A 121,896-nucleotide genomic window follows, 5' to 3' on the forward strand; every position below is an offset into this window, starting at 1 on the left:
AACTGCTGCTGGTTATGTCCATGGAATAATTAGAAACAACAGGAGGGAGCACTATAGCAAGACTGCAGTGAAATTCTAATTGGCAAGCCAAGCAAACAAAAAAGTTTGTCATCTTATTTTGGTCAGTCACTTCAGACAAGTATAGAATACATCCAATTATTTTGAAAGCATCTTACTTGTTAATAAGTGGTTCTGCAGTTTCTTTGTGGTAGAAAACTGGAATGGGTACCCCCCAACATCTCTGCCTTGAAATGCACCAGTATGTCCGTCTGTCCAACATCGCAAGCATACTGTTTATTGCTGATCGTGGAATAATTTCCACCTTCTTCAGCATCTCCTAAGACAAAAGTACAAAATGTGTTATTTTAGTACCAAACACAATTGAAAAAAACACTCATGGCTCAAATAACAGAAAAAAAGCAAATGAAGCAGAGTTTTAAATACTGCAATTGCCATGTAACTGTTGGGCACTATCTTCAGTTCAAACAATACCCTTTCTGTTTACAAACAGACTCCAGCCACCAAGAATTCTCAATTTGCTTCAACACTGGCCTCCGGATCTTGCGGTCAGCAGTTAAAGGACGACACTTGCCGCTGATTTTGAAAAAAGCGGGCTCTAAAGCGTGGATTTCCTCTATTCCAACGTGACTTTGAATTTGGCGCCATCTGTGAATCCAGCAACAGTGCAGCCTGCAAACAGACTGATCAGCCAATCAGATTGAAGAATTCTCAGACAGCAAAGTATAAAGCAGGGATTATAACTCACATTCTAATAATTGTACAGAAAGCAAAATAAAGATTGGGACATACACATGAAATTTAGAAACTTTCAAATAAAATTAAAATTTTGATTTTAAAAATCATGCAATTTTTAAATTTTATTCTGAAGGAATGAAAGTCCACACGTAAAAAAAAATTGTAGGCCCAGAGGGGTTGTTCAGTAGTAATTATGACTTAGTTTGCTCAACTACTCCTGATCAAACAAGGCTCTACATTTTCATTGTTTTTTTACAGCAAGAATAGCACATAACATAGAAATATAAAAAATAGGTGCAGGAGTTGGCCATTCGGCCCTTCGAGCCTGCACCGCCATTCAATAAGATCATGGCTGATCATTCCCCCAGTAAAAAGTTGAAGTTCACATCAAATCACTGATTCCGTGTTGATTGTATCGTGTGCACCCTGTGGAGGAGCAGACTATCACTGACAGCAACTTCCCAATTTCCACATTTAACTGCCCGTGAGCAGATGCCAGAAGTAGCTATCAGTTTTACACAGTAATGACGGCAAGCACTGGCAGTTTCGCCATCATTACAACCGCAAATTCGGACCAATATGTTGCAGAATCATTTCCCCCTGAAATAGAAAATCCGTTCCCATCTGTTGAGGCAAGTTTCACCTTAATTGCTTCTACATGTCAAAAAGGCATTGCTTGGCTCCTTTACAAATTAGAAGACATTCAGACAATTATCTGTCCAAATTTGCCTTTCAACATTATGTTTTTTTCATTCACACAAATGCTTTTCCTACACAAGTTCAAAAAATTTAGAAAAGCTACTGCATTTACTGTGTTTTAAAACAAAACAAGTAAACCTCCCATGGAGATGCTCAAGGCTAACAGGATGATTTGCTGTTTTATAAGGACAGCAACATTATATCAAAACCCAAGGGAGCACTGTCCCTTTAAGGCAATGTTGGGCATTCTATCAGGCCCTCTGGATGGGACAGAAATAGAACGTGAGCCAGAGCTCGAGCTGCACATTCGTCTATCTACTTTCACTTCTCATGGCTCAGAGACAGACCCGGACTGCTGCCAAGGAATAACCGTAGTAATACTTCATTCAAATTAATAATTTGCAGAAGCGATTCTCCCTGGCCCGATCTTAAAAGGATCCGTTCAGTGATTCTTGGCCGCAATGGCGGACGTCTGTACCCAGAAAGCACTGTGTACTCGAATATGCCCTATCCATTTTAGAGTGGAGTCATGGCTGCTCATCTCCACAACCTTTTTACCAAAGAAAGTGACTAGTGCTGTATCTTTCCTCTACCCGTATCCAGAATATGACAGCAGGTGAGTTTTCATCTGGCACCAATTGGGACAGCATTAGCAATTTGCAGAGGGACATAAGGAGGACTGAGGTGGGAAATTGATACTGACACAGCACTGATCTGGAGACCAGAAGATACCACCACATTTTCAACTTTTATCTTTGATTCATTTCTAAGCAGTATCCAATACATGTTGTGTATATAAGATAGTATCTGACTACTATCTGAATTTATGTTTATGCAAAGTTTAAGTTTATGCAATGTTCCCTTTTAATTTTTTTCGCAAGTGGTCCCTTTAAATTTGCTGCGCAGCTGCACATGCGCAGCATCTCTTGCAGAAGCTGGGGAGCGGCCTGCGCAGGACCACATGATTGTTGTGCGACCATGCAGCCACGCGCCTTAGGGGAAACATTGGTGGGCTGCCCTCAACAGTTCATCAAAACTATGTTAGGCAGCCCTCCAGCCCAAATAATTGCCCATCCCTGCTTTAAAGCTATGAAGTCTAATTGTTAAGCAGACTTAACCTCACGATAACAAGAATTTGACTGATGAACCAAAAGCAAAAGGCTGGAAATATACAGCGTCATCAATTTCTGTGGTGAGAACAAACAATCAGCATTATGGACTCAAGCCCTTCTTTAAAACAAATCTCAAATATCAACTGTTGTGTTCTCTCCACAACTGTGTATTGAGCTTTGTTTGATTGTTGTTTGGTGAAGGAATTTCACAGAATGTAAAATACTGTTGTCGGCCAGATGTACCTGGCACTACGCGACTTGTTTTCGTTAAGTGCAATTGCTAAGATCAATCAGAGGAGTTAGACTCTGACTCTTGTATCAATGTGGTATCTTCTATTGCTCTGTAGATTGCAAATCATCTTTCTCCTCTTCATATTTTAAAACATTTAACAGAAGAAATGTGTGCAAATAGACAGGCTTGACAGAAAAAAAACACATTTGGTGTGCCATACATTAGACTTTAAAATAAGGTTTTAATAGAACATAGTCAATGTAGACAATAGCACTCTCCTGTGGCACAATGGGGCTTCTGCAATGGTCCAATTTTTCAGCCAGCTATTTGTTTACCCAGAGCTGCACAATATATTTTGCTTCTTTGAACTAAAAAATGCACATTTCAAATTTGACAAAAATTCATCATTTTCTGGAAACCACCCACAGATCAAGATAAACCAACGCCTGAGCTATGCAATCACATATGCTCTATGTCAGGGTAGATCCACACACTATCTACTGATATTATACCTTGAGTTAGATTTATGACAAATCTCATAAAATGCAAATCTCTGACAAGTTTTAGACATACATAGGATATATGTTTAAAGGCTGCCTGATAGATCATAGAATCAGACAGCTCAGAAGGCGGCCATTCGGCCCATCTCACTATTTAGTATTAAAGCTGGAGATCAGGCACTCCGATGAGCTAATGATGCCTGTGGAACCATTAACCAACACCAAAAATCACCATCTTCAAAGTATTATAAAGTATTTACAGCACAGAAACAGGCCCATGCTAATGTGTGTGCCCCACATGAGCCTCCTCCCAATCAATATATCCTTCTATTCCATTCTCCCTCATGTGCTTATCTAGCTTCCCCTTAAATGCATCTATGCTATTAGTTGTCAGCTGCCCTCTGACACTATTCCCTTTTCTCATTTTTTTTTAATATATGTATGGGTAATCAAGAGGCCTGGACTAATGATCCGGAGACACGAGTTCAATTCCCACCACAGCAACTGGGGAATTTAAATTAAATTAATTAAATAAAAAATCTGGAATAGAAAGCTAGTATAAGTAATGGTGACTATGAAACTTTCGGATTGTCGTAAAAATCCATCTGGTTCAATAGTCTGCCATCCTTACCTGATCTGGCCTATATGTGACTCCAGACCCACAGCAATATGGTGGACTCTTAACTGCCCTCTGAAATGGCAGCTCACCAACACCTTCTCAAGGGCAATTAGGGATGGATGCCTTGCCGGCGACGCCCATATCCCATGAACGAATAAAAACAGTGCCTCTGCTATTTCTTCCCTAACTTCTTTTAGTATGTGTAAATGCAATCCAGGGGATTTATCCTCTAAGTTTCAATTATCTTACCCCTTTCTATCTTAAATGTCTTCATATCCTTTTTGATTTCTTCTTCTAATGTCATGTCCACCATGTCCACCTCCCTGGTAAATACCATTACCTGCGAGTTTATCCTGTGCATCTCTTAGAGGCCCTATCGCTATACTGATTTCTTGTGTTATTTGTGTGTCCATAGAATACTTTATTATTTCTTTTTAGACTCTTTGATAATTTAATTTCGGTTTCTCTTTGCCTTCCCAATTGTTTTTCTGACTTCTTTGCTAACCTTTTCGTATTCCTTTTGTCATCCTCTCTTTTGTGCCGATGTGCTTAATGTATGCCTTTTTCTTTAATTCCAGTTTTGTCCTGACTTCTTTATTCATCGATGGTGCATCATTACTGGCTCGTTTGTTCTTTCAATTTAGTGGGATACATTTCCCCAGGACTCTATTTTAAATGTTCTATTTCTTTATTTGTCAGTAGACTTTCCAGTTTATTTTCCCTAGTTCCATTCTCATCCCCTTAAAATCAGCTTTTTTGCCAATGTATTACTTCGGTCTTTGCCTTCAAGCGAGAAGGGGAAAATGTGGAAGGAAAAAGTCCAATTGCAGTGTCAGTAATTTATGAACTATACTGAAAGAAAGGAAGATTGTGAAAACTTCTAACATAAAAAGTGACAATTGCCGATGATGCATAAAAGTACATATCTACTAAGATGCAGAGAATGTTTGGTGCACGGTTGTTTTTTGGATTGGAGGCAGGTATACAGTGGTCTTCCCCAGGGGTCGGTTCTCGGACCACTGCTTTTCTTGATCTATATTAATGACTTGGACGTGGGTGTACAGGTCACAATTTCAAAATTTGGAAATATAGTGAACAGTGAGGAGGAAAGTGATAAGGTTTCAGGAAGACAGACAGGCTGGTGAAATGGGCAGACACATGGCAGATGAAGTTTAACGCAGAAAAGTGTTAAGTGATGCATTTTGGTGGAAAGAATGAGGAGAGGAAATATAATCTAAATGGTACAATCCTGAAGGGGGTGCATGAACAGAGAGACCTAGAGGTAAGTGTGCACAAATCGTTGAAGGTGACAGGGTAGGTTGAGAAAGCAGTTAAAAAGGCTTACGGGAAGCTTGCTTCACAAATAGAGGTATAGAGTACAAAAGTGTGGAAATGATGATGAACCTGTATGAAACACTGGTTCGGCCCCAACTGGAGTACTGTGTCCAATTCTGGCCAACATACTTTAGGAAGGATGTGAAGGCCTCAGAGACAGTGCAAAAGAGATTTATGAGAATGATTCCAGAAATGAGGAACTTCAGTTATGTTGATAAATTGGAGAAGCTGGGGTTGTTCTCCTTGGAGCAGAAGATTGAGAGGAGATTTGATAGAGGTGTTCAAAATCATGAGTGGTCTGGACAGAGTAGATAGAGGGAAACTGTTCCCATTGGCAGAAGGGTCGAGAACCAGAGGACACAGATTTAAGGTGATTGGCAAAAGAACCAAAGGCGATGCAAGAAAAAACGTTTACGCAGCGAGTGATTGGGATCTGGAATGCACTGCCTGAAAAGGTGGAAGAGGCAGACTCAATTTTAACTTTCCAAAAGGGAGTTGGATAAGTATCTGAAGGAAAAACATTTGCAGAGCTACGGGGAAAGGGTGGGGAATGGGATGAACTAAGAGCCGGTACGGGCTCGACGGGCTGAATGGCCTTCTTCTGTGCTGCAAATGGGACGTTATTATACATTAATACATAGTGTCAAGCTACCAAATTACAAATATTGACCATTTAAGTTTTTTTTTTCAGTAATTTAATCCCAAAATAAAGATTTTACCTGAGCTCTATCCTTGATACGTGCAGTATCTATGAACCACTGTTTGCTGGATCGTATAATTACTGGCTTCTTTGTCCTCCAGTCGTATGGGTAACTGTGTCTTACTTCCTCCTCTTTTAATAACATGTTTGACTCGTGCAACATTTGGATGACTGTAATAAAATTCTGAAGTTATTAGAATCCCCCAAAAATGTATACACATTCAGACCCATTTACAAAGAGTGGCATTCCGTTTACAAAGTTTAAAGTTGGGAACTATTATCATGTAAATAATGACTGCAATGATATTCTTCTTGATGTGAAAATACTACTAGTTCAACGCAACATAGAGCACTCATTTTCTGCTGTTTAGCCCATAAAAGACAGTAGTATGTTTCAATGAAAACCAGCATCTGCAATTATATAGCTAAGGATCAACTGTGCACTAATTTTCAGTTGCATTTTAAAATTGTACATTCCAGCTCAGCGACTTAAATCAAGCTCAGATCACAGTATACAATTAGTTGTTTGAAACCAAGCATATTCTTTTTATTACAGGCTTTCAACTGTTTTCAAGAACTGAATTGTTTATAACATCTGGGCGCTGTTTTTGTTATTGCATCTAGGAGTCAGTAAAAGAATGGCTGGCTCCGAAACTTATTTTATAATGAGCAAGATTTCACAATTAAATTATCAATCTCTGAATTATTTAATGTATACCAGTTACGTTCCAATGTGCTTTACAGTATTAAGGTACACATGTATAATTCCTTACATGGCAATTTGCAATTTCCGTCATGCCATCGAAGGAAGAACCAAGCACAGGCTGGGTATCTCCTTACAGGGAGAGGAAGAAAAAGAACATAATAGAAAGCAATCATCCTGGACAAATTTAATTGGCAGAGGCCTGTGGGCGAACAGCTTTCTCATGCTGGAAACAGTGGATGGCCGAAGACAAAGCAATGAGAGAAAATTAAAGAAAAATGTTTTTAATAGAGAAACATTTTTTGAGAGCACAATATAATTAACATAATTGAGTGTTTTTCTTTTTAGTTTTCTTCACCAATTTTCCCTTCTTCTCCTGAAGGAGTTGATTCCTTCCTGGGTTATAGTTTCACGGTTGCTAGGTGTCCTCCAGTACCTCATCCACCTGGCTATTAATCATATGTAATCCTTGATATCAGTGCCAGCAAGCTATTTGATGACTGTTGGATTACAGAGGAGGGGGAGGGAGGGTTGAATTATACTGCACTGTCCTCACCCAATATCCATGTGACTACACGTCAAAAGTACTTCATTGACAGCAAGCACATTTGGATGTCCTGAGGTTGTGAAAGGCTCTATATAAATGAAAGTTCTTTCTTAGCAGAACTCCCCTGCATAGCCATCAGAAGCAGGAACCTGAGCTGATTTTCCCCTACCTAAACAAGGGGTACCAAGACCACATTAGCACCTCGTCCACCACTCTAGCCGAGATCAGCCAGCCCAGCACAAAGCAAGGATCAAACCTGGAACCTTCCTTGCCTGTATAGCTCAGTTACTCATCCCTAAACCCAATAAGCCATTGAGAGAATTGAGACAACAAAATTTCCTAAACATTCATTGTAGCACAAAGGTAATACCAACCTGTTTCATTTCCTTCATTAAGGACATACTTGTTTTGAAGCTCTGATCCAGCTGCTTCAGTAAAAAGGCCATCTTCATCCACTAAACAGTCCTAAAATAGTGAATATATTAATTAAAACTAAAAGCTGCGAGTACTGTACGTCATCCCGTGGTGGAGATGAAATGAAATTTCCTCCAATTAAACATTGAGAAGATCAGAGCCAGTGTCTTCAGTACCTGCCACAAATTCCATTCCCTAGTCACTGACTCCATCCCCCTCCCTGGCCATTGCCTGAGGCTGAACCAGATTGTTCAAAACCTATGTCCTATCTGAACCCAAGCAGAGCTTCTGACCCCATATCTTTTCCATCACAAAGACCACCTAATCTCACATCCATAAAATCATCCGTCTCCGCCCCTGCCTCAGCCCATCTGCTGCTGAAACCCTCATCCGTGCTTTCATTACCTCCAGACTTGACTTTTCCAATGCTCTCCTGGCCAGCCTCCCATCTTCCATCCTCCATAAGCTTAAGCTCATCAAAAACACTGCTAACTCAGAGAGTCCCATTCACCCATCACCACTGTAGTCGCTGACCTACCTTGGCTCTATATAAAATGGAAGTTGTTGTCGTATAGTGTGATTCTGGTTTATGGAACAGTAGTAACCAGAAGAATATCACAATTTCTGATAGATCCCAGTCAGAAATAACTCGGTGCTACATGAAGTTATTCTGCATACATTTCTCACGTCCTGCACTCCAGCCACCATGGCTCTGACTCAACCGAACCAACAAAAGAAACAGATCAGTATTGTAAAGAGCTCATTTTGTAGCACACAGCTTTTTTCAGTGAAGGTCCCACAGTCTTCTGTCATCCAGCCTCTCGATATTCACTCCCAAGTTGCAGCAGAATCACATTTTCTCCCAATGCTGCCTTCAGTAAATGCACTGCTATTAGAATCATAGAGCACAGAAGGAGGCCATTTGGCCCATCGTGCCTGCTGGCATTATTAGTTATTTTAATTGTATGTATATATTAGAACTGTAACTTACAACAGAGAGGTTGTGTTGCGAAGCAACACCATAATCTTCCATTCCATGAGCTGGGGCTGTATGGACCAATCCTGTCCCTTTAACCATTGTCACATGGTTGGCAGGCAAAAGCTGGGATTCTCTTCCAGGAATTGTGGGATGGCTACAAACTCCACCTTCCAAATCTGAACCTATGTTAGAAGTAATAGTGTAAGTACACTGAGGGTTATAAAAATATTAAAAATATCCCCAAAACGAAAGTCATTTTGCTAAGTTACTCAGTATCAGCTAGCATGACAGTATGACCACTACAATTAGCCTCAGTATCCCAGGGATAAGGAAGGGGGAAAAAAATTAGCTATATTTGATTGTTATACAACAAGCTCTGCTGAAAGAGGTCTTATGCAGAATTCCGGGTTTGACTAGAACACTTCTCAAACAAACTAACACAATCACTGTCAAGGCTCACAAGTCTTAGAAGGATGCTGTTGCATTTAGAACCAAAACCCCATAATAGTTTCAACTTTCAGGACAGAGATAAAAAAAATGGTGGACTAATTTTTACAATACAGCATTATAAATGGATATAAACTTCAGTGAAAAAAGAGAAACTCAGAATAAATCTACTTTAAATCCTTTTACCTGTGACTGTCTGAAGGATTTCAAACTGTGCGCCCAGGATAGCTGCAGTAGAATCTACACATTCTGTACCTAGAAGGTAGAGCTCCTCTGTGTTTAAGCACTTCACTAGAGAATACCTGCAGTCAGATATAACACAGCAATGTTCTGATTTCAAGTATTAGGGATTTACTCAGCTTTTCAGAAGAAAACAGCAAAACATAATCCAAACTATCATAATTCAATCAAGCAGAGTCATCATGGTTTTGTGAAAGGGAAATCATGTTTGACAAATTTGTTAAGAGTTCTTTGAGGATGTAACGAGCAGGGTGGATAAAGGAGAACCAGTAGATGTAGTGCATTTGGATTTCCAGAAGGCATTCGATAAGGTGCCACATAAAAGGTTACTGTACAAGATAAGAGCTTACAGAGTTGGGGTTAATATATTAGCATGGATAGAGGATTGGCTAACTAACAGAATACAGAGTCGGGATAAATGGGTCTTTTTCAGGTTGGCAAACTGTAACTAGTGCAGTGCCACATGGATTAGTGCTGGGGCCTCAACTATTTACAATCTATATTAATGATTTGGATGAAGGGACTGAGTGTAATGTAGCCAAATTTGCTGATGATACAAAGATAGGTGGGAAAGAAGTTGTGAAGAAGACACAAATAATCTGGAAAGTGATAGAGATAGGCTAAGTGAGTGGGCAAAAATTTTGCAGACGGAGTATAATGTTGAAAATGTGAGGTTATCCACTTTGGAAGGAAAAATAAAAAAGCTAATTATTTAAATGGAGAGAGATTACAAAAAGCTGCAGTACAGAGGGATCTGGGGGTTCTTGTACATGAAACACAAAAAGTTAGCATGCAAGTACAGCAAGTAATTCAGAAGGCAAATCGAGTATTGGCCTTTTTTGCAAGGGGGATGGAGTATAAAAGTAGGAGAGTCTTACTACAACTGTATAGGGTGTTGGTGAGACCACACTTGGAGTACTGCATATAGCTTTGTCTCCTTATTTAAGAAGGGATATATTTGCATTGGAGGCAGTTCAGAGAAAGTTCACTCGGTTGATTCCTGAGATGAAGGGGTTGTCTTATGAAGAAAGGTGGAGCCATACTTATTGGAGTTTAGAAGAATGAGAGGTGATCTTATTGAAACGTACAAGATTATGAGGGATCTTGACAGGATAGATGCAGAGAGGATATTCCCCCTCATAGGGGGAATCTAGAACTAGGAGGCATAGTTTCAAAATAAGGGGTCGCCCATTTAAAACGGAGATGAGGAGGAATTTCTTCTCTCAGAGAGTCATGAATCTTTGGAATTTTCTACCCAGAGAGCTGTGGAGGCTGGGCCATTGAAAATATTTAAGGTGGAGATAGACAAGATTTTTGAATGATAAGGGAGTCAAGGATTCTGGGGAGCAGGGGTTGAGACCAAGATCAGATCAGCCATGATCTAATTGAATGGCAGAGCAGTCTCAAGGTGCCAAATGGCCTACTCCTGCTCCTATTTCTTATGTTAAGTTTTGGTAAATTTTGAATATTCAAGTTGAAAGGAAGAACTATTTTTTCAAAATAGCAATCAAACTCCCTCAGAACTAAAGACAGTATTGATGTTCCTACAGACTTTGATTTTAATACACCTGAAGCAACAGGTTCATTTCACAAAAGTCAGGAAGATTTTAGGGCCTTAGATGTCCCCCTACAAAATTAATTAAAATTACTAAGTGACAAACATTTGTGGGTTTGTAATGGCACTTTATTTAAATGCTCCATTTGTTGTGGCACATATTAGCACCTTGGTTTAACTTTCTAATAAGTTTCTTACGTAATTTAGTGTTAAACCGTGTAACAGAGTGATTTTTTTCCACTAAAGAGGACTAAAAAGTCAAATTGCTGCTCTGTATGCAGAAGCTTAGGCCATTCAGAATTTAATTGTTGTTTGGTCAGGAAACTTTGATTAGATTGTGGACAGTTTTAGGCTGGAAGCTAAAAGTATGCAACACCCTGACTGTTTCCTTCGGTCACAAAATACAGCTGTATCTATTCAAGGTGGTACAACACTGTTTCAATGTGCCAATTTATCAATAATATAAGAACTTACTGGGCATTTGGCATGTAACAAACTGCCTGGTTTGCTGGAATTGTCCATGGCTGGGTTGTCCAGATCAATGCATGAACAGAGGATGCATTATCTGCAAGATAAAATAATTCTTTTCAGACTAAAACAAAAAAAGGAAACATTTTTCACCACCCGATATCCATATTACAGATGTATCATAGATCAAATTTTACTTCTCCAACTGATAAATATCAAGTATTTTTCTGATATCTGCTTAATTATCAAATGCATTCATAGAAACAGAGAAAATAGGTGCAGGAGTAGGCCATTCGGCCCTTCTAGCCTGCACCGCCGTTCAATGAGTTCATGGCTGAACATGCAACTTCAGTACCCCATTCCTGCTTTCTCACCATATCCCTTGATCCCCCTAGTAGTAAGGACTTCATCTAACTCCTTTTTGAATATATTTAGTGAATTGGCTTCAAACAACTTTCTGTGGTAGAGAATTCCACAGGTTCACCACTCTCTGGGTGAAGAAGTTTCTCCTCATCTCGGTCCTAAATGGCTTACCCCTTATCCTCAGACTGTGACCCCTGGTTCTGGACTTCCCCAACATTGGGAACATTCTTCCTGCATCTAACCTGTCTAAACCCATCAGAATTTTTAACATTTCTATGAGGTCCCCTCTCATTCGACTGAACTCCAGTGAATACAAGCCCAGTTGATATGTCAGTCCTGCCATCCCGGGAATCAGTCAGGTGAACCTTCGCTGCACTCCCTCAATTCAGAAACGCCTATCTATTCCCCTTACAATTGAATCCCCTATCACTATCGCTCTCCCACTCTTTTTCCTGCCCTCCTGTGCAACAGAGCCAGCCACGGTGCCATGAACTTGGCTGCTGCTGCCCTCCCCTGATGAGTCATCCCCCTCAACAGTACTCAAAGCAGTGTATCTGTTTTGCAGGGGGATGACCACCGGGGACCCCTGCACTACCTTCCTGCTGGTCTTCCATTCCCTATCTGGCTGTAGACCCTTTCCCTGCGGTACGACCAACTCGCTGCACGTGCTACTCACGTCATTCTCAGCATCGTGGATGCTCCAGAGTGAATCCACCCTCAGCTCCAACTCCGCAACGCGGTCCATCAGGAGCTGGAGGCGGATACACTTCCCGCACATGTAGTCGTCAGGGACACTGGAGTCGTCCCTGAGTTCCCACATGGTACAAGAGGAGCATAACACGTAACCGAGCTGTCCTGCCATGACTTAACCCTTCGATAGGCAACAACAATGCAATAGTTAGGAAGGACATTAGCTTGGATGATGTGGAATCTATATGAGTAGAGCTGCAGAACACCAAAGGGCAAAAAACATTAGTGGGAGTTGTGTACAGACCTCCAAACAGTAGTAGTGATGTTGGGGAGGGCATCAAACAGGAAATTAGGGGTGCATGCAATAAGAGTGCAGCAGTTATAATGGGTGACTTTAATATGCACATAGATTGGGCTAACCAAACTGGAAGCAATACGGTGGAGGAGGATTTCCTGGAGTGCATAAGGGATGGTTTTCTCGACCAATATGTCGAGGAACCAACTAGGGGGGAGGCCATCTTAGACTGGGTGTTGTGTAATGAGAGAGGATTAATTAGCAATCTCGTTGAGCGAGGCCCCTTGGGGAAGAGTGACCATAATATGGTGGAATTCTGCATTAGGATGGAGAATGAAACAGTTAATTCAGAGACCATGGTCCAGAACTTAAAGAAGGGTAACTTTGAAGGTATGAGGCGTGAATTGGCTAGGATTGATTGGCGAATGACACTTAAGGGGTTGACTGTGGATGGGCAATGGCAGACATTTAGAGACGCATGGATGAACTACAACAATTGTACATTCCTGTCTGGCGTAAAAATAAAAAAGGGAAGGTGGCTCAACCGTGGCTATCAAGGGAAATCAGGGATAGTATTAAAGCCAAGGAAGTGGCATACAAATTGGCCAGAAATAGCAGCGAACCCGGAGACTGGGAGAAATTTAGAACTCAGCAGAGGAGGACAAAGGGTTTGATTAGGGCAAGGAAAATGGAGTACGAGAAGAAGCTTGCAGGGAACATTAAGACGGATTGCAAAAGTTTCTATAGATATGTAAAGAGAAAAAGGTTAGTAAAGACAAACGTAGGTTCCCTGCAGTCAGAATCAGGGGAAGTCATAACGGGGAACAAAGAAATGGCGGACCAATTGAACAAGTACTTTGGTTCGGTATTCACTAAGGAGGACACTAACAACCTTCCGGATATAAAAGGGGTCAGAGTAAGGAGGAGGAACTGAGGGAAATCCTTATTAGTCGGGAAATTGTGGTGGGGAAATTGATGGGATTGAAGGCCGATAAATCCCAGGGCCTGATGGACTGCATCCCAGAGTACTTAAGGAGGTAGCCTTGGAAATGGCAGATGCATTGACAGTCATTTTCCAACATTCCATTGACTCTGGATCAGTTCCTATCGAGTGGAGGGTAGCCAATGTAACCCCACTTTTTAAAAAAGGAGAGAGAAAACAGGGAATTATAGACCGGTCAGCCTGACATCGGCAGTGGGTAAGATGATGGAATCAATTATTAAGGATGTCATAGCAGCGCATTTGGAAAGAGGTGACATGATAGGTCCAAGTCAGCATGGATTTGTGAAAGGGAAATCATGCTTGACAAATCTTCTGGAATTTTTTGAGGATGTTTCCAGTAGAGTGGACAAGGGAGAACCAGTTGATGTGGTATATTTGGACTTTCATAAGGCTTGCGACAAGGTCCCACACAAGAGATTAATGTGCAAAGTTAAAGCACATGGGATTGGGGGTTGTGTGCTAACATGGATTGAGAACTGGTTGTCAGACAGGAAGCAAAGAGTAGGAGTAAATGGGTACTTTTCGGAATGGCAGGCGGTGACAAGTGGGGTACCGCAAGGTTCTGTGCTGGGGACCCAGCTGTTTACACTGTACATTAATGATTTAGACGAGGGGATTAAATGTAGTATCTCCAAATTTGCGGATGACACTAAGTTAGGTGGCAGTGTGAGCTGCGAGGAGGATGCTATGAGGCTGCAGAGCGACTTGGATAGGTTAGGTGAGTGGGCAAATGCATGGCAGATGAAGTATAATGTGGATAAATGGGAGGTTATCCACTTTGGTGGTAAAAACAGAGACACAGACTATTATCTGAATGGTGACAGATTAGGAAAAGGGGAGGTGCAACGAGACCTGGGTGTCATGGTACATCAGTCATTGAAGGTTGGCATGCAGGTACAGCAGGCGGTTAAGAAAGCAAATGGCATGTTGGCCTTCATAGCGAGGGGATTTGACTACAGGGGCAGAGAGGTGTTGCTACAGTTGTACAGGGCCTTGGTGAGGCCACACCTGGAGTATTGTGTACAGTTTTGGTCTCCTAACCTGAGGAAGGACATTCTTGCTATTGAGGGAGTGCAGCGAAGGTTCACCAGACTGATTCCCGGGATGGCGGGACTGACCTATCAAGAAAGACTGGATCAACTGGGCTTGTATTCACTGGAGTTCAGAAGAATGAGAGGGGACCTCATAGAAACGTTTAAAATTCTGATGGATTTAGACAGGTTAGATGCAGGAAGAATGTTCCCAATGTTGGGGAAGTCCAGAACCAGGGGTCACAGTCTAAGGATAAGGGGTAAGCCATTTAGGACCGAGATGAGGAGAAACTTCTTCACCCAGAGAGTGGTGAACCTGTGGAATTCTCTACCACAGAAAGTAGTTGAGGCCAATTCACTAAATATATTCAAAAAGGAGTTAGATGAGGTCCTTACTACTAGGGGGATCAAGGGGTATGGCGAGAAAGCAGGAATGGGGTACTGAAGTTGCATGTTCAGCCATGAACTCATTGAATGGCGGTGCAGGCTCGAAGGGCCGAATGGCCTACTCCTGCACCTATTTTCTATGTTTCTATTAATCTCCTCCTTAACCAGCAATGCTACCCCACTTCCTTTTCCTTTTATTCTATCCTTCCTGAATGTTGAATACCCCTGGATGTTGAGTTCCCAGCCCTGATCATCCTGGAGCCATGTCTCTGTACTCCCAATCACATCATATTTGTTAACATCTATTTGCACAGTTAATTCATCCACCTTATTACAGATACTCCTTGCATTCTATTATTCTTCAGACCTATGAACAAACCGGTGCGACAGGACATACTCAAGGGTGGTATTTTGCAAATTTCTTGTCTTGCAGGGAAAAAAAGACAACCTCAAAACACCAATAGATGACTGACTCCATTCCTTTCATTGCTTTACTTTAAAAAAATAACTTTTTAAAAGAAAATTAATTTAAATAATACATCTTGTAAACACAGTATCGCAAGATACTTCTTTCCTTCCCAATTTTTCCTAGACTCAGAGTGATGACTCACACTCAGTAGTGCTGTTAGGGAAGAGAGGAAGTATATTTTCTTAAGTGCTGACAGCCACTACGTGCCTCACTCAACTGGACATTCATCAAGTCTGAGCCCAAACAGGGCGCATCAGTATTCTATTCAACGATGGAAGTCATAACTCCCCACTTTTTAAAAAAGGAGGGAGAGAAAACGGAATTATAGGCCAGTTAGCCTGACATCGGTAGTGGGGAAAATGCTGGAATTAATTAAAGATGTAATAGCAGCGCATTTGGAAAGCAGTGACAGGATTGGTCCAAGTCAGCATGGATTTATGAAAGTGAAATCATGCTTGACATATCTTCTAGAATTTTTTGAGGATGTAACTAGTAGAGTGGATAAGGGAGAACCAGTGGATGTGGTGTATTTGAACTTTCAAAAGGCTTTTGACAAGGTCCCACACAAGAGATTAGTGTGCAAAATTAAAGCCCACGGGATTGGGGTTAATGTATTGACGTGGATAGAGAACTGGTTGGCAGACAGGAAGCAAAGAGTGTGAATAAACGGGTCCTTTTCAGAATGGCAGGCAGTGACTAGTGGAGTACCGCAAGGTTCAGTGCTGGGACCCCAGTTATTTACAATATATATTAATCATTTAGATGAAGGAATTGAATGTAATATCTCCAAGTTTGCAGATGACACTAAGCTGGGTGGCAGTGTGACCTGTGAGGAGGATGCCAAGAGGCTGCAGGGGACAGGTTAGGTGAATGAGAAAATACATGGCAGATGCAGTATAATGTGGACAAGTGTGAGGTTATCCACTTTGGTGGCAAAACAGGAAGGCAGATTATCTGAATGGTGACAAATTAGTAAAAGGGGAGGTGCAACAAAACCCGAGTGTCATGGTACATCAGTCATTGAAAGTAGGCATGCAGGTACAACAAGCAGTTAAGAAAGCAAATGGCATGTTGACCTTCATAGCAAGAGGATGTGAGTATAGGAGCAGGGAGGTCTTGCTGCAGTTGCACAGGGCCTTGGTGAGATCACACCTTGAGTATTGTGTGCAGTTTTGGTCTCCTAATCTGAGGAAGGACATTCTTGCTATTGAGGGAGTGCAGCGAAGGTTCACCAGACTGATTCCCGGGATGGCAGGACTGACATATGAAGAAAGACTGGATCGGCTAGGCTCATATTCACTGGAATTTAGAAGAATGAGAGGGGATCTCATAGAAGCATATAAAATTCTGACGGGATTGGACAGGTTAGATGCAGGAAGAATGTTCCCGATGTTGGGGAAGTCCAGAAGCAGGGGTCACAGTTAAGGATAAGGAGCAAGCCATATAGGACCGAGATGAGGAGAAACTTTTTCACCCAGAGAATTGTGAATCTATGGAATTCACTACCACAGAAAGTTGTTGAATCCAGCTCATTGGATATATTCAAAAGTGAGTTAGATGTGGCCCTTATGGCTAAAGGGGATCAGGGGGTATGGAGAGAAGGCAAGAGTGGGGTACTGAAGTTGCATGATCAGCCATGATCATATTGAATGATGGTGCAGGCTCGAAGGGCCGAATGGCCTGCTCCTGCACCTATTTTCTATGTTTCTATAACAGCCAAGCTAGATTTTGACCTCATACATTCACATCCAACAGACATGGGTCAACAGATAGTGATCAGGAGAGTGATCAGCTGACTATTTCCCTCCAACTCAAATGGACACAAAGCACAATTTCAGCACACTTTCAGCTATCAAGCTGAGATCAAGTAGTTTAGATCTCTTAATATTGAACTTAAATTAGAGCCTATACAATTGAGTGTTGTCAGGCTATTCATCCATGACATTAGTAATGATTTCAACATTTTGATGTCAATAAATATTCCTTTGCATAGAAGACAATAATGTGTCAGAAAAGAAGTTACCCAACAACAACTCTCCCTCTACCTACATTTTTTCCCATTCACTTAACACACTGGCGCTTCAATAAGCTGCACCACGATGCTGTACCTGAATCAAAGCTTTAAACTCAGTAACAATCATAAATTTACAACCGGCACTGTACCTGTTGCTGAAGCCATTTTGGAGGGTTTTTTTACAAGAGGAAACTTGACATATACTGATCGACTAATATGCTGCTGATTGTACTCAAGCTCAGCTTCAGCCAGGGCTGTCCTGCATAGATAAATGACAACCGTTATCATTTCATCAAGTCCAAAATAACTTAAAATTCAAAACGTCTGCTCATGAAATAAATTACAAACCTTGTGGAAGGAGACCAAAATACAGGTTTGTAGTCTTGATAAATATAACCCTTAAGGCAAAGAGAAGGAAAGTTATTTGAATTTTATCAAGCATTGCACAATGTATGAAATAGGCAAGAACAGTAAAATACCTTGTCAAACATTTTGTGGAAAATTTGTAACTGTCTGGCTTCATATTGTTTGTCAAAAGTATAATAACAGTTATCCCAATCTGCCATCACGCCCCATCGGATGAACGCTGCTCGCTGCCGTTCAATTGTTCTTTCTGCAAATTCTCTGGCTGAAAGACAAAAAAAAGTATTAAAAAAGTAATATATAACTGTGTGTAGGTTAACTCTCCTGCAATTCTCCACATGGCAAATTTCTAATGTCAATAATGACCATGGTTAGCGGGGGTGGGGGGGGTGCCTCTATACAAGAAAAGCTGAAGTAGTAATTTTAGCATTGTTGCAAGGGCTGTTTTCACTTTGTAGCAACCAAGATCCCTTCTAACACTTGTATTTAATTAAGTCAAGTCAGAGGTTTGTTGCTTAAAAATAAAAATGGAATGCAGGAGTGACTACAGTGTAACAGTTTTTATTTAGTCTAGCTTTCAATTTACCGCAGGTCCAAATCCAACAATCCCCCCACCCCATTTTTTCTTACCTGCACCACCATCATAATAGCTGATGTCATATTCAAATTGTCAGAACTAATAAACCAGCCTTCTCAAGAACAAATATCAGTTGAGGGCATAATGTAGGTTTTGAGAACTGAAAGAAACTTCTCAATTGCATTACCTGTACTGCCTTAACACTCATCTGGCAATATACATGTTGTAGCATGGATCAACCATTTCTGTGCGCCCTAATGGATCAGCAGTGAATAGTTCAGCCATGCAGATCGGCAAAATGGGTCCTTCCCTGATCTTGATTATTCACTAATCTCAGGTGGCGGGTTGGGGTCACAATTGTGCATAGGGCTGATGAAAAGCAGAGTTCATGCTTCTGATCACTATCCAGTGAATTCTGCTGGAAATGCATTTATGCACATCAATGAGGAGAGCATTGATCTGATACCACCGCAGATGAAATAGCCAGCCAACAACAGGCAAGTTTCACACATGGGCAAAATACCAAAGGGTGACCACAGGAAGGAGTCAAGCCTTGAGAAGAAGGAAAACTGGCATTAAATAAAATTATCCAGTGATTTGGAATTTTTGCACTTCTTCACAACAGTTCTTTCAATCTCATGCTACCATGAGTAAGTAACAAAGAACAATGGTTTTTGCATATAACTAAAATCCTGAATCAACAACAGAGTAAAAGTCAATGCATTCAACATTCTTAGCACAAAGTAATACTCTGAAAAACCTCCAAACAAAGTATGTGTGATTAAGACAAAATTCACATACACTACTGCTAAAGCTGACCACAGTTGAAGTTAGTTTTACAGGATAGTCACGTTGTTTCAAAAGTTGCAGTTCTAATGGCTTACAGCACTGGTAAATAACAAGACAATACAAAATTCAAGTGACAGAATTAACTGGTGTCGATGGCATTAATAAGAAAATTACCTTTTTGTCTGATCTGTACAGGAGAAAGTTTTTTAGCTTCTTCACCACATTCTGCCAATGCTCTGAGCTCAATAGGCAACCCATGACAATCCCAGCCTGGTACAAAGTGAACTCTGGAACCTCTCATCATCCGAAATCTATTAGTAATATCCTTTAGTATCTGCAGTTAGGGAAATCAGAAAATAACACTAAGTCATGAAATAAAATGAGACAAGTTTATTTCACTTATAGGCAGTCCCTCGGAATCGAGGAGGACTTGCTTCCACTCTCAAAGTGAGTTCTTTGATGGCTGAACAGTCCGATACGAGAGCCACAGACCCTATTACAGGTGGGACGACATTCGTCGGGGGAGGGGGTTGGTAGGACTGGTTTGCCGTGCGCTCCTTCCGCTGCCTGCGCTTGGCCTCTTCATGCTCTTTGCGTTGAGACTCGAAGAGCTCAACGCCCTCCCGGATGGACTCTCTCCACCTCGGGCAGTCTATGGCCAGGGTTTCCCAGGTGTCAGTGATGTCGCTCTTTACCAGGGAGGCTTTGAGGGTGTTCTTATAACGTTTCCATTGTCCTCCTTTGGCTCGTTTACCATGAAGGAGCTCCGCATAAAGCATTTGCTTAGGGAGTCTCGTATCTGGCATGCAAACTATGTGGCCTGCCCAGCAAAGCTGATCGAGTGTGGTCAGTGCTTCAATACTGGGGATGTTAGCCTGGTCGAGGACACTAACCTCCCAGGGGATTTGTAGGATCTTGCGGAGGCATCGTTGGTGATATATCTCCAGCGACTTGAGGTGCCTTCTATACATCGTCCATGTCTCAGATCCATACAGGAGGGTGGGTATTACTACAGCCCTGTAGACCATGAGTTTGGTGGTAGATTTAAGGGCCTGTTCTTCAAACACTCTTTTCCTCAGATGGCCGAAGGCTGCACTGGCGCACTGGAGGCGATGCTGAATCTCTGCATCAATGTCTGCCTTTGTTGATAAGAGGCTCGCGAGATGTGGGAAACGGTTCACACTGTCTAGGGCCGCGCCGTGGATCTTGATGACTGGAGGGCAGTGCTGTGCGGCGGTGACAGGCTGGAGGAGGACCTTTGTCTTACGGATGTTAAGCTTAAGGCCCATGCTTTCATATGCCTCAGTGAATATATCCTGGAGTTCAGCCTCTGAATGTGCACAGACGCAGGCGTTGTCCGCATACTGCAGCTCAATGACAGAGGTTGGGGTGATCTTGGATCTGGCCTGGAGGAGGCGTAGGTGAAACAGCTTCCCACTGGTTCTGTAGTTTAGTTCCACTCCAGCGGAGAGCTTGTTGATTGTGAGGTGGAGCATGGCGGCGAGTAAGATTGAGAAGAGAGTTAGAGCGATAACGCAGCCCTGTTTGACCCCGGTCCAGACGTGGATTGGGTCTATAATGGATTCGTTGGTAAGGATCACGGCCTGCATGTCATCGTGAAGCAAGCGAAGGATGTTGACAAACTTTTGGGGACATTTTTACATAATATGTATATATAAAAATTACACCATTAGGCAAATACATTATCCAAGTAATCTGTAAAACTGACCACGGTATATATAACGGTCAAAATAAATGTATGCATTTAGAGTGCATTGAAGAAAATATGAACTTACTTTATTTAAGGCATGGCCAACATGAGGGTCACCATTAGCATAAGGTGGTCCATCGTGAACACAAAACTCCTTTCCTTTCCTGTTTCTTTGCCAAGAGTATAGCTCTGAAAAACCACATTCCTATAAACAACAGGAAATATGTCAAGGTGTCACCAGCTTACAATATCTTATCTTTCCCTTATCTTTTGGCCCTAGACTTAGTGACCATCAACCTTCCTCTATCCTTTGGCATGATCACCATCATCTTCAAAACTGCTGTCACCAACTATTCCTTGAAAAGCTCCCCTCGATGTTTTCAAAATATCATGCACTCAAACTGCCTTTCCCCTCCAAAGTCAAATGCACCAGTGCCATTACCAACACACAATCTTTGTTAACCACTCATCTCCCCAGTTTCTTCACATCTATCCTTGTCCTCCTTTATTCATGAGTGACATTCCATGCCTTCGCAACATTCCATCCCTTCACAACAGCATTCACAAGCATGGGGTCAGCTTACACATCAACTCTATGGTCTTAACCATTACCGACTCCCACTTTTAGTCTGTTGTTCAGCCTGATTCACTGTCATGGAATGGGGGTGGGGTTCGGCGGCTGTCAGATGGGAGTGGAGGATAAGAGATGGGGGCGGGTGGGAGTGCAGGATAAGAGATGGGGGCAGGTGGGAGTGCAGGATAAGAGATGGGTGGGTGGGGAAATGTATTCATTCACGAGATAGAGGTATTGCTGGCAAGGCCAGCATTTATTTGCTCATCCCCAACGGCCCTTCTTGAACCGCTACAGTCCGTGTGGTGAAGGTACTCCTTCAGTTAGGGAGGGTGCAGTTAGGGGAGTTCCAGGATTTTGACCCAGTGACGATGAAGGAACGGTGATATATTTCCAAGTCAGGATGGTGTGTAACTTGGGAGGGGAACTCGTAGGTGGTGGTGTTCCCATGCATCTGCTGTCCTTGTCCTTGTGGGTGGTCGAGGTCACGCGTTTGGGAGGTGCTACCAAAGAAGTATCTTGGAGATGGCACACACTGCAGCCATGGTGCATCAGTGGTGGAAGCAGTCAATGTTTAAGGTGGTGGAGTGGGTCCCAGTCAAGTGGGCTACATTGTTCTGGGTGGTGTCAAGCTTCGTTGTTGGAGCCTCCACTCATCCAGGCAAGTAGAGAGTATTCCATCACATTCCTGATTTGTGCCTTGTAGATGGCAGAAAGGCTTTGCGGAATCAGGTGCTACAGAATACTCAACCTCTGACCTGCTCTTATTTATGTGGCTGGTCCAGTTAAGTTTCTAGTCAATGGTGACCCCACCCCAGATGTTGATGGTGGGAGATTCGGTGATGGTAATGCCATTGAATGTCACGGGGAGGTGGTTAGACTCTCTCTTGTTGGAGGTGGTCATAGCCTGGCTCTTGTGTGGCGCGAATGTTACTCGCCACATATCAGCCCAAGCCTGAATGTTGTCCAGGTCTTGCTGCATGTGGGCACAGACTGCTTCATTATCTTGAGTCGAGAATGGAACTGAACACTATGCAATCATCAGCAAACAGCCCCACTTCTGACCTTATGATGGAGGGAAGGTCAGTGATGGAGCAGCTGAAGATGGTTGGGCCTAGGACACTGCCCTGAGCAACTCCTTCAGCGATGTCCTGGGGGTGAGATGATTGGCCTCCAACAACCACAACCACCTTCCTTTGTGCTAGGTATGACTCCAACCAGTGGAGAGTTTTCCCCCCATTCCCACTGACTTTAATTTAGAACTCCTTGATGCCACACTCTGTCAAATGTTGCCTTGATGTCAAGGACAGTCACTCTCACCTCGAGAATTTAATTATTTTGTCCATGTTTGCACCAAGATTGTAATGAGGTCTTGAGCCAAGGGGTCTGGCAGAACTCAAACTGAGCATTGGTGAGCAGGTTATTGGTTAAGTGCTGCTTAATAGCACTGTCAATGACACCTTCCATTACTTTGCTGATAGGGCAGTAATTGGTCTGATTAGATTTGTCCTGCTTTTTGTGGACAGGACACACCTGACAATTTTCCACTGTCAGGCAGATGCCAGTGTTGTCACTGTATTGGAGTACTGGAACAGCCTAGCTAGAGCCGCAGCTAGTTCTGAGCTCACATCTTCAGCACTACAGCCAGGATGTTATCGGGGCTCATAGCCTTTGCTGTATCCAGTGCGCTCAGCCATTTCTTGGTATCACATTGAGTGAATCAAATTGACTGAAGACTGGCTTCTGTGATGGTCGGGACCTCAGAAGAAGGCTGAGATGAGATGGTTGCAAACGGTTCAGCCTCGTCTTTTCCACTCACATGCTGGGCTCCGCCATCACTGAGAGGGGTGTTCGTGGAGCCTCCATTTCCCATTTATTGTTTCAGTGTCCACTACCATTCACAACTGCATATGGCAGAACTGCAGAGATTTGATCTGATCCATTGGTTAAGGGATCGTTTAACTGTCTATAATATGCTGCTTCCGCTGTTTAGCATGCATGCAAGTCCTGTGATGTAGCTTCATCAGGTTGGCACCTCATTTTTAGGCACATCTGGTGCTGCTCCTGGCATGCTCTTCGACACTCAATATACTAGGGTTGTCCCCTAGCTTGATGGTAAGAGTGAGGGATAGGCCAGGCCATGAGGATACAGTTTGTAGTGGTATTCAATTCTGTTGCTGATGGATGCCCAGTTTTGAGCCGTTAGATCCGTTTTGAATCTAATCCACTTAGCACGGTGGCAGTGCCACACAAAGCGACGGAGGGTGTCCTCAGTATGAAGATGGGACTTTGTCTCCCCAATGACTGTGCGGTGGTCACTCCTCCCAATACGGTCATGGACAGATGCATCTGCAACTGATAGATTAGTGAGGACGAGGTCTAATAGGTTTTTACCTTGTGTTGGTTCTCTCACCATTTGTCACAGGCCCAGTCTGGCAGCTATGTCCTTCAGGACTCGGCCAGCTCGGTCAGTAGTGGTGCTACCGAGCCACTCTTGGTGATGGACACTGTAGCCCCCACCCAGAGTACGGATGCTTCTTCCAAGTGGTGTTCAACATGGAGGAGTACTGATTCATCAGCTGAGGGAGGGCGGTAGGTGGTCATCAGCAGGAGGTTTCCTTGCCCATGTTTGACCTGATGCCATAAGACTTCACAAGGTCTGGGAGTTAGTGTTAAGGACTCCCAGGGCCACTCCCTCCCAACTGTATACCACTGTATCACCATATCTGGTGGGTCTGTCCTGCCGGTGGGATAAGACATACCCAGTGATGGTGATGGAGGAGTTTGCAAGGTTGGTTGAAAGGTATGATTTTGTGAGTATGACAATGTCAGGCTGCTCCTTGACTAGTCTGTGGGACAGCTCTCCCAATTTTGGTAGAAGTCCCCAGATGTTAGCGAGGAGGACTTTGCAAGTTCGACTAGATTAGGTGTTCTTTTGACGTGTAGGAGTCTGATGCCCAGTTCCATCTGGTTTTATTCTTATTGGGGGGAAAATTGCGGTCGGAGGCTTCCTTCGTGCGAACGCCTCCGACCCAAAAATCATCTACGAAAGTACCTGGTGCTCCCGGAGAAATGTATGATCCTGGTCAGAGGCCTAGATTCGCTGTGAAACACACACGAAGATATCTTTCAGGTACATACATGTTGGATTCACGTGGGCCTGGACCCACCAATCACTATGCAGTATTCGCATTGATAAAAATGGGAACTCAGTTTGTACGAGTTCACATTACTGTCAATGAGAATAACCCTCTAAAACACCTAAACGCAGTATAATAAATAAATCACATCACATATTTAAATTAAATTGAAATTAAATGTAATTAAATGTTTTAGGAAAAAAAAATATTTTGTGGATTTTTTTGTGTGTTTTAATAGGGTTAAAAATTAACTTATCTTAAATGGGCAGGGTTTTTAAATCTAAAAATGAGTGTTTAAATTAAATTTTTATATGTTTTAAAAGTGTTACGCTGTTAAAGTAGGCTATGGGCCTGCTTTTACCAGGCATAAAAGTTTAAAGGACATTCGCTGGGCACGAGTTGGGCAAATAGTCCAAACTCTCCCATGCGGATGTCCTTCTCCCTGGGATGCGGTGGATTAGTCTTTAGAAATCTTGACAGATCGGAAAATTCGGTTTTCGACGCAAGCACATCGAGCCCCGAAAACCAACTTTTGCAAGGTCCCGCCGGGTCCATGTGCACTTCGTACAGACCAGGCGAGGCCGGAATTTTCGACCCATTATAGTTTTCTATACCAGCTTGATACAACTGAGTGGCTTGAGGCTGCAACGCAGTAACAGCACCCCTCTCCCTCCCTCCCTCCCTCCAGCCCACGTCCGCTGACCTCCATCCTCCCCCTGTCCCCTCACCTCCATCCTCCCCCATCACCCCCTGCCCCCTCACCTCGAGCCCACACCCCCTGCCCCTCACCTCCATCCCTCTGTGACCCCTCACCTCCAGCCCACGCCCCTTGCCCCCTCACTTCCATCCTCCCCCTGCCCCCTCACCTCCAGCCCATGCCCCTTGCCCCCTCACTTCCATCCTCCCCCTGCCCCCTCACTTCTAGCCCATGCCCCCTATTTCAAAGAGCAGTTAAGAGTCAACCACATGGCTGTGGGTCTGGAGTCACATATTGGCCAGAGCAGGTGAGGATGGCAGATTTCCTTCTCTAAAAGACATTCGTGAACCAGATGAGTTTTTACAATACGAGGGCTGGAGGCGAGGGAGGGCTGTAGGTGAGGGTGAGGGGGAGGGGAGCGGGGGTGCTGTCATTGCTTTGCAACCTCTCACTTGGCACACTGAATCCCCGAACATCCCCCGTCCTGCGGGGCCCGCCCCGTGCCATACCCGCTGGATCTGCAGCTCCTTCTCGGCCAGCTCCTTGCCGCTCAGTCTCATGGGGAAGTCGGTGCGGGGCAGCAACACCGTCTCCCTGAACTTGTTCCGGCCCGGGCTGGAGCTGGAGCTCCCGCTGGCCACCAACATCCGCCACCCAGCGGCGGTCCGTAACTTGCCGGCCAGTGCGAGGCGGCCGCCGCCGTGGCCCCTGAGCGCTGAGATCATGGTGGCGGTGGCGGGAGGAGGGAGAACGGCCAGCTGCTCCGCGAGCACTACACTGAGCCCGGCCGCGCGGCACCTTGGGTACCGCCACGGCGCCCGCCCAGGCTCAAAGCTCGCCTTTCAAAACCGCGAACTTTCCCGCTCCCTGCTACCTGAAACAGCTCCTCGCCACCACTTGTCACAAGAGGGAGAATCAGTCACACAGCAAAGCAATGATTTTCAAACCAATCTCAACACCCGGAACTGCGTTAATTTTTTTTTAAACTGTCTCTAAAACAGATGACGTTTTAAGCCCCCAAAAAAGTGAGGAAATGTCACACCTGAGCAGGGACGGATTATGGGTGCCTCAGGCCCTGGGCGGTACCCCGGCCATGGGTCCCCTACTCCCACTCACATCCTGCAGTAAATAACATTAGTGAGCTAAGCCACAGGGTATGCATCAGGTCAAGGTCAGGTCGACATCTCAGGTTATGTTCTCATCGATACTATGATGACACTCATTTAATATTTTATGTTTCCAAACAAACCGATACCTTGACGAAACTCTGTATAAACAGTAAACAACTTATTTTTTTTTAAATCCTTACATTTTGAAACTAAATCGACAATGACCACAATTTAGAAAAAGACAGTGCAATTTTGGGGGAAAACCATCATTTGTCTTTTGCACTCCATTTTCTCCACAGAGGCAACTACAAGTATAACATTACATTGGTCTTTTCCTAGATTTTTGTCGGCTAAACTCGTCAATGATTTTCGAGAAGTCAAGTCCTCTTAGTACTTCACTCTCGATGCTCATGATTGAAAGACTATTAAGTGGATCTTTTCCCATTACATTGCTGATCTCATCCTTGATGGGTTTTAGTTTCGAGAAGGACCGCACACCACTGCAATTTGATACCATCATCGACAGATATATCCGAAGAGCTATTTCAATGTTAGAAAAGGTTTGGGTGAGGGCATGCTTATGAAGGAATTGGTATATTCTCAGCTCTGCTGACTTAGTTTGTTTGACACAAATTGAAGCTCTGTTGAGGATGCCACTAAGCTAGAAAACTGGATGCATTCACTTTCAATCATAGGTTCCAGATCTTTGGGATAGGAGCGGGCAAGATTTGCTGCAGCTTGCTTGATCTCATGAGTTGAGAGAGTGGCTAGCTTGGACAGGAATCCAAACTTACAATTGATTTCCTTGAACGCTTCAAGGCAGCATTTCAAAGTACTGATTAGTTGATCAATGATGACTAGGAACACTTCAGTTTTGAATTTACATAGAAACATAGAAAATAGGTGCAGGAGCAGGCCATTCAGCCCTTCTAGCCTGCACCGCAATTCAATGAGTTCATGGCTGAACATGAAACTTCAGTACCCCCTTCCTGCTTTCTCGCCATAACCCTTGATCCCCCGAGTAGTAAGGACTTCATCTAACTCCCTTTTGAATATATTTAGTGAATTGGCCTCAACTACTTTCTGTGGTAGAGAATTCCACAGGTTCACCACTCTCTGGGTGAAGAAGTTTCTCCTCATCTCGGTCCTAAATGGCTTACCCCTTATCCTCAGACTGTGACCCCTGGTTTTGGACTTCCCCAACATTGGGAACATTCTTCCTGCATCTAACCTGTCTAAACCCGTCAGAATTTTAAACGTTTCCATGAGGTCCCCTCTCATTCTTCTGAACTCCAGTGAATACAAGCCCAGTTGATCCAGTCTTTCTTGATAGGTCAGTCCCGCCATCCCGGGAATCAGTCTGGTGAATCTTCGCTGCACTCCCTCAATAGCAAGAATGTCCTTCCTCAAGTTAGGAGACCAAAACTGTACACAATACTCCAGGTGTGGCCTCACCAAGGCTCTGTACAACTGTAGCAACACCTCCCTGCCCCTGTATTCAAATCCCCTCGCTATGAAGGCCAACATGCCATTTGCTTTCTTAACCGCCTGCTGTACCTGCATGCTAACCTTCAATGACTGATGTACCATGACACCCAGGTCTCGTTGCACCTTCCCTTTTCCTAATCTGTCACCATTCAGATAATAGTCTGTCTCTCTGTTTTTACCACCAAAGTGGATAACCTCACATTTATCCACATTATACTTCATCTGCCATGCATTTGCTCACTCACTTAACCTATCCAAGTCACTCTGCAGCCTCATAGCATCCTCCTCGCAGCTCACACTGCCACCCAACTTAGTGTCATCCGCAAATTTGGAGATACTGCATTTAATCCCCGCGTCTAAATCATTAATGTACAATGTAAACAGCTGGGGCCCCAGCACAGAACCTTGCGGCACCCCACTAGTCACTGCCTGCCATTCTGAAAAGTACCCGTTTACTCCTACTCTTTGCTTCCTGTCTGACAACCAGTTCTCAATCCACGTCAGCACACTACCCCTAATCCCATGTGCTTTAACTTTGCACATTAATCTCTTGTGTGGGACCTTGTCGAAAGCCTTCTGAAAGTCCAAATATACCACATCAACTGGTTCTCCTTTGTCCACTTTACTGGAAACATCCTCAAAAAATTCCAGATGATTTGTCAAGCATGATCTCCCTTTCACAAATCCATGCTGACTTGGACCTATCATGTCACCATTTTCCAGATGCACTGCTATGACATCCTTAATAATTGATTCCATCATTTTACCCACTACTGAGGTCAGGCTGACCGGTCTATAATTCCCTGTTTTCTCTCTCCCTCCTTTTTTAAAAAGTGGGGTTACATTGGCTACCCTCCACTCCATAGGAACTGATCCAGAGTCAATGGAATGTTGGAAAATGACTGTCAATGCATCCACTATTTCCAAGGCCACCTCCTTAAGTACTCTGGGATGCAGTCCATCAGGCCCTGGGGATTTATCGGCCTTCAATCCCATCAATTTCCCCAACACAATTTCCCGACTAATAAAGATTTCCCTCAGTTCCCCCTCCTTACTAGACCCTCCGACCCCTTTTATATCCGGAAGGTTGTTTGTATCCTCCTTAGTGAATACCGAACCAAAGTACTTGTTCAATTGGTCTGCCATTTCTTTGTTCCCCATTATGACTTCCCCTGATTCTGACTGCAGGGGACCTACGTTTGTCTTTACTAACCTTTTTCTCTTTACATACCTATAGAAACTTTTGCAATCCGCCTTAATGTTCCCTGCAAGCTTCTTCTCGTACTCCATTTTCCCTGCCCTAATCAAACCCTTTGTCCTCCTCTGCTGAGTTCTAAATTTCTCCCAGTCCCCAGGTTCGCTGCTATTTCTGGCCAATTTGTATGCCACTTCCTTGGCTTTAATACTATCCCTGATTTCCCTTGATAGCCACGGTTGAGCCACCTTCCCTTTTTTATTTTTACGCCAGACAGGAATGTACAATTATTGTAATTCATCCATGCGGTCTCTAAATGTCTGCCATTGCCCATCCACAGTCAACCCCCTAAGTATCATTCGCCAATCTATCCTGGCCAATTCACGCCTCATACCTTCAAAGTTACCCTTCTTTAAGTTCTGGACCATGGTCTCTGAATTAACTGTTTCATTCTCCATCCTAATGTAGAATTCCACCATATTATGGTCACTCTTCCCCAAGGGGCCTCGCACAACGAGATTGCTAATTAATCCTCTCTCATTACACAACACCCAGTCTAAGATGGCCTCCCCCCTAGTTGGTTCCTCAACATATTGGTCTAGAAAACCATCCCTTATGCACTCCAGGAAATCCTCCTCCACCGTATTGCTTCCAGTTTGGCTAGCCCAATCTATGTGCATATTAAAGTCACCCATTATAACTGCTACACCTTTATTGCATGCACCCCTAATTTCCTGTTTGATGCCCTCCCCAACATCCCTATTACTGTTTGGAGGTCTGTACACAACTCCTACTAACGTTTTTTGCCCTTTGGTGTTCTGCAGCTCTACCCATATAGATTCCACATCATCCAAGCTAATGTCTTTCCTAACTATTGCATTAATCTCCTCTTTAACCAGCAATGCTACCCCACCTCCTTTTCCTTTTATTCTATCCTTCCTGAATGTTGAATACCCCTGAATGTTGAGTTCCCAGCCCTGATCATCCTGGAGCCACGTCTCCGTAATCCCAATCACGTCATATTTGTTAACATCTATTTGCACAATTAATTCATCCACCTTATTGCGGATACTCCTTGCATTAAGACACAAAGCCTTCAGGCTTGTTTTTTTAACACCCTTTGTCCTTTTAGAATTTTGCTGTACAGTGGCCCTTTTTGTTCTTTGCCTTGGGTTTCTCTGCCCTCCACTTTTCCTCATCTCCTTTCTGTCTTTTGCTTTTGCCTCCTTTTTGTTTCCCTCTGTCTCCCTGCATTGGTTCCCATCCCCCTGCCATATTAGTTTAAATCCTCCCCAACAGCACTAGCAAACACTTCTCCTTGGTGACAGCACAGTGTTTTCAGCATCTCCATCGTCATAGCACCGGTTGCATACCTGAATGCACCTCTGAGCTGAATTGTACTCTTGGCCACAGTTTAATCCCTAGGTCTTCGAAGTCCTCAAACTCTGTCCACTGGTCTTGACTGTCATGCATGTAGACCATGTATACTAACTGTATAGTCACATAAGGTGTGCCACCAGAGGGCACTGCAGTGGGAGACCTGAGGGTCACCTGCATAGATGTGCAGGGCCCAGTATAAAAGGCTGTCCACCATGCTTGTGCCTCACTCTGGAGTTACAATAAATGGGACTAAGGTCACAGCAGCTCAAGTACAATACTAGACCACGTGGAGTCATTCATAAGAGTATTAAAGACACAATATTGACAAAATCGACAATGGACTCGAGTAAGGACACCATGACATTCAGATTCAAGCTGGTGTCTTGGATTGAGAGATTGATCAGGTGAAAGTGCTCCAAGACTGTGTTCTAAATAACAATGAGAATAGCTGAATCCAGTTCGCCCAGTTTGTCAAGGATCAACTGAGCTTCATTTCGGCATTCAACGTCCTGTTCCACATCAGTTGCCAAGGATTCCAGCACTTCACATATGGGAGTGTAACCTTTGAGCAGGGATGATACTACTTCATACCTTGCTGACCATCGAGTAGCACAAAGCTGTTTGACGACAGACAGTCCTAAAGGCTTTAGGTTTTCATAAAACAGTTGCCAGTGATGCGTCGATGCAGAGAGAAAAGTTTGTACAATGTCAAAAAATCTGACGATCACTGGGCTGCATTCGGCACTGTTTTTCCCCACAAGGTTGAGTGAGTGCACTGCACATGGTATAAATATCGCATATGGGCATTGCTCTTTGATGATAGTTTGGACACCAATGTATTTCCCACTCATATTTGAAGCATTATCATAAGATTGTCCATGACGATTTTGTACATCAATCCCATTCTTATCCAGAAAGGCCAGAATTATTTCTGCTATTTCCTGTCTAGTATGACCGATTATCGGCAAGAACTTTAGGAACCTTTCTTCAGGACCAGTCGGTAGAACATAGCGGACAACAAATGTCAGCTGATCTGAGTGTGTGACATCTGGCGTTGAATCAACAAATATTGAATAGAACTTCACTGATTTCAATTCCTGGATAATCATCTCAAGTACTTTGCCACCCATCTGACTAATCAGTTCTTCACAAGTGGTTGAAGACAAGTATGAAGTATGCCCCTTGCCTTTGTTGGCAAACCGCTTGATGTGTTCAGCAAGAAATGCATCGTAGTTTGCAAGAACCTCCAACACACCCAGATAATTACCATCACTTGGAGACCCACTGATTTCGTCTCTGCCTTGTAATGAAAGACCTCGTTCGCAGAGAAAGGTTATCACACAGACAGCCCGCTCTAGCACCTTGTACCAGTACTGCTGTTCATTTTCAAACTGGAAGACAATATGACCATCCGCACGACCAGTGCCTGCTTGTCTAGTGCGCATTGCTACCATGGCTTCTCTATGCTGCTGGCTGTTTTCGTGAGATGAAATCCTCTCATCTCCATGCTTCCAGTCATTAAACCCATGGGTAAAGTGGCTACTTGTTCGTGCTGTGACCTTGTAAGCAGAGCAGTATAATTTATCGTTTGAAGGTGAATAACAGAGCCACGTTTGCTCCACACGTTCCCCTGTCAGAGGGTGCACACGTGTGAAGAAGGATTTCGAGCAGTATTGGCGACATCCTTCCTTGGCATGATTTATGCCGGAGTTTTGGAAGTCTTTATCACAGTTTTGACGGTCCTCACTACATTTTGCAATCCAATGGCTTTGCATGACTTCTGAGATATTGTCTCCCCACAGCCCAATGTCACTAGTAAGTTGCGTCTCTTTCAGCTCAGTATGCACCCCCAGTTGGTTTTCATCTTCAACTTTTTGGACTTGGAGTTCCAACACGGCCAACTCCGAGTCTGGTGCCACTAGTGGTTTCATTGTTGAAGTTGACTGCACAGCGTTGTCTTGGCCTTCATCTTCATGATCTTGAGTTTTGTTGGAAAAAATTATCTAGTTTAAGCAGTTTAGCTACTTCTCGTCTCTTTTGCTCCTTGCGTAGCTGGTGCCCTTTCCTTTTTTTCGCCCCCAATTTTTGTGTAGAATTCATCATTAGAAAAAGGACATCTAGAGTCTATTTACATCAAGTTGAGAATAACATGCGCCTGAGCCCTCAAGGCTTTGCTCCGCTCTTGTTACATCACTTATGTCAATACTATTTACCCTTATCCTTAATCTGACCCTGTATGGGCCCCACTCTAGGCTCAGGCCCCGGGCGACTGCCCCATCTGCCCCTCCCCCTTAATCCATCCCTGCACCTGAGGAGTGAGCATAAAAACAGAAAATGCTGGAAATACTCAGCAGATCAGGCAGCATCTGTGGAGAGATAAACAAGACTTAACGTTTCAGTTCAATGACCTTTCGTCAAAACTTAAGGAGTGAAGAGTTGTAAGGAGTGAGCATGTTGTATAGATGGGCCATAAACTTTTAGCATTTGTCAGTCAGTGCAGTGATTTTAAAAATCAACTTTATTGCGGCTGAATTTGCGGTTGGAGGCCTTCCGTGGGAGGATGCCTCTGACCTGCAAAAAATCTATGAACTTACCTGGTGGTCCGGGAGGTTTGGCAACTTGCACTCCTGGGCCTGCATAGAGGCATACATATCCCAGGGACGTATGTGGTTTGCAAGCGCCCCTGGGATCACGTGGGCTTGCCCAACCAATCATTCTGTATATATGGAACGACCATAAGTATGAATGGGGATCACATAAAAAATACCTCTTCAGGTATTACCTCTAAGTGGCATTTAATTAAATATTAGAAGCTCATAATATTCTATTAATAGAAAGGTTTTTTTTAAAGAAAATGTACTTTCCTGTAGCAAATATAATAGGGTTGCCAACCCTCCAGAATAGTTCTGGAGTCTTCAGAAATTAAAGATTCATCTCCTGGACACTGCTGCGAGCAACCCAGGAGGAAAATCAAGGGGGCATTTAAAAGAAAATATGTTTTTTCATTTTCATTTTCATTTAATACTAATAAAAATATCGGAGATGGAAAAAATGCTGTTTGGCAGTCAGTCAGAAATCTTCCAATTGGGTAATGAAGAGTCTGTTCACTTTCCATGGAAAGGTAATGTTGCACAAGGATGAACATGTCAATGGCGGGAGAGTGGAGGGGCGAGGCAATTGGAGGCAGAAGATCAAGTGATTAAACCTCCAAGAATGCATCTAACTAGAGTTGTCAACCCTAAGTTATAACCTGTTTTTCCTGGTACTGAGCTTGCCTATAATTGACCTGAAAGAGATAATGGGTGGCCCTTTCAGGCGCGTACGAGGTGCGCACAGGGTTTTACATTAAATACCGTGTGCAATAGGGTACGTTTATTTTAGCCCCATTAAATCATGTATATTTATTTTTCAAAAAATTTAATTTTTGCAGCTCAGTTAGTTATAGGAACACAGGAACAGGAGTAGACCACTCAATCCCTCAAGCTTGTTCTGCCATAACTGTTAGATCATAGCTGATCGGTACCTCAACACCATTAACTCCTCTTTGATCCATATCCCTTGATACCCTTACCTAATAAAAATCTGTTGATCTCAGTCTTCAAAATTTCAATTGACCCAGCATTCACGGCCTTTTGGGGAGAGGGCTCCAGATTTTCACTACCCTCTGTGTGAAAAACTGCTGCCCAATTTCACTCCTGAATGGCCTATCTCTAATTTTAAAATTGTGCCCCCATGTTCTGGATTTCACCACCAGAGGAAATAGTTTCTCTGTATCTACCCCATCAAATCCCTTTAGCATTTTACAAAAGCTCATTTAAATCACCCCTCAACCTTCAAGGGAATACAAGGCACAATTATGCAATCTGTCCTCGTAATTTATCCCTTTAAGCCCTGATGTAATTCTGGTGAATCTGTGCTGTGCCTTCTCCAAGGCAAATATATCCTTCCTGAGATGCAATGCTCAAAACTGAACACAGTACTCCATATGGGGTCTAACTAAGGCTGTGTACATTATTTCCTCCCCTTTGCACTCCAGCCCCCTTGAGATAAAGGCCAACAGTCCATTAGCCTTTTGATTACTTTTTGTAACAATGCACTTGCTTTTAGCGAGCTGTAAACCTGGGCACCCAAATCCCATCGCTCCTCCAGAGTTTCTAGTCTCTCACTATTAAGAAAATCTACACAACCTACTTTGCCTCCTTTCTTTGAGTCATCTGTAAACTTGTCTTGTGAATATATGAGCCAAACAAACCAGGATGGACCCAGATTTTAAATTGATACACCTGATCTCAGCCAGGGTGGCTGAAGAGTTGCTACAATAGGCATCCCTGTTCCTGGTTTTAAGGCAAAAATGAATTGTGGTTCCTACTCATGGGTACTGACAAAGGGTCATAAGACCAGAAAGGTTAATCTTATCTTCCTCTCTCCACAGATGTTGTCTGACAACCATTTTGTAAGAACTTTAAATCAAGTATGGGTAACGTTCCCATGTTAATTCCCAAATTAACATGGGAACTTTACCAAATTAAATTAATAACCAGGAGTGGCGAGGTCAGGATGAAGGAGCAGCAAGAGTTCGTAGAGGGATGTGATCGGGGCCCAGGAGAGGCGAGGTCCCAGGGGCAGCACAGGCCAGCCCACACTGCGATGTGTGCGCGCACTAGGTCCGTGCAGCAGAGCTGGTCTCCAGTCATCTTGGTTAATCCTTGCCACTGGACCAAGACCGAGCTCTTTCAAGCCCATGTGGTGGCTGGGGTGCAACGGCCAACACACGTTAAAAAATATCCACGCACAGACATCTTCCACACTTCAGGATGTAGTTCGGGATCCGGAATATGATTGAAACACCTGTGAACTCATCTATTTTTGGCATGGAAGCAAGTCATCCTTGTTTCGAGGGACTGCCTATGATGATGATGAATGCACTCCAGTCCCTCTGGTGCCCACCTCTCGCGGAAGGCCACAAGCGTACCAGTGGACACCGTGTGCTCCATCTCCAGGGACATCCTGGCTCGGATGTAACCGCGGAAGAGAGGCAGGCAATCGGACTGAATGACCCCCTCGACGGCTCGCTGCCTGGAGATGTTGTCTGACATGCTGAATGTTTCCTGCATTTTCTGTTTTTTTATTTCCTCATAATTGTTATTCAGCAACCACTGCTGAAAAGTGAATATTTGTGGACCTCAGGTGAAGATATACTTGGGCTTGCCTGTGATGTCCCCTAAGGTAGAGTAACATGCAAACTTTCCAACTGAATAACTTGATAGTGATTAGGAACAGAAATCCTGACTATTTTTCCCCTTTCAGAGAAACTGAGGCCAATTGATGTGCTTCACCACTGCTTGGCTGAGAATAGCTAGGTCAACAAAGACTGGGAATCAAATGTGGATTTTCAAGTCTGTATGACTTAATGTTACAACAGATGGTGCCTTTACTCACTAGGTCATTGGGGAACTACAAATGTAATGTCTAAAAGCACTTGGTGATATTTCTCATTGTTTCTGGGATGCTTGAGTCAGGGAAATTGGTTCTTGCTACTGAGTACCGAGTACTGAGTAAGAAATAGCCTAACCATGAAGTTGTATGGGAACAAACCTGCCAAATGTGTCATTGGGTGATAATAACTGGGTTTTATTTTAAAAGGTAACCTATTTGATGTGTATTTCTTAAAAAATAATTTAATTTGCTTCAGGTACCTTTCATGTAGCCCCTGTGTTAGAAGGTTAAAGTTTGAAGCTCTACTATGAGACTGAACACATTATTTGATCTGATACTTCATTCTGTAGTGAGGGAATTCTGCAATGCTGGAGGTGTCATCTTTTGGATGAGATGTTAAATCTAAGACACCACTTTGATGGGATTTTTACATCCAACTAAGAAAAGCAGAAAATTCTGATGTACTGATCCTTAATCAATACCATCAAAACAGATTATTTGGTCAATTAATTCATTCATTTGATAGTTTTTGGCACCTTTTATGCAAAATGCCTGCTGCATTTGCCTCACAGAACAACAGTGACCACACTTTTAAAAGTAATTTGGCCTCCCACATTCTACCCTACGTAAACAAGAGGTGATTCAAAACTCGGCTCCCTGTGTCCTAACTTGCAATACATCTTGCTCACCCATCACTCCTGTGCTCGCTGACTGTTATGTATGCAATAAAGGTTCAAACTGAGTACTGTTTAACTAAGCAAGGTACAACCTTGGCTCTGCTTTATTTAGGCCCAAAGTGCTTGACTCTCAAAATGCTTGGCCTTTTATACCTCAGCAACACCATGTGCGTGCTGCTCAGTGGCCTCCAACAATGGCGCCACCTGGTGACTACAAACAGAATGTACATACATGACAATACCTGCCTCTGAGATCTTATCACAGTCTTTCACAGGTTGAGACGGTCTGGTGCTTTGTGCTCCCAGGTTGACCGTCTCAGTTCGATTTCAACCTTAGGTGAGTGTGCAGGGTCTGTTGTGACTGATAGCCATATTGTGTCTGTAAGCACTCTAGTAATGACTCCACGAGGCAAGGTATTGTACTTGAACTGTGGTGACAGTCCATTTATTACAGCTATTGAGTGAGGGTACAGCATGGTGAGCTCCTTTTTATACCTGGTTACCTGTCGTGTACAGGTGACCCCTAGGTTTCCACCAGTTGCACCCTCTGGTGATACAAGCATAGTGTATACAGTGTGAAGATACATTCAGTAGTCTTATGTAACTGTACATTGAGTGTACAGGAAATATATTTATATTATACATTCACAACAGGCTGGATGATTGACTTGTTAGGGATGAACATAAGAACATAAGAATTAGGAACAGGAGTAGGCCATCTAGCCCCTCGAGCCTGCTCCGCCATTCAACAAGATCATGGCTGATCTGGCCGTGGACTCAGCTCCACTTACCCGCCCGCTCCCTGTAACCCTTAATTCCCTTATTGGTTAAAAATCTATCTATCTGTGACTTGTATACATTCAATGAGCTAGCCTCAACTGCTTCCTTGGGCAGTGGCCATGTCAGAAATTGCAAGTCCATTTTTATTGAACATGTCCGTGATGGAAATTCCGGGTTCACTGATGGCCCTTGAGTCCACTGAAGGCTGCTGGTAGGTTGGTTGGTCATCGACGGTTTCTTCGTCTGACTGTTCTGGCTCATCTGTGTGCCTCAGCTTTGTCTGATCCATGTTTTTCCTGCACGTTTGCCCATTCTTGAGCTTAATAACGAATACTCTGTTGCCCTCCTTGGCTATGACCATACCAACGATCCATTAGGTACCCTAACCATAGTTCAACACATATACAGGATCATTAACAGAAATCCCGTGTAACACAGTTGCGCGATCGTGGTACCTTTGTTGACTTTGTCTTCTGTATTCAACATGATTATTTAAATCCGGGTGTATCAGAGATAGCTTGGTCTTAAGACCTCTTTTCATCATGAGTTCAGCAGGCGAGACCCCTGTGAGTGTGTAGGGTCTTGTTCTGTAACTCAGCAGTATGCAGGACAAGCGAATCTGCAGTGACCCTTGGGTTACTGTTGATACGTCCTTACTACACAGTATAAATGCACACGAGGCCCATGCTTGAGAGAAGGTCAGTCTGTGACCTGTCCTTTATTCCTTAGCACTCAAGTGATGAAGGTGGGTGGAGCTTCCCCTTTTATACCTGAAGGTCCAGGTTAGGAGTGTCTCCCACCTAGTGGTCAGTGTTCTCACGGTGTACAACTTAGGTCAGTTTATACATGGGTTACAATGCTGGTTGAATACATGACATCACCTCCCCCCCCAAAGTCTTATTGGGATCACAGGTTGAGTCTCTCTGGTGGTTTACGCTCCCTTGTAGAGCGCCTGAGTTGGGGCTCCGGTTGTTGGGCGCTGGCCTGAGTGTCTGGTTCCGGTGTTCGGTCACCTGTGGTGGAGTGAACTCTATATCGTGTTCTTTCTTTGCTTCTTCTATGGGGTTGCTGAACCTCCTTTTTGTTTGATCCACATGTTTGCGGCAGATTTGTCCATTGGTAAGTTTAACTACCAGAATCCTATTTCCCTCTTTGGCGACCACAGTGCCTGCGAGCCATTTGGGCCCTGCAGCATAGTTGAGGACAAAAACAGGATCATTTACATCAATACATCGCGCCCTCGCATTCCTGTCAAGGTAGTGATATTGTGACTGGCGCCTGCTCTCAACAATTTCTTTCATGGTGGGGTGTATAAGGGATAATCGGGTTTTGAGCATCCTTTTCATTAGTAGCTCTGCGGGTGGAACCCCTGTGAGCGAGTGTGGTCGGGATCTATAGGCCAACAGGAGGCGTGATAAGCGGGTTTGTAGGGAACCCCCTTGGAATCTGAGCATCCCCTGTTTGATTATCTGCACTGCTCGTTCTGCCTGGCCAATTGAGGCCGGCTTGAACGGTGCCGTTCTAACATGGTTAATTCCATTGCCTGCCATGAAGTCCTGGAATTCAGTGCTTGTGAAGCACGGGCCATTGTCGCTGACCAAGATGTCCGGTAGACCGTGGGTGGCGAACATTGCCCATAGACTTTCTACCGTGGCAGAGGATGTGCTTGAATTTAAAATGTCACACTCGATCCATTTGGAGTAGGCGTCTACTACAACCAAAAACATTTTCCCCATGAAAGGACCTGCGTAGTCCACATGGATGCGTGACCAAGGCTTGGCGGGCCATGGCCAGGGGCTAAGGGGGGCTTCCCTGGGCGCATGGCCCAGCTGGGCACACGTGTTGCACCTGCGAACACAAAGTTCCAGATCTGCGTCTATCCCTGGCCACCAAACGTGTGACCTGGCAATTGCCTTCATTGTGACAATGCCCGGGTGCCCATTATGGAGTTCTCTGATGAACACCTCTCTGCCCATCTGGGGCATGACTACGCTGTTTCCCCATAGTAGGCAATTGGCCTGAATCGAGAGTTCATCCTTGCACCTGTGAAATGGTTTAAATTTCTCAGGGCATGCCCTGTACGTGGCTACCCAGTCCCCATTCAGGACACATTTCTTGACTAGAGACAATAGCGGGTCTCTATTTGTCCAGACTTTAATCTGACGGGCTGTCACGGGTGAGCCTTCGCTTCCAAAAGCTTCAACAGCCATGACCATCTCAGCACCATGCTCGGTAGCCCCCTCAGTGGTGGCTAGTGAGAGCCTGCTGAGTGCATCGGCACAGTTTTCGGTGCCCGGTCTGTGCCGAATTGTGTAGTCATAGGCAGCTAACGTGAGTGCCCACCTCTGTATGCGGGCCGATGCGTTTGCATTTATGGCCTTGTTGTCGGCGAAAAGGGACGTTAGGGGTTTGTGATCTGTCTCCAGCTCAAATTTCCTGCCAAACAGGTACTGGTGCATTTTCTTTACCGCATATACACATGCGAGCGCCTCCTTTTCTGCCTGGGACAGACTCCTGGAGGCATAAGCTACCGCCTGTAACTGACCTTGGCATTGACATGCTGCAACACACACCCGACACCATAGGACGACGCATCGCACGTTAACACAAGTTTCTTACATGGGTCATATAGCGTTAACAGATTGTTGGAACATAACAAATTGCGTGCTCTATTAAAAGCCCTTTCCTGGCTGTCCCCCCAGACCCATTCGCGACCTTTGCGTCGGAGCACATGTAGCGGCTCTAGCAGCGTGCCCAATTTGGGAAGAAAGTTACCAAAATAGTTCAGGAGCCCCAGGAACGAACGCAGCTCCGGGTCTGGGTGCTCTCTGGATCGCTTCCGTTTTGGATGCAGTAGGGCTGATCCCGTCTGCTGCTACCCTCATCCCCAGGAATTCTACCTCTAGAGCTAGGAAGACGCACTTCGCCTTTTTCAGTCGCAGACCTACCCGGTCCAGTCTGCGTAGCACCTCCTCCAGGTTGTGGAGGTGTTCTTCAGTATCGTAACCCGTAATGAGGATGTCGTCCTGAAAAACCACCGTCCCTGGAATCGACTTGAGGAGGCTTTCCATATTTCGTTGGAAGATCGCGGCGGCCGAGCGAATCCCGAACGGACATCTGTTGTACTCAAACAACCCCTTGTGTGTCGTGATGGTGGTCAGCTTCTTCGACTCACTCGCCAGCTCCTGGGTCATGTAAGCTGAGGTCAGGTCCAATTTTGAAAAAAGTTTGCCACCGGATAGCGTCGCAAAGAGGTCCTCCGCTCTCGGTAGCGGGTACTGGTCTTGGAGTGACACCCGATTGATGGTGGCCTTGTAATCGCCACATATCCTGACCGACCCATCCGCCTTGAGCACCAGCACAATCGGGCTCGCCCAGTCATTGAATTCGACTGGCGAGATGATGCCTTCCCTCAACAGGCGGTCCAATTCACCTTCTATCTTTTCCCGCATCACGTACGGCACCGCTCTGGCCTTGTGGTGTACTGGTCTGGCATCCGGGTTTATGTGAATCACTACCTTGGCCCCCATGAAAGTGCCAATGCCGGGTTGAAATAATGAGTCAAATTTGTCCAGGACCTGTGAGCATGATACTCGCTCCACAGAGGAAATTGCATTGACATTGCCCCATTTCCAGTTCATGACAACAAGCCAACTCCTCCCCAGTAGTGCGGGACCGTCCCCTAGGACAATCCAGAGTGGCAACCTGTTCTCCGAATCTTTGTGGGTCACGACTACCGTGGCACTGCCTAGCACTGGAATGATCTGCTTTGTGTAAGTCCGTAGCTGTGCGTCAATCGGCGACAATTTTGGCCTCCTGGCCTTGGATGTCCACAACTTTTCGAACTGTTTGATACCCATCAGGGACTGGATGGCACCCGTGTCTAACTCCATTGGTACTGGGATGCCATTGAGGAGCACTTTCATCATTATCGGTGGCGTCCTGGTGTATGAACTGTATACGTGCTCCACATGAACTCGCTGAACTTCAGCTTCCAGCGATTTCCCCCAGTGTCCATTTCTGCAATTTCTGCAGGTAGTTTGCTCATCTCTGCAAACTCCAGCTGAGTGTGTGCCTCCACGCCTCCAGCATGAGTTGCAGTTTGAAACAAAAGGTCCCTTGCCAGTCGATCGTCCCTGACTGCCCGTTATTGTCCTTGAGTGCACCATTAACAGGTGTTGATGGCCCCATTACTGGCCGCATTGTCCCTTGCAATGGCGTGAATCGCTGTTCAACTTGCCATTGTCTCTGTCGAACTCCTCCTCTGGGTTCGACTACATGTTGGGGAATGCCCAACTGCCCTTGTCTGCCTGGAGAACTGTGTGCTGCTTTAACAATGTTGAATCTCTGTCCCAACCATTCCTTAACACAGTACCTCTCGTCTGTTCTGCTAGTGGCCATGCTCGCGTGGTTTAAATCCCAGTTTCTTGTCGCCATTGATACGTCCTTACTACACAGTATAAATGCACACGAGGCCCATGCTTGAGAGAAGGTCAGTCTGTGACCTGTCCTTTATTCCTTAGCACTCAAGTGATGAAGGTGGGTGGAGCTTCCCCTTTTATTCCTGAAGGTCCAGGTTAGGAGTGTCTCCCACCTAATGGTCAGTGTTCTCACGGTGTACAACTTAGGTCAGTTTATACATGGGTTACAATGCTGGTTGAATACATGACAACTGTCCTCTTGCTTTGCTTAATAATTTGTACTGCACGTTCAGCTTGCCCGTTGGACGCAGGCTTGAACGGTGCTGACCTCACATGTTTTATGCCATTGAGTTTCACAAACTCCTGAAACTCCTCACTGGTGAAGCACGACCGACCCATTGTTGCTCACCACTATGTCAGGCAGACCATGTGTCGCGAATATGACATTGAGATTCTTGATGGTTGCCGTGGACATGCTAGATGACATGATTATACATTCTGTCCACTTTGAATAAGCGTCCACCACCAGTAAAAACATCTTGCCTAGGAAAGGACCTGCAAAATCTATATGGATCCTGGACCAAGGTTTGGATGGCCACGACCACAGACTCAGCGGTGATTCCGCTGGTGCTTTGCTGAGCTGCATGCAAGTGTTGCACTGATGCACACATGCTTCCAGCTCAGAATTAATTCCTGGCCACCATACGTAGATCCTGCCGATGGCCTTCATCATCACTATACCAGGATGTGTGATGCGCAACTCACGCACGAACTTCTCTCTCCCTTTATTGGGCATTACAACGCGATTGCCCCACAATATGCAATCCGCTTGAATAGGCAGTTCATCCTTGTGACGAATGTACGGTTTGGCCTCCTCGCACATTTGCTTAGTTATGGCAGACCAATCCCCTTTAAGGATGCAACCCTTTACCACCGATAAAATCGGGTCCTGGCTGGTCCAGGTCTTAACTTGTTGAGCCGTGACAGGGGTTCCTTCACTCTCAAAAGCATCCATGATTAACATTAGATCCGCCGGTTGTGGTGTTTCCATCTCCGGTGTGGGCAACGGCAACCGGCTCAAAGCATCGGCACAATTCTCTGTGCCAGGTCTGTGGCAAATGACATAATCATAGGCAGATAATGTCAGCGCCCACCTTTGGATGCGGGATGAAGCGTTGGCATTGATACCTTTGCTCTCGGCAAACAATGAAACGAGCGGCTTGTGATCAGTCTCTAATTCGAACCTCAGACCGAACAAGTATTTATGCATCTTTTTAACACCGTACACACACGCTAAAGTTTCTTTTTCTACCATGCTGCAGGCTCTTTCTGCTTTAGACAAACTTTTGGATGCATACGCGAGAGTTTGAAGTTGCCCGACTCATTGGCTTGTTGGAGTACGCAACCAATTCCATATGACGATGCGCCACAGGCCAAAACTAAACGTTTACATGGGTCAATGTACCAGCAGCTTGTTCGAGCAAAGCAGATTGATGGCTTTCTCGAAAGTTCTGTCTTGCAATGCGCCCCATACCCAGTTGTCGCCTTTTCTCAATAGCATGTGCAGTAGTTCTAGTAGGGCGCTGGTAGGAAGTTAGAAAGTAGTTGAGTAGACCCAGGAATAAACGCAGCTCCGTCACATTCTGCGGCTTGGGTGCATTCTTGATGGCCTTGATTTGCATGTCAGTAGGTCTGATGCCATCAGCAGCGATTTTCCTCCCGAGGAATTCGACCTCCGGTGCCATGGAGACGCACTTCGAGCGTTTCAGTCTGAGTCCCACTCTATCCAAACGCAGTAGAACCTCTTCCAGGTTGTTCAGATATTCCTTGGAGTCACGACCGGTGATCAGGATGTCATCTTGGAACACTACGGTCCTGGGAACAGACTTCAGTAGACTTTCTATATTCCTCTGGAATATTGCTGCAGCCGAGCGAATTCCGAAAGGGCACCTGTGGTAAATAAACAGTCCTTTGTGCGTGTTAATGCACGTAAGTTTCTTCGATGTCTCGACCAACTCCTGTGTCATATAGGCCAACGTCAAGTCCAGTTTTGTGAACGGCTTCCCTCCGGCTAGCGTCGCAAACAAGTCATCAGTCTTCGGTAATGGGTACTGATCTTGTTTTGAAATCCTCTTGATCGTAGCCTTGTAGTCTCCACAGATTCTGACTGCCATCACTTTTCAGCACAGGAACAATGGGGCTGGCCCATTTATTAAATTCGATCGGTGATATGATCCCTTCACGCTGGAGTCTATCCAGTTCAATTTCTACCTTCTCCCTAATCTTATACGGCACTGCCCGAGCTTTATGATGGACGGGTCTTGCATCTGAGTCCACGTGGATCTGCACCTTGGCTCCCGTGTGTTAATGTACTGACTTACACGAGACACATGCTGAAGTCAAGGTCACTCAGGACCTGCACCTTTAATTCCAGCTCTCCTGTGCTGCACTTGCCTGAGACCTCCCTTTATATACCACAGTGGGACAGGTATGGAGTGTCTACTGCAAGTGCACCCCTGGTGGTAAGGTATGCTTATTGTTATAGGTCATATCCAGTTACAGTCATGAATAGCATGGTAAGATACAGTTATATACAGTAATGTGAGATACATGACACCGTGAAGTTGCCGATACCCAGTTCGAATAGCAAGGGGAATAGCAAGTGCTCAATACTTGGGCACATGTATCTTCCTCTGATGACAACGCCTTTATGTTGTTCCAGTCGCATCTGATTTTCTCCAACCAGCTTCTGCCGAGCAGCATTGGGCCACTGCCTGGAACAATCCACAGCGGTAACTCGTGAACCGCACCGTTATATGACACATTAATTTGTGCACTGTCAATCACCTTTATCAGTTCTTTGGTGTACGTGCGCAGTTTGGTGTTAATAGGGCTCAGCCTGGGTCTCACAGTCTTAGTATCCCACAGCTTATTAAATGCCCTCTCATTCATGATCGATTGACTCGCCCCTGTGTCCAATTCCATCGATACCGGTATCCCGTTAAACTTCACATTAATCAAAATTGGTTTACTCTTGGTTATGAAGGAGTACAATCTATACACTTCCTCCTCTGGCATTTCGGATTGCGTATCTGGATCCGCGCTAGTCTGACTCTCATCCTCCACGTGGTGTGTCGCAGCTCGCTTGCTCATCTGCGGACACTTGCGCTGGAGATGCCCCACTCTCAGACAGTCTTTGCAACCATATTGCTTAAATCGGTGCCGCTGGTGCCGATGATTTCCCCCACAATGCCAACACCAAGAAGCCGGATACATTCCCGCTGGCGGATTTTGGGCAGCCACAGGTTTCCCGAACGCATCCGGATAGGCCCTGTCATGTGCCATTCTGCCGAACGCCGAATCAATCGCATTTACAGTACTTGCCGAGGTTCGGTTTTTCACCGATATTTGCTTTAGACTCCTGTCCGTCGTCATACATGATTGAGCGATCTGGATGGCTCTTTTTAAGTCCAACTGCTCCACTGCCAGTAGTTTGCGCAGGATCACCTCGTGGTTGATACTGATAACAAAGAAGTTCCGCAGCATGTCTGCCAACACCGTCCTGAACTTGCACGGTCCCGCTAGATGTCTCAGGTCGGCAACAAATTCCGCCGCGCTCTGGCCCTCCGATCGAACATGTGTATAAAACCTGTATCTCGAGGTGATGATGCTGTCGTCTGGCTTGAGGTGCTTTCGTACCAATGTACACAACTCCTCATACGTTTTCTCTGTTGGATCACTAGGCATGAGTAGATTTTTTTATCAGACTGTAGATCTTTGAACCAGTGCCGATCTGCATTGTCGACCCCCTTCATTTTGTTAGCCATGAAGTACTGGTTCAAATGGCTCACAAAGTCTTCCCAATCTTCTCCCTCCATGAATCGCTCTAAAAATCCAATCGTGCTCATTTTGCAAGCAAAGGTTCTTATATTCTCGTCGCCAAATGTTATGTATGCAATAAAGGTTCAAACTAAGTATTGTTTAACTAAGCAAGGTACAACCTTGGCTCTGCTTTATTTAGGCCCAAAGTGCTTGACTCTCAAAATGGCTGGCCTTTTATACCTGAGCAGCACCATGTGCTTGCTGCTCAATGACCTCCATCTGGTGGCTACAAACAGAATGTACATACATGACACTGACCTATATTGTCTCCCAGTTAAGCAACACCTCAATTTCAAAATTCTCATCCTTGTTTTCAAATCCTTCCATGGCCTCGCCCATCCCTATCTCTGTAATCTCCTCCAATCCTACAACCCCCCCGAGATGTCTGCGCTCCTCTAATTCTGCCCTCTTAAGCATTCCTGATTATAATCGCTCAACCATTGGTGGCCGTGCCTTCTGTTGCCTCGGCCCCAAGCTCTGGAACTCCCTGCCTAAACCTCTCCGCCTTTCTACCTCTCTTTCCTCCTTGAAGATGCTCCTTAAAACATACCTCTTTGACCAAGCTTTTGGTTACCTGCGCTAATTTCTACTTATGCGGCTTGATGTAAAATTTTCTATCTCATAATACTCCTGTGAAGCACCTTGGGACGTTTCATTATGTTAAAGGTGCTATATAAGTACAAGTTGTTGTTTTATGTAAAAGCTATTTATTTTTTTTTTCTTTAACTCTATGGGGCTGAATTTGCGGCCCCTACGACTGCGTGAAAGATGCACACGAACCTGTAGGGGCTCCGCAAGTTACAGGCTTAGGCAGGCACTGCACATGCGCTGAAACCCGGAACTTGTGATCTGTCAAGAATCCTCTTGACAGATCGTACAAATCCAAAAGAAATGGGCCTTTGTGGGTGGAAAGTTGGACTATTTGTCCAAAGCAGGCGTAAGAGTTTAAAAAAATGGAAAAAAACAATTTTATCATTAATTTATACATTAACAAACCTGTCCAATGAGATAAGTTTATTTTTAGCCCCATTAAAACATAAAGAGCCAAAATTTGCGGTCGGAGGCTTCCTTCGTACGAACATCTCTGACCTGAAAAAATCTATAAAACTACCTGTTGGTCCCGGAGGAACGTCTGAGGCCTTCACTCGCTGCGCAGCGCACAGGAAGATGTCTTTCATGTCCAAACGCATCTGCTGGAATCACGTGGGCCTGGACCACCAATCACTATCTAGTATTCTCAATAATAAAAATGGGAGTTTTGCTTGTTCGAGCTTCCATTACTATCAATGAGAATAGCCCCCTAAAACACCGAAACACAGCACAATAAATAAATAAAACAACTCACATATTTAAAATTAATTTAAATTAAATGTAATTAAATGTTTTAGAAAAAAAAATTATTTCGGAAACATTTTTTAAATGTGTTTTGATAGGGTTAAAAATAAACTTACCTTAATGGACAGGGTTTTTAATATAAAAATTAATGATTAAATGTAATTTTTCTATGATTTAAAAGTGTTACGCTGGTAAAAGTAGGCTATTTGCCTGCTTTTACCAGGCGTAAAAGTTTGAAGGACATTCGCTGGGCATGAGTTGGGCAAATAGCCCAATCTCTGCTGCGCGGATGTCCTTCTCACAAGGATGCGTAGAATCTCTCTAAAGAAATCTTGACAGATCGGAAAATCTGGTTCTCGGCGCGTGTGCATTGTGCCCCAAGAACCGGCTTTTGCGAGGGCTTGTCGGGTCCGTGCACACTTCGTACACACCCAGCGAGGCAGCAATTTTATGCCCATTAATCTTTTGTCAAAAAATTAAATTTTTGTTTAAAACATTTAATTTAATAATGTTTTATTTATTTTAAATATGTTTTTAAAAATTTATTTCAATGTAATTTTATTTTTGTATGTTTTAAGGACATTCACTGGGCAAGAATTGGGCACATAGACCGGGGAGGCCCTTTACTTTCGTATGCGTTAGAACTGTCAAAAGAAATTTTTACAATTTGCAAGTGCCGGATTTTGGCACGTGCTAAACCCGGAACTTGCGGCACCTCTTCGGGCACGTGTGCGCATCGTACACACCCGGAGAGACCGCAATTTCAGGGCCAATAATTTGGATAGATGGCGAGCTACAGATTCCTCCCAAATTGTGTAATTCTCATGTTAGTTTTCTAGCCTTTGATCCATGATCTGGCTATGCTGCACGTATAAAGACTGGTACAATTATGGTTGTACCCAAAAATAATAATTTCACCTAAATGGAAACTAGATACAAGTTTAGCCAATGACCTGTAATAAAAGGGGCTATTCCACCTAAAATATTTATTCCTTCCTAGTCCCAAAAAAGTGGCATTTCAACAAGGGACTTTTGTCTATTTGTAGACAGCTATCCTTTTCAAAAAAATAGTGATGTTTTCTGAATAGTCATATTTTGGTAAAAGTTTCTGCATTAGATAGCTCTTTCCAGATTGTTTATCACTAAAATTATTTTTATATAGCTCATTATTAATTACAAACATGTATGCATTGAAAATAAGCCTTATGATAAAACCTATAGTATTTTTTATTATGTTCTGGTCTCTTAATTTTTCATTATCTTTGGCTTTATGACTCACCAACCAGCAGAACTATTGCTTGTGACAGTTGACAAAGTTGCAATCAACATTTTCTGATTTCCAGAACTGCCATCTTGTGCTCGCTAATTTGTACTTATTCCAAGATATTTGTGTATGCTGCTTCAGGTTGCTCTAAAATTGGTCAGTGGGAGATGACTAAAATGTTTTGCCTGTTTTTTTCCCACAATGATTAGATTGGTTGCTGTTCAATTCACCAGTGGCAGAAGTGACAAATGGAATCAGTTTGAACTAAAAGTACTGCCTGGGGGTCAAATAACATCTTAAAGTCCATAAATTATAATATCCAAAAAGTACTTGGCAGTATTTATTCTGATTACAGTCTTTTTGATGGTAAGCAAGACAAAAATGTTACGAATGTGAAATTATCAGGCAGCACTTTTAGTTCAAACTGATTCCATTTGCCACTTCTATCACTGGTGAATTGAACAGCAACCAATCCAATCATTGTGGGAAAAAAACAGCAAAACATTGTGGTGGTCTCCCACTGACTAATTGTAGAGCAACCTGAAGCAGCATACACAAATATCTTGCAATAACTACAAATTAGCCAGCACAAGACGGCAGTTCTGGAAATCAGGAAATGCTGATTGCAACTTTCTCAACTGTCACAAGCAATAGTTCTGCTGTTGGTGAATCGACAACTCGAGGGCATATATTTATGATCATCATCAATAGAATAAAGGGATAGGTTAGGAGATTTTTTGTTAAGCAGAGTTATTATGATATATAATTTTGTACCAAAAAGAGTGGTCAAAGCAGAATCATTAAGACTTTTAAAAAGAGAAGCGGATAAATATTTGGAAAAAAAGGAAAATATGTAAAAAAAGATATGTGGAAAGAGTACAGGAATAGGACTAAGTTAAATAGATTTTCCAGGAGTAGGCATGGGCATGATGGGCAGAATAGCTTTCTTTTGGGCTGTATTGTATACAATTTTGGTTGCTATATTATAAAAAGGATACAGGATAAAGGCACTGGAGAGGGTGCAAAAAAGATTCACAAGGATGATACTAGAAATTTGAGGTTATACCTATCAGGAAAGGATGAACTGGCGAGGTAAGCTGAGAGGTGACCTGATAGAGGTCTTTAAAATTAAGAAAGATTTTGATAGAGTAGACACAGAGGGTGTGTTTCCACTTACAGGAAGAGCAAAACTTGAGGCCATCAATATAATATAGTCACCAAGAAATCAAATCAGGAATTCAGAAGAAACTTCTTTACCCAGAGAGTGGTGAGAATGTGGAGAATGAGGCAAATAATATAGATAAATTTAAAGGGAGGCTAGATAAACATATAAGGGAGAATGGAATAGAGGGTTATGCTAATAGAGTTAAATGAGGAAGGATGGGAGGAGGTTCGAGTGGAGCATAAATGCCATGGACTGGTTCGGCAAAATGAACTGTTCTGTACTATATATTCAATGCAAAAATCGAGGGTTTGAAAGATATCCAAAGCCCCTGCCAACGCCACTGTCGAGCTAGCTGTTTAGAGGTCTACAGAGTTGCTTGGGGTTGCAAGTCCATAATTTTCAGTCTCTCCCAAGGAAAACATCTAGCCACCCAACTACACAGGTTGGTCAACATAACTGGCGTATCACTCTGTATAGTTCCAACATGCTAAAACATCACTGTACTAAATACAAAATATGAAGCACATATCCAGTACTGTGCATTTCATTAAACTGTTTTTTGGATTCAAAGGTAACAAAAAATATCATTTTCTTTGGTTACCTGATGACACCTTTGACAATTATATCAAGAGTGAATAGTCCAAATGTAGAAACTAGATTAATATCCTCATTCTAACCTCTCAACATAGAAAATAGGTGCAGGAGTAGGCCATTCGGCCCTTCGAGCCTGCACCGCCATTCAATGAGTTCATTCAAAATGCATTCCTGAAGTTCTCTCACTTGCAGAAGGATGTTTACAGTGTCATTTATAAAGAGTGGATACTGACCTGGAGAGAGTGAAGGCATGGTCAAAAGGAAGGCATGGAGGGAGGTGATGAGGTGTTGGAGGAAGTTCCTAAGGGCATGGGGATTAGTTGCTAATGAAGGAGCCATCAATAGCGGAGCAAAGAATAAAGAATAGGGATATAAACGTTAGAGAAGAATATCTGAGGAACTTAAAATATTTCTCTTCATAGGGAACTAGTGGAGCTTGGTGCAGACAGGGAAGCAATATGGAGTTGTCAGGATGGGGCAATTAGTGGGGTCAGAGTTTGTACCACACGATTTTGGCTTAATTGCAGTTGTGGAGGTTGGAGATGAGGGCAGTAGCAAGGGCAACACTGAAGAATTAACTCTCAAGTTAATAATGGTGTGCATAAGGGTTGTAAATGCAAATGTTTTAAGATGAGCTTCCCATAAAATTTCCAATTGCTTCCCAGTAAACTCAGCTTGAGCCATGATATACCACATTTGATATTACTAGAGAAGATTAAGAGGATTGAAAACAAAATTAAAAATGGGTTGGAAAGAAAAGAGAGTCAAGTTAAGGGCAGTTTATCCAGAGTGGTTGGAAGTGGGTAGTGCTGTTCCACATGGTTCAGTTCTGTTCAGTAAGGGAGTAGGTCAATTTGATTGCATGGAGAGTAAATGCCAAAATGGACTGGTTGGACTGAATGGCCTGTTTCTGAGTTGTAACTTCTATATATTTATACATAATGGCAAAGCTAGAACCTGCCACTTCATTAAAAACTAATTAGTGTTAATAATTATTGGACATGTAATCATATGGCAAACAATTATCACCCCATAAAACTTTCAAAAAAAATCATAGGAAAATTTTATACAGCTTGGTAAGTAAACTTCTGAAGCTCGTTTTTATTCAAAGCAATGTTCATGCCTTGATAAAGGATTAATTCCCCAGTTAACCATGACCACCCATCTCCACTTTTTTCAAAGCTACGTAGGATGTTAGTCCTGAGAATGAGCCAATTGCACGGGTCACCATTCAAAGTGCTACATGGGCAGGAACACAACATCCCCACATTAATGAAAACAGAAATCTAGGTGAGGTTGCAAGATTACGTGTCCACTTGTAACTTTTAAACACTCAGGTCATGTAGAAATAATATTTGCCCTTGTGAGTCGCCTTATTGTGTCAGAATGCACCATGGTACTTCATACAATGAATTACTTTTGAACCAGAATGAGGGTCATATAGGCAGACTTTTGGTAGTTGAATGAAACAACTTTGTCCCATTCTCAATACCGTCAAGTCATTTCAGGTCAGGTATTACACGATCCACAGGCAGAGTAAAATTGGCTCTACTAAACACCCCAGTTCTGACAAAGGATCATCGACCTGAAACGTTAACTCTGTTTCTCTCTCCACAGATGCTGCCTGACCTGCTGAGTATTTCCAGCATTTTCTGTCTTTATTTCAGATTTCCAGCATCTGTAGTATTTTGCTTTTTAATCAGCTTTTCTAGGACTTCATCAATTTTTATCCCATCCAGTATCTCAACTATCTCCTCTTTCACTATGACTTTGGCAGGATCTTTTTCCTTGGTAAGTACCTCAGCCATAGCCACTGTCTCCATACTTAGGTCTCCTTTTTGGTCCCTAATTGGGCACACCCATCATCTTACTACCCAGAGTGATTATGTGCACGAACATTTTTGTGTCCTTCTGCACATGCACACCGTGGGCTCTGTCCCCTTTTTGCACATGCGCGCTCGATCCTGTCCCGCATGCACGGTAGAATATATGAGGAAGCCAGAAGTGCGACGAACCACGAACCACGAACCACGTGGAGCTCATTGCTGCTCAAGCCTGGAGCTGGAGCTGCTTCTAGGGTTTCTGGGTTATCGCCAGGGTTTTGTCTAGAATATCGCTCTGATTATCTACTCGAACATTCTTATGACTTTCTGAAAGAGAGAGGAAATCGGAGGTCTGAGAAAGAGAGCCTGGGGCAGAGAGAGAGAGAGAGAGAATGGGGAGAGAGAGAGTGGCGGAAGGAGCAAGAGAGACACGGGGAGAGAGATAGAGATTGGGGAGAGATAGAGATACTGAGGGATTAGAGAGTGAGAGAGAGAGTGGGGGAGAGAGAGAGAGCGGGAGAGAGAAACTGGGGGAGAGAGAGGGACTGGGTGAGAGAGACTGGATGGAGAAAAAGAGGCTGGGTGGAGAAAGAGAGGCTGGGGGAGAGAGAGAGACTGGGGGAGAGAGCGAGAGTGGGGCAGAGAGAGAGAGAGATTGGGGGAGAGAGGGGCAGAGAGAGACCGGGAGGAGGCAGTGAGACAGAGGGGATGGGGAGAGGGGATGAGAGGGGAGAGGGGATGAGAGGGGAGAGAGAGAGGGGGAACTCAGGGAGAGGAGGTCAGAAACTCGGTGGTGGTGGGAAGGTCAGGCACTTGGCGGGGGGGGGGGGGGAGAATGTCAGAAACTTGGGGGCGGGGGGGAGAAGGTCAGAAACTTGGGCTGTCAGGGAGAGGGGAGGTCAGGCATTTGAACGATGGGGTGGATTGGGGCAGGAACTTATTTGAGGAATGGGAGGTCTTATGAAAGTGAGCCCTGTCTGTTCCAAGTGAGTTCTGTCTTTCTGTAGTCAGCAGTCACAATGGCTCGAATTACACTTTGCAAAGTCACTGATTACGTAGACAGGATAGTTCTAATTACACATTCCAGAGAAACTGCTGAGTGTGTCTTATCCTCCAAGAGCACTAATCAGGTTTTGTGATCAAGGGGACCCAATCAGAGCTTTAGGTGTTACAAATAAACGCGTCCTTTACTATTTATATGCCTTTTGAAGACTTTTGAATTCCATTTTATGTTAGCTGGCAATTTATTTTGATACTCTCTCTTTGCCCCTCATATTTCCTTTTTCACTTCACTTCTGAGCTTTCTATATTCAGCCTGGTTCTCACTTGTGTTCTCAACCTGACATCTGTGATACACCCCCTTTTTCTGCTTCATATAAATCTCTGTATCTTTCGTCATCCAGGGAGCTCTGACTTTGGTTGCCATACCTTTCCCCATCGTGGAACTGAACCTCGACTGCACCCAAACCATCTCCTCTTTAAAGGCAGCCCATTGTTCGATTACAGCCCATTCTTTGTTTCCAATTTACCCGAGCCAGATCATTCTCAACCCACTGAAATTGGGTGGATTCAGGAAGGGTAAATTCAAAAGCAGGAAGAGAAATGTCAAGGCTGTAGAGCAGAGTAGTGATCTTGGTAAAGATAAGCAGAGTGGGTCAGGAAAGGACAAAAAGATTAATAAAGGTAATAGGGCACCAGTGACTAAAGTGACACCAGGGAAACATTAAAAAAAGTTCAAGCTAAAAGTACAATATCTGAATGCATGAAGCGTTCGCAACAAAATAGATGAATTAATAGCACAGATAGAAATAAATGGGTTTGATTTAATAGCCATTACAGAGTCGTGGTTGCAGAGGGTTTTAAAAGAGGTGGCTATAGAGATAGTGGATGCATTGATTGTCATCTTCCAAAATTCCTTAGATTCTGGAACAGTTCCCGCAGATTGGAAGGCAGCAAATGTAATCCCACTATTTATTAAAGGAGGCGAGAGAGAAAATGGGGAACAAAAGACTAGTTAGCCAGTAGTCGGCAAAATGCTAGAATCTATTATTAAGGATGTGATAACAGGGCTCATAGAAAGTAATAATAAAATAGGGCAGAGATAACACGGATTTATGAAAGGGAAATCATGTTTGACAAATCAGTTAGAATTTGTTGAGGTTGTAACTAATGGAATAGATAAGCGAGAACCAATGGATGCAGTGTATTTAGATTTTCAGAAGGCATTCGATAAGGTGCCACACAAAGTTAGGTGAGACGTAAGTTGTGAGGAAGATACAAAGACGCTGCAATGGGATACAGACAGGTTAAGCGAGTGGGCAAGAAGAAGGCAAATGGAATATAATGCGGAGAAATGTGAAGTTATCCATTTTGGTAGGAAAAATAGAAAAGCAGAGTATTTTTTAAATGGTGGGAGATTGGGAAATGTTGGTGTTCAGAGTGACCTGAGTGTCCATGTACATGAAGCGCTGAAAGTTAATATGCAGGTACAGCAAGCAATTTCGGAAAAAAATGGTATGTTGGTCTTAATATAAAAGGATTTGAGTATAAGAGTAAAGATATCGTACTACAGTTATATAGGGCCTTGGTGAGACCACACCTGGAGTATTGTGTAGTTTTGGTCTCCTTACCTAAGGAAGGATATATTTGCCATAGACGGAGTGCAACAAAGGTTCACAGACTGATTCCTTGGATGGGGAGGATCGTCCTATGAAAAGAGACTGAGTAGACTAGGCCTATATTTTGTAGAGTTTAGAAGAATGTGAGGTGATCTCATTGAAACATACAAAATTCTGACAGCGCTTGACAGGGTAGATGCAGAGAGGATATTTCCCCAGGCTGGGGAGTCTAGAACCAGGGGTCACAGTCTCAGAATAAGGATCGCCATTTAGGACTGAGATGAGAAATTTTTTCACTCAGAGGGTGATGAATCTTTCTAATTCTCTACCCCAGATGCTCAGTTGTTGAGTATATTCAAGGCAGAGATTGATAAATTTTGGGGTATTAAAGGAATCAAAGGATGTGGGGATAGTGCAGGAAAGTGGAGTTAAGGTAGATTAGCCATAATTTTGTTGAATGGCGGAGAACGCTCAAAGGGCCGAATGGCCTACTGCTATTTCTTATGTTCTTATAAATTGACCTTTCCCTAATTAAGTACTTTTACTCTAGATTGCTCCCTGTCCTTTTCCATAGCGAATCTAAACCGAATGATACTGTGATCTCTGTTCCCTAACTGTTACATACATAAGAACATAAGAAATAGGAGCAGGAGTAGGCCATTTGGCCCCTCGAGCCTGCTCCACCATTCAACAAGATCATGGCTGATCTGATCTTGGCCTCAACTCCACTTCCCTGCCCGCTCCCCATAACCCTTGACTCCCTTATCGTTCAAAACTTTGTCTATTTCCACCTTAAATATATTCAATGACCTCCACAGCTTTCTGGGGTAGAGAATTCCACAGATTCATGACCCTTTGAGAGAAGAAATTCTCTATTTTAAATGGGTGACCCCTTATTCTGAAACTATGCCCCCTAGTTCTAATCGGCCCCACCCCTCTTACTACCCGTTTATTATTTATATGCCGACAGAAAACTTTTGAATTCCCTTTTATGGTAGCTGCTAATCTACTCTCATACTCTCGCTTTACTGCTCATTTTCTTTTTCACTTCCCCTCTGAACTTTCTATATTCAGCCTGATTTTGACTTGTATTCTCAACCTGACACCTGTCATAAACGCTCTTTTTCTGCTTCATCTTACTCGCTTATATCTTTTGTCACCCAGGGTACTCTGGCTTTTGTTGCCCTACCTTTCCCCCTCATGGGAATGTACCTTGACTGTACCCAAATTATTTCCTCTTTTTAAAGGCAGCCCATTGTTCCACTACAGTTTTGCCTGCCAATCTTTGATTCAAATTTACCCGGGCCAGATCTTTACTCATCCCACTGAAATTTGCCTCTCTCCAATTAATACTTTTACTCTAGATTGCTCCCTGTTCTTTTCCATAGCTAATCTAAACATTATGATATTTTGATCAATGTTCCCTAAATGTTCCCCTACTGACACTTGCTCCACTTGACCCACTTCATTCCCCAGAACCAGATCCAGCAATGCCTCCTTCCTCGTTGGGCCGGAAACATACTGATCATGAAAGTTTTCCTGAAAACACTTTAGAAATTCTTTCCCCTCTCTGCCTTTTACACTGTTACTATCCCAGTCTATATTAGGATAGTTGAAGTCCGCCATTATCACTACTTTATAGTTCTTGCATCTCTGTAATTTCCCTGCAAATTTGCTCCTCTATATCCTTCCCACTACTTGGTGCCCTATAGAATACACCTAGAAGTGTAACGGTACCTCTATTATTTCTTAACTCTATCCAAATACATTGTATCCTTGACCCCTCCAGGACATCCTCTCTCTCTCCAGCATTGTAATATTCTCTTTAATCTTTACTGCCACCTCATCTCCTTTCTTTCCTTCCCGACCTTTACAAAACACCTTATATCCAGGAATATTTAGTACCCAATCCTGCCCTTTTTTGAGCTAAGTCTCCGTTATCGCCACAACATCATATTCCCATGTGGCTATTTGTACCTGCAGCTCACCAACCTTATTTACCACACTTCGTGTGTTTACACACGTGCACTATAAACCGATCTTACATCTTCTTCCTCGTCGTCTGCTCTGACGACACCACCTTTCACACTAGTGCCTCTGACATGTCTTCCTTTTTCCTTAACTGAGGATTCCCCTCCGTCGTGGTTAACATGGCCCTCGACCGTGACCGTTCTTTTTCACGCACCTCTGCTCTCACCCTTTCCCCTCCCTCTCAGAACCATGACCGGGTTCTCTTTGTCCTCACCTTTCACACCACCAGCCTCCATGTTCAACGCATCATCTTCTGCCATTTCCGCCACCTCCAGCGTGATCCCATCACCAATCACATTTTCCCCTCCCCTCCCCTCGTAGCATTCCAAAGGAACCGCTCCCTCCGCGGTTACCCTGGTCAATTCCGCAGTCACCCCCAGCACCCCCTCCCCTTCCCACGGCACTTTCCCTTTTACCTCCTCCCTTCCCACTATCCAGGACCCCAAATACTCCTTCCGGGTGAAACAGCGATTTACTTGCACTTCTTTCAATTTAGTATACTGTATTCGCTGCTCACGATGTGGACTCCTCTACATTAGGGAGAACAAATGCAGATTGGGTGACCCCTTTGCGGAACATCTCCGTTCAGTCTGTAAGTGTGACCCTGAGATTCTGGTCGTCTGTCACTTTAATTCCCCACTCCAATCCCATTCCAACATCTCCGTCGTCGGCCTCCTACACTGTTCAAATGAAGCTCAACGCAAGCTCGAGGAACAGCACCTCATCTTTTGTTTAGGCACTTTACGGCCTTCTGGAGTCAACATTGAGTTCAACAATTTCAGACCATAACCTCTGCCCATATTTGGCTCCCTCCCCCCCTCCACCCCCACCCGATCTTATGTAGTTTTTTCTCTGTGTCTCCAATGGCAGCTGGTAATTATTCCGCCATTCACACCATATCTAGACTAACCCTTTTTTAACTTCTGCCATTACCATTTCAAGTTGGCCCATCAACCCTTTTCTCTCTCTAATCTCTCCTGTCTTCCCCCCATCACAGACCTTCCCTTTTGTTCTTTCTTCCCCTCCCCCTTTCAGTGCTCCTTAAGAATGTGTTCTTTCTGAACATTCGCCAGTTCTGATGAAGACTCATCGACCTGAAACATTAACTCTGTTTTTCTCTTCACTGATCCTTCGCATGCCTGATCCGCTGAGATTGCCAGCATTTTCTGTTTTTATTTCAGATTCCAGCATCCGCAGTATTTTGCTTTTGTATTGGACCTTCTTGTATTCTCTCTTAGTCTAACCCCACTTTATACCGCAGTATTGCTTACTCTAATGCTTTCTGTCTCTCCTAAACCTTTGTGTACCTTGTTTCTCCTTTCTAATGCTACATTCTGGTGCTCATCTCCCTGTCAAATTAGTTTAAACCTTCCCCTACAGCACTTGCAAACGAGGATATTGGTCCCAGTTCAATTGAGGTGCAACCCGTCCGGCCTGTACAGGTCCCACCTCCCCCAAAACCTGTCCCAATGTCCCAGGAATCTAAAGCCCTCGCTCTTGCACCATCTCTCCAGCTTTGCATTCATCTGCCCAATCCTCTTATTTCTATACTCACTAGCTCGAGGCACCGGAAGTAATCCGGAGATTACTACCTTTGAGGAACTGCTTTTTAATCTCTTTGTGAACTCGCTGAAATCTGCCTGCAGGAACTCGGCACTTTTTCTACCTACGTCGTTGATACCGATATGGTCCACGACCTCTGGCTATTCTCCCTCCCACCTCAGAATATCCTGCAGCTGCTCAGTCACATCCTTGACCCTGGCACCAGGGAGGCAACATACCATCCTGGAGTAACATCTGCAGCCGCAGAAACAAATGCCTGTTCCCCTAACTATCGAATCCCTAATCACTATTGCTTTCCCTACTTCCTCCTCCCCCACTTTACAACGTGGTGCCGTGGCTGTATTCCCCAGAGGAACCATTGCCTTTCACCAGTATTCAATACCGGAGACAATCGCGATTGAGATTCAATGGTTAGAACAGACACGTTTCTTTGGCTGTAGACGTGATTCCAGGATGGAATGTTGCTTATGTAATCCTAAGTAACCTATGATTATATGGAAGTATAAATAGTCGACATATTTACTGAGGGGTACGAAAGCATGGGCCTTATGCTAAACATCAGCAAGACAAAGGTCCTCCACCAGCCTGTCCTTACCGCAAAGCACTGTGCTGCAAAGTCATAAAGATCCATGGCGCGGCTCTCGACAATGTGGACCACTTCCCATATCTCGGTAGCCTCCAATCAACAAGAGCAGGCATGATGACAGGATCCAACAGCACCTCCAGTGCGCCAGTGCAGCCTTTGGCCGCCTGAGAAAAAGAGTGTTTGAAGACCAGGCCATCAAAACTGCCACCAAGCTCATGGTCTACAGGGCTGTAGTAATACCTGACCTCTTGTATGGCTCAGAAACATGGACCATGTATGGTAGACATCTCAAGCTGCTGGAGAAATACCACCAACGATGTGTCTGCAAGACCCTACAAATCCCCTGGGAGGACAGACACACCAACATTAGCGTCCTCGACCAGGCCAACATCCCCAGCATCGAAGCACTGACCACATTTGATCAGCTCCGCTGGGCAGGCCACATAGTTCGCATGCCAGACACGAGTCTCCCAAAGCAAGCGCTCTACTCGGAACTCCTTCACGGCAAACGAGCCAAAGGTGAACAGAGGAAACGAACACCCTCAAAGCCTCCCTGATAAAGTGCAACATCCTCACTGACACCTGGGAGACCCTGGCCAAAGACCGCCCTAAGTGTTGGAAGCGCATCCAGGAGGGTGTTGAGCACCTTGAGTCTCGTCGCCGAGAGCATGCAGAAATTAAGCACAGACAGCGGAAAGAATGTGTGGCAAACCAGTCCCACCCACCCCTTCCCTCAACGACTATCTGCTCCACCTGTGACAGAGACTGTGGTTCTCGTATTGGACTGTTCAGCCACCAAAGAACTCATGTTAAGAGTAGAAGCAAGTCTTCCTCGATTCCGAGGGACTGCCTATGACGATGATGATGATTATATGGAAGGAATAATTTCTGTCTTGGCTTGTGCCAATGTCAAAATGAAGCTATTTCTTTTTGACAGGTGGTAGTGTTTTTTTTATTGTACACATTTTCGGATTTTTCTTTGCCTCTGGGGCCATTTATAAAGACAGGTTTGGTAGGGCAGCAAATTACCATGTAGAATGTAAATGCAGAAATTTGTCCCGGGATGTTACACCGCGTCTAATTATCGGCGAGAGAAGAAGCCATGTTGTTTAGGTGGAGCCTAAATCATCATGCAAAAGAAATTCATGTGTTTGGATCACCAATTTCCGAGCAGCCCCAAGGGATGAAGCCGGGAGCAACAGGTTTGCAGCGGGCCAATCGGGTGCAGCAGCTGAGCTGTCAATCAAAGTGCGTACAGCTGGTTGCCAAGCGCCGGGAGCTGGGCAGTGTGCAGCCTGTGACTGTCTGCGTGCATTCGGCCTCTGCTCACCATGTCAGCCAGCCCGGCTTTTCTCATGCGGCTGGTAGCCTCGTCCTTCTCCATTGCCGAGAAGGCGCAGACCGTGGTTCATCAGGTGATGAGTGGAGGGGACCTGGGCGTCGTGGAGAAGGTGGGTTCCCGGGGTAGGCCCGCTCAGCGGAAGTAGGGCTGGGAGTAAATCAGCCAACGCTGTCTGTCGTTGCAGCATTGTTTTTAAATAGCCTTGTTTAAAGCTGCTGACGGGCATCTCATAAGAAACTAATTATCAGCAGCTATTGACGGTCCATACAACACAGATTTTAAGCAACAACTTCCATTTAAAATGGGAAGTTGAGTTGTACATTTATATCTTAAGCTACCAATGGATCTATTGCCTTTTCCATAATTTTTTTATGTAGCACTCTGTACCATCGCGTCTATAAGTTCTGTGTTTGCACACTTACTTAGAATTGATCTGTGTTGTTCTCCCATTTAGCCATGATTCTAAGCTACTGTTAGAAGTGTGTCTGCAACCTGAATCCGGAGTGTAGTCAAGTTCTTGACACCTGATTTACACTCCACACATTCACTTATTTAAAACGCTTTAAGTAGGGCAACAGTGTGGAGCCTTTCAGCTGTGTATTTTTCACAATTTTATCTGCTTAAACACTGAACCTCTTGACAGGCAAGTGGCAAAAAAACATTGAAATTATTATTACAGCAACACAAACAACAATTGAACCAGCCAGTGCTAATCATCACTACTGTATCCTATCCTGATTGGATGCATGTTTTTGAGAAGTAACATAATGGGATGAAACATCACCCTTGTTGAACATTTTACTGACATTGGGTGTGTAACTCCTACATCCCATGCTATTTATGGCATTTGTAACTTTATTAAGTGGCAAGGATTACTGATAGGGAAAAGATTTTGAATAATTTCATCTTTGGCACATGATTATCTTGAATAAAAATGATCTTGGTCTGGGGGCAGTGCATTTATTTTTGAATTGTTTTGTTTTCCTGAAGGCATTGACTCCTACTAAGGTACAGTTCCACAGGCACTGATTGTCCTTGGATATTTCTGCCAAGTGGCATTTCTATGTGAGCCTGAACTGAGAGGTGGCAGGTTAGTCAACCATACTGGACATCACCGAGGAACCCAGTCTTAATACCTGATGTCCACAGACTCTCACTTTCCTGCAGTGGGTACTGAGTCCAGTTTTGGGTACTGACTGAGATCAGCTAACTGGTGCAAGCAAAGGAATCAAATCTGCAACCTTCTGGCTTGTATGGTTTACTGCTGTGTATGGATGAGAAGCTACACCGGGCAGTGCCTTTACCCCACAGCTTGTTTGGGGAACAGTGATAATCTCATTTAGACTACTTAGTAATTGTACAATATGACTGCATTTTTAATACTTTTTTAATGTGTTTAAGTTGAAGTTCAGCTGATAGAGAATTGAAAACTTTAGCATTCTTCAGAATGATGTAGAATCCAGCAAAGAATTGCAAATCTACAGCCCCAGAAATTTTGTAAAAATTCATTGATGGGATGTAGGTGTTGCTGACGGGGCCAGCATTTATTGCCCATCCCTAATTGCTCTTGAGCAGGTGGTGGTGAGCTGTTACCTTGAACCACGACAGTCCATGTGGTGAAGATACTCTTATAGTGCTGTTAGGGAGGGAGTTCCAGGATTTTGACCAGGTGATGAAGGAACAATTATGTATTTCCAAGTCAGGATTATGTGTGACTTGGAGGGGGACTTTGAGGTGGTCATGTTCCAATGTGCTAGCTGTCCTTGTCCTTTTAGATACCAGAGGTTGCAGGTTTGGGAGGTGCTGTTAAAGAAGCCTTGTTGAGTTGCCACAATGCATCTTGTAGATGGTACACACTGCAGACACGGTGCACTGGTGGTGGAGTGAGTATTTAAGGTGGTGAATGGGGTGCTAATCAAGCGGGCTGCTTAGTGGATGGTGTTGAGCTTCTTGAGTGTTGTTGGAGCTGCACTCATTCAGTCAAGTGGACAGTATTCCACCACACACCTGATTGTGCCTTGTAAATGGTGGAAATGCTTTGGGGAGTCAGGAGGTGAGTCACTTGCTGCAGAATAGCCAGTGTCTGACCTGCTCTTGTATCCACCGTATTTATATGGCTGGTCCAGTTAAATTTCTGATCAATGGTGACCCCCAGGATGTTGGTTGTGGGGTAATTGGTGATGGTAATGCTATTGAATATCATGGGGAGATGGCTAAACTCTCTTGTTGGAGATGGTCATTGCCTCGCACTTGTGGTGCAATTTTACTTGCCACTTATCAGCCCAAGCCTGAATGTTGTCCAGGTCTTGCTGTATGTGGGCATGGACTGCTTCATTATCTGAGAAGTTGCAAATGGAACTGAACGTTGTGCAATCATCATGTGGTAGAGTGGTTGGGCTGCTTAAGATTATTATATTTGAGACGTTTTGAAATTCTGTACCTTGTGGAGTCATCTATTATGTAATACTGCACACTGATGCTATAATTGTACTGTGAATGCAATCCCAACATTTTGTCATTCTTGTGCCACGATTCATAATTCATTGTGTAATCTCTGAAATTCATAAGTATTTATAAGCCATTGCATAATAGCTATTCAGCAGCAAGATGTAGAATTACAAAATGATTGGATGATCTCCATTGTTCATTTGAATATTAAACTGTTCCCTTGATTTTCTCTTGGCACAGTTGAGCAGTTGTTTAGGTTTTTTAATCATGCTGTATAAATGTAGTAGCCAAAGGAGTTTGAAAGATGTCACACTATGTCCCTTTTGGAAAATGGTTTTCCAGATGGAGGAATGAAGAGAGTATTTGAGGTCTTGTATATTGTTACAAAAGACAAATATGTCTGGTACTTGCAGTCCCTCATGTGAAATAGTTATTTTGTTCGGTGAAAATGCATCCTAAAATTACACACTATTTGCAGAACAATTAATTGGGCACGGTTCTAGTCAGTGGGAATAGCAGGATAGTTCAGATGAATATGTGGCTTGAGGAGTGGTGCAAGGGGGAGGGATTCAAATTCCTGGGACATTGGAACCGCTTCTGGGGCAGTACAAACCGGATGGTCTGCACCTGGGTAGGACCGGAACCGATGTCCTCGGCGGAGTGTTTGCTAGTGCTGTTGGGGAGGGTTTAAACTAATATGGCAGGGGGATGGGAATTTACGAAGGGAGGCAGAGGGAAGTAAAAAGAGGGCAGAAGCAAAAAGTAGGAAGGAGAAAAACAAGAGTGGAGGGCAGAGAAATCAAGGGCAAAAATCAAAGGGCCACATTACAACATCATTCTAAAAGGACAAAGTGTTTTTTTAAAAAAAAAACAAGCCTGAAGGCTCTGAGTCTCAATGTGAGGAGCATTTGTAATAAGGTGGATGAATTAATTGCGCAGATAGCTGTTAATGGATATGATGTAATTGGGATTACGGAGACATGGCTCCAGGGTAACCAAGGCTGGGAACTCAACATCCAAGGGTATTCAATATTCAGGAAGGAAAAGGAGGTCGGATAACGTTACTGGTTAAAGAGGAGATTAACGCAATAGTAAGGAAGGACATTAGCTTGGATGATGTGGAATCTATGGGCTCAAGTTTGGACCCCCGGTATAACGGCGCACATCGGAGAGGCCCGCCTAATTTGTGGAACAGAAATTGCGCTGAATACTTACCTCGCGATTCTCGGATATATGTCGGCGCGGCGCAGCAGGAGCTGCTGGGGACGGAGCTACAACCCTGTGCCAAAAACAGTGCCAGCAGCTGCGTGTGTGCGCAGTAGTTCCTGGCCCTCCCAGCATGTCCTGTCTCCGGGCGAAGACCCTATCCCTGGCCGAAGGGACGTCGCCCCTATCCCGGACTGAGTAGTCTGACTGCCCTTATCGCTTCCGCGGCGGGCCCGCTCAGCATCTCGCTTGGGGGCGGGCCCCGCCCGAAGTCCTCGGCGATGGCGGGGCCCACTTCAGCAGGCTATTGGAGGCCTCCTGGTGCTGCAGTAGGTGAGTAGAAACTTTTAGTTTTTTTTTTATTTTTAAAAATTAATGTTTGGGGGGATTGATTTATTGGTTGGTTTATTGATTTTATCATTTATTATTGATGATGGCTCTTTATTGATAAGTGAAGTGTTTAATGCTTGTAAAATCCTCTAACTCCCTCCTCCCCACCCACATCTCTTGCTCCCTGCGCCTAATTCCTAAAATGTAGGCAAGGTTTTTCTGAGCGTACAAAAATCTACACTTAGTCCAAACTAACTTAGAATGGAGTAAGTTTTCGCTGCCTAAACTTGCAAAACAGGCGTAAGTGGCTGGTAACGCCCCCTTTTGGGGGAAAAAAACTGTTCGTAAATGAAATTATTCTAACGAACTAGAATTGGAGCAAACTAAATGCCGAGAATTGCAATTTCTAAGATACTCCATACTAAACTAGTTGCTCCAAAAAAAAATAGGAGCAACTCGAGCCGAAACCTGAGCCCAAAATGGGTAGAGCTGCGAAACACCAAAGGGCAGAAAACATTAGTATGAGTTGTGTACAGACCACCAAATAGTAGTAGTGAGGTTGGGGATGGCATCAAACTGGAAATTAGGGATGCGTGCAATAAAGGTACAGCAGTTGTCATGGGTGACTTAATCTACATGGAGATTGGGCTAACCAAACTGGTAGCAATACTGTGGAGGAGGATTTCCTGGAGTGTATAAGGGATGGTTTTCTGGACCAATATGTCGAGGAACCAACTAGAGAGCAGGCCATCCTAGACTGGGTCTTGTGTAATGAGAGAGGATTAATTAGCAATCTGGTCATGCGAGGACCCTTGGAAGAGTGACCATGATATGGCTTGAGGAGTGGTGCAGAAGGGAGGGATTCAAATTGCTGGGACATTGGAACCGGTTCTGGAGGAGGTGGGACCAGTACAAACCGGACGGTCTGCACCTGGGCAGGACCGGAACCAATGTCCGAGGGGGAGTGTTTGCTAGTGCTGTTGGGGAGGAGTTAATTTTAATATGGCAGAGGGATGGGAACCTATGCAAGGGAGACAGAGGGAAGTAGAATGGGGGCAGAAGCAAAAGATAGAAAGAAGAAAAGTAAAAGTGGAGGGCAAAAAGGCCACGTTACAGCCAAATTCTGAAGGGTCAAAGTGTATTAAAAAAAACAAGCCTGAAGGCTCTGTGCCTCAGTGTGAGGAGTATTCTGAATAAGGTGGACGAATTAACTGCACAGATAGCAGTTAACAGTGATGATGTAATTGGCATCACGGAGACATGGCTCCAGGGTGACCAAGGCTGGGAACTCAGCATTTAGGAAGGATAGACAGAAAGGTAAAGGAGGCTGGGTGGCATTGCTGGTTAAAGAGGAAATTAATGCAATAGGAAGGAAGGACATTAGCTTGGATGATGTGGAATCGGTATAGGTGGAGCTACGGAAGACCAAAGCGCAGAAAACGCTGGTGGGAGTTGTGTACAGACCACCAAACGGTAGTAGTGAGGTTGGGGACAGCATCAAACAAGAAATAAGGGATGCGTGCAATAAAGGTACAGCAGTTATCATGGGTGACTTTTTAATCTACATATTGATTGGGCTAACCAAACTAGTAGCAATGCAGTGGACCTGGAGTGTATTAGGGATAGTTTTCTGGACCAATATGTCGAGGAACCAACTAGAGAGCTGGCCATCCTCGACTGGGTGATGTGTAATGAGAAAGAACTAATTAACAATCTTGTTGTGCGAGGCCCCTTGGTGAAGTGACCATAATATGGTAGAATTCTTTATTAAGATGGAGTGTGACACAGTTAATTCAGAAACTAGGGTCCTGAACTTAGGAAAGCTAACTTCGATGGTATGAGACGAGACTTGGCCAGAATTGACTGGCAAATTATACTTGGGGTTGACGGTGGATAGGCAATGGCAAACATTTAAAGATCACATGGATGAACTGCAACAATTGTACATCCCTGTCTGGTGTAAAAATAAAACGGGGAAAGTGGCTCAACCGTGGTTAACAAGGGAAATTAAGGGTAGTGTTAAATCCAAGGAAGAGGCATATAAAAGGCCAGAAAAATCAGCAAACCTGAGGACTGGGAGAAATTTAGAATTCGGCAGAGGAGCACAAAGGGTTTAATTAGGAGGGGGAAAATAGAGTACAAGAGGAAGCTTGTTGGGAACATAAAAACTGACTGCAAAAGCTTCTATAGATATGTGAAGAGAAAAAGATTAGTAAAGGCAAATGTAGGTCCCTTGTAGTCGGATTCAGGTGAATTTATAATGGGGAATAAAAATGGCAGACCAGTTGAACAAATACTTTAGTTCTGTCTTCACGAAGGAAGACACAAATAACCTTCTGGAGGTACAAGGGGACCGAGGGTAGAGTGAGAAGGAGGAACTGAAGGATATCCTTATTACGTGGGAAATTGTGTTAGGGAAATTGATGGGATTGAAGGCTGATAAATCCCCGGGGCCTGATAGTCTGCATCCCAGAGTACTTAAGGAAGTGGCCCTAGAAATAGTGGATGCCTTGGTGATCATTTTCCAACAATCTGTCGACTCTGGATCAGTTCCCCTATGGACTAGAGGATAGCTAATGTAACACCACTTTTTAAAAGTGAGCGAGAGAGAAAACGGGTAATTATAGACTAGTTAGCCTGACATCAGTAGTGGGGAAAATGTTGAAATCAATTATTAAGGATGAAATAGCAGCGCATCTGGAAAGCAGTGACAGGATCGGTCCAAGTCAGCATGGATTTATGAAAGGGAAATCTTGCTTGACAAATCTTCTGGAACTTTTTGAGGATTTAACTAGTAGAGTGGAGAACCAATGGATGTGGTGTATTTGGACTTTCAAAAGGCTTTTGATAAGGTCCCACACAAGAGTTTGGTGTGCAAATTCAAAACACATGATATTGGGGGTAATGTACTGACGTGGATAGAGAACTGGTTGGCAGGCAGGAAGCAGAGAGATGGGATAAACGGGTCCTTTTCAGAATGGCAGGCAGTAACTAGTGGAGTGCTGCAGGGCTCAGTGCTGGGACCCCAGCTCTTTACAATATACGTTAATGATTTAGATGAAGGAATTGAGTGTAATATCTCCAAGTTTGCAGATGACGTTAAACTGGGTGGCGGTGTGAGCTGTGAGGAGGACACTAAGAGGCTGCAGTATGACTTGGACAGGTTAGGTGAATGGGCAAATGCATGACAGATGCAGTATAATGTGGATAAATGTGAGGTTATCAACTTTGGGGGCAAAAACACGAAGGCAGAATATTATCTGAATGGCGGCAGATTAGGAAAAGGGGAGGTGCAACGAGATCTGGGTGTCATGGCTCATCAGTCATTGAAAGTTGGCATGCAGGTTCAGCAGACGGTAAAGAAGGCAAATGGTATGTTGGCCTTCATAGCTAGGAGATTTGAGTATAGGAGCAGGGAGGTCTGGCTGCAGTTGTACAGGGCCTTGGTGAGGCCTCACCTGGAATATTGTGTTCAGTTTTGGTCTCCTAATCTGAGGAAGGATGTTCTTGCTATTGGGGGAGTGCAGCGAAGGTTCACCAGACTGATTCCCGGGATGGCTGACTGGCATATGAGCAGAGACTGGATCAACTGGGCCTTTATACACTGGAGTTTAGAAGGATGAGAGGGGATCTCATAGAAACATATAAAATTCTGACTGGATGGGACAAGTTGGATGTGGGAAGAATGTTCCCGTTATTGCGGAAGTCCAGAACCAGGGGACACAGTCTTGGGATAAGGGGTAGGCCATTTAGGACTGAGATGAGGAGAAACTTCTTCACTCAGAGTTGTTAACCTGTGGAATTCCCTGCCGCAAAGAGTTGTTGATGCCAGTTCATTGGATATATTCAAGAGGGAATTAGATGTGGCCCTTATGACTAGGGGGATCAAGGCGTATGGAGAGAAAGCAAGAAAGGGATACTGAGGGAATGATCAGCCATGATCTTATTGAATGGTGGTGCAGGCTCGAAGGGCCGAATGGTCTACTCCACCTATTTTCTATGTTTCTAATTCTTCATTAAGATGGAGAGTGACTCAGTTAATTCAGAGACTAGGGTCCTGAACTGAAAGAAAAGGAACTTCGATGGTATGAGATGTGAATTGGCTAGGATAGACTGGCAAATGATACTTAAAGGGCTGATGGTGCATAGGCAACGGCAAACATTTATAGATCACATGGATGAACTGCAACAATTATATGTCCCTGTCTGGCGTAAAAATAAAGTGGGGAAGATGGCTCAACCGTGGCTAACAAAGGAAATTGGGGATAGTGTTAAATCTCAGGAAGAGGTATATAAATCGGCCAGAAAAAGCAGCAAACCTGAGGACTGGAAGAAATTTAGAATCCAGCAGAGGAGGACTAAGAATTTAATTAGGAGGGGGAAAATAGCTTGCAGGGAACATAAAAACTGACTGCAAAAGCTTCTATAGATATGTGAAGAGAAAAAGATTAGTGAAGACTAATGTAGGTCCCTTGCAGTCAGAATCAGGTGAATTTATAATGGGAACAAGGAAATGGCAGACCAATTGAACAAATACTTTGGTTCTGCCTTCACTAAGGAAGGCACGAATAACCTCTCGAAAATAGCGAGAAGGAGGAACTGAAGGAAATCCTATTAGTCAGGAAATTGTGTTCGGGAAATTGATGGGGTTGAAGTCCGATAAATCCCCAGGGCCTGATAGGCTGCATCCCAGAGTATTTAAGGAAGTGGCCCTAGAAATAGTGGATGCTTGGTGGTCATTTTCCAACATTCTATGGACTCTGGATCAGTTCCTATGGATTGGAGGGTAGCTAATGTCACACCACTTTTTAAAGGAGGGAGAAAGAAATCAAGGAATTATAGACCGGTTAGCCTGACATTGGTAGTGGGGGTAAATGCTGGAATCAATTATTAAAGATGAAATAGCAGCACATTTGGAAAGCAGTGACAGGATCGGTCCAAGTCAGCATGGATTTATGAAAGGGAAATCATGCTTGACAAATCTTCTAGAATTTTTTGAGGATGTAACTAGTAGAGTGGACAAGGGAGAACCAGTGGATGTGGTGTATTTGGACTTTCAAAAGGCTTTTGACAAGGTCCCACACAAGAGATTAGTGTGCAAAATTCAAGTACGTGGTATTGGGGGTAACGTGGATAGAGAACTCGTTGGCAGACAGGAAGCAAAGCGAAGGAATAAACCGGTCCTTTTCAGAATGGCTGGCAGGCAGTAACTAGTGGGGCACCGCAAGGTTCAGTGCTGCGACCCCAGCTATTTACAATATACATTAATGATTTAGACGAAGGAATTGAATGTAATATATCCAAGTTTGCAGATGACACTAAGCTGGGTGGCAGATGTGAGCTGTGAGGAGGATGCTAAGAGGTTGCAGGGAGAGTGAGAGTGAATTAATATATATTATGCAGGCTCGAAGGACCATGGCCCCAAGTTTCCACACGATAAAAAACGGGCGCCCCTCCGAGCTGGGCGCCCGTTTTTCGCACCGGAAAAAAACGCGCGATTCTGGAGCACCCTGCAGCTCCATGTCTGCTTGGCGCGGCGCTCAGGGGGGCGGAGCCTACCACTCGCGCCGATTTTGTAAGTGGGAGGGGGCGGGTACCATTTAAATTAGTTTTTTTCCTGCCGGCAACCCTGCGCGTGCGCGTTGGAGTGTTCGCGCACGCGCAGTGTGAAGGAAACATTGGCACTCGGCCATTTTTGTAGTTCTTTGTAGCTGTTTAATTTTTGAACATTTTTTAATAAAAGCACATTGCCATCAGCACATCAGCACTGAGGCTTCTTGCAGCAGTGAGAAGGCTGCAGGAAGCTTCAGAAAGTTGAGGCAGTCGTTTCCCGACGGCCTTCCCCCCCCCCCCCCCCCAGCTGTCGGGAATGGCTGCTGAACTTGAGGCTTCCTGCAGCCTTCTCACTGTCCCCCCCGCCCGCCGCCTGGAATGGCTTCCTCTTCCTCCTTCTCTTTTTCCCCCCCCCCCCCAAGCGGGAACGAACGGCTTCCTCCTCTTCTCCCCCCCCCCCCCCCCCCCCCCCCCCAGTGGCATTCTCCCTGGCTGAAGCACTTTCACACAGGTAGGAAGGTGGTTTATTTAATCTTTTCTTTGCATAAATTTTTATTCAGGTTGGATTTATTTGTATAAATATAAATAAGGATTTATTATAGAATTTAATGACTTCACTTCCCTCCCCCCCCCCCCACCTCGTTCTGGACGCCTAATTTGTAACCTGCACCTGATTTTTTAATGTGTAGACAAGGTTTTTCAGTTCTACAAAAATCTTCACTTGCTCCATTCTAAGTTAGTTTGGAGTACGTTTTCACTGTGGAAACTTTGAAATCAGGCGTCAGTGGCTGGACATGCCCCCTTTTGAAGAAAAAATTCTGTTCCAAAGTGAAACTGTTCTAACTGACTAGAACGGCAGAAAAAAAAATGTGGAGAATTGCGATTTCTAAGATAGTCCGTTCTCCACCAGTTGCTCCTAAAAATCAGGCGCAAATCATGTGGAAACTTGGGCCCCATATGACCTACTCCTGCACCTATTTTCTATGTTTCAAATACTTGGTCTACGGAGCCACATAGTGGCTAGAGCTTGCAACTGCATCATGATTGTTCATGTAACAACATTGAACAGGAATTGTTTAATATTGACACATTATGAACAAAACTCATGACAACCAGAGGTTAGATTTGTGGACAGGAAGTATGTGCCCTACTCAACATTTTTAATATAATAGTTTGTTTATTATGGTGTTGCACACAGAGTGTAAACACTCTTATCAAAACCCCTCAATTTTAAATACCTCTGTTAAATCTTCCCTTTACCTTCTCTGCTCCAAACAGAAAAATCCCAACTTCTCTATTCTCTCCACATAACTGAAGTTCTTCATCCCTGGTATAATTCTGGTAAATATCCGCTGCTCCCTCTCCAAGGCCTTGACATCCTAAAGTGTGGTGCCCATCATTGGATACAATACTCCAGCTGAGGCCTCACCAGTGGATTTTATAAAGGTTTTGATCGAGTAAATAAGGATAAATTGTTTCCACTGGCAGATGGGTACCAGTAACCAGATCATAGATTTAAGATAATTGGCAAAAGAACCAGGGGCAAGGATGAGGAGAATTTTTTTCACAAAGTGAGTTGTTGTGATCTGGAATGCACTGCCTAAAAGGGTGGAAGCAAATTCAAAACAGAGTTGAAAATATATTTGAAATGGAAAAAAAATTGCAGGGCTATGAGGAAAGAGCAGGGGAGTGGGACTAATTAGATCGGTCTTTCAAAATGCTGGCACAGGCATGATGGGCTGAATGGCCTACTTCTGTGCTGTTTGATTCTATGGTGACTAGCATTGGAATATAAACCTATAAAATAATAAAGGGGCTCTGATGATATGAATTTTTAATTTGTTTGTCACTTGAACCCTGAGATCCTTAGTTATTCACATAAATAATACTGGATTTTAAAAAAAATGGCACCTGGCAGTTATATAGTTTTAGGCTGCAAAACAGAATTTTCAAGGATATCAGATTATCTGGGATGGTGAAATACATAAGAATTACTTCTCCCCCAACGCCACATTTTCGTGCTTCTCTGCTGCTCTGTAACTGATCACCAGGATATGTATGAACATGGCCAGTTCAGTTTGGTTCCTTAAGTTTAGATTAATTACTTTTATTAACACACTCTACACCTTCCCAGTAATGTTGCATAGATATTGAACTTGTGTGGAGAACAGTTTTCTGCTCTATCATGGAGCCTATTGCATGTAAGATTACTTTATAAATTTTGGATCAAGTTAGTTACACAAATTAAAAATTCATTAAATCATCTGAGCCCCTTTACTATTTTCTGGGTTTATACTCCACTAGTTTGTTTGTGAGAAGTGTTCCACAAATATGATTGCTGTTCCATTTATGTAGCCATATATCATTCAAATCGTTACCTCTGGTGCCCCCCAAGGATCTATCCTTGCCCCCTGCTCCTATTTCTCATCTACTTGTTGCCCCTTGGTGACATCATCCGAGAACACAGCGACAGTTTCCACATGTACGCTGATGACACCCAACTTTACCTCACTACCACTTCTCTCGACCCCTCCATGGTCTCTAAGTTGTCAGATTGCTTGTCTGTCATCCAGTCCTAGATGAGCAGGCATTTTCTCCAATTGAATATTGGGAAGACCAAAGCCATTGTTTTCAGTCCCTGCCATAAACTCCGTTCCCTAGCCACTCACTCTATCCCTCTTCCCAACTTCTGTCTGAGGCTGAACCAGACTGTTCACAAACTTGGTGTCATATTTGACCCTGAAATGAGCTTTCGACCACCTATACGCAGATTAACTAAGACTGTCTATTTCCACCTCCGTAACATCACCCATTTCTGTGCTTGCCTCAGCTCATCTGCTGCTGAAACCCTCATCCATGCCTTTGTTACCTCTAGTCTTGACTATTCCAATGCACTCCTGGCTGGCCCCTCACATTCTCCCCTACATAAACTAGAGGTGATCCAAAACTTGGCTGCCTATGTCCTAACTCTCTCCAAGTCCCACTTACCTATCATCCCTGTGCTCGCTGACCTACATTGGCTGCCAGTTAAGCAACACCTCGATTTCAAAATTCTCATACTTGTTTTCAAATCCCTCCATGGCCTTGCCCCTCCCTATCTCTAATCTTCTCCAGTCCCACAACACCTCGATGTCTGCACTCCTCTAATTCTGCCCTCTTGAGCATCCCAGATTATAGTCGCTCAACCATTGGTAGCCATGCCTTCTGTTGCCTGGGCCCTAAGCTCTGGAATTCCCTGCCTAAGCCTTTTCTCCTTCAAGACACTCCTTAAAACATACCTCTTTGACCAAGCTTTTGGTCATCTGCCCTAATTTCTCCTTATGTGGCTCGGTCTCAGATCTTTTGTGTCCATCATCATCATCATAATCATTGGCAGTCCCTCTGAATCGAAGACGACTTACTTCCACTCTTAAGCATGAGTTCTTAGGTGGCTGAACAAGCCAATATGAGAACCACAGTCCCTGTCACAGGTGGGACACCCTTTTGATGAGGGAAAGGGTGGGTGGGACTGGTTTGCCGCACGCTCTTTCTGCTGCCTGTGCTTGATTTCTGCATGCTTTCGGCGATGAGACTCGAGGTACTCGGCGCCCTCCCAGATGCACTTCCTCCACTTAGGGCGGTCTTTGGCCAGGGTCTCCCAGGCTTTAGTGGGGATGTTGCATTTTATCAGGGTGGCTTGGACGGTGTCCTTGTAACGTTTCTTCTGCCCGCCTTTGTCTCGTTTGCCGTGAAGGAGTTCCGAGGAGAGCACTTGCTTTGAGAGTCTTGTGTCTGGCATGCGAACAGTGTGGCCTGTCCAGCGGAGCTGATCAAGTGTGGTCAGTACTTCAATGCTGGGGATGTTGGCCTGGTCGAGGACGCTAACGTAGATGTGTCTGTCCTCCCAGGAGATTTGCAGGATCTTGCGGAGACATTGTTGGTGGTATTTCTCCAGTGACTTGAGGTGTCTACTGTACATTGTCCATATCTCGAGTCATACAGGAGGGAGGGTATTACTACAGTCCTGTAGACCATGAGCTTGGTGGCAGATTTGAGGGCCTGGTCTTCGAACACTCTTATCCTCAGATGGCCGAAGGCCGCACTGGAGGCGGTGTTGAATCTCGTCATCAATGTCCACTCTTCTTAATAAGACGCTCCCGAGGTATGGGAAATGGTCCACGTTGTCCAGAGCCGCGCCGTGGATCTTGATGACTGGGGGGCAGTGCTGTGTGGTGGGGACCAGCTGGTGGAGGACCTTTTGTCTAACGGATGTTTAGCAAAAGGCCCATGCTTTCGTACACCTCAGTAAATACGTTGACTAAGACTTTGTGTTCAGCCTCTGTGTGTGCACAGACGCAGGCGTTGTCCGCGAACTGTAGCTCAACGACAGAGGTTGGGTGATCTTGGACCTGGTCTGGAGACAACAAAGGTTGAACAGGTTCCCACTGGTTCTGTAGTTTAGTTCCACTCCAGTGGGGAGCTTGTCAACTGTGAGGTGGAGCATGGCAGCGAGGAAGATTGAGAAGAGGGTTGGGGCGATGACGCAGGCCTGTTTGACCCCGGTCCGGACGTAATAGTCCAGTAAGGACATAATACTCCTGTGAAGCACCTTGGGATGTTTCACCAAGTTAAAGGCGCTATATAAATACAAGTTGTTGTTGTTGTCTGCAAATTGTTGTTTCTGTTGGATATGCAGAGCAATTCCAAGAGTGTTCCTTTCATACTCTTTAATAAAATGGCCTGGTACTGAGAATCCCTTGAATTGATTCATCTAGCTTTGCCTATCCAAGCAGAATATGATACAGAATACTGCACACGGTATATATGTTATACTTGGCCTTTGTGTTGAACAAAAAAATGGAGACATTTGTTAATGTTTTACTTTCTTTACAATTCCAACATAGACTGGAGCCCATGATCTACAAACAAAAGCAGATCGATTGGTGCAGCTAAGCATCTGTTCGTCACTGGCACGTAAATTCCCCAAACTAACTATAATTGGGGAGGAGGTAAGGGCATTACCACATTAAGTGTTTGATTCAACTTATCTGTTCCATAGGTTTTTTTTCTATACAGTTTCCTGTCCCATTTTTTTTGCTGAGTTGCGAGCATATTAATGACCTTTTCACTTGACATTTCCTAATGGAGAGCTTGCAAAAATACCCTTAACCTGTTGTTGATTTTTGAGAACATGTCGAGTTCACTGCAATTTTCTTTTGCAAGCAAGAGATACTTGACAAGTTCAATGGCAAAAATCTGCTCTGTGCGAAGTCAGGGATGCTTCCAGTGTCCCTGACGACTACATATGCGGGAAGTGCATCCGCCTACAGCACCTGACAGACTGCATTGCGGCATTGGAGCTGCGGGTGGATTTACTCTGGAGCATCCACGATGCTGAGGATGTCGTGAATAGCACGTTTAGCGAATTGGCCACACTGCAGGTAAAGGGTACACAGCCAGATAGGGGATGGGTGACCAACAGGAAGAGCAGTGGAAGGAAGGTAGTGCAGGGGTCGCCTGCAGTCATCCCCCTGCAAAACAGATACACCGCTTTGAGTACTGTTGAGGTGCATGATTCATCAGGGGAGAGTAGCAGCAGCCAAGTTCATGGCACCGTGAGTGGCTCTGCTGCACAGGAGGACAGGAAAAAGAGTGGGAGAGCTATAGTGGTAGGGGATTCAATTGTAAGAGGAATAGATAGACATTTCTGCGGCCGCAACCGAGACTCAAGGATGGTATGTTGCCTCCCTGATGCAAGGGTCAAGGATGTCTCGGAGCAGGTGCAGGGCATTTTGAAGGGGGAGGGTGAACAGTCAGTTGTCGTGGTGCATATAGGTACCAACGCTATCGGTAAAAAATGGGATGAGGTCCGACAAGACGAATTTAGGGTGCTAGAGCTAAATTTAAAAAGTAGGACCTCAAAAGTAGTAATCTCAGGATTGCTACCAGTGCCACGTGCTAGTCAGAGTAGGAATCGCAGGATAGCTCCGATGAATCCGTGGCTTGAGGAGTGGTGCAGAAGGGAGGGATTCAAATTCCTGGGACATTGGAACCGGTTCTGGGGGTGGTGGGACTAGTACAAACCGGATGGTCTGCACCTGGGCAGGACCGGAACCAATGTCCGAGGGGGAGTGTTTGCTAGTGCTGTTGGGGAGGAGTTAAACTGATATGATAGGGTGATGGGAACCTATGCAGGGAGACAGAGGGAAGTAGAATGGGGGCAGAAGCAAAAAGTAGAAAGTGGTGGTCAGAGAAACCCAAGGCAAAAAGCAAAAAGGGTCACATTACAGCAAAATTCTAAAGGGGCATAGTGTGTTAAAAAGACAAGCCTGAAGGCTCTGTGCCTCAATGCGAGAAGTGTTCGGAATAAGATGGACAAATTAACTGCGCAGATAGCAGTCAATGGATATGATGTAATTGGCATCACGGAGACATGGCTCCAAGGTGACCGAGGCTGGGAACTCAACATCCAGGGGTATTCAACATTTAGGAATGATAGACAGAAAGGAAAAGGAGGTGGGGTGGCATTGCTGGTTCAAGAGGAAATTAATGTAATAGTAAGGAAGGACATTAGCTTGGATGATGTGGAATTAGTATGGTGGAGCTATGGAATACCAAGGGGCAACAAACGCTAGTGGGAGTTGTGTACAGACCATCAAACAGTAGTAGTGAGGTTAGGGACAGCATCAAACAAGAAATTAGGGATGCCTGCAATAAAGATACAGCAGTTATCATGGGCGACTTTAATCTACATATTGATTGGGCTAACCAAAATGGTAGTAATGCGGTGGAGGAGGATTTCCTGGAGTGTATTAGGGATGGTTTTCTGGACCAATATGTCGAGGAACCAACTAGAGTGCTGGCCATCCTAGACTGGGTGACGTGTAATGAGAAAGGGCTAATTAGCAATCTTGTTGTGCGAGACCATTTGGGGAAGAGTGATCATAATATGGTAGAATTCTTTATTAAGATGGAGAGCTAAACAGTTAATTCAGAGACTAGGGTCCTGAACCTAAGGAAAGGTAACTTCGATGGTACGAGACATGAATTGGCTAGAATAGACTGGCGAATGATACTTAAAGGATTGACAGTGGATAGGCAATGGCAAACATATAAAGATCACATGGGTGAACTTCAACAATTGTACATCCCTGTCTGGAGTAAAAATAAAACGGGGAAGGTGGCTCAACCGTGGATAACAAGGGAAATTCACGATTGTGTTAAATCCAAGGAAAAGGCATATAAATTGGCTAGAAAAAACAGCAAACCTGAGGACTAGGGGAATTTTATAATACAGCAGAGGAGGACAAAGGGTTTAATTACGAGTGGGAAAATAAAGTATGAGAGGAAGCTTGCTGGGAACATTAAAAACTGACTAACTGCAAAGCTTTTATAGATATGTGAAGAGAAAAAGATTAGTGAAAAAAAAAATAGGTCCCTTGCAGTCAGATTCAGGTGAATTTATAATGGGGAGCAAAGAAATGGCGGACCAGTTAAACAAATACTTTGGTTCTGTCTTCACAAAGGAAGATGCAAATAACCTTCCGGAAATACTAGGGGACCGAGGGTCTAGCGAGAAGGAGGAACTGAAGGAAATCCTTATTAGGCGAGAAATTGTGTTGGGGAAATTGATGGGATTGAAGGCCGATAAATCCCCGGGGCCTGATGGTCTGCATCCCAGAGTACTTACGAAAGTAGCCCTAGAAATAGTGGATGCATTGGTGATCATTTTCTAACAGTCTGTCGACTCTGGATTAGTTCGAATGGACTGGAGGGTAGCTAATGTAACACCACTTTTTAAAAAAGGAGGGAGAGAGAAAACAGGGAATTATAGACCGGTTAGCCTGACATCAGTAGTGGGGAAAATGTTGGAATTAATTATTAAAGATGAAATAACAGCGCATTTGGAAAGTAGTGACTGGATTGGTCCAAGTCAACATGGATTTATAAAAGGGAAATCCTGCTTGACAAATCTTCTAGAATTTTTTGAGGATGTAACTAGCAGAGTGGACAAGGGAGAACCATTGGATGTGGTGTATTTGGACTTTCAAAAGGCTTTTGACAAGGTCCCACACGAGATTAGTGTGCAAAATTAAAGCACATGGTATTGGGGGTAGTGTACTGACGTGGATAGAGAACTGGTTGGCAGACAGGAAGCAGAGAGTCGGGATAAACGGGTCCTTTTCAGAATGGCAGGCAGTGTCTAGTGGTGGTGCTGCAGGGGCCCAGCTCTTTACAATATACATTAATGATTTGGTTGAGGGAATTGAATGTAATATCTCCAAGTTTGCAGATGACACTAAGCTGGGTGGCGGTGTGAGCTGTGAGGAGGATGCTAAAAGGCTGCAGGGTGACTTGGACAGGTTAGGTGAGTGGGCAAATGTGTAGCAGATGCAGCATAATGTGGATAAATGTGAGGTTATCCACTTTGGTGGCAAAAACACGGAAGGCAGAATATTATCTGAATGGTGGCAGATTAGGAAAAGGGGAGGTACAACGAGACCTGGGTGTCATGGTACATCAGTCATTGAAAGTTGGCATGCAGGTACAGCAGGTGGTGAAGAAGGCAAATGGTATGTTGGCCTTCATAGCTAGGGGATTTGAGTATAGGAGCAGGGAGGTCTTAATGCAGTTGTACAGGGCCTTGGTGAGGCCACACCTGGAATATTGTGTTCAGTTTTGGTCTCCTAATCTGAGGAACGATGTTCTTGCTATTGAGGGAGTGCAGCGAAGGTTCACCAGACTGATTCCTGGGATGGCAGGACTGACCTATGAGGAGAGACTGGATCGACTGGGCCTGTATTCACTGGAGTTTAGAAGGAGAAGAGGGGATCTCATAGAAACATAAAATTCTGACGGGACTGGACAGGTTAGATGCAGGAAGAATGTTCTGGATGTTGGGAAAGTCCAGAACCAGGGGACATAGTCTAAGGATAAGTGGTAAGCCATTTAGGACTGAGATGAAGAGAGTTGTTAACCTGTGGAATTTTTTACTGCAGAGAGTTGTTGATGCTAGTTCATTGGATATATTTAAGCGGGAGTTAGATATGGCCCTTACGGCTAAAGGGATCAGTGGTATGGAGAGAAAGCAAGAAAGGGGTACTGAGCTTGAATGATCAGCCATGATCTTATTGAATGGCGGTGCAGGCTCGAAGTGCTGAATGGCCTATTCCTGCACCTATTTTCTATGTTTCTATATAATTATTGTAAATAGTATTAACATGTTCCAGTGACCAGTTGAGGCCTCTAGATTACTGGTCCATTAACATAACCACTGCACTGCTGTACCCCTGCAAGTATGGCAATGGCAGCATAGTGGTTATGTTACTGGACTAGTAATTGAGAGGCCTGGACTAATGATCCGGAGATGTGATTGAGAGTTCAAATCCCACCTCGGCAGCTGTGGAATTTTAAAACTCAGTTAAATTTTAAAAGAATTTTTAAAAAAAGCTCGTGTCCTGTAATGGTGACCATGAAACTACAGATTGTAATTTTAAAAACCCATCTGGTTTACTAATTTCCTTTAGCAAAGGAAATCTGCTGGCCTATATGTGACTCCAGACCCACAGCAATGTAGTTAACTGCTAACTGCCCTCAGTTGTAACAAACCGATAGAGAAAACAATAATGAAAATAAAACTGGATGGACCACCTGGCATCGACCTCAGCACCGACTTCAGACTTGAATATTGTGTACAGTTTTGGTCTCCTAATCTGAGGAAGGACATTCTTGCTATTGAGGGAGTGTAGCGAAGGTTCACCATACTGATTCCTGGGATGGCAGGACTGACATATGAAGAAAGACTGGATCGACTAGGCTTATATTCACTGGAATTTAGAAGAATTCTGATGGGATTGAACAGGTTAGATGCAGCAAGAATGTTCCAGATGTTGGGGAAATCCAGAACAAGGGGTCACAGTCTAAGGAGTAAGCCATTTAGGACCGAGATGAGGAGAAACTTCTCACTCCGAATTGTGAACCTGTGGAATTCGCTACCACAGAAAGTTGTTGAGGCCAGTTCATTAGATATATTCAAAAGGGAGTTAGATGTGACCCTTATGGCTAAAGGGATCAAGGGGTATGGAGGGGTACTGAAGTTGCATGATCAGCCATGTTCATATTGAATGGTGGTGCAGGCTCGAAGGGCTGAATGGCTTGCTCCTGTACCTATTTTCTATGTTTCACACCCAGCCCAGTCGACCCTGCAAAGTCCTCCTCACTAATATCTGGAGACTTGTGCCAAAATTGGGAGAGCTGTCCTGCAGACTAATCAAGTAAAAGCCTGACTTCGTCATACTCACAGAATCATACCTTTCAGGTAATGTCCCAGACTCCTCCATCACAAACCCCAAGGTGGCGGCACAGAGGCATACAGTCAGGAGGGAGTGGCCCTGGGAGTCCTCAACATTGACTCCGGACCCCATGAAGTCTCATGGCTGCAGGGTTGAGCATACGCAATGAAATCTCCTGCTGATTACCCTCTCTCAGCTGATGAATCCGTACTCCTGCATATTAAACACCACTTGGAAGAAGCACTGAGGGTAGCAAGGTCACAGAATGTACTCTGGGTTGGGGACATCAATATACATCACCAAGAGTGGCTCGGTAGTACCACTACTGACCGAGCTGGCCGAGTCCTGAAGGACTTATCTGCCACTCAGCCTGCAGAAGGTGATGAGAGAACCAACGCGAGGGAAAAACCTACTTGACCTCGTCTTCACCAATTTACCCGTCGCAGATGCATCTGTCCATGACGGCATTGAGAACAGTGACCACCGCACAGTCATTGTGGAGACCAAGTTCCATCATGTTGTAGAAACATAAGAAATAGGAGCATGAGTAGGCCTTTTACATAAGAATTAGGAACAGGAGTAGGCCATCTAGCCCCTCGAGCCTGCTCCGCCATTCAACAAGATCATGGCTGATCTGGCCATGGACTCGGCTCCACTTACCCGCCCGCTCCCCGTAACCCTTAATTTCCTTATTGGTTAAAAATCTATCGATCTGTGACTTGAATACATTCAATGAGCTAGCCTCAACTGCTTCCTTGGGCAGAGAATTCCACAGATTCACAACCCTCTGGGAGAAGAAATTCCTTCTCTACTCTGTTTTAAATTGGCTTCCCCATATTTTGAGGCTGTGCCCCCTAGTTCTAGTCTCCCCGACCAGTGGAAACAACTTCTCTTCCTCTATCTTGTCTATCCCTTTCATTATTTTAAATGTTTCTATAAGATCACCCCTCATCCTTCTGAACTCCAACGAGTAAAGACCCAGTCTACTCAATCTATCACCATCAGGTAACCCCCTCATCTCCAGAATCAGCCTAGTGAATCGTCTCTGTACCTCCTCCAAAGCTAGTATATCCTTCCTTAAGTAAGGTGACCAAAACTGCACGCAGTACTCCAGGTGCGCCTCATCAATACACTATACAGTTGCAGAAGGACCTCCCTGCTTTTGTACTCCATCCCTCTCACAATGAAGGCCAACATTCCATTCGCCTTCCTGATTACCTGTTGCACCTGCAAACTAACTTTTTGGGATTTATGCACAAGGACCCCCAGGTCCCTCTGCACCGCAGCATGTTGTAATTTCTCCCCATTCAAATAATAATCCCTTTTACTGTTTTTTTTCCCCCCAAGGTGGATGACCTCACACTTTCCGACATTGTATTCCATCTGCCAAACCTTAGCCCATTTGGCCCCCCGAGCCTACTCCGCCATTTAATAAGATCATGGCTGATCTGATTTTGGGCTCAGCTCCGCTTCCCTGTCCACTCCCCATAATCCTTCACTCCCTTGTCGCTCAAAAATCTCTATCTCCACCTTAAATATATTCAATGACCCAGCCTCCACAGCTCTCTGGGGCAGAGAATTCCATAGATTTACAACCCTCAGAATTTCTCCTCATCTCGGTTCTAAATGGACGACCCCTTATTCTGAAACTATAACCCCTAGTTCTAGATTCCCCCAAGAGGGGAAACATCCTCTCTGCATCTACCTTGTCGAGCTCCCTCAGTATCTTGTATGTTTCAATAAGATCATCTCTCATTCTTCTGAATTCCAACGCGTATCGGCTCAACCTTTCTTCATGTCAATCCTTTCATCTCTGGAATCAACCTAGTGAACCTTCTGTGAACCACCTTAAACGTAAGTATATCCCTCCTTAAATAAGGATACCAAAACTGTTCACAGTACTCCATGTGTGGCCATACCAATACCCTGTACAGTTGTAGCAGGACCTCCCTATTTTTATACTCCATTCCCCTTTTCAATAAAGGCCAACATTCTATTTGCCTTCCCGATTACTTGCTGTACCTTCATACTTACCTTTTGTATTTTATGCACAAGGACCCCCCAGGTCCCTGTAGTCCAGCGTTTTGTAATTTCTCTCCATTTAGATAATTTGCTTTTTTATTTGTCCTGCCAAGTGGGTAACCTCACACTTTCCCACTTTATACTCCATCTGCCAAATATTTGCTCATTCACTTAGCCTGTTTATATCCCTTTGCAGATTTTTTGTGTCCTCCTCACAACTTGCTTTCCCATCCATCTTTGTATCATCAGCAGACTTGGCTACATTACACTCAGTCCCTTCATCTAAGTCATTAATATAGATAATAAATAGTTGAGGCTCCAGCACCAGTCCCTGTGGCACCCCACTAGTTACCGTTTGCCAACCGGAAAAAGACCTATTTATCTCTTTTCTGTTAGATAGCCAATCCGCTATCCATGCTAACATTATTACCCCCAACCCCACGAGCTCTTAACTTGTGCAGTAACCTTTTATATGGCACCTTATCGAATGCCTTCTGGAAATCCAAATACACCACATTCACCTATCCACCCTGCTCGTTACATCCTTCAAGAACTCCAGCAAATTTGTCAAACATGATTTCCCTTTCATAGAAAGTTCACTAGGTTGATTCTGGAGATGAAGGGGTTGACTTATGAGAATAGGTTGGGCCTATATACATTGGAGTTCAGAAGAATGAGAGATGATATTGCAACATATGAGATACTGAGGGGACTCGACAAGGTGGATGCAGAGAGGATATTTCCACTCATACGGGAAACTTTAACTAGGGGACATAGTCTAAGAATAAGGGGGCCACCCATTTAAAACTGATGAGGAGAATTTTCTTTTTCTGAGGGTTGTAATTCTCTACCCCAGAAAGCTGTAGATAAGGGAGTAAAGGGTTATGGGGAGCGAGCAGGGAAGTGGAGCTGAGTCCATGATCAGATCAGCCATGATCTTATTGAATGGCAGAGTAGGCTCGAGGGTCCACATGGCCTACTCCTGCACCTATTTCTTATGTTCGGAAAACCATGCTGACTCTGCTTGACTATTATGCTTCTCCAAATGTCCTGCTTCTGTTTCCTTAATAATGGACTCCAGCATTTTCCAAATGACAGATGTAAGGCTAACTGGTCTATAGTTTCCTGCTTTCTGTCTGCCTCCTTTTTTAAATAGGAGTGTTACATTTGCAGTTTTCCAATCCGCTGGGACCTCTCCAGAATCCAGGGAATTTTGGTAGATTACAACCAATGCATCCATTATCTCTGCAGCCACTTCTTTTAAGATCCTAGGACGTAGGCCATCGGGTCCCGGGGACTTGTCCACCTTTAGTCCCATTATTTACCGAGTACTTTTTCTTTAGTGATAGTGATTGTTTTAAGTCCCCCCCACCCCACCCCCTTCCTTTAGCCTCTTGATGATCTATTATTTGGATGTTTTAATGTCTTCTAAATATTTGTTCAATGTCTGCCATTTCCCTGTTCCCCATTATTAATTTCCCAGTCTCGGCCTCTAAGGGACCAACGTTTACTTTAGCTACTTTTTATATAACTATAAGCTTTTGCTATCTGTTTTTATGTTTCTTGCTAGTTTACACTCATCATCTATCCTCCCCCTCAATTTTTTAGTCGCCCTTTGCAGGTTTTAAAACATTTTCCAATCCTCTGGCCTCCAACTAATCTTGGCAACATTGTATACCATTGTTTTCAATTTGATACCATCCTTTACTTTCTTAGTTTAGCCATGGATGTTTTCCCTTCTCTTAGTCTTTCCTTCTCACTGGAATATATTTTTGTTGAGTTATGAAATATCTCCTTAAATGTCTGCCACTGTTTATCAATCGTCTTACATTTTAATCTATTTTGCCAGTCCACTTTAACCAATTCTGCCTTCATACCTTTGTAATCGCTTTTATTGAAGATCAGGAGCACTACCACTGTGCTAAATCGGATAGATTGATAACTGATCTAGCAGCTCAAAACTGGGCATCCATGAGGCGCTGTGGGCCATCAGCAGCAGAATTGTATTCCACCACAATCTCTATTGGCACAACATATCCGTCACTCTACCAATATAATCAAGTCAGAGGACCAACCTGGGTTCAATGTGGAGTGCAGAAGAGCATGCCAGGAGCAGCATCGGGTGCACCTAAAAAAATGAGGTACCAACCTGGGGAAGCTGCAACACAGGACTAATCAGCATGCTATAAACCGAGCTGAGGAATCCCACAATCAACGGATCAAATCAAAGCTCTGTAGTCCTGCCAAATCCAGCCGTGAATGGTGGTGGACAATTAAACAACTAACGGGAGGAGGAGGCTCCATGAATATCCCCATCCTCAATGATGGCGGAGCTCAGCATGCAAGTGCTAAAGACAAGGCTGAGCATTTGCAACCATTGCAGCCAGAAGTACCGAGTGGATGATCCATATCGGCCTCCTCCTGAGGTCCCCACCAACACAGAAGCCAGTCTTCAGCCAATTCACTCCAAATGATATCAAGAAGTGGCTGAGCGCACTGGATACAGCAAAGGCTATGAGCCCCAACAACATAAGAACATAAGAAATAGGAACAGGAGTAGACCATGCAGCCCCTCGAGTCTGCTCCACCATTCAATAAGATCATGGCTGATCTGATCATGGACTCAGCTCCACTTCCCTGCCCGCTCCCCATAGCCCCTTTATCGTTTACGAAACTGTCTATTTCTGTCTTAAATTTATTCAATGTCCCAGCTTCCACAGCTGAGGCAGCGAATTCCACAGATTTACAACCCTCTGAGTGAAGAAATTTCTCCTCATCTCAATTTTAAATGGGTGGCCCCTTATTCTAAGATCATCCCCTGTAGTTCTGGTCTCCCCCATCAGTGGAAACATCCTCTCTGCATCCACCTTGTCAAGCCCCCTCATAATCTTATACGTTTCGATAAGATCACCTCTCATTCTTCTGAATTCCATTGAGTAGAAGCCTAACCTACTCAACCTTTCTTCATAAGTCAACCCCCTCATCTCCGGAATCAACCTAGTGAACTTTCTCTGAACTGCCTCCAAAGCAAGTATATCCTTTTGTAAATATGAAAACCAAAGCTGCACGCAGTATTCCAGGTGTGGCCTCACCAATACTCTGTAGCTAGACTTCCCTGCTTTTATACTCCATGTCCATTGCAGTAAAGGCCAAGATTCCATTGGCCTTCCTGATCACTTGCTGTACCTGCATACTAACCTTTTGTGTTTCATGCACAAGTACCCCCAGGTCCCACTGTACTGCAGCACTTTGCACTCTTTCTCCATTTAAATAATATCTTGCTCTTTGATTTTTTTTTCTGCCAAAGTGCATGACCTCACACTTTCCAACATTATACTCCATCTGCCAAATTTTTGTCCACTCACTTAGCCTGTCTATGTCCTTTTGTAGATTTTTTGTGTCCTCCTCACACATTGCTGTTCCTCCCATCTTTGTATCATCAGAAAACTTGATCCTTTCTTCCAAGTCGTTAATATAGATTGTAAATAGTTGGGGTCCCAGCACTAATCCCTGCGGCACCCCATTAGTTACTGATCGTTACAGCCTTGGTCCAAACATGGACGAAAGAGCTGAATTCCAGAGGTGAGGTGAGAGTGATTGCCCTTGACATCAAGGCAGCATTTGACCGAGTGTGGCATCAAGGAGCCTTAGTAAAATTGAAGTCAATGGGAATCGGGGGGAAAAACTCTCCACTGGCTGGAGTCATACCTAGCACAAAGGAAGATGGTTGTGGTTATTGGACGTCAGTCATCCCAGACCAAGGACATAGTTGCAGGAGTTCATCAGGATAGTGTCCTCGGCCCAACCATCTTCAGCTGCTTCATCAGTGACCTTCCCTCCATCATAAGGTCATCAGTTCCATTCAAAACTCCTCAGAAAATGAAGCAGTCCATGCCAGCATGCAGCAAGACCTGAATGACATTCAGGCTTGGGCTGAAATGGCAAGTGACATTACGAGCTACACAAGAGCCAGGCAATGACCATCTCCAACAAGCAAGAGTCTAACCACCTCCCCACATTATTCAACGTCGAATCTCCCACCATCAACATCCTGGGGATCAGCATTGACCAGAAACTTAACTGGACCAGCCACATAAATACTGTGGCATCAAGAGCAGGTCAGAGCGGTGGGTGTCTCACCTCCTGACTCCCCAAAACCTTTCCACCATTTACAAAGCACAAGTCAAGAGTGTGATGGAATACTCTCCACTTGCCTGGAGGAGTGCAGCTCCAACAACACTTGAAGCTCGATACCATCCAGGACAAAGCAGCCTGCTTAATTGGTATTCCCTCCACCACCGGCGCTCTGTGGCTGCAGTATGTGCACAGCAGCAACTCGCCAAGATGTCTTAGGCAGCACTTCCCAAACCTGTGACCTCTGCCACCTAGAAGGACATGGAAACATAGAAAATAGGTGCAGGAGTAGGCCATTCGGCCCTTCGAGCCTGCACCACCATTCAATATGATCATCGCTGATCATGCAACTTCAGTACTCCACTCCTGCCTTCTCTCCATACCCCCTGATCCCTTTAGCCATAAGGGCCACATCTAGCTACCTTTTGAATATATTCAACGAACTGGACTCCACAACCTTTTGTGGTAGAGAATTCCACAGGTTCACAATTCTCTGGGTGAAAAAGTTTCTCCTCATCTCGGTCCTAGATGGCTTACCCCTTATCCTTAGACTGTGACCCCTGGTTCTGGACTTCCCCAACATCGGGAACATTCTCCCTGCATCTAACCTATCCAATCCCATCAGAATTGTATATGCTTCTATGAGATCCCCTCTCATTCTTCTAAATTCCAGTGAATATAAGCCTAGTTGATCCAGTTTTTTTTTCATATGTTAGTCCTGCCATCCCGGGAATCAGTCTGGTGAACCTTCGCTGCACTCCCTCAATAGTAAGGATGTCCTTCCTCAGATTAGGAGACCGAAACTGCACACAATACTCTGTGGTCTCACCAAGGCCTTGTACAGTTGCAGCAAGGCCACCTTGTTCTGATACTCACATCCTCTCGCTATGAAGGCCAACATGCCATTTGCTTTCTTTACTGCCTGCTGTACTTGCATGCCTACTTTCAATGACTGATGTACCATGACACCCAGGTCTCGTTGCACCTCCCCTGTTCCTAATCTGTCACCATTCAGATGATAATCTGCCTTCCTGTTTTTGCCACAAAAGTGGATAACCTCACACTTATCCACATTATACTGCATCTGCTATGCATTTGCCCACTCGCCTAACCTGTCCAAGTCACCCTGCAGCCTCTTAGCATCCTCCTCACAGCTCTTACTGCCACGCAGCTTAGTGTCATCTGCAAACTTGGAGATACTACATTCAATTCCTTCATCTAAATCATTAATATATATTGTAAATAGCTGGGGTCCCAGCACTGAACCTTGCGGTACCCCACTAGTCACTGCTTGCCATTCTGAAAAGAACCTGTTTATTCCCACTCTTTGCTTCCTGTCTACCAACCAGTTCTCTAGCCACGTCAATACATTAACCCCAATCCCATGTGCCTTAATTTTGCACACTAATCTCTTGTGTGGGACCTTGTCAAAAAGCCTTTTGAAAGTCCAAATACACCACATCCACTGGTTCCCCTTATCCACTCTACTAGTTACATCCCCAAAAAAATTCTAGAAGATTTGTCAAGCATGATTTCCCTTTCATAAATCCATGCTGACTTGGACCAATCCTATCACTGCTTTCCAAATGTGCTGCTATTACATCTTTAATAATTGATTCCAGCATTTTCCCCACTACCGATGTCAGGCTAACTTGTCTCTAATTCCCTGTTTTCTCTCTCCTTTTTTAAAAAGTGGGATAACATTAGCTACCCTCCAATCCATAGGAACTGATCTCAAGTCCATGGAATGTTGGAAAATGACCACCAATGCAGCTACTATTTCTAGGGCCACTTCCTTAAGTACTCTGGGATGCAGACTATCGGGCCTGGGGATTTATCGACTTTCAATCCCATCAATTTCCTTAACACCATTTCCTGATTCATAAGGATTTCCCTCAGTTCCTCCTTCTCGCTAGACCCTCGGTCCCCTATTATTTTCGTGAGGTTATTTGTGTCTTCCTTAGTGAAGACAGAACCAAAGTATTTGTTCAATTGGTCTGCCATTTCCTTGCTCCCCATTATGAATTCACCTGATTCTGACTGCAAGGGACCTACATTAGTTTTCACTAATCTTTTTCTCTTCACATATCTATAGAAGCTTTTGCAGTCAGTTTTTATGTTCCCTGCAAGCTTACTCTCATACTCTATTTTCCCCCTCCTAATTAAACCCTTAGTGCTCCTCTGCTGAATTCTAAATTTCTCCCAGTCCTCAGGTTTGCTGCTTTTTCTGGCCAATTTATATGCCTCTTCCTTGGATTTACTATCCCTAATTTTCCTTGTTAGCCACGGATGCGCTACCTTCCCTGTTTTTTATTTTTACGCCAGACAGGGATGTACAATTGTTGTAGTTCATCCATGTGATCTTTAAATGTCTGTCATTGCCCATCCACCGTCAACCCTTTAAGTATCATTCGCCAGTCTATCCTAGCCAATTCACGTCTCATACCGTCAAAGGACAAGGGCAGCAGGCGCATAGCAGACACATAGGAGCACCATCACGTGCAAGTTTCCCTGCAAGTTACACACCATCCTGACTTGGAAATATATCACCGTTCCTTCATCGTTTCTGGGTCAAAATCCTGGAACTCACTCCCACAGTGCTGTTCAGGAATCTTCACCACAAGGACTGCAGCAGTTCAAGAAGGCGGCTCACCACCATCATCTTGAGGGCAATTAGGTATGGGCAATTAATGCCGGAATGAATTTTTAAAAAGTATATGATGATGCAATATCTTTGAAGGGATATTTTTGCATAATTCTAGCATTTTATGTTTTTAGGATTTGCCTTTCCAAGAAGTAGATGAAGATTTAATTGAAAGTCTTCAATCTGAAGAAGTACTAAAGTACTCTTGTCCAACTCAGTATGACCATATCAAGGAAGATGAGGTGAGGTGTCACTTGTTTAATAATACTTGAATGCTATATCTGCAGAAAAAACTTTTTATAGTAGATTGTTTGGCAGCAGTTGAGCAGTCTAACCAGAAGATTATTTGTTGATTGACTTCAACTTATTGTTGCTTAGTTTCTTGCCTCGGTTTAGTTTTTGTTTTAATTCCCAGTTATGATAGGTGCACCTAATTTGAGCAAAGTGGTAGCAGGGTGAAGAATTTACAGGAACTGGCATGTTCAGCTTAAAAGATTCTTCTGTCAGGTAGTTATGGAGTAATATTAGCACTTTGCCTCGGATCTTTATGGCATTCTGATTGAAGATCCATGGCAAGTAGTTTCAGAGGAAGAGAAAAATGTTTGAACTTAACATTTCTGAAATATGAATTACGGAATAAGAATCTCTGATTCTTTCACTTGTTTAATCCACATGGACCAATGATGCCATCCAGTTGTACTGATTCTGCTGTGAGGATGCCCCTGGAGATGGCCATACGCACCAGAGTAGATTGCAGAGTTGAGAACCTCTGACAACACCCAACAGATGGTGGAACTGGACTGCACTATCCTCCCTGCTATTGTGGATAGAGTGCCTGGCAGGATTGCCAACATCTCGCACATTTGTTCCTGTGCCTCAAGTATTGTACTTTTCTTGGTTGGCCCCTGGATTTGTACATCCATGTCCTGCATCCATGTCCTGCAGAGCAGAGCTTGGAGAGGACAGTGCTCTCCAGCATTTATTCTCCTTGGCTGTTACTGACATACTATCTGCTCCTGATCACTTGTGCTTTGAGACTCACCTGGTGCCAGCTCGCTTATCTGATTAACATGCCCACTTGATGTGCCAGCTCCTGGGCTGGTGCTTGCAATGCACATATTGTGTGATTGGTCTGTCTTCAGGGGAGAAGTTCCTACGAGAAGTCGCTGCCTTCTGCGGGCAGGGGCTCGTGCTCTTCCTTTGAAGTCCATGGAGGAATGAGAAAAGGATGAACATTTAATAATGGTGATTAGAACATGTAAATGTGCACATGAAACACTATACCATACTGATGTAGGCTGAAAGTACAGTTGGTTGTGGGAGATGAGTGGGTACAATTTGAAATTGGCGGCAGTCGGCGAGAGGCGGAGCAGCAGCGTTGGTGAGGCCGATGAAGGCCCAGCAGGAGTCTGGGGATCGGCAGCAGTCGGCAAGAGGCGGAGCAGGAGTTCGTGAGGCCTATAATGGCTCAGTGGGATTCCGGGGATCGGCGGCAGTCGGAGAGGCGGAGCAGCAGCATTGGTGAGACCTATAAAGGACAGCCGGCGCAGCTGCAGCAGGGAGGTAAAAAAGTAGTAGAAAGAAATCGAAAGGTGACGTCACAGCCAAGGGGGTAAGTGATTGGCTGGTGATTGGTAAGTAGTTTTTCTCTCTTTCTTATTTTTAATCAGTAAGTAACTTTTTAACATTGTTGTTGCCTAATTAAGTTAATCCAAGTATTAAGTCATGGCAGGAGAGCTCGGACACATGTTATGCTCCTACTGTACTATGTGGGAACTCGGGGATGCTTCCAGTGTCCCCGACGACTACGTGTGCGGGAAGTGTATTCGCCTGCAGATCCTGACAGACCGCATTGCGGCACTGGAGTTCCGGGTGGATTGACTCTGGAGCATCCACGATGCTGAGAATGACGTGAATAGCACGTTTAGCGAGTTGGTCTTACCGCAGGTAAAGGGTCCATAGCCAGATGGGGAATGGAAGACCAACAGGAAGAGCGGTGCAAGAAAGGTAGAGCAGGGGTCCCCTGCGGTCATCCCCCTGCAAAACAGATACACCGCTTTGGGTACTGTTGAGAGGGATGACTCATCAGGGGAGAGCAGCAGCAGCCAAGTTCATTGCACCGTGGGTGGCTCTGCTGCACAGGAGGGCAGGGAAAAGAGTGGGAGAGCTATAGTGATAGGGGATTCAATTGTAAGGGGAATAGATAGGCGTTTCTGCGGCCACAACCGAGACTCCAGGATGGTATGTTGCCTCCCTGGTGCAAGGGTCAAGGATGTCTCGGAGCAGGTGCAGGACATTCTGAAAAGGGAGGGTGAACAGCAAGTTGTCGTGGTGCATGTAGGTAAAAAAATGGGATGAGATCCTACGAGACGAATTTAGTGAGCTAGGAGCTAAATTTAAAAAGTAGTAATCTCAGGATTGATACCAGTGCCACGTGCTAGTCAGAGTAGGAATCGCAGGACAGCTCAGATGAATATGTGGCTTGAGGAGTGGTGCAGAAGGGAGGGATTCAAATTCCTGGGGCATTTGAACTGGTTCTGGGGGATGTGGGACCAGTACAAACCGGACAGTCTCCACCTGGGCAGGACCAGAACCAATGTCCTAGGCGGAGTATTTGCTAGTGCTGTTGGGGAGGAGTTAAACTAATATGGCAGAAGGATAGGAACCTATGCAGGGAGGCAGAGGGAAATAAAAGGGAGACAGAGGCAAAAGATAGAAAGGAGAATAGTAAAAGTGGAGGGCAGAGAAATCCAAGGCAAAAAACAAAAAGGACCACATTGCAGGCAAATTCTAAAGGGCAAAGTGTGTTAAAAAGACAAGCCTCAAGGCTCTGCCTCAATGCGAGGAGTATTCGGAATAAGATGGACAAATTAACTGCGCAGATGGCAGTTAATGGATATGATGTAATTGGCATCACAGAGACATGACTCCAGGGTGACCAAGGCTGGGAACTCAACATACAGGGGTATTCAACATTTAGGAAGAATAGACAGAAAGGAAAAGGAGGTGGGGTGGCGTTGCTGATTTAAAGAGGAAATTAATGCAATATTAAGGAAGAACATTGGCTTGGATGATGTGGAATCGATATGGGTGGAGCTACGGAATACCAAAGGGCAGAAAACGCTGGCGGGAGTTGTGTACAGACCACCAAGCAATAGTAGTGAGGTTGGGGACCGCATCAAACAAGAAATAAGGGATGTGTGCAATAAAGGTACAGCAGTTATCATGGGTGACTTTAATTTACATAGATTGGGCTAACCAAACTGGTAGCAATGTGGTGGAGGAGGATTTCCTGGAGTGGATTAGGGACGGTTTTCTTGACCAATATGTTGAGGAACCAACTAGAGAGCTGGCCATCCTAGACTGGGTGATGTGGAATGAGAAGGGACTAATTAGAAATCTTGTTGTGCGAGGCCCCTTGGGGAAGAGTGACCATAATATGGTAGAATTCTTTAAGATGGGGAATGACACAGTTAATTCGGAAACTAGGGTCCTGAACTTAAGGAAAGCTAACTTCGACGGCATGAGGCGTGAATTGGCTAGAATAGACTGGCAAATGATACTTAAAGGGTTGACGGGGGATAGGCAATGGCAAACATTTAAAGATCACATGGATGAACTTCAACAAGTGTACATCTCTGTCTGGAGTAAAAATAAAACCGGGAAGGTGGCTCAACCGTGGCTAACAAGGGAAATTAAGGATAGTGTTAGATCTGAGGAAGAGGCATATAAATTGGCCAGAAAAAGCCGCAAACCTGAGGACTGGGAGAAATTTGGAATTTAGCAGAGGAACATTAAGGGTTTAATTAGGAGGGGGAAAATAGAGTACAAGAGGAAGCTTGCCAGGAACATAAAAACTGACTGCAAAAGCTTCTATAGATATGTGAAGAGAAAAAGATTAGTGAAGACAAATGTAAGTCCCTTGCAGTTGGACTCGGGTGAATTTATAATGGGGAACAAAGGAATGGCAGACCAACTGAACAAATACTTTGGTTCTGTCTTCACGAAGGAAGACACAAATAACCTTCCGGAGGTACTAGGGGACCGAAGGTCTAGTGAGGAGGAGGAACTGAAGGATATCCTTATTAGGCGGGAAATTGACCGGATTGAAGGCTGATAAATCCCCGGGGCCTGATTGTCTGCATCCCAGAGTAGTTAAGGAAGTGGCCCTAGAAATAGTGGATGCATTGGTGATCATTTTCCAACAGTCTATCGACTCTGGATCAGTTCCTATGGACTGGAGGGTAGCTAATGAAACACCACTTTTTTAAAAAAGGAGGGCGAGAGAAAACGGGTAATTATAGACGAGTTAGCCTGACATTAGTAGTGGGGAAAATGTTGGAATCAATTATTAAGGATGAAATAGCAGCGCATTTGGAAAGCAGTGACAGGATCGGTCCAAGTCAGCATGGATTTATGAAAGGGAAATCATGCTTGACAAATCTTCTGCAATTTTTTGAGGATGTAACTCGTAGAGTGGACAAGGGAGAACCAGTGGATGTGGTGTATTTGGACTTTCAAAAAGCTTTTGACAAGGTCCTACACAAGAGCTGTTGTGCAAAATTAAAGCACATGGTACTGGGGGTAATGTACTGGCGTGGATAGAGAATTGGTTGGCAGACAGGAAGCAGAGAGTTGGGATAAACAGGTCCTTTTCGGAATGGGAGGCAGTGACTCGTGGAGTGCCGCAGGGCTCCGTGCTGGGACCCCAGCTCTTTACAATATACATTAATGATTTGGATGAAGGAATTGAGTGTAATATCTCCAAGTTTGCAGATGACACTAAATTGGGTGGAGGTGTGAGCTGTGAGGAGGATGCTAAGAGGCTGCAGGGTGATTTGGACAGGTTAGGTGAGTAGGCAAATGCATGGCAGATGCAGTATAATGTGGATAAATGTGAGGTTGTCCATTTTGGTGGCAGAAGCACGAAGACAGAATATTATCTGAATGGTGGCAGATTAGGAAAAGGGGAGGTCCAATGAGACCTGGGTGTCATGGTTCATCAGTCATTGAAAGTTGACATGCAGATACAGCAGGCGGTGAAGAAGGCAAATGGCATGTTGGCCTTCATAGCTAGGGGATTTGAGTATAGGAGCAGGGAGGTCTTACTGTAGTTGTACAGGGCCTTGGTGAAGCCTCACCTGGAATATTGTGTTCTGTTTTGGTCTCCTAATCTGAGGATGGACATTCTTGCTATTGAGGGAGTGCAGCGAAGGTTCACCAGACTGATTCCAGGAATGGCTGGACTGACATATGAGGAGAGACTGGATCATCTGGGCCTTTATACCTGGAGTTTAGAAGGATGAGAGGGGATCTCATAGAAACATATAAAATTCTGACTGGACGGGACAGGTTAGATGCGGGAAGAATGTTCCCGATGTTGGGTAAGTACAGAACCAGGGGACACAGTCTTAGGATAAGGGGTAGGCCATTTAGGACTGAGATGAGGAGAAACTTCTTCACTCAGAATTGTGAACCTGTGGAATTCTCTACCACAAAGTTGTTGATGCCACTTCATTGGATATATTCCAGAGGGAGTTAGATATGGCCCTTACGGCTAAAGGGATCAAGGGGTATGGAGAGAAATCAGGAAAGGGGTACTGAGGTGAATGATCAGCCATGATATTGAATGGCGGTGCAGGCTCAAAGGGCCGAATGGCCTACTCCTGTACCTATTTTCTATGTTTCTATGAAATCAGACACTCTGCGGACCAGCCAACTGCGCCATTTAAGTGTATCTAAGTGTTAAGTCATGGCAGGAGAGCTCGGTAGGGTGTTATACTCCTCCTGTACCATGTGGGAACTCGGGGACACTTCCGGTGTCCCTGACGACTACGTGTGCGGGAAGTGTGTCCACCTCCAGCTCCTGACTGTCCGCGTTGCGGAGTTGGAGCTGAGGGTGGATTCGCTCTGGAGCATCCACGATGCTGAGAATGACGTGAGTATCACGTGTAGTGAGTTGGTCTTACCGCAGGGAAAGGGCCCACAGCCAGCTAGGGAATGGAAGACCAGCAGGAGGAGTAGTGCAAGGAAGGTAGTGCAGGGGTCCCCTGTGGTCATCCCCCTGCAAAACAGATACACTGTTTTGAGTACTGTTGAGGGGGATGACTCATCAGGGGAGGGCAGCAGCAGCCAAGTTCATGGCACCGTGGCTGGCTCTGCTGCACAGGAGGGCAAGAAAAAGAGTGGGACAGCAATAGTGATAGGGGATTCAATGGTGAGGGGAATAGATAGGCGTTTCTGCGGCCGCGACCGAGACTCCAGGATGGTATGTTGCCTCCCTGGTGCATGGGTCAAGGATGTCTCGGAGCGGGTGCAGGACATTCTGAAATGGGAGGGAGAACAGCCAGTTGTCGTGGTGCACATTGGTACCAACGACATAGGTTAAAAAAAAGGGATGAGGTCCTACGAAACGAATTTAAGGAGCTAGGAGCTAAATTAAAAAGTAGGACCTCAAAAGTAGTAATCTCGGGATTGCTACCAGTGCCACGTGATAGTCAGAGTAGGAATCGCAGGATAGCGCAGATGAATACGTGGCTTGAGCAGTGGTGCAGCAGGGAGGGATTCAAATTCCTGGGGCATTGGGACCGGTTCTGGGGGAGGTGGGACCAGTACAAACCAGACGGTCTGCACCTGGGCAGGACCGGAACCAATGTCCTAGGGGGAGTGTTTGCTAGTGCTGTTGGGGAGGATTTAAACTAATATGGCAGGGGGATGGGAACCAATGCAGGGAGACAGAGGGAAACAAAAAGGAGGCAAAAGCAAAAGACAGAAAGGAGATGAGGAAAAGTGAAGGGCGGAGAAACCCAAGGCAAAGAACAAAAAGGGCCACTGTACAGCAAAATTCTAAAAGGACAAAGGGTGTTAAAAAAACAAGCCTGAAGGCTTTGTGTCTTAATGCAAGGAGTATCCGCAATAAGGTGGATGAATTAATTGTGCAAATAGATGTTAATAAATATGATGTGATTGGGATTACGGAGACGTGGCTCCAGGATGATCAGGGCTGGGAACTCAACATTCAGGAGTATTCAACATTCAGGAAGGATAGAATAAAAGGAAAAGGAGGTGGGGTAGCATTGTTGGTTAAAGAGGAGATTAATGCAATAGTTAGGAAAGACATTAGCTTGGATGATGTGAAATCTATATGGGTAGAGCTGCAGAACACCAAAGGGCAAAAAACGTTAGTAGGAGTTGTGTACAGACCTCCAAACAGTAATAGGGATGTTGGGGAGGGCATCAAACAGGAAATTAGGGGTGCATGCAATAAAGGTGTAGCAGTTATAATGGGTGACTTTAATATGCACATAGATTGGGCTAGCCAAACTGGAAGCAATACGGTGGAGGAGGATTTCCTGGAGTGCATAAGGGATGGTTTTCTAGACCAATATGTTGAGGAACCAACTAGGGGGGAGGCCATCTTAGACTGGGTGTTGTGTAATGAGAGAGGATTAATTAGCAATCTCATTGTGCGAGGCCCCTTGGGGAAGAGTGACCATAATATTCTGCATTAGGATGGAGAATGAAACAGTAAATTCAGAGACCATGGTCCAGAACTTAAAGAAGGGTAACTTTAAAGGTATGAGGCGTGAATTGGCTAGGATAGATTGGCGAATGATACTTAGGGGGTTGACTGTGGATGGGCAATGGCAGACATTTAGAGACCTCATGGATGAATTACAACAATTGTACATTCCTGTCTGGCGTAAAAATGAAAAAGGGAAGGTGGCTCAACCGTGGCTATCTAGGGAAATCAGGGATAGTATTAAAGCCAAGGAAGTGGCATACAAATTGGCCAGAAATAGCAGCGAACCTGGGGACTGGGAGAAATTTAGAACTCAGCAGAGGAGGACAAAGGGTTTGATTAGGGCAGGGAAAATGGAGTACGCGAAGAAGCTTGCAGGGAACATTAAGGCGGATTGCAAAAGTTTCTATAGGTATGTAAAGAGAAAAAGGTTAGTAAAGACAAACGTAGGTCCCCTGCAGTCAGAATCAGGGGAAGTCATAATGGGGAACAAAGAAATGGCAGACCAATTGAACAAGTACTTTGGTTCGGTATTCACTAAGGAGGATACAAACAACCTTCCAGATATAAAAGGGGTCAGAGGGTCTAGTAAGGAGGGGGAACTGAGGGAAATCTTTATTAGTCGGGAAATTGTGTTGGGGAAATTGATGGGATTGAAGGCCGATAAATCCCCCAGGGCCTGATGGACTGCATCCCAGAGTACTTAAGGAGGTGGCCTTGGAAATAGCGGATGCATTGACAGTCATTTTCCAACATTCCATTGACTCTGGATCAGTTCCTATGGAGTGGAGGGTAGCCAATGTAACCCCACTTTTTAAAAAAGGAGGGAGAGAGAAAACAGGGAATTCTAGACCGGTCAGTCTGACCTCAGTAGTGGGTAAAATGATGGAATCAATTATTAAGGATGTCATAACAGTGCATCTGGAAAATGGTGACATGATAGGTCCAAGTCAGCATGGATTTGTGAAAGGGAAATCATGCTTGACAAATCTTCTGGAATTTTTTGAGGATGTTTCCAGTAAAGTGGACAAAGGAAAACCAGTTGATGTGGTATATTTGGACTTTCAGAAGGCTTTCGACAAGGTCCCACACAAGAGATTAACGTGCAAAGTTAAAGCACATGGGATTGGGGGTAGTGTGCTGACTTCGATTGAGAATTGGTTGTCAGACAGGAAGCAAAGAGTAGGAGTAAACGGGTACTTTTCAGAATGGCAGGCAGTGAATAGTGGGGTGCCGCATGGTTCTGTGCTGGGGCCCCAGCTGTTTACATTGTACATTAATGATTTAGACGAGGGGATTAAATGCAGTATCTCCAAATTTGCGGATGACACTAAGTTGGGTGGCAGTGTGAGCTGCGAGGAGGATGCTATTAGGCTGCAGAGTGACTTGGATAGGTTAGGTGAGTGGGCAAATGCATGGCAGATGAAGTATAATGTGGATAAATGTGAGGTTATCCACTTTGGTGGGAAAAACAGAGAGACAAACTATTATCTGAATGGTGACAGATTAGGAAAAGGGAAGGTGCAACGAGACCTGGGTGTCATGGTACATCAGTCATTGAAGGTTAGCATGCAGGTACAGCAGGCGGTTAAGAAAGCAAATGGCATGTTGGCCTTCATAGCGAGGGGATTTGAATACAGGGGCAAGGAGGTGTTGCTACAGTTGTACAGGGCCTTGGTGAGGCCACACCTGGAGTATTGTGTACAGTTTTGGTCTCCTAACTTGAGGAAGGACATTCTTGCTATTGAGGGAGTGCAGCGAAGATTCACCAGACTGATTCCCGGGATGGCGGGACTGACCTATCAAGAAAGACTGGATCAACTGGGCTTGTATTCACTGGAGTTCAGAAGAATGAGAGGGGACCTCATAGAAACGTTTACAATTCTGACGGGTTTAGACAGGTTAGATGCAGCAAGAATGTTCCCAATGTTGGGGAAGTCCACAACCAGGGGTCACAGTCTGAGGATAAGGGGTAAGCCATTTAGGACCGAGATGAGGAGAAACTTCTTCACCCAGGGAGTGGTGAACCTGTGGAATTCTCTACCACAGAAAGTAGTTGAGGCCAATTCACTAAATATATTCAAAAGGGAGTTAGATGAAGTCCTTACTACTCGGGGGATCAAGGGTTATGGCGAGAAAGCAGGAAGGGGGTACTGAAGTTTCATGTTCAGCCATGAACTCATTGAATGGCGGTGCAGGCTAGAAGGGCTGAATGGCCTGCTCCTGCACCTATTTTCTATGTTTCTATGTTTCTATCACCAATGCTGACGGTGCTACTAGTCCCTATAACTTTTAGGGCTTCCTCCTCCGCCAGGGAGATCTGTGGGTCCTGCCTTCTGCCTGGAATTCTGTGCTCTCTTCTGCAGAAGGGGTGGGACAGCACTATGAGTGGCTAGTGAAGATGTGTCCTTCTGCATGTAATGCATAAGGTGAAAAGGAGGTAGGTCATGCGTTTACAGAAAGTAGCTACAGTGCGAATTGAACACGCTTCAGTCCCGCCTTTGAATAAAAATCGGGGTCATTGTGAACATATAAAATACAGAAAGAAATTCGAAATGGTAGGAACATTTTTAGATTGTATCTAGCAGAATGATATATAATCTAATAAATGTCCCCAGATCGTGGTTTGGGTCGATCCTCTTGATGGCACAAAGGAATACACAGAAGGTAAGCTTGTGCTTAATTTAGTCATTTGAGGCTGCAGGATTCATATTTATTTTTTGAGTGTAGACTTTACCAAATAGAAAGAGAATTGTAGCATTTTGAGAAGTTAATAGACTCTAATCCACTCTAGAAATTAATAAACTCTTGGGTATTTCGTCCAAGCTGTAATTTACCTGAGGGAAATTTTTGACATTATGTGCCATAAAGCACAAAAATGTGGCTTGTACCTCCTATATCGTTGAACACAATTACTAAATGTTTTGTGATTTTCAGGTAGATGGTAGAGAAGGAAGTTGAAAATCTTATCCAGCAGGGCATTTCTCTTTCTTGCATCTCACAAAATAGTTCAAATCTGCTTTTCTTTATAAATAAGATATGCTAAACCACTTTTGGGGATTTTTTTCCCGCGATATTACCAACGTGGTGACTTTTTATATATATTTAAAAAAACAGCCCAACTGTTTTTTGTGCCACGGTGAAGGTGATTTTGAACTCTTGGCTAACATGACCAGGTGTTTCTACCTTCCATCAGGCAACCAGGTTAGGGTCTGACTTTACGCTTCAGGTGATTCTAATGTTTTAATCTACAGGTCTCTTGGATCATGTGACTGTGCTTATTGGAATTGCTTATGGTGGCAAAGCAATAGCCGGTGTAATCAATCAGCCATATTACAACTATCAGGTATGATTTTAAAAATGTTAACCAATATTTTTTTAATCCAATCATTCAAAGCCCTTATCCTGTAAACTGTTCATCTCAAGTATTGAGTAATGTGATTGTATTCTATTGAATGCCTTTAGTACTCTTTCCTTTCCTATTACACTCGGGTGATTTTTGGCACCAGCATCCATTAATTAATCTCCCACCAGATTTTACCCCTGCTTTTCACTCCAACACAGCTCTTCATAAAATGCTTAAGTTGCTGAGGAATTTGATAACCAACTCACTTTGAAAGGTCATTGACCTGAAACATGAACTCTTTCTCTCACCACAGATGTTGACTGACCTGCTGAGTGTTTCCAGCATTTTCTATTTTGATGGCAGATTTCCAGCATCCTTAGTATTTTTGCATTTGATTTTGCTATTCATTTAGAATTTGTTTGGCCTTGGCATGCAATTCTTTCTGCTCCACTCCCTGGGTTCCTTTTCCAAATAGCATGCTAAAAACACAAAATATTCAAAGTTCCTAATCTCAGTTGTACTGCTGAGTCGAGGGAAATTGAGGACAAATGGTCCGAGTTTGCTTTGAAGCATCTTTTATCGATTGTTGGGAGCCCAGGATCAATTTTTGCAGATGTTGATGGTACGAAGTGGTAAAACATCACCAAAAAAGGTATTAAAACCTTTGACATTGCTGCAGCCTTAAAAATGATACTTGCACAAAACACACTAGTGGCGCTCACTTTGGTGTCTTCAAGCCTGAACTAATAAAGCTTTTATGGCGCACCTTTTGAACCAATTGCTATCTACCTGAGCTTCCTTTTCAGAACATTCTGGCTTTTTAAAAAAAACTCAAAGCAAATAACTGAGTTATTTATCTCCTAATAGTTGTAGTATGTTGCGAGTGAAATGGGTTAAGATGAATTTCAGAATGCAAGTTTATATGCCAGAAAAATGTACTGATTTTGTATATAATATCTCACTTTAAAAAAAAAATATATATATTTATTTTCTTTCAGGCTGGGGCAGGTGCTGTACTTGGTCGGACCATTTGGGGGGTTCTGAATCTTGGCACCTTTGGAATTCAGCTGAAGGAACCGCCGGAAGGGAAACATATCATCACTACAACCCGCTCCCATGGCAACAAGCTGGCAAATGACTGCATCAATGTGATGAATGCTGATGATGTAATAAGAGTTGGAGGAGCAGGCAACAAGGTACATGCTGAAGCAACACCGCACTTGAATAGCCTTGGAGGGTGTGTTTTTTGAATTGTATTTGTTTCCAAAACTATTTTAAACTTTTTCTTTCCAGAGTTCTAAAATTCTCTTCTGGGCACCACACTTTAAGATGTCACAGCCTTGGAGAGGTTGCAGAGGAGATTTACTAGAATGGGACTTCAGTTATGTAGAGAGGCTAGAGCAGCTGGGGTTGTTCTCCTTGGAACAGAGAAGGTTAAGTGGAGATTTAATAGAAGTGTTCCAAATCACGAAGGGTTTTGATAGAGTAAATAAGGAGAAACTGTTCCAGTGGTTGAAGGGTCGGTAACCACAGGACACTGATTTTAAAAATGATTAGCAAAAGAAGCAGAGATGAGATGAGTTAATGCAATGAGTTGTTATGATCTGGGTTGCACTGCCTGAAAAGGTGGTCGAAGCAGATTCAGTAATAACTTTCAAAAGGGAATATGATAAGTACTTGAAGGGGAACATTTTGCAGGGCGATGGGGAACGGGTAAGGGAATGGGGTGAATTGTGCAGATCTTTCAAAGAGCTGGCACAGGCACAATGGGCTGAATGGCTTCCTGTGCTATACTGTATCATTCTATGATACTATGTAAAAGGAAATCAGAGAAGGATTAATGGAATTTCTGTCACTGATATCTACTAACAGTCCTAGGCGATCCCAAGCTTAGTTTCTGACTCCATATCCTCTCCATCACAAAGAATACCTACCTCCACCTCTAATATTGCCAGCCTCTGCTACTGAAATCTTCATCCATGCCTTTGTCACCTCCATACTTGACTATTCCTCTGCTCCCCTAGTCGACTATGCATTCTCTGCCATCCGTAAAATTCAGCTTATCCAAAGCGTTGCTGCCTGTTTCCTATCCTGCATGAAGTCCTGCTTGCCTGTCACATTGTTCTCACTCATCTACTTATCTCCAATGCTACAACACCTCCCTGAACTTGCCGTTTACTGACTTCAGTCTCATGCACAAGCCCCTATTGTCCCTCTATTGATGGCATGCTCTGGAATTCCTTTTATAAATATCTCTGCCTCTTCACCTTTCTCTCCTTTTTTAAGGTCCTCCTTAAAATTCATATCTTTGCTCAGCCCTTCTAATATCCTCCTTTGGCTCGGCATCCTTATTTTCATTATGCCTCTGAAGCACTTTGAAACATTTTTCTATGTTAAAGGTGCTACATAAATGCAAGTTCTTGTAGTAATAGTTTAGACATCCCTATTCTATGCATGATATATTGAGACTACAAAATCATGTTTGTTATGTCACACTTATTTTTAAGCATTTCACTCTGCGGTGAGGATGGAAGTGTTAGCAGTCTGGGATGAGCCTAAATTGTTTCCAGAGGTCAAAAGAACAATAATCAAATTTCTCAGGCCATCCAGTTTCTTCATTGTGTCCTTTCCAAAGTAAGTTTACTCTAATTGTATCTTCTTTCTTACAGGTCCTACAACTTATTGAGGGGAAGGCTACGGCTTATATATTTGCTAGTCCAGGCTGTAAGAAATGGGACACTTGTGCTCCTGAGGCTATCCTTCATGCTGTTTCAGGTAGGTAGTTTGATATATTGCTATACCTGAATCAGCCTCCAAAATAAAATCTATATACTCATGATGGAAGGAAATCTAATCTGTACTGTGGATCTGCCCAGCTCAGTCATTTGATTACTGAATTTAGCTCCAAGCTCTTGTTACAGGGTATCATCTTGGAGCCAACATCACTTCCGAGAACCACTTGATGAGATTAAATGCTAGTTTTGTACTTACTGAGTTAGGTAAGTCCACCCAACTTCAGGACAGTATTGTTGATTGACCAGCCAGACTGGCTCACTAATGGAATTTGGATTAGACTGACTGGGCGTTCAGATTCATTCCATTCTGCTGCAGATAACCCTACAAACCTGTGCTCTATTGATTAAGATGGTTCCCTTGCTGGCAAACAATGGTGAGATTATTCTATCGCTTAAACTGGATGGTTGGTTGGTTAAACACATTTTGGGTTATTCTTACCCCTTGTCTGTTGCAAACCTGTGCCGAAATGTTGTGGGTTTGGATAAGCGGGCTCTGTCCTTATAGGGAAAGGGTGTGTATTCCACAAACTACATATGTATTACTCATTCGTTCTTTTGGGGGGGTCTCGAGCTTTGCTCATGCAATTTTATGTTCCACAGTAGCTGATTTTTATGTTGCTTAATGACCTCAATCTTGTGCTTTTCATTGTTCTTTTGATTAAATTATTCTTCCATACTAATAAAATTAGTGAACTTTTGTTCATTTAAGATCACAGATTTTCATATAAAATTTATCAAAAAATTGAGATCTACATATGAATATCTGAAAAAGAAAAGGTGCATTTTTAACTTTGAATGGGGAAAGTGTCACTCTGAAAACTTGCTTTTAATTTATTTGATCTATTTGCTCTCCAATGTGTCATCCTATATTATGTGTGTATAAAGAGTTGGAATGTTCTGGGTGTAGTTGATTACAGTTTAACCACCGTTACTTTAATAAAACTAAAAATAGCCCTTCCAAGGTCCAGAGGCAACTGTCTCAACAAACCTTGGTTTATTGAGCAGAAACGTCGGGGACGCTCAAGCCCACTCCAACTGAGTGGCTCCCAGTGCTGTGGCACATTGCCACGTCTGCCATTTGCCACAATGCCACCGTGCTCCGTGAAATGGAAAAAAATCATGAGCAACATCGACCTTCCCATTCATGAAGACTTGAAAAACCCACCACGAAAGCACTTAAAATCGCGCTGGCCATTCTGGGAAATAGCAGCCAGTATTCATGCAGCTGATAGCGACCCACTGTCCATATGGACGGAATTGTAGGATGCATGCAACATAAAGGACCAACACCTCATCACTGACCCAACAACAGAGGTTTCTGGCTTCGACCTCCCTCGAAGACAGTGGACAGTGTTCAACCGAATCCGCACAGGACATGGGCGATGCTGCGACCTGTTCCACAAGTGGAAGATGAGGGATGACCCGAAGTGCAACTGTGGCCATGAGTTCCAGACCATGGAACATTTCACATCAACCTACCTACTAAGATCTGTTGCAGGAGGCACCTCATTTCTCCACTCGGGAGGCCATTGACTGGATAGCCAAACTAAACATTCCATTATAAGTTTTTCCCATGATGTGAAACAACAACATTGAGCAGGATGAATCAACTGCCCTGTAATAGGCAGTTAGAAGAAAAGTGCTGTAACATTATTTATAGTTCCGTTTTGATCTTTTGAATTTGCAGATTCGGTGACTTTTATATTTAGAAAGCTGAAATGAATCTAGTTACTGAGGTGCAGTTGTACTTTTGTTGTAGAATGGGTTCCACTATTTACTGACATAACTGACGTTATAACTCCAGAGGTCACTCATGGCATGATTCTGGAGGGAGGCATTATGAGATTCCATGGAGAAGTCTTGCACCACTTTGTGTGTGATAATGGGCCCAAGTTTCCACATGATTTGCGCCTGATTTTTAGGAGCAACTGGTGGAGAACGGACTATCTTAGAAATCGCAATTCTCCACATTTTTTTTTCTGCAGTTCTCGTCAGGTAGAACAGTTCTACTTTGGAACAGAATTTTTTCTTCAAAAGGGGGCGTGTCCGGCCACTGACGCCTGATTTGAAAGTTTCCACAGTGAAAACGTACTCCAAACTAAAGTAGAATGGAGCAAGTGAAGATTTTTGTAGAACTGAAAAAACCTGTTCTACACATTAAAAAATCAGGCGCAGGTTACAAATTAGGCGTCCAGAACGAGGTGGGGGGGGGGGGGGGAAGGGAAGTCATTAAATTCTATAATAAATCCTTATTTATACTTATACAAATATTATACAAATAAATCCAACCTGAATAAAAATTTATAAGCAAAGAAAAGATTAAATAAACCATCTTCCTACCTGTGTGAAAGTGCTTCAGCCAGGGAGAATTCTGCAGCCGTTCGTTGCCGCTGAGCGGGAAGGGGGGGGGGGAGAGGAGGAGAAAGCGGTTTGTTGCCGCGGAGGGGAGGGAGGGGAACGAAACCGCCGTTTGCCGCCATGGAGGGGGAGGAGACAGCGGGTTGTTGTTGTGGAGGGGAAGGAGACAGCCGTTTGTTGTTGTGGAGGGGAGGGAGGGGAAGGAGACAGCGGTTTGTTGCCGTGGAGGGGAGGGAGGGGAAGGAGACAGCGGTTTGTTGCCGTGGAGGGGAGGGAGGGGAAGGAGACAGTGAGAAGGGTAGCCTCAGTGCTGATGGCAATGTTCTTTTATTAAAAAATGTTCAAAAATTAAACAGCTACAAAGAACTACAAAAATGGCCGAGTGCCAATGTTTTTTTTCACACTGAGCATGCGCGAACGCTCCAACGCGCACGCGCAGCGTTGCCGGCAGGAAAAAAACTAATTTAAATAGTACCCGTCCCCTCCCACTTACAAAATCGGCGCGAGTGTAGGCTCCACCCCCTGGGCGCCGCGCCAAACAGACAAGGAGCTGCAAAGCGCTCGAGAATAGCGCGTTTTTTTTTCTGCCGCCGTTTTAGGTGCGAAAGAGGGGCGCCCGTTTTTTATCCTGTGGAAACTTGGACCCAATGTGTGGAGCATAGGTTCAGTGTGGTGTCAACTCAGTTTAAAAACTGCTGAAGGGGTGGGTCTCTTGGGGACTTCATTAAGTTATTTTGAAAGCTTTCAAAAAAGCTGGTGTGCCCCATCCACACTTTCAAAACATTTAATGTAATGACTAGGAGTAGAGCTGTATGTAGGCCAGCATACATAACCTGGGTGTTATCTGAATCCAATAAAGATTTAATCAACAAGGTAGTGTTGAGTTCAGATACACGCAGCATACACCACCCAAAGATGATAAATAAGAGCTGTCTTGTTTGGCTAACTTTTTATTGTAAACATTTTTACTTTTAGGTAAACTGACAGACATTCATGGGAATCCCTTCCAGTATCATAAAGATGTGAAGCATATGAACTCGGCTGGCGTCCTTGCAACATTGAGAAATTTTGAATATTATGCAAGTCGTGTTCCTGATTCTGTTAAAACGGCCCTAGTTCCCTAAAATGTTGAAATATGGTGTAATATCGAGAGAGCATAATGTTCTTTGTTAGTTTTCTATACTTTTGAAATAAATCATCAAATTATTATGTGGGCACAGCTCTTTTTACTCTGTGTAATAATTGATCTGCAGAGCTACTATCTGTCTGTTCTGTGGTAGTGCAAAGTTCAGTAGAGATCCTCATCTCACATGCACATCGGGACATCCGAGCTGATGTTTATTCCAGAAATTTTACCTAAGTTTTTTAACCTGCAGCTTGTATCAAATTAATTTGTCTTCTTGCGAGTTATCTGAACTAACAGAATATTAAATTTTTTTATGATTCTACACAAATATATTTGCACTTGATTTTAACAGGTAGCTTTGTATTGAATGTAACCTAAATCCACATTGACGTTTGTGCCTTTCTGCACTGTGGAAAATTAGATTCCCAGCGCGTACTACAAATAGATCCTCCTTAATCCTTATTTTTACATTTTCTAGTATGGAAAAATGAATGAATGTTTGTAAGAAAATGTAATTTCTTTAAATTGTGGGCCAACAATTGCGGTTGGACACTACCCGCGGGCGGGCGGGCGGTTGCCTCTGACCAAAATGTTTTTTACGAAAGTACCTGGTGGTCCCGGAGGAACGAACGCTTGGGCTCCGAGGCCTAGATGCGCAGCCCAGCGCGGAGGCCCACGTATTCCAGGAGCGCATGCGCATCCTGGGAATCACGTGGGCCTGGACCACCAATCACAATTATAGTATTCTCATTCATAGTAATGGAAGCTCGGAGCTCCCATTAATATCAATGAGAATACCCCTAAAATCAAAGAAAATATAAACATAAATTTTATAAAAACCACTTCACTTAAAAACTCATTAATTAAATAAATAATAGAAATTGCATTAAGGGCTGGATTTTCGGCTTTTAATATTTCAGGGCGTTAATGGTGGTGGGACCGTCCTTCTGCCGCCTGGAAAAGGTTTACGCTTCGGTCAGCAAAATTGGATAGCTGGGCCTTTAAGTGTGGGGCGGGGTGCTAAGGGAGGTGTTGCACACCTCTCCTAGGGCACGAGGCTGACTAAAGAGCTGGCCTTGAAGCGCTCTGAGAAGGGCATGGGGAGAAAGAAAACCCACCAAAACCATTCCCACAAAAATACCTCATGCCACCACTACATAAATTGCAAAAATAAATTTAAAAAAAACAATCGCACTTACCTGAGGTCGACATTACTTACTTCTGCAGCCGCTACAGGTCGGCCGGAGGCAAAAATCAATCCCGTGTCGCAACCAGCTTGCCCATTTCCAGGCGGTGATGCTCCATGTCCCACTGAAACCGACCCCTAAAACCCCGGCAGGGCACTGGAAGCTAGCTGGCCGCCCACCCAGATTAGTTCACCACCTCCATTGCCGCCCTTCCAGGGCGAAAAGCGAGGCAGACAGAAGGAGAACATTCAGCCCCAAATGTTTGAGAAAAATTTATTTTTTTGAATTAAAAAAAAATGTTTTAATAGTGTTAATAAACTTGCCTTCATAGGGTTTTTAATATAAAAATAAATAAGTAACATTTACTTTTTTTAATCTATTAAAACTCTTGCGCTTATGCCTGCTTTAACCAGGTAAGAGTTTGAAGGACATTCACTGGGCAGGAGTGGGGCAAGTAGCCCAAATCTCCGCCTGCAAAAGCCCTTCTGACAGATCGCAAGTGCCGGGTTCAGGCGCATACACTTCGTGTGCTTAAACCCGGAACTTGAGGGGCCTCTTCGGGCTTGTACGCATCCGGAGAGGCAGGAATTTCAGGGCCAATATTTTACATCACTGAATTGAATAAATTTCACATACTTTACAATGTGCATTTTTAAAGAGATACAATTTATCCTGCCACGGGCAGTCACTGCCACAAAATGAAGATCAGAACATGGCATGCATCCTTTTTGTTTTTTTAAAAAAAAGTCTGCACTTACAAAATATAACTCCACTTACAATACTGTAATAGCCCACAAAATAGCTTGATTTTTTTCTTAAACTGTAAATCTGATGAATGGTAGAGCTGACCTGTGAACATAATGAGTAATTGAATGAATGATTTTAGAAAGGTATAGGTATGTTTTTATCCTTTAGATAAAGGGATAAAATTATAATCTTGGGTTTCATTAACACTTGAAATAAAAATCTTGACTTTGAAAAATGCATCTGTATTACTAACAAACTGCAAAATACTAACATGACTAATAAAAGTTGCTGAATGTCTCAAACTGAAGTCAGAAATTGGATTTAAAGAATACAGGACTCCTTTCAATCTGCGATACTGGGTAATGATTGTCACACATTCTCAATGTGAATGTTCAGTCGGGGACTTATCATATCTCAGTAAGCAGATATGATTCTGTTAATTGAGTGACCAGATTTGGACCATATATGTTTGTTTAATAGCTGAATTTCATGCTAACAGATATTAAACTGAAAAGATGTGTTTATCCTCATTTACAATTTTTCTTGCATCTTCATTAACTACTTCCATGTTCTAAAGAAGTTCAAATATTAATTCGCCTCCAATAATGGATGCCTTGTGTCAATGTACTGAAACTAAAGTAGAAACTGGGGGTACATTTTCCTCTCTGCAATTTTTAGTGTTATGTTTGAAGTTTTTTTTTAAATTAAAACTAGTGCAGATGAAAATGTACTGCTTGTGAGCTCTAAGAAAAGAAACTGCAGTTGAATCCTTTGATATTGTTTAAAATCTGACTGATGGAAATTAACTGGCTTTGTCTGCGGACAAAAGAGCCTACTTGTGCTTAGTGTTTTCTGTTGACTAGTCCACCATGCAAAATAAAATCCCTGAAAATGTTTTGGAATCTTGCCTCTCTGCTTGGCCTTCCAGTAACATTCAACACAAGTTTAGGAACAGCACCTCATTTTATTACTTGGCACTTTGTAGCTGTCTGACCTTAATATTGGCCTCAACAAATTCAGATCTTAACTGCTGCTTGCATTATCTGACCGTAGAATGTTTCTGTGGTTTGGGAACACCAGGTCTACTCTGTCAGCTATGTTCCTCAGAGCTCAGTCAGCAGTGGCACAACCTCCTGTGGACTCAGTTCATAGAGATACTATATTCCATTCAACTCCCAACTCATTTGGAACAGTAGTCCATTCAGCCCTTCATGCCTCTCCTGCCATTCTATTAGATCATGGTTGATCTGTATCTCAACTGCATTTACCTGCCTTTGATCCATATCCCTTGATACCACTTCAATAAAATGTGATTGCTCTCAATCTTGATCATTTCAATTGACACAGTATTCGCAGCCTTTTGGGAGAGCAGGTTCCAGATTTCTGAAGAAATATGTGAAGAAATGCTTCCTGATTTCACTCTTGAATGGTCTGGCTAATTGTAAGTGTATGGTGAAAAGCAGAAGCCCCAGTACACATCCCTAGGGAACACCAAGAAATTAAATAGGGAATTCAGAAGAAACATCTTTACCGAGAATGTGGAACTTTGAAACCGTGTGCTTCTCGACCAAGTGCTAAATTGGGAATTTGAAGAGTGGGAATTAGGAGGAGAGGGATAGGAGCAGCCGGAGATAAAGATAGGCCCGAGAGCCCGGAGGGAATGTGAACATTCGGAGCGACGTATGTGATGGCAGCACAAGGGAAGGAGCTGAAAAGAAGAAAAATTGGTGAGTAGCTGGTGTTTGTTATTTTTAAGTCTTGAGTTTATTTCTGTTAATAGATTAGTTAACTTAAGTAGAGGCATGGCAGGGCACGTCAGTTTTGTGGAATGCACATCTTATGCCATGTGGGAACTCCAGGGTGCTTCCAATGTCTTCAACAACCATGTGTGCAGGGTGTGTTGTCAGCTGGAGGAGCTCAAGCTCCGTGAGGCTGAGAGCTATGTGGATAGCACGTTTCAGGAGGTGGTCACCTCCCAGTATAAGGGTGTGCAGGCAGAGAGGGAAAGGGTGACTGCTAGACAGACAAGGAGGACCAGGCAGGTAGTGCAGGAGTCCCACGAGTGCATCTTGATTTCCAACCAGTATTTACTGAATACGGGTGAGGGCGATGGTTTCCCTGGGGAGTACAGCCAGAAGCAAGTCCACGGCACCATGGGTGGCTCAGCTGTACAGGGGGGGCAGGGAGGAGGAAGATGGGAAAGCAATAGTGATTGGGGATTCGATAGGGGAACAGATAGGTGTTTCTGTGGCTGCAGATATGATTTCAGAATATGTTTCCTCCCTGGTGCCTAAGTCAAACATAGAAATTTACAGTGCAGAAGGTGTCTACACCGGCCGACAAAGAGCCGCACGGTCCTTGGTCAGCAACCCTAAAGGTTACATATAAACCTATGAACAATGACAAAAAGGCAAAGAGCACCCAGCCCAACCAGTCCGCCTCACAAAACTGCAACACCTCCTATCCTGAAACATTCTACATTCCACCCCAACTCGAGCCATGTGATCGCCCAGGAGAAGCAAAAACCAGAATAAAAACCCAGGCCAATTTTGGGAGAAAAAATCTGGGAAAACTCCTCTCCGACCCATCCAGGCGATCAAACCTAGTCCAGGAGATCACCCTGGCCGTATTCGATTCCCTGCAGTACTTACCATTATATCTGCGCTGTTCAACAAAAGATCATCCAGGCTAATTCCAGTTACCAGCTCTGGGTCCGTAACCCTGCAGGTTACGGCACTTTAAGTGCCCATCTAACCATCTCTTAAAAGTGGTGAGGGTTTCTGCATTCACCACTCTTCCAGGCAGCGAGTTCCAGATCCCCACAACCCTCTGCGTAAAGAAACCCCCCCTCAAATCCCCTCTAAACCTTCCACCAACCACCTTAAAACTATGCCCCCTCGTAATAGACCCACCAATGGAAATAGGCCCTTACTATCCACTGTGTCCAAACCCATCAATATTTTGTACACCTCAATGAGGTCTTCTCTCAACCTCCTGTTCCAATGAGAACAAACCCAGCCTATTCAATCTGTCCTCATAACTAAGATTCTCCATTCCAGGCAGCATCTCCTCTGCACCCTCTCTAGTGCAATCACATCCTTCCTATAATACAGCGACCAGAACTGCACGCAGTATTCCAGCTGTGGCCTAACCAAAGTATTATACAATTTAAGCATAACCTCCCTGCTCTTCTATTCTATGCCTCGGACAATAAAGAAAGCACACGGAATGCTTGCCTTTATCACCTTATCCACCTGGCCTGCATGGCAGATGAAGTATAATGTGGATAACTGTGAGGTTATCCACTTTGGTGGTAAAAACAGAGAGACAGACTATTATCTGAATGGTGACAGATTAGGAAAAGGGGAGGTACAGTGAGACCTGGGTGTCATGGTACATCAGTCATTGAAGGTTGGCATGCAGGTACAGCAGGCGGTTAAGAAAGCAAATGGCATGTTGGCCTTCATAGCGAGAGGATTTGAGTACAGGGGCAGGGAGGTGTTACTACAGTTGTACAGGGCCTTGGTGAGGCCACACCTGGAGTATTGTGTACAGTTTTGGTCTCCTAACTTGAGGAAGGACATTCTTGCTAATGAGGAAGTGCAGCGAAGGTTCACCAGACTGATTCCCGGGATGGCGGGACTGACCTATCAAGAAAGACTGGATCAACTGGGCTTGTATTCACTGGAGTTCAGAAGAATGAGAGGGGACCTCATAGAAACGTTTACAATTCTGACGGGGTTAGACAGGTTAGATGCAGGAAGAATGTTCCCAATGTTGGGGAAGTCCAGAACCAGGGGTCACAGCCTAAGGATAAGGGGTAAGCCATTTAGGACCGAGATGAGGAGAAACTTCTTCACCCAGAGAGTGGTGAACCTGTGGAATTCTCTACCACAGAAAGTTGTTGAGGCCAATTCACTAAATATAGTCAAAAAGGAGTTAGATGTAGTCCTTACTACTAGGGGGATCAAGGGGTATGGCGAGAAAGCAGGAATGGGGTACTGAAGTTGCATGTTCAGCCATGAACTCATTGAATGGCGGTGCAGGCTCGAAGGGCCGAATGGCCTACTCCAGCATCTATTTTCTATTTTTCTATGTTTCGATGTTTCAGGGATCTGTGGACAAGCACTCCAAGGTCTTAAAGGCCAGAACTTAAAGAAGGCTAACTTTGAAGGTATGAGGCATGAATTGGCTGGGATGGATTGGCGAATGATACTTAAGGGGTTGACTGTGGATGGGCAATGGCAGACATTTAGAGACCGCATGGATGAACTACAACAATTGTACATTCCTGTCTGGCATAAAAATAAAAAAGGGAAGGTGGCTCAACCGTGGCTATCAAGGGAAATCAGGGATAGTATTAAAGCCAAGGAAGTGGCATACAAATTGGCCAGAAATAGCAGCGAACCTGGGGACTGGGAGAAATTTAGAACTCAGCAGAGGAGGACAAAGGGTTTGATTAGGGCAAGGAAAATGGAGTACGAGAAGAAGCTTGCAGGGAACATTAAGACGGATTGCAAAAGTTTCTATAGATATGTAAAGAGAAAAAGGTTAGTAAAGACAAACATAGGTCCCCTGCAGTCAGAATCAGGGGAAGTCATAACTGGGAACAAAGAAATGGCGGACCAATTGAACAAGTACTTTGGTTCGGTATTCACGAAGGAGGACACGAACAACCTTCCGGTTATAAAAGGGGTCGGGGGGTCTAGTAAGGAGGAGGAACTGAGGGAAATCCTTATTAGCCGGGAAATTGTGTTGGGGAAATTGATGGGATTGAAGGCCGATAAATCCCCAGGGCCTGATGGACTGCATCCCAGAGTACTTAAGGAGGTGGCCTTGGAGATAGTGGATGCGTTGACAGTCATTTTCCAACATTCCATTGACTCTGGATCAGTTCCTATAGAGTGGAGGGTAGCCAATGTAACCCCACTTTTTAAAAAAGGAGGGAGAGAGAAAACAGGGAATTATAGACCGGTCAGCCTGACATCGGTAGTGGGTAAAATGATGGAATCAATTATTAAGGATGTCATAGCAGTGCATTTGGAAAGAGGTGACATGATAGGTCCAAGTCAGCATGGATTTATGAAAGGGAAATCATGCTTGACAAATCTTCTGGAATTTTTTGAGGATGTTTTCAGTAGAGTGGACAAGGGAGAACCAGTTGATGTGGTATATTTGGACTTTCAGAAGGCGTTCGACAAGGTCCCACACAAGAGATTGATGTGCAAAGTTAGAGCACATGGGATTGGGGGTGGTGTACTGACATGGATTGAGAACTGGTTGTCAGACAGGAAGCAAAGAGTAGGAGTAAATGGGGACTTTTCAGAATGGCAGGCAGTGACTAGTGGGGTACCGCAAGGTTCTGTGCTGGGGCCCCAGCTGTTTACACGGTACATTAATGATTTAGATGAGGGGATTAAATGTAGTATCTCCAAATTTGCGGATGACACTAAGTTGGGTGGCAGTGTGAGCTGCGAGGAAGATGCTGTGAGGCTGCAGAGCGACTTGGATAGGTTAGGTGAGTGGGCAAATGCATGGCAGATGAAGTATAATGTGGATAAATGTGAGGTTATCCACTTTGGTGGTAAAAACAGAGAGACAGACTATTATCTGAATGGTGACAGATTAGGAAAAGGGGAGGTGCAAAGAGACCTGGGTGTCATGGTACATCAGTCATTGAAGGTTGGCATGCAGGTGCAGCAGGCGGTTAAGAAAGCAAATGGCATGTTGGCCTTCATAGCAAGGGGATTTGAGTACAGGGGCAGGGAGGTGTTGCTACAGTTGTACAGGGCATTGGTGAGGCCACACCTGGAGTATTGTGTACAGTTTTGGTCTCCTAACCTGAGGAAGGACATTCTTGCTATTGAGGGAGTGCAGCGAAGGTTCACCAGACTGATTCCCGGGATGGCGGGACTGACCTATCAAGAAAGACTGGATCAACTGGGCTTGTATTCACTGGAGTTCAGAAGAATGAGAGGGGACCTCATAGAAACGTTTACAATTCTGACGGGGTTAGACAGGTTAGATGCAGGAAGAATGTTCCCAATGTTGGGGAAGTCCAGAACCAGAGGTCACAGTCTAAGGATAAGGGGTAAGCCATTTAGGACCGAGATGCGGAGGAACATCTTCACCCAGAGAGTGGTGAACCTGTGGAATTCTCTACCACAGAAAGTTGTTGAGGCCAATTCACTAAATATATTCAAAAAGGAGTTAGATGAGGTCCTTACTACTAGGGGGATCAAGGGGTATGGCGAGAAAGCAGGAATGGGGTACTGAAGTTGAATGTTCAGCCATGAACTCATTGAATGGCGGTGCAGGCTAGAAGGGCCGAATGGCCTACTCCTGCACCTATTTTCTATGTTTCTATGTCCCTTTGTTCATCTACACTATTAAGTGGCCTTCCGCTTAATGTGTATACCCTTTCCTTATTAGCCCTCCCAAAGTGCATCACCTCACATTTCTCTGAATTAAATTCCATTTGCCACCTGACCAGTATATTGATATCCCCCTGCAGCCCATGACTGTCTTCTTCATTATCAACCACACAGCCAATTTTAGTGTCGTCTGTAAACTTCTTAATCATACTCCCGATATTCAAATCTAAAATATTGATACATACCACAAAAAGCAAGGGACCCAGTACTGAGCTCTGCGGAACCCCACTGGAAACATCTTTCCAGTCACAAAAACATCCATCAACCATTACCCTTTGCTTCCTACCTCCAAGCCAATTTTGGATCCAACTTGCCACTTTGCCCTGGATAACATGAGCTTTAACCTTCTTGACCAGTCTACCATGTAGGACCTTCTCAAAAGCCTTGCTTAAGTCCATATATACCACGTCGTACGCACTACCCTCATCGACCCTCTTGGTTACCTCCTCAAAGAATTCAATCAGGTTAGTCAAACATGATCTTCCCTTCTCAAATCCGTGCCGACTGTCCCTAATTAATCCTTGCCTTTCCAAATGTAAATTTATGCTGTCTTTCAGGATTTTTTCCAATAATTTTCCCACCGCTGAGGTTAGACTGACAGGCCTGTAATTACTCGGCCTATCACTTTCTCCCTTCTTAAGCAAGACTACATTAGCAGTCCTCTGGCACCATGCCCAGATCCAAAGAGGACTGGAAAATGATGGTCAAAGCCTCTGCTATTTGCTCTCTTACTTTGCCCAACAGCCTGGGATGCATTTCATCCAGGCCTGGGGACTTATCTACTTTCAAAGTTGCTAAACCCTTTAATACTTCCCCTCTCACTATATTTATTTCATCTAGAATATCACACTCCTCCTTGATAGCAGTATCTGCTTTGTCCCTTTCCTTTGTGAAAACAGATGCAAAGTATTCGTTAAGAATCTTACCAACATCTTCCGCCTCCACACAAAGATTACCCTCATGGTCTCTAATAGGCCCTACCCTTTCTTTAGTTACTCTTAATATATTTATACAACATCTTAGGGTTTTCCTTAATTTTACTGGCCAAGAATTTCTCGTTCTCTCTCTTAGCATTCCTAATATCCTTTTTAATTTTGCCTCTTAACTTTCTATATTCCTCTAAAGATTCTATAGTATTTAGCCGTTGGTATATGACATAAATATCCCTTTTTTTCTTAATCCTCCCCTGTAAGTCCCTCAACAGCCTAGCATGTGATCGCCCCTTTTTTATTTTTCAATTCGACCCATATGGCCTCATTTGATGATCCCTCTAACATATCCCTCCTCACCGCTGTAATAGTTTCATTAACCAGTACAGCGACCCTCCCTCCTTTTTACCCCCCTCTTTACCTTGTCTAAAAATCTTGTAGCCAGGAATATTGATCTGCCAAACCTGCCCCTCTTTCAACCATGTTTCTGTAATGGCTATAATGTCATACTCCCAAGTATCCACCTGTGTTCTTAGCTCATCCGCCTCATTCGCTATACTCCTTGCAGTAAAGTATATACCATTTAGGTCAGGAAGATGATCTTGCTTACTACTTACTAAGCCTTGTTTCCTCTGTCTTACAGATTCGCTTTCTGGATTCTTGCTATCCAATTTCTGCTTCACTTTCCTTTTGAATTTGTTCTCGGGTTCCCATCCCCCTGCCAAGCTAATTTAAACTCTCCCCAACAGCACTAGCAAAACTCCCCGCGAGGATATTGGTCCTGGCGCTGTTGAGGTGCAACCCGTCCGGTTTGTACAGGTCCCATCTCCCCCAGAAGCGGTCCCAATGCCTCAAGAATTTAAAACCCTCCCTCCTACACCAACTTTCCAGCCATGTGTTCATCCTCTCCTATCTTTCTATTTTTATACTCATATCAAGGATGTCATGGAGTGGCTGCAGACATTGAGGCAGGAGAGAGGTGCAGCAAGAGGTCCATATTGGTACCAACGATATGGGTAGAAAGAGGGATGAGGTCTTGCAGGCAGATTTCAGTGAGCTAGCAAAGAGATTTAAAAAGCAGGACCTCAAGGTAGTAATCTCTGGATTACTCCTGGTGCCATGAGCTACTGATTATAGAAATAGGATAGAGCAGATGAATGTGGTGCAGGAGGGAGGGCTTCAAATTTCGGGACATTGAGACCGGTTCAGGCCAGATGGGTTGCACCTCAACAGAGCCAGGACCAATGATTTTGTGGCTGCGGGTGGGGCCGGGGGGCAGTATTGCTAGTACTGTTGGAGAGGGTTTAAACTAATTTGGCAGGTGGGTGGGCACCAGGAGGTAGCATTAGAAAGGAGAATAAAATGCACAAAGGATTGGGAGAGATAGATAGCAATAGGGTAAGAAATAGTATGGTATTAGGTGAGGTCAGACTAAGCGAGAATACAAGAAGGTCTAAGATAGATTTCCAGTGCAGATGTGTAAACCACAAAGCGTGGTAAATAAGATTGGTGAGCTGCACGTGCAAATAGCCACATGGGAATATAATGCGGCGATAACTGAGACCTGGCTTAAAAAGGGCAGAATGGGTTTTCAATATTCCTGGATATAAGGTGTTCAGGAAATACAGGGAAGGAAAGAAAGGAGTTGGAGTATTGGTTAAGGAGAATGTTAGTGCTGGAGAGAGGATGGTTAGAGTTAAGAAATAATAGAGATGCCATTACACTACTGGGTGTATTGTACACCCAACGAGTGGGAAAGATATAGAGGAGCAAATTTTCAGGGAAATTACAGAGAGGTGCAAGAACTATAGAGTCGTGATAATGGATGACTTCAATTATCCTAATATAGACCGAGATAATAGTGTAAAGGGCAGAGAGGGAGAAGACTTTGTTCAGGAGAACTTTCTTGATCAGTACATTTCCGGCCCAACGAGGAAGGAGGCATTGCTGGATCTGGTTCTGGGGAATGAAGTGGAGCAAGTGTCAGTAGGGGAACATTTAGGGAACATTGATCACAGTGTCAAGGTTTAGATTAGCTATGGAAAAGGACAGGGAGTCAGCAATCGAGAGTAAAAGTACTTACGTGGAGGAATCCAAATTTCAGTGGGATGAGTATAGATCTGGCCCGGGTAAATTGGAATCAGATTGGCAGGCAAAACTGTAGTGGAACAATGGGCTGCCTTTAAAGAGGAATTAGTTTGGGTACAGTCAAGGTACATTCCTATGAGGGGGAAAGGTAGGTCATCAAAAGCCAGAGCTCCCTGGGTGACAAAAGAGATAAGCGAGTAAGATGAAGCAGAAAAAGAGCATTTATGACAGATGTCAGGTTGATAATACAAGTCAAAATCAGGCTGAATATAGACAGTTCAGAGGGGAAGTGAAAAAGAAAATAAGAGCAGAAAAGCGAGAGTATGAGAGTAGATTAGCAGCTAACATAAAAGGGAATTCAAAAATTTTCCATAGGCATATAAATAATAACCGGGTAGTAAGTGGGGTGGGGCCGATTAGGGATCAAAAAGGAGACCTACGCATGGAGGCAGAGGGTATGGCTAAAGTACTAAATGAGTACCTTGCATCTGTCTTCACCAAGGAAGAAGATGCTGACAAAGTCATTGTGAAGGAGAAGGTAGTGGACACACTGGATGAGATAAAAATTGATTAAGAGGTACTAGAAAGGCTATCTGTACTTAAAGTAGATAAGTCCCCAGGACCGGATAGGATAGAATGCATTCTAGGATGCTGAGGGAAGTTAAGGAGGAAATTGCAGATAATCTTCTTGGATACGGGGGGTGGTGCCAGAGGACTGGAGAATTGAAAATATTACACCCTTGTTCAAAAAAGGGTGTAAGGATAAAGCCAGCAATGACAGGCCAGTCAGTTTAACCTCGTTAGTGGGGACGCTTTTAGAAACGATAAATCGGGCCAAAATTAACAGTCACTTAGAGAATTGTGGATTAATTAAGGAAAGCCAGCACGGATTTGTTAAAGGCAAATCGTGTTTGTTTAACTTGATTGAGGCTTTTGAGGTAACAGAGAGGGTTGATGAGGGCAATGGGGTTGACGTGGTGTACATGGATTTCCAAAAGGCGTTTGATAAAGTGCCACGTAATCGGCTTGCCAGCAAAGTTGAAGCCCATGGAATAAAAGGGACAGTGGCAGCATGGAGGCGAAATTGGTTAAGTGACAGCAACAGACAGTAGTAGTGAACGGTTGTTTTTTGGACTGGAGGAAAGTATACAGTGGTATTCCCTGGGAGTCGGGACGAGGCCCACTGCTTTTCTTGATATATAATCAATGACTTCGACTTGGGTGTACAGGGCACAATTTCAAAATTTGGAAATATCGTGAACAGTGAGGAGGATAGTGATAGACTTCAAGAATACATACAGGTTGGTGAAATGGGCAGATGGCAGATGAAATTTAATGCAGCAAAGTGCAAAGAATGGTAGAAAAAATGAGAGGCAATGTAAGGGAAAATGGGAAGGCTTATTAGTGCTACTTTGGATTGACAGGCCAAGACCCTCGTGACCACCTTAGGCCGTGACTAGAATGACTTCATTCGGTCAGAATTTGTTGATTCTCTTTGATGCCCGTGAGTCTACCTCGAGCCTCTTCGCAAGGTCTTATCAATGTCTGTTTAGATTCTCACATCGTATCCTGTCGGAATATTATTGAATTAATAACTTGGCTGGAGCCTTGATACTGGAATGTACAAAGAGAGGCCTTTTACTGCAATCATCAGTGAACATCCCCACTTCTGACTTTATGATGGAGGGAAGGTCATTGATGAAGTAGCTGAAGATAGTTGGGCCGATGACACTGCCCTGAGGAATTCCTGCAGCGATGTCCTGGGGCTGAGATGATTGGCCTCCAACAACCACAACCACTTTCCTTTGTGCTAGGTATGACTCCAGCCAGTGGAGAGTTTTGCCCTTGTTCCCCATTGACTTCAATGTTGCTAGGGCTCCTTGATGCCACACTTGATGAAATGCTGCCTTGATGTCCAGGGCAGTCTCCCTCCCCTCACCTCTAGAATTCAGCTCTTTTGTCCATGTTTGGACCAAGGCTGTAATGAGGTCTGGATCAGGGTGGTTCTGGCAGAACCCAAACTGAACATCAGTGAGCAGGTTATTAGTGAGTAAGTGCCGCTTGATAGTACTGTCAACGGCACCTTCCATCACTTTGCTGATGATTGAGAGTATAGGTGGTCTTCCTGTTCATCCACAATCTTCAGTGTCATTCCATTGACTTTATACTCCCATACCTTGTTTTTCAACCTAAAATGCATCACCTTTACACCCTTCTATCAAATTGCATCCACCCATTGTTATGTCTATGTCCTCCTAAAGCCTTTTGCAGTCCTCTTCAATATTTCTCAAACCTTTGACTTCTGTGCCTTCAGCAACCTGAGATCATGCTTCGTATACCCAAGTCCAAATCGTCTGTGCCTGCTGAGAAGAAAAATGGACCCAGCACTAACCTCTAAAGTTCAATACATTCATCCCTTCTCCAATTCAAGCCAAATTTATTCGAGATTTTTGAGGATGTAACTAGCAGTGTCGATAAAGGGGGACCAGTGGATGTCGTATATTTGGTTTTCCAAAATGCATTCGATAAGGTGCGACATAAAAGGTTATTGCACAAGATAAGGGATCATGGGATTGGGGGTAATGTATTAGCATGGATAGAGGATTGGTTAATGGACAGAAAACAGAGTAGGGATAAAAGGGTCTTTTTCAGGTTGGCAGATTATAACTAGTGGAATGCCGCAAGGATCAGTGCTGGGGCCTCAGCTATTTACAGTCTATATTAATGACCTAAATGAAGCGACTGAGTATAATGTATCCAAGTTTGCTGATGATACAAAGCTAGGTGGGACAGTAAGCTGTGAGGAGAACACAAAATATCTGCAAAGGGATTTAGATAGACTAAGTGAGTGGGCAGTAAGGTGGCAGATGGAGTATAATGTAGGGAAATATGAGGTTATTCACTTTGGCAGGAAGAATAGAAAAACATAATATTTTTTAAATGGTGAGAAACCTTAAAATGTTGGTGTTCAGAGAGTTTTGGGTGTCCTTGTGCAAGAAACACAGAAAGCTGGCATGCAGGTACAACAAGCAATAAGGAGGAAAATGACATTTTGTCCTTTATTGCAAAAGGGTTAGAGTATAAGAGTAAGGAAGTCTTGCTACAATTGTACGGGGCCTTGGTGAGACCACACCTGAAGTACTATGCACAATTTTGATCTCATTTATCTAAGGAAGGATATTCTTGCCTTGGAGGTGCTGCAACAAAAAATCATTAGATTGATTCCTGGGATGAAAGGCCTGTCTTATGATGATTATGTAGAATAGGCCTATACTCTCTGGAGTTTAGAAGAATGAGAGGTGATCTCATTGAAACATACAATATTCTGAAGGGGATTGACAGGGTAGATGTTGGGACGTTGTTTCCCCTGGCTGGAATGTCTAGAACTAGGGGGCACAGTCTCAGGATAAGGGGTAGGCCATTTAAGTCACAGATGAAGAGGAATTTCTTCACTTTGGAATCTTTGGAATTCTCTGCCCCAGAGGGCTGTGAATGCTGAGTCTCTGAACGATTCAAGGCTGAGATAGTTAGATTTTTGGAGTCTAGGGGAATCAACGAATATGGAGATCGGCCGGGAAAGTGGAGTTGAGGTCGATGATCTTATTGAATGGCGGAGCAGACTCGAGGGGTCGTATGGCCTACTCCTCCTCCTATTTCTTATGTTGTTAACATCCATTAACCCTAATCTTTTGTTTCCTGCCTGTCAACCAATTTTCTATCCATTTTGCTATATTTCTTTTACCATATTGTTTTAGAAAGAATTAAGAATTTAAAAATAGAGCAGCAGGGCCAGATGATATCCACCCGAGGGTCCTCCAGGAGATGGGACATGTGCTGTGCGAGCCCCTGGCCTGTATTTTTAATAGCTCACTGCACTCTGGAATGGTTCCTACAGATTGGAAGGAGGCTAATGTAATCCCTATTTAAAAAAAAAGGTGACAAGGCAGACCTGGGTAACTACAGGCCCATCGGTTTAACATCAATAATAGGTAAGATGCTTGAAAGAATCATAAGGGATGCAATATATGAATATTTGGATAGGGTGGGTCACGTTAGGGACACCCAACATGGCTTCATAAAAAAGAGGTCATGCCTCACAAATCTAATTGTATTTTTTGAAGAAGTTACAAAGTTGGTGGATGAGGGAAGCCCAGTAGACATTGTCTACTTAGATTTCCAAAAAGCTTTTTGTAAAGTCCTTACTCTACAGCATGAAACCACACGAGGCACATTCTGGGAACAAGGTCACTCTGTGATCTTGGATGACGTGCATGAATTCAGAATGATGCACTCGATCCATTTCGAGTACGCATCTACCACAATAAGGAACATCTTACCCATGAACGGGCCCGCGTAGTCAACATGAATGCGTGACATGGCCTGGTGGGCCAGGGCCACGGATTGAGCGGGGCCTCCATGGGGGCATTATTCAGCTGGGCACATGTCGTGCACCTGCGAACACAGTGTTCCAGGTCTGAATCAATTCCAGGCCACCAAACGTGTGACCGGGCAATGGCCTTCATCAGCACAATACCTGGGTGCTCGCTGTGGAGTTCCTGGATGAATGCCTCCCTGCCCTTCTGGGGCATAACTACCCGGCTGCCCCATAGTAGGCAGTCGGCTTGGATGGAGAGCTCATCCATCCGTCTGTGGAACGGTCT

At 44.1% G+C, this 121,896-nt stretch overlaps 2 protein-coding genes across 4 annotated transcripts in view; one reads left to right on the top strand and one right to left on the bottom strand.

The window, feature by feature from the left end:
• Positions 1-26,202, bottom strand: part of iars2 (isoleucyl-tRNA synthetase 2, mitochondrial) — a 109,242-nt gene extending 83,040 nt beyond the window's left edge. Inside the window, exons 1-12 of one of the 3 annotated variants that reach the window (XM_070889432.1) lie at positions 25,859-26,202; positions 21,084-21,203; positions 19,462-19,621; positions 18,038-18,186; positions 17,907-17,956; positions 17,708-17,817; positions 11,313-11,403; positions 9,230-9,345; positions 8,609-8,778; positions 7,578-7,668; positions 5,973-6,124; positions 177-337 (exon numbers count right to left, since the gene is read on the bottom strand). In XM_070889432.1, coding sequence (XP_070745533.1) covers positions 177-337; positions 5,973-6,124; positions 7,578-7,668; positions 8,609-8,778; positions 9,230-9,345; positions 11,313-11,403; positions 17,708-17,817; positions 17,907-17,956; positions 18,038-18,186; positions 19,462-19,621; positions 21,084-21,203; positions 25,859-26,131 — 1,643 coding nt within the window. In that variant the 5' untranslated portion in view covers positions 26,132-26,202. The remainder of the gene's footprint in view (positions 1-176; positions 338-5,972; positions 6,125-7,577; positions 7,669-8,608; positions 8,779-9,229; positions 9,346-11,312; positions 11,404-17,707; positions 17,818-17,906; positions 17,957-18,037; positions 18,187-19,461; positions 19,622-21,083; positions 21,204-25,858) is intronic. The other 2 variants (XM_070889433.1, XM_070889434.1) reach the window with 2 other exon arrangements.
• Positions 26,203-60,015: 33,813 nt separating this feature from the next.
• Positions 60,016-108,680, top strand: bpnt1 (bisphosphate nucleotidase 1). The gene is made up of 8 exons (XM_070889435.1): positions 60,016-60,204; positions 74,516-74,620; positions 88,838-88,945; positions 98,844-98,892; positions 99,480-99,571; positions 100,570-100,767; positions 102,241-102,346; positions 105,700-108,680. The coding sequence occupies exons 1-8, from the start codon at positions 60,085-60,087 to the stop codon at positions 105,846-105,848; spliced, it is 927 nt and encodes a 308-aa protein (XP_070745536.1). The 5' UTR covers positions 60,016-60,084; the 3' UTR covers positions 105,849-108,680.
• Positions 108,681-121,896: the final 13,216 nt, after the last annotated feature.

This window comes from Pristiophorus japonicus, chromosome 9 (genome assembly GCF_044704955.1).
Source record: "Pristiophorus japonicus isolate sPriJap1 chromosome 9, sPriJap1.hap1, whole genome shotgun sequence".
Classification (NCBI taxonomy): Eukaryota; Metazoa; Chordata; class Chondrichthyes; family Pristiophoridae; genus Pristiophorus; species Pristiophorus japonicus.

What these genes read in the sequence shown, in the direction of transcription:
- bpnt1 (XM_070889435.1), top strand. Translation starts at nt 60,085, where the DNA reads ATGTCAGCCAGCCCGGCTTTTCTCATGCGGCTGGTAGCCTCGTCCTTC. An exon ending in CACAAAGGAATACACAGAAG is followed by an intron (nt 98,893 to 99,479) that starts GTAAGCTTGTGC and finishes TTTAATCTACAG; the next exon opens with GTCTCTTGGATCATGTGACT. An exon ending in AGCCATATTACAACTATCAG is followed by an intron (nt 99,572 to 100,569) that starts GTATGATTTTAA and finishes ATTTTCTTTCAG; the next exon opens with GCTGGGGCAGGTGCTGTACT.